At 40.3% G+C, this 130236-nt stretch overlaps 4 protein-coding genes and 2 long non-coding RNA genes across 6 annotated transcripts in view; 2 read left to right on the top strand and 4 right to left on the bottom strand.

Moving 5' to 3' along the window:
• mafba (MAF bZIP transcription factor Ba) overlaps positions 1 to 1342 on the bottom strand; it is a 3571-nt gene extending 2229 nt beyond the window's left edge. The window contains exons 1-2 of the mRNA XM_049752295.2: positions 1132 to 1342; positions 1 to 920 (exon numbers count right to left, since the gene is read on the bottom strand). The exon at positions 1 to 920 is cut by the window's left edge and continues 2229 nt beyond it. Coding sequence (XP_049608252.1) covers positions 1 to 913 — 913 coding nt within the window. The 5' untranslated portion in view covers positions 914 to 920; positions 1132 to 1342. The remainder of the gene's footprint in view (positions 921 to 1131) is intronic.
• Positions 1343 to 2947: 1605 nt separating this feature from the next.
• Positions 2948 to 4180, bottom strand: LOC125987801 (uncharacterized). The gene is made up of 2 exons (XR_007488159.2): positions 4048 to 4180; positions 2948 to 3161 (listed from the first exon to the last, which is right to left on the bottom strand). It is a non-coding gene; the product is annotated as an uncharacterized lncRNA (long non-coding RNA).
• A 31195-nt stretch (positions 4181 to 35375) lies between these two features.
• rnf114 (ring finger protein 114) lies at positions 35376 to 40087 on the bottom strand. The gene is made up of 6 exons (XM_049752297.2): positions 39893 to 40087; positions 38129 to 38279; positions 37734 to 37840; positions 36863 to 36977; positions 36672 to 36779; positions 35376 to 36585 (listed from the first exon to the last, which is right to left on the bottom strand). Exons 1-6 carry the CDS (start codon positions 40027 to 40029, stop codon positions 36520 to 36522), a joined length of 684 nt encoding a protein of 227 aa, XP_049608254.1. The 5' UTR covers positions 40030 to 40087; the 3' UTR covers positions 35376 to 36519.
• A 786-nt stretch (positions 40088 to 40873) lies between these two features.
• On the top strand, positions 40874 to 47718 carry spata2 (spermatogenesis associated 2). Its single transcript, XM_049752294.2, has 3 exons — positions 40874 to 41038; positions 41966 to 42750; positions 43141 to 47718. The coding sequence occupies exons 2-3, from the start codon at positions 42400 to 42402 to the stop codon at positions 44491 to 44493; spliced, it is 1704 nt and encodes a 567-aa protein (XP_049608251.1). The 5' UTR covers positions 40874 to 41038; positions 41966 to 42399; the 3' UTR covers positions 44494 to 47718.
• Positions 47719 to 65549: 17831 nt separating this feature from the next.
• LOC137840064 (uncharacterized) lies at positions 65550 to 70950 on the top strand. The gene is made up of 2 exons (XR_011086473.1): positions 65550 to 67511; positions 70797 to 70950. It is a non-coding gene; the product is annotated as an uncharacterized lncRNA (long non-coding RNA).
• opn7b (opsin 7, group member b) lies at positions 69478 to 103707 on the bottom strand. The gene is made up of 6 exons (XM_049753673.2): positions 103397 to 103707; positions 78465 to 78552; positions 78188 to 78350; positions 77768 to 77895; positions 72182 to 72516; positions 69478 to 71894 (listed from the first exon to the last, which is right to left on the bottom strand). The coding sequence occupies exons 2-6, from the start codon at positions 78550 to 78552 to the stop codon at positions 71397 to 71399; spliced, it is 1212 nt and encodes a 403-aa protein (XP_049609630.1). The 5' UTR covers positions 103397 to 103707; the 3' UTR covers positions 69478 to 71396.
• Between the last annotated feature and the right edge of the window lie 26529 nt (positions 103708 to 130236).

The following is a 130236-nucleotide window of genomic DNA, read 5'->3' on the forward strand; positions in this document are numbered from 1 at the left end:
CCACGCTCAGCCCGCCGCCGCCACCCGCGGAGCCGTGGTGCGCCGCCGACTGGCCCAAGTGGCCGTGCGGGTGGTGGTGATGGTGGTGATGGTGGCGGTGGTGGTGGAGCGTCGGGTGGGCCTCTGGGGACACCGGGGACGGGCTGTCGGGATCCTGGATGTTGTTGCTGTGATGGTGATGCTGGCCGTGCGGGTGGCCGTGCGCTCCCGGGTGAGCGGAGAGCTCATCGGCGTGGTGGCCCATGCCCCCCGCGTACGGGTGGTGGTGTTGCTGGCCGTGCCCATGCCCATGGCCGTGGTGGCTGTGGTGGTGATGTGGACCCCTGTAGCCTTCAAAAGCGCCTTGCTGCTGCTGTTGCTGCTGCTGCAGCTGCTGCTGGACGTGCGGAGGTGGAGGGTGACCGTGGGTCGTGGCTCCGATCAGGGCCTCCACTGCGTCCTCGGGGGTCAGGCTGAGGGTCTGCGGGTCCATCTGCTGGTGGTAGCCCCCGCTGGGCAGCCAGTACAACTCCTCCAGGTGGTTCTTTTGCTCCGTGGGGCTGAAGCTGGGCGACGACGGCACCGAGCTGCAAGGCGTGCTGATTGGCGTGGACGACACAGAGCCTTGCGGTTGGAGGCGGTTGCACTGACGCACTCCCCCGCGTTCCAGCCCAGCCAAACCCTCCTTCTTGACGTCAAACTTCATCAGGTCAAAATCGTTGACATATTCCAGAGCCAGAGGGCTGCTGGGTAGCTCCGGGCCCATGCTCAGCTCTGCGCTCATGCTGCCGTCGCGACTCTTTTGCAGGTACGCAAAGGAGCTTGCGAGCGTCGCCAAAACGGACTTGTGAATCAGCGTCTCTTCTCTCCTTTCTTGTTTCATGCAATAGTTCTTTTGGTTCATCCAGCGCTGCGCACTGACTTGCTGTAGCATGAAACACCTTGAGGAAAAAAAGTGCAGGAGGGGAAGAAAAAAAAAAAAACTTTCAGACTAAGCTTTGCTCACTGTTTGCATCATGTTTTCTGATCTGTCACTGACAGCCAGGCAGGAGGTAGAACGACAGCAAGTGGCCTCAGTGCACAAACAGTCCTTTCAGTAGATGTGCATTCACAACAACTTTCAAAACATCAATAAGAACGGGAAAGAAATACCAAGTTTGCTCGCAGAGATGGGCACCAGTCCTCGTTGCAACTTCTTGATAAGTCCTCTTTTTCTCCAGGAAAAATGAAAACAGCAAGTGAGCAGATTAAATAGGGAGTCTGATTTTCGCTTAGAAGCAGATTTTCCAGCTCTGCACCGCAGAGATTCACGCGCCTCTTTCGCTCTTTCTCTCTCCTCTATTCTAGTATCCAGCAGACTGCGCTCGCAGCCCAGCCAGCGCTTTATGCTTATAGCGCGCGGTGACGCACAACCAGAGGCGGGATCCGTGGCACGCCACCCTCCAATGGGAGGCGAACCCTCACTTGAAATAAAGGGAAAGAGGAGGCGGAGGTGCGCAAGAAACAGTGAGCTGACGGAGAAGCCACAAGGTGGGACCACGCCACCAGCGCTCCTTCGTTTCCCCCATTTTCTCATCACCTTTAACAATCCGTAATGAGGTCCAGTTAGTGCTGCAGCCTACGATAACACGTCTTTATGAACATTCAATGTGACAATGACAGACAGCTCAAATTTGCACCTGCATGTCACCTGCATTTAGATTTAGGAAACTCCTTTGCAAATGTATTACTTTTATCTGGCAAGTTCATATCTATCTATCTATCTATCTATCTATCTATCTATCTATCTATCTATCTATCTATCTATCTATCTATCTATCTATCTATCTATCTATCTATCTATCTATCTATCTATCTATCTATCTATCTATCTATCCATCTATCCATCTATCTATCTATCTATCTATCTATCTATCTATCTATCTATCTATCTATCTATCTATCTATCTATCTATCTCTCCATCTCTCCATCTCTCCATCTCTCCATCTAAACATCCACCACGTTGTCTGCAGTTAATTTACAAGTTAATCAGCAATGATTCATGTGACGCGTATTCAAGTTTAATTTGTGTGGGTGGTTTTGTCCCGACCATGTTGTGTCTTCCACGTGACCCCCACGCCAGCCCTCTTTTTGGCTCGGCCAAGCTGTGAGTCCAAGTCAGGCTCAAGGCTGCCCCTGCGTGGGCAACTTGAGCACCTGTTTTGCAAACGGTGTGGACATACTAATCGTGCACTTTATTTCGTTCTCTCCGTCGTTTATCTCTTATTGAAATTCTATTAGTTCATAGGTGTCACGTCAGATGCGTGACACCTATGTTGTGCCATAGTGTTACGCCAATTATGGCATCATTTATTAGGTGTGCACTAAAGCCGTTCCTGTAAAATAACACACATGTAAATAACTCCATTATATTTGTTAATTTTATCTTTATATCCATTGACATTCCCACACGTATAGCATTTGAGACCATAGCATATACTTCAGGCATTCGTGCAGCTGACATTAACAATAGAAAGTTGAGCTTCTTTGTATATTAAATGTAGGCTGTAAAATAATTCGAGTATTGCACATTTTAATATTTTACTATTTTCTTAACAAAAGTAGGATTTTCATTTGATTTGCTCTAAGTCAAATTAAAGATTGGATTTTTTTTTTTTTTTTTTTTGCCACAGTTTAAATTGTGTGCGTGGCAGACTAATTAAACCATGTTTTTCATTCAATATGACGTCGGATACTATGAGAATAATTCATGAAAATGTATTGACTAATTATTATACGAATAAAACATTTGTAAAATGCATGTAATATATATAAAAACTAAAAATATAATATTTTCAAAGTAATGATTTCTTGTAATTATTGGGATGTATTAGCAAAAAATAATCACCATTAAAATTATGAACAAATAAACCCAATAAATGTAGTATTTTTACGCTTACAACAAATACACACTGATGCAAAGAACAATTCAAGGTAATTGAATTTATTTCAGGCACCTGCAGGCGAGCGTCGTAATTCACAAAATGACCGAAGATCACCTAAACGAACTAAGCAGCCCTCAAACGTCCTCTCCGGCCAGGCCAAGGCGCCGGCAGCGGCTCCGTTAGGTGGTCCTGCTCCCTCCCTCGCGGCACCGCGGTCCGGCGTGCAGGCGCGGCTGACGGCGGCTGTTCCCGCTCCGCTAATAACAGGGGCCGTAATGGAGGGACCAGATGTAAAAGGGGGAGAAAAAAAGCGTTAGTGTCAGCATCATATCGGTGGTTAATGATCTATTAAGTGATGTGTGTGCTTATGGGCAGCGGGGAAAAAGTGTCGATGCTTGCTTATTCGCCTCCTAATGAGACTCGCGTCCTACGGATTTTAGGAATGAATAACACGAAATAAAATCCGCCTTAAAATGATGCGTTGAGCAGTTGAGGCTGCGGAGGCGCATGCAGCTCACAACATTCGACATCTCGCGACTGAGCGGCGCACATCGCGCTCGTGCCGTGTCACACCTGTAACGCGAGGCCCGGGCATCCACGATGGACCTCTGACCGGGTTGGCACTATGTGCTCACCTGCGCTGCCAAACTTTTTGGATCCTTCTGGATGTTATCCTTGCAAGGAATAGCGACCTGCTATTTTCTCCACTTATATTTTTGCACCCAATGTGATCACTTCACGGTCGTTCTCCGCGAGCCGACACCCGGAGGAAAACCAAATTTCAAGGCCGAGGGGCGGGCAGATGAGCGCTGAAGAGCCGCTGCTTCCGGAGCATGCTTTTTTTTTACGCGTGGAAGTAATTGAGAAGTAGACATTATACGGGTAAAACTTTGGAATTTATTTTTATTAGTCTAAAAAAAAACATCACTAGCCTGTAATTATTAATTATTAACATTATTGAAATTATGAACGACGCATTGCATGTTCAATGTAATTCATGGATGTTAATTGCATCTCCGATTATTTGCAAAGACGGACCACTCAAGTTCATCACGCATGCTGAACCTCTAAAAGTTTACTGATACGCACGCGGCGATCCTTTTGCATCACCCTTTTAATTGGCCATTAACAGCGTGTACTTACTCAGGCATTCTTGTTTACTCCAGACGGATCGACTATCTCTGTGAAAACATGCATTATTAAGTCGCTGTCTGTAAACAGGGCGAGTCCAGTCGGTGAAGGAAGCCAACTCAAGCCGCATCAGACCCAATTGACACACATCAACCACTCTTACAGAAACAACAAGAGGTGAGATAAGTGCAAATTCTGTCAAACTCATTAATATAGAACAAGTTTCGATTAAACAGTGAAGATAATTTTTCTTTTTTTTTTCTTTCCCTTTTCAACCCACGTTTGCTTCCTCAAGCAGATGCCACCAACTCAGCGATTGTCCGTCAGTATTCGCAGGTGCACTTTTTAGTTTATTTCTTGTGCCTGTGCGCCCCTGGTGGCATGTTTGTGTATTGCGAGCATTTTAATGACGCACATCACTGGTGGCGTGCAGGCATGCGGGTTCAACTTCACATCAACTTATCATAGCTGTGTTCAGTTTACAACAGAAAGATAGGAGGGGGATATAAAAATGTGATGAACAGGCCATGGCATAATTGTGGGCCTTTTGTGAGCTTAGATTGGCATTCTATAAATATAACACAAAATAAATGTCACACACCTTTTGGCTTGATATACCACCAAGTAAAAAAGCAACAATGAATCTGCCTTTTTGCTGTGGTGCTTCCACTAATGTAAATTGCAATACTTTGCAAAGCAGTCTGGCATCTTTCCAGTAGTTTATCGTGTAGAATCATTTGCATATCTTTGGGATCTTATCACAAATTTGGGGTCGTGCCAACACAAGCAATTTAGGCAAATATGATTAAAAGTCACATTCTTCAGAAGTTGCATCAATGCTGAGAGCTACAGAAACACTCAGGGTGACTAAGTAAAGTAAATTCCAATCATGACTTGAATAATCAGTTCTGAACATGTCGCCCATTAACATGAAACATTGTAGAAAAGAATTGTGTCCTCCCCACTGGGTTATTCTAATATCAACACAAAGCTTTTTAAATGGTTCAGTACACTATATGATAAAGCTGTGAATACAAAATATGAATACTACTCTTTTGTATGCACCAGCTGACTACAGACCAGTTGGTGTGTGCGTGTTAGTAAGTTATTTTATGACCTGTGTGTTTGAACAAGACCCTTTCAAGTGGAGTCAGAGATCGAAATACATTACGAAGATAATTGCAGAAAAATGTGAAATGCTGAGATATGAGTCCTGAACTGTAAAGATATTGCATTCGAATTGTTTCACCCTTCAAGTTGATTTTTTTTTCCAGGGTGTCACGGCACCAAGTGACGCACTCTCAGGCGGAGGATAACATCAAATTAAGTATAAAACAAATATAAGTAATCCCTGTGTGCTTGAAGTAGCCACAGAGCCTCCACTAATGTGGAAAAGGCACAATTAGCAGGTACAGTATGCAGACGTGTTTGCAACCACTTAAGGAACGAACATCGGACCCCAGATGTTTCTGGAAGGCAGAACTTATTGGAATATGCATGTGTTCTTTATCCCTTGGGAAGAACAACTCATATTAATGCTGCACTGATGATCAGAGAGGCGTTGTCTCGAAGAACAATTTGTCTGTCTTGTACTGCCCCCCGGTGGGCTAGGCAAATACACCAGAATGGACAACATAATTGCAAGAGAATGTTTGACAAATGTTTATTTTTAGGTCTTTTTAAATCAAATAATTACGATGTGTTTTTATAACGTGTGCTGTAACAAGCATTTTCTGGTTGTGCGTTTAATGTTTAAAAGTTTTCCTTGAATCCAAAATGGACCCTCGTAAAATTTCTCTGCAAGGTCCAAGATCCGCAAGCATTATACGTGCTGATACAATAGACACTTACAAAGGTTAAATTGGCTTGATTTTGGAATATTTGAACGCTCTTTTTCCTTTCTTCATGGTCTGTCCAGCCTGCCCGAACGCTTCGTGGGTCACCTCCTCACCTCAACGTTCTCTCACCCCTCTCCTCCGGCCCTGGCCCTGCCCACCCCAGGTCATTTATCATGGAGCAGGAGGGGCGCCTCCAGGCCTGCAGGCCCCTGTCAGCCACTGCAATCGCCTCTTTGTGGCTCCCAGCAAACAAGTGTCGGATCAGCAAAAGTCTATTAAAGCCTGGTGGGCCTTTCTCAGCCAATTGGGTCTGGGTCAGTGAGCCGCTCTCCTCGCTGCTCCGAGAGCTCTTTGTGTCGCCGCCGTTCGCTGACACAGATCCCCACAAGATTAATGATTTTTAGCAGCCACTTGGTTCTTACTCGCAAGAGTTGTAGCCCGTTTCTCTCATTTTGCCCTCTCTTTTGGCCACTTGTAATGCTTCCCTTTTCTCCCTTCAGCCCATTTCTCATACTCCATCTCCTTATTTTTTCCATTCAACCCAGCCCGCTAACCCAATCAATGCTAACTGCATTAGCATAAACCTCAGAAACCCACATACACCAAAAGACATAGCCTCTTAATGGGCATATACTGCCAAGGACGCAACTCAAATATCTAAATGTTCTATCAGTATTCATGAGTACCGGATGCATTGAAATAATGCTGGTATCGGCCCAATATCTACTTGCCCATCCCTCGTCATTATCTTCCGATTGCTATTAATGCCTAATGAATCCAAAGCATGTTGATAACCAACTTTCAAATCCGCTTTACAATCCAGGCAGTCGTCCTTGCGGCAAGTCTCAAGGGGCTCGGAGTAATTTGAAATCTTTCAGCCGCCTCTCACCAGTTCCATGTTGGTCATGTTCTCAGTGTTGTTTCCAGTAATTACTGCAGGTTAAGTGCACGTCCCGGAGCCCAGCGGAGGCAGCTCTATCCCTCACCTGGGACATGACTCAGCAAGGCTCGGGTCATCCGGCCATTTCCCTGACCACTGGACCACACCCAGCCTACTCTAAAGCCGCAGGAGCAGCTCTCATGTTCACTTACATCATGTAATGCAAAGGTAGTTTTATTTGCCGCCTGATTGTTTCCTGAAACTCAGCCTCAGACCGGCGTCTGAAAAAAATTTAACGACTGATACGCGTGCTGTTTTTAACCCAACCAACTATTGATTACTACATACGTACTGGCCAACATATTGTTTATTGTAAAATTAAGTACTGGGAAGAGGTCGATTATAATTTCATATTTTGAATGTTTTGCTTTGACGTAAAAATCTCTCTCTCTCTCTCTCTCTCTCTCTCTCTCTCTCTCTCTCTCTCTCTCTCTCTCTCTCTCTCTCTCTCTCTCTCTCTCTCTCTCTCTCTCTCTCTCTCTCTCTCTCTCTCTCTCTCTCTCTCTCTCTCACACACACACACACGCACACAAAAACAGGATCCTGTCGTTATGTTTATTTGAAGTTGAATGGATGAACTCAGCCCGCCTTTTCTTGCAAAAGAACCTTCTCACCCGTGTTTTTTTTTTTTTTTGTACCGGAGCTTTCATGTAAACGGTTATAGATTGGAAGACGCCGGCATACTGGCAGTCCACATCATTACTCACAGAGACCAGGAGAGACCACAGGCTGAGCTATTCAGAGTACCCTCCACCTCACTCATGCTCTCTCATACATACTGAAAGTGTATACATACACTCACACGCACACGCACGCAGACATGTAATTCAAACACAGGGTTCCTCCGTGGCGAGGCCTTTTTGTTTGCGCCCTTGCTCTTGACCTATTCTCTTTTGACTTGTCCTAGTATTTCATTTCTACTTATCCTCTCGCCTCTCTTTGCCTTTCTCTGGCTTGCTCTCATCTCCAGGTTGGAGACATTGCAAATAGAACTATGTGTGTGTCTACTGTATTCAGAATCAGGGTAAATAGAAATGTACACCAAAATTATTCATATTATTAAGTAGTTGCCTGACATTTGTAAATTATTCATACTATCAAGAAAGAAAAGTAGTCTGTCATTTGTAAATTTAACTTGTGTAACTTAGTCAATAAAACGCAAGTATTGACATAAAGGGTGAAGGAAAGTTATAGTGGAGATAAAAATTCTACACACCCCAGTTCAAATGGCATGTTTTTGTGTTATACATAAATGCGTCCAAGCTAAAAGTTTTCCACTATTAGTTAACTTAAATCCTGTACAACTCAATTGAAAAAAATCTGAGGGAAATTCCATAGAAACAAAGCAAGTGCACACACTCATTTATAAATGGGGAGTGTCTGTGGTCAGAATTAAGCAATCGCATTCACACATTTTAAATTGTCAGCACACACTTGCCACTATGTAAAGGTGGCAGTGTATGTAAAATTCTCATTTGGGTAAAATTGTTGACAGAGAGGGTCATTTTAATCAGCTAGGTCCTCATTACCTTTTTATTAATTGTGCTAAGAAACATAAACAGGAGCTTTTGTGTCCGTCAGATGAGCTACCGCCCCATAGTAAAAAGGCAATACTGTTATATATCATCACACAACTTTGCAGAAAATAGAGCAATACATCTAGATATGTGTCAACAACTATCTAGTGTGTCATGTGTGATTCTGTGTTTGAGTCCAGATAAGATGTGTTTTGTGCTTTCATAGCTTTAACGCTGCTTTTTTTTGTATGCATGGGTCTGTAGCTGTAATATGCGTGTGTGCGCGTGTGTATGTGCACGCAGGGGTGTGTGCGTGCGTTGGAGGGTGGTTTCTGTAAATAAATCTGTTTGGGGAATGGGGGTGCACGGATGAAATATGGTTCCAGGGATGTGGAGCAATGTGAAAAACTCGGCAATGCCTGGGAATAACAAATCTCCTCATGTCGCCTTCCTGCAAAATAAATACACTCCCCATACAAGTCATCCATCTGGACGACGAGACACAGCAAAGATGCCCCCAATAGATCCCCAACACGCGCACACACACGCACACCCGCACACACCCACACACACACACACACACGCACGCATGCACACACAAACACAGGCTCGAGCACGCACGCACAAACACACACGCACACACACACACACACACATACACACACGCACACACGCACACACATGTAATTCAGTATTTATTTACACATTTAATTAAATGAAAACTTCAAGGGGATTAAATGAGGTTTTCATAGCACAATTTTTGTTTTGATGAAATGTGATGTTGACATACAACTTATACCACCTTGGCAGGTACGTTTAGAACCAAAATGATGTCACCAATGGGAGACTGGAAATGGGAAGCAGTGAATATTAGAAGAGGATAGTTAAGTCTAATGTTTGATTTAAACCGTATTCTCAGAATGATGCAAGCAGATTTTACTCAGAAATGTTTACACATGTGCAGACAAGAATCTGGCAGTAAATAAATCACCTTTTTCTCTTAAAAATGCTCCTTGACTTTCAGCTCTTTCCGTAGATGAATAGGACAACTTGTTCAATAAATGGCTTTACTTCATAAATAACCAGCAACATTATTTTTGACATCAAAATTTAGCTTTCATTTTTTGTGAGGGTCTCTATTCTTAGCCTCAATAGGGCAAAAGAGAGTGTGTGTGCACACACCAGAGTATTATCCAGCCTGTTTGCAAATGCATGATGGATGATGGCCATATCAGTGCAAGTTGAATGTTTTCATATAAAATATATACATTTCCTCTCTTTTGTCAACAGACTAACAAATTCATGCATCACTGCCACTCGTTTCTATTACACACATTCAATCTCACGCTCATCTTATTGACATCCTCACATCTGTGTTCCCTTTTAGACAATTTCATTTTATTTTCCTCACTGTATATGTGATCTAATGTCACACATGCATCTGTCAACACTGCTGCAAACTATTGCCAGGGCGGCTGTCACTTATTTAGCTCCCGGCGAATGGTTTTGACGTACTTCTCATCAGGCAATATTTGATACACACTTAAGGATCATCATTACAGAAAATAAGTTTCTTCATTTCCGTCTTTCAGATGGATGCCATGTAAAGAGCTACAGGCTGTAAAATGCCAACTTCCACTGTCACAACATGATGACAGGAGGCCGATTATGTCGCCATGCCATATTGTAAACTACTCGTCATTAGCGGGCCCATCCCAGCTAACGACCGCGCTGGGGACGAACAGCGCCAAAGCGCAGCGGTGTCTTAATCAGGAGTGCTGTTTGAAAGTGGAAATGTGTCATTGAGCCCAGCTGTGTCGCACCAGGATACGGCTCGCATTGAGCTGTAAAGCTGTGCCGGCCGCAGCCTCAAGCGACGCATGGGGCCAATGACGCCCTAATGGCGCTTTCTGAGCAAAAAAAAAAACAGTCACGGAAAGCGAGATGAGTGTGGAAAACATGCGGCATTAAATTAATATCCAACGCTGAATGTTTCAATCATGGCCTCCCAGGGACTCTCAAGCTAAAAGTCAATAAGACAAGGGAGGGCAGTGACACTCCCTCACTCCGTCTGTCTTCTCTCCTCTGTTGACATACTCCTCCTTATGTCTTGCTGAACAAATACAGCTTTAATCATGAGGACTTTACTTGACTCAACTTCATTTATAGTGGCATGGAAAAATATTTGTGTCACGTCTCGTCCCCAGCCGTTTTACTATATGTCTGTTGTCATGGTTTCTGTCTGTGTGCTCGCCCCTCCCCTCCTGTGTGCCCATGATTAGTGTGATCATTCTCATCTGCCTCTTGTTACCTGTCGTGTATTTAAGTCCTGTCTGCCTCTCGCGCCCCGACGGATCATTGTTGTGGTCACGTCTTTTGTTTCACGTCCCTGTCGGTTAGTCCTCTTGCTGTTTTGTTAAGTCATGTCAGTTTGCTGAGTCTCTTAGTTTGTTTTGCTGAATAAACCCTAGTCCAAGCTGCATTTGGTCGCTCTGCTCCGTCCGCTCCATGACAATTTGCTCTCTTCTCATATTGTTGTTTTTCAAAGTTGATTTTATTTATGAAATAATTCACATCCAGGCTTTTCTCTTTCCAGATCTGGACAAAAGGAAGTGGCCTATCGTCAAAGTCTGGACTTGAATCAGATTGAAATGGTGAGTCATTAAAGACAGTGCTGTAATTTGACATCTCGTAGCGCTGCAGTTTTAACTTGTGTTGTTTACACAAAATATTTGTATACAATACAGTTAGATTGCTTGCAATTATTCCTCCGCTTCAAACTTAGCTGGCCCCTTCAGGGTTGTCATGGCATGCATCTGGTGTCTCTCTCATGCTCATGTTGTCCCTCAGAAGGACAGGCCTGAGTTGTTCGGACAGGCCGCAGTTCTCCCCGCCAATGCTTGAACAATTGGAGGTAAAGACGCGGGAGACAGCCCATTTGTTTTGGGCTGGCGGTGATGCATGCTTTTGCAGTGAGCAGCACATTTTTACCACGCCGCCCAAAGCAGATTTGAGTAATGGATTGCTCAGGCCTGTCCACTCATACTGCTATTTTTATTATTGTCTTCCTTATAGTTTTCATTTTTCACACCTGGGAAGTAAAGCAGAGGTTCCCCTTCAAGTATCTTTTTTTTTCTCTAAATGAGGCGGAGGCCTTAAACTGCCCCTTCCCCCACCCTCTCCCCTCGATATTCCATCAACAGTCCTTCGCTTGTTTGTCCCCACTGACGGATTTTGTCTTAATGTCAGCGGGAGACAAATAAGGATTATCAACAGACAAACCAATAATTCAGGTTAGACAGCTTGGTAATGTATTTTCATCCATCACCCAACAACCCCCCCACCCATCACTTCGTCAGGCTGTGGTGATGTGAAGACACTGAAGCCTGACCTCCAAAAACACCAAATGCGATCAACCTAGTTAAAGAATTTATATAAAATCTGCACGTAACCTCAACTGAGCCTTGAAGATGATTCACTAAGTAGCTAAAATTATCTGGCGCTGCTGGCCCTAGGGAAGACACTGATATTTTGCATCGAGGCACTCACACGGGCACCTATAATGGGGACCTCTTAATTCCACTGACAGTTTTACAGGACCTGAATTATGGCGGCGCAGTTGTGCTGCTTGTTAGGCTTCACAGTAGGTTACACTAATATGCCTCCTCCCATTTGCTCTGGCCTTTCCCCTTGCACACACAGGCATAAAATTAGGTGATGCTGAGAGGCAGTCTCCAAGTGGGCGTGGCACTATTTTTTTGTCGAAATTGCGCTTGCCAGATTTTGTGCTTGAACTGGTCACTTGTTAGGTCATATTTGCTAAGTGAGAGGTCATTGATGCTCACAATCTCAATTCTAGTATCAGAGTCAAAAGCCCTCTCGAAGTCTACAAAGTTCATGTACAGCGTTGGTTGTAACAGGTAACAAGTGTATGTTAGTTTTATTTTGTTTACCGTATTTTCCACACTATAAGGCGCACCTTCAATGAATGGCCCATTTTAAAACTTTGTCCATATAGAAGGCGCACCGGATTATAAGGTGCATAGAATAAATAACTCAACGTTGCTCAAACGTTTAACCATTTTAAAACATTCATTCATCCATTCATCCATTAATCCATCTATTCATTCATCCATCCATTCATTTATTCATTCAAAACACACACAAGTATGCTTTATGGTCATACATTTTGCTGAATTTGTTTGTTGCTTTCCACAAACTGTTCCCACAAAGTTGGAAGAGTAGAATTGTCGTTATTATATACATTTTATAAATATATAAAATAAATTAATGCCTCAATAGGATCCAGAGTAAAAGATACTGTACGTTCTCTTCTCCTCTTCTTTTACACAAGACTAACACCAGCTTTCTCCCCAAACCTTTTACCTGGACAACCCCCTTGCTTCAGTACCAACTGGGTCCTGCCAAGTGATCCGTCTCTGTCAGCCTGCTAAAATGATAATGGCAATTAAAGCCGAAGAGTAATTGCCATTCGCTGCCTCTGATTCCCAACGGACCTTCAACGGGAAACAAAGTCCCTCACATGAATGAGCTTTGAGCCCCTGGAGGGCGGCCCGTGTCTGGGCGGGCGTATGGACGGGGTAGTGCGGGATGTTGTAGGATGGTGAGGTGGGTTGGAGGGCAGGATGGAGAAGGAAGGGTGATTTGTACCTTTTAACCTCCACTGATCATTGATGGCCTTGACGAGAAAAAAGTGGAGGAAAGAATAATAGATAAGCCACACGTACAGGCTGGGAATTCTTGCACACATGCACTCAAACACACAAACTTACGCAAACACAGACACACACACGTTCAAGGTCGCTGTCAAAGGACTTATGGCTCTCACCGTTGGCCCCAGTTTGAGGAGCCTAATGGGAAGTGAAAGGAGTGTGACACCAGTGATCAGAGGTGACACAGGAGTACTTTAAGGTCAGAGAGGCAACCATTATTACCAGCCTTTATGGCAAATTCACTTTTAGGGTCTTTCCTATGGTAACGCTGCAAGTGCATGCTTTAGTTCCAGTAGTCTTTGGGGGATTTGCTTGTCCATGAAATACCTGCATATAACTTTAGTGTCCATCAGTTTGATCACACCAATTTACGCTGACATGTCTCATTGCCATGTTTCTGTGACGGATACCCGAATGAGACTATCACCTGATTACAAATTTGATGGCTAATGACTACAGCATGTGTAACAAATGCATTGCACTTCCTTTGTCACTTGGGGGAATACTAGAGGTCGTTAGCGATGCCAATTTGGTTGCACCTCTGCTGGTAGGCCCACTGTGGTCTTTCTTTGGCTCCATGGTGCGCATGCTTCAAAATGCACATGCTTCGAACTTAGATTATTGCATTGTAATAGTTCACCACTGGATGGAGCAAAATTCTACACGCTGTCCCTTTAAATCCAACTAAAGCCCAAGTCTGAAACTCATTCACATGGGAACCCTAATTAATGTATTCATCTTCCTTATCCTCACAAGGGTCGTGGGCACCCATGTCAGCAATCTTTGGGCGGTAGGCAGCGATGAACAACCATTCGCACTCACAATTACACTTATGGGCAATTCAGAGTGGTCAATGGGCCTGTGATACATGTTTTTAGAAGGTCGGAGGAAACCGGACAAAACTCACGCAGGCACAGGGAGAACATGCAAACTCTCCACCGTGCTGTCGGGGAAATCCTAATAATCACCTCGTAATACTGTTGCCCTGACATTTATACTATTATATACAGAAGTCAGGGAAAAATGATGGGCGCACTTTGGCGGACCTCATAAAAGGACGCAGCAGGCCATTTGGCAGTTTGACTCCTGTTATGTTTCAGCAAGCCGCATGCAATTTGTGCTTGAAATATTCCACTAACTAGATGCCGATGACAATGCCACTACATCACTTCATGGATACAACATATTGTCATTGGCGTGTGGAGCGTGTGGGCGGAAGGTTAAAAAGCCGAGAGCATGCGTAGGTGATGGTTAACACAGGCGTTATCACCCATCAAGACTGAGACCTGACCCTTGGCACACACCAGCTGTGACCCCGGTTTGAAAAGTTCCAAACCACTTGGTCGTGTTAGCTCATTTTAACCCATGCTCTATTATGACGCCTAGATCCCGTGACCCAAAGCATCTGTTGTGTGTTGAGTGGAGGCGGGAAGGAGGGCGGACAACATCAGGCGACTTCGGAGGCCCACTGAGCTCCATCACAAGAGTAATGATCAGCACAGCGTCAACGTGACAATAATCGCCTCTAACTTCATCAACGCAATTTACACCAGCAGGCAAGCAAAGGCCTTCACATTCACATTGCGATTGTCCTCTCAGCTAAAATCATCGTCAACCTAAAATATGGACGCTTACACGCGTAGTGTCACAGTACGTCGGCGCCACATTGACTTATTACATGCGAACGTGCCACCAAATCCATAATGAGACTCCTTTTGTTGCCCTGTTGTTGTTGGAAATGTAATCATGAAAGATGAAACACAGCCTTCAATGAGATGGTTGTAAAAGAGCATAATTAATATGAGCTTTTGCAAGAACAATCCCCGCTTTACAGGAGCCCCGCGTTGGCCGTGAAATTAATTAAGTGTGCCAGGATTTATGGCCTGCGCTTGGAAATGAAGAGAATTAATCGCAGGCCGAAGATGGATGCTCGCTGGAAAATGATGATGCCCGTGACCATGTGGGGGGGAAGTTTGTAACTGCTTTAGGGGCATGCGCTTGGATGGGAATTGGGGATTTTGACTTGATTATATGCTCCCAGGCAACAGCTGGAACAGAGGTGAGATGTTTTTGTATTTGGGCCAGCTTGGCATTATTGGAAGATGTTCTGTTTTCACTCTACTTTCTCACAATATGGCATCAGGTGCAAAGTTTGGATTCTATGAGAGTAGGGAGTTTTTCCAGCGAGAGTCCTGTTGAGCTTGCAGCTTTGTCTGTTGGCAAAATGTAGACTCAAATACAGACAAGAAAGTTAGGCAGGTTGGATCCAAGGTAGATGGGTCAGCCGAGTTTGATGCGGTCGAGATAAAAAATCGAGGTAAGGATAGAGCGGGAGATCCAGAGCCGGATCGGTGCAGCATCTGCAGGAATGAAGACTTTATATCAGTTCAGAAGGGATGATTTTTCATTCCTACCCTCACCTATGGTCACGAACTGTGGGTCGTGACCGAGAGAATAAAGTCCCAGATACGAGAGGCTGGATTGAGTTTACTGTTCAAAACCCATTGGCCCAAAATTTGAACTAGTTCATTGAAGTCATTCAGGTACAACACTGTGTCTTAAATCTTGTGCGTGGTCATTCAACTAATTAAAGACGTATCTCAAGGCATCACCGTACTCTCATATTTTGTCGACGGGGTTCATCCAGAGAACATGGTCGCGATTTATTTGAACAGGTACAGAACCCCGAAACCTCCTACGCTTTTTGTGTGTGCATCTGTGTGTGTGTTTTGTAATAATGGAAAGCTAATTACCCACCTCCCGTGTCCCTGGACAGCGCCACAATGTCTGGGTTGGATCTGTGTGTGGGATGGTTCATAGTGGTAATTAGCTTCATACACACACACGCACACAGACAAGATAAATGAAGGTTGGCTGGGTGTCTGTTGTTGGACAGTTGATTGGGCAGGTACTCGGGGAGTGTCTCGGGTCTCCAGAGCATGTCCGCTGTGATGATTGTGCCTGCGTGCCAGTGTGTGTGTGTGCGTGTGTGTGTGTGTGTGCACACAAAAGAGCTCTTAGCCCAAATTGCTGTCTCTTGTCTTATTGTCAGAGTGATTATGAAATATTGTTTAATTTACTGGGCTGCAGAGCCTTGTGTGATTTTGATGAATCTGAGCTTTTATTGTTTTGTTCACTTTATTGTCTGGTGGTTACATGTCAGGCGGTTGTGTTCTCGAACGTGTCGACTATCTACACGAACACAACTACAGCATGTTATGAGGCACCCTGATTGACATGGATATAAATTGAGTGTAAATTACATCAAACATCTGACTAACCTGGGGAGGGCAAATGAAAACACGTTTTTTCCACTTGTTTTTTAATTCCGTTTGTGATGGCGCACAAGTTTTTGTGAAGTGCATGTACAGTAAGTAGTTTCCGCCGTTCTTACTCCATGTCATATAGATTTTGGTTCTTTGTTTTTATCTCGGATTCTGTCTTCTACTCTTGTGCAGATTAAATTCCATTTCTTTCTTTACGCTCTTTTTGTTTGGTCTTGTGTACGTAATTACATTCTATGTAGCTGAGTTCCTTCCATAATGTTTTTTTCTACACTTACGTTTATTTCTCTTGTTACAGCATCTGTACTTCCTGCTATGGCTCTGCTCATCCACTTTTTGTAGTTATGCTTTCTCGCTACATATTGTTTTCCACATCAACGTTCTGTTGTTGCAGCTTTTCGTTGTACAATATGTTATTATTGCTCACATTGCTGTGCTCTTTCTTTCAAGGAAACCTTGTTTGTTTCCACATAGTTTGCTGGCTTTCTGCTCTGGGGTCCAATATTCAGTTTGCTTGTTCACAACAGGGTGAATTAACCGTTTTAAAATGGCTAGGAGTAACTGAATGGTAGAGTTGAGCAGAAATGCTGCTAATTTTGATTTCGGAATCTTCTCTGATACCTGTGACGCCGCCATCTCTAAACAGGCAGTGTCAATGTTCATCCATGTTTTGTGGCCCTAGGTAAAATGTTGTCTGTGTCTGCCCTCCATCTTTTTTGGTTCATTGTGATATCACAGGATTTACCTCAGTTGTATCAAAGTCCGGTCTCCACAAAGATTCTGTGATGAGCTCAGCTGAACCGCACTGCTCGGTCGAAAAAAGGTTGCGAGCGTGTGTGGGCGAGAGTGAGACAGGAGGAAGGTCTTGGCCCACTCAAACTGATTATACAGCTATCGACAGGGACCCAGAAAACAGGCACTCTCTTTCCTCTTGATTGAATTAAACACCTTTTATGGGGCAAATCGATGGGATGGAGATGATGAGGGAGGGGCCGTGGTGTCCGTGCAAGCAATGGTATAAACCGAGAGCTGAGCCAGTGTTATGATATGTGGAGGTGAGGTTTGTCTTTTACCCCCCACCACCACCATTTACCAACTCACACTCCATACAAAGGCAGTTGAGAGGTCTGATGCCCTGTTGTAATTCAGGCAAATCAATGCTTTTAAACCATTTAGCCATGACTGGTGATGAAGAACAGTCAGCGCCCGCCAAGTATGCATGTCCAAGACCCAAATCAATCAAAATTACAGTTCCAGCCTGGGACGGTGCAGAGAGAAGACTGGGCTACACAGCACATTCACAGCTTTTATGGCATATAATAAACATGAGCACTCCACTAGTTGTTTTGATTTTTGGTTTGAAGAAGAGCAAGCTTTTAAGTGTCACACTTTCACATGCACAACTAAAATATGTAACCTTGTTTTATCCCATCACAGACATTGCACAATAATATCACTGAACCAATTTTATACTCAATTTTTATAGGTTAACATTGAGATCATTGAGCAATTCAAGAATTTTATTTCCAAAGCCAATGCAGACCACAAGCATGAAATGCAGAACAGGCATAAAACAACAATGTCAGAAGGTCAAAGGTGAACTAGACTAACATACAGCTTATGATAACTAAAGGAGGTGGAGGGCGCTAAATACCAGAAGGAAATCAGAAACATAACACTATGGGCCTACTTGTATTTTGATATTGGTTGCTATGGTAAAAAAGTTGAAAAACATTGGTTTAGGTGGTAGTGCGCTAGATAGAAATTAATTGAAATGAAATAATGGAAAATTCTAACTACCATTTAATACCTGGCCTTGGAGCCAATGGACTAAATGTCAATGTGACATTATGAACTTGGCCTGTATATTTAGTGCCTTTACTAAACTCCTCACTGTGACATCATCTTGCTACGCTACGCCTCACTCGTCAAAATCAACCATTCAGCCCGGACATCCCCTATTAGTCAACCCCGCAATCCTGAAAGCCGCCGTACTAACACAAGGCCAATGAACACCGCTGTCAACAGCAGCCAAAGCAATTAAAGTGTCTAATGAGCGTCTTGTATAACACTAACACGACCATTAAAGAGCATTTAAAGCCAACACGTAGGTATCAGGTGCAGGGTTGCGGGTTACCGTGTCATGCCTGATTAGTATTCAAGCTGCGTTTGGGTTCCATTAAGGCGTCATTCGCAAACGTATGGATCCAACGCATCTGAGGTTTTATAAACTGCTTTCATGCTGATGAGAACAATCTCTCCTCATAAAGAGTGCCGTCGATATGCGAGACAGATAAATAAATATGGGGCATGTGGAGTGTGTTTGAGAAAACTGTGAGTTGACAGTATTACACAGGCACTCAGTTTAATACCCAGCCATAATATTGCTGAGGGAACAGGCCCAAGGCGCTACTTTCTTTTATTAGTCATTCACTGGGATTATGGACACATTGCTTCCATTACCTGAGAGAGGAGCAGAAGCCTTGGCCCATGGGGACGACCAAATAACTCTCTCTCTTACACGCTTTCTCTCTCTCTGCACATTAACATACACTCTGGTTGAAACAGATCCCGGCATCCATACACAGACGCACGCACACACACACGTAATTGCACACAGTCCATCATTAAGACAAACACGGACTTCGATGGAACCTTTTTACCAGAAGAAAGAGTACAATCAATATCGTGTTTAAATAAATGGCGACTGAACAGATCCATATTAAAGTTGCTGGAAGACATTAAGTCAAACAGACTCTGGATGTAACCTTTGCGCATGTGTCCTTCGGTGTCCATCATTTTCATGTATGACTTGATTTGCTCTTAAATCCGGTGCTTGCTCCAAGATAGTAGGTGGAGGTTGCTCGGTCAAGATTGTGCGCACACACACACGCATCAGTTTTGTCAGCAGTGATGCAATGAGGCTGATGGATGAGCAGCAAGAGAAAGAATGGATGGATGAATTTGATTTGTCTTAACGCAGAGGGACCGCAAGGTGGCTGCAAGTGTCACCACGGCAGTTGTGAATGTGTGTCAAAATAAATGAATTACAAATCAATAGATAATTCTGCTATTTGCATAACTCAATTGCTGTTGTTTCCTTAACTGACTCCACCATCCTTTCAAGTTCATCATGATGTGATTGATTGTGTTTTTCTGGATATTTCTGGCCTCCCGCAAGTTTTGAGATATGGACAGAAGAGGTGTTTGAATACGAGTCAAACATAGTCAAGGTTCGAAGCAAGTCACTCTCTCTTTCTCATGGGTTATTTCCACATACAATAACATAATAGGAATAAAATCAACATAAAAAGAAACATAACATAACATAACTAGACCAACGTGACTAACAATAAGATAAACCAGACAAGACACAAGTGGCCGGAGGGAGCTGATTGGTAGACATCGGGAACAGGACTGATGAGCACTGTTGGAAATGAAAATGGGCCAACAAAGATATAGATCATGAAAGCTGTGGTGTGTTTTGATTGGAGAAAAAAATAATATATTATTTGTGGTTGTATTTTTTCAAAGAACTGATCAATTGTGCAGTTAGAAACTCATGTTTAAACATTTTCATTTAATAGTCAAATTGAGAGGGGCAGGGCCAGGCTGTTAATAGCAGTTCACAAAATGAATGTGTTCTAATCCTGTCAGTGCGTCCATTATGAACTTTGAGTCCTTCTATGTTAATACTTGATGACTGACACCCAGTTAAAGTGCACCTTCAGTCCATCGCTCATCGTGTCATGCGTAGTGCATACATGCCGGTGGGCATGCACACATATTATTAATATTTACGCTCCAAAACACCACCAGGCGGCCACTCTCCTGACGCCCATTGTGGGCATAAATTTTTCGGCTGTGACTTAAAAGACAAATCGCCAATAAAAATGCCAAGCGTGTTCACACATGCGTTTCTGGCACAATCAAATCAATTTCCTCTAAGTAGCCATAAACATGTTCTCTTGCAAAACAAGTGTGAGAGGTGCCATCATCACCAGGCTCCCTTGGGCTACCCCACCTCGGGGGTCTCTCCGTAGGGGTCAAGAATCAAGACCTAATCTGTCTAAGTCCACTAGACTACGACTTCAGCCATGTCCGAGTCTTCTAATCACAAGACTACGTCCATTAATCAGTAGTGAGCGGCACAGTGACAAAGAGGAAGCCCAGCAGGGGATGAAGTCAGTCAGGGGAGGAACCCCGGTCCTGGGGCAGAGCCCTGGCAATGCTCCAGGCCAACATCAAGGACCAGACAAGGGGGTGCGTTTAGCTTTAGCCGTGATTAATGACCAATTGTCACAAGTGAGATTTGTCTATATCTTGGAACTAAATTGGCAGCGCCATTTCCACGTATTTGCGCCATAGTAATTCTGCCCAGGCTTTCAAGGCGGGGATTCAGACTACTATCTCATCGATTGTCTTCTCCGTGGTGACTGATTGTAATCACAATTGAGTATAACCACTTTTTGCATTTAATCACAATATACAGCACACCCTCCCCCAACATGCACACACCTTCCAGATCCAGTCCCTTCTTTTCTCCATCGTTCCTAAAGCTTGGGCCCCAAGCTTACACTCACGGGAGTCGACACTCAGCTTCTACAAATCCAGTTAATATTCATTGGCTCATTAAAGATTGATAGTGAGCTGTAAAAGGGGAAATCATACACATATACCAACACAAAATCCTGCCTTTAGGTTGTAATTGTGCTTTACAGAGGAGCTCTGGTTCAGGTGCTCCCTTGGTCCTTGTTTGTGAAGGTTAGGGAGATGTCGACCTGAACATTGGGCACCAATGGCCTCCCTCATCAAGGCAAACCGAGACTCACTGAGTCATAAACGCAAGGCAGGGGCAATCGGGTGCAGGATTGCCCCCCTGAGGCCTCAGTTAATTTCTACTGCTGAAATATTTAAAAGTCTGTGCCCAAAGAGACCCGAAGTAGGAAATCTTTAACAAAGGCCTGGATATACTCTATGCTGGTTGGGGTAAACCTTGGTGAAGCTAATTGGACAAGACAATATCATTCTTTTGTTTGTTTACTCTTTATGCATCTTCTTTTTGTTGTTTTGTTTTCTTAATACAATTTTAAACTTGGTTGTTCCCCCCCCTCTAGGCCTATCACTGTTGTCGTGACCCTAGTGTTTGTCCCAAGAGTCTCGGGCCTCGGCAACACCACAAACACAATTTTGGTAATAACATTTGCCGCACGGTTGAAGGAGAGAAAGTCGTGGCTGTCAAAAGCACCTCGGTGCTTCAGCGAAGAAAACGTGACCCGACACATGACAGATTCTTAGGTTTGTACAAATGGACATCTCCCCAGTTCCCCTCCTTCTCAGCCCAAGAGTGCTTAAATCCTTACGCCCCCCCCCCCCCTTATTTGACTGCCCATCTCAAAGCATGCTGTCGCCCCTTCACTCTCCCCATGTCAAATGGGCAGAAATCATTGCATTATTAATTGTGCGTGGAAAGCCAAGTCATCTCATCAAATCTAATTCAATCAAACTGCCGCCACATGACCTTTATGGACATGTGCAAAAAAAAAAATGGAGTTCAAGACCTTCACGCTCCTTCTTTTTGCAAATGTATATAAACAGTATTCTGTGTATAGACGCATTGAACAGTAAACCTAAGCCTTTATGTATTTTCTCCTTACAGCAGCCCTCAACTCCGCCCGCTGGTATCGTAAAAGTAAGGTAAGACCCTCTCAATCATTTGCTCAATCAATGGAGATGATTGGACCAGTGAACAGGAACACATTGGGTTAACACCTCCAACCTGCTCTGCACCTGACGTGACTCACAGCCACCCAGGGTGCGCTCACATCCCATTTGTCACTGCAGTTTTTCCCGGAGCTGGGGCCAAAGATTGAACGGGCCGCCGTGGAAATATGATTTTGCGAACGCATTGTTAACTCACCGGGGAGAGGGCTTTGCCAAATTCTATCAAAGCGTGCAACTGTGTATTAAATGACTATCAAAAGGCCAGCTATCATTTTTCATGCCATAACCATGACGTGCCCCGGGACTAACCCTTTTGCAATCACAAGCGGGGCTATTGCTATTGATCCAGTGGCAATGGCTATTGTGAAAGTGTCGACACAGTGTATGAAAGTGGCACACGTACGCAAACAGAAGCAAGGCATATGGAAGTAATGTGATGCATGTTGAAGTTTTGTTTGATGCGTACAAATACCCGTTTGTCTGTTGGTCATTTCTCAGACGAGCGCAGGCCAGCAGAGCTGACAGAAGGAGGTTTACCCCACTGTGGGAGTGATCACAGCTGACTTCAGTCATGTCCGATCACAGCGGCTTTTCTCATTCCACTTAAATACATCCTTTTAAATTCATGCACTGATAGTCGCAACACACTGGAGAGCAGACAACTGTTTTTTGACAAGGGCAAATTTGGCATAAGTGGGCACTTGGACATACTTGTGCAACAACACCAATAATATTAATAATAATAATAATGATAATGATTAACCTAAATTAAATTAAATTCATCAAAAAACGGGTTAGCCCAGAGATGCTGTGTCTGTGGTCAGACATGGTATGATTAGGCCTAGGCTTGACTTTCCTGAGGTCAACTTTCTGCCACCAGTGATGCTCTACTGGGCCGACGCATGTTTATTAGAGAATGAGAATTGTCTGCCAAATTTGCGAATGTACAAAAAATCAGGATCCACTCTCTCTAAAAAACTAGAGACCATAGGCGGAAGACCTCAGAATTACTTTCTTCCCACGCTATGACCAAAAGTTTGATGTCTCACCATAGTGATCCGTATGGAAACAAGGGCTGTGAGTGGGCGAAAGAGGGTCCCGGTGGGCGGCGGGTCACGGATCTTGGGTGAGCAAACGTCAAAATGTCCCCATATCCCCTAATGGTTACTGAATGCGATCTTCAGTGTGTAGGAAGAGAGCTGGTTAAAGTTTAACCAGCCCCATCCTGTTCTCCATAACCCTCCATCAGCCAGACCCATTGCCTCCACCCCCACTGACCCCCACCCTGTTAGAGACAGAAGTGATGGATCGCTCCTGTCATTGTGCTCTGTGAGGGGACCGCTGCATAGAGGGAGCCAGGCTCCTTGTTAATCTGACCCTCTGAGCCAGAGTGGACGACACATTATGACAACCCCCTTCTAGAAAGACAAAAAAGAACACATGGCATGGAGCTAAATTCACCCGCCTACGCATGACACGCGACACTCTTAGCCTTCTTACGTAGTTTTGTTGGACTCCTAACCGCAGGAAACCCCGAGAACCCACACGCATCCACTGTAGGGTAAAAACACGCGAGAAAGTTGGTCAAAAAGAGAAAAACAAGAAAGAGAGGAGGAGGAAGAGATGGCGAGCAGCTGTGTGAAGTGACAGGACAGCACTGATGACTAATGATGCTGCATGAACTCACGTTATTGACGAGTGATCAGTCATGTGCCGATGCCATCTCTGCCCCTGAACCATATGGTGGCGATGAAACCGGATGCAGTTTTGGTAGAAAATGGCAGATAATAAAACAGAAACTCACTAAATGATTGCATCTAATGATATAGAGGCACCAACCACATCAGCCTTGCCGCCATAGGTTGCAAAAAAATAAATAAATAGACTTATATTTGGAGTTAGCATTCATTTAATATTATTTTTTTTTAGATACATTTGGAGTTAGCATTCATTTATTTTATTTTTTTTAGATACAAACAAACATGTCACAGAAGCAGCAGTTGTAGGTGACAAGGACACCTTTGTTAATATTTATATTACAAATAATTCCACATCATTAAACAACAGCGATCACCTCGTATCAAGCAAAATTACAATGAAAAAGCTTAGATACAAAATCTCACAATAAAAGTTTGCAGAGCTATTTTTTACTCGAGAGGTGCTTGCAGTTAATGCAAAGGACATGGGTCAATTTAACAACAATAAAAAGTTTTTCATTGTGGGGTCAGAGCTCCACCCATTTGGGCCCAAACGTGTTTTCATGGCGCACAACAGTGACAAGCTCACGTGAGCCTGCGTATGTATATGGGTGGAGTCTGTGACACACGCGTGCTGCACCTCTCTCAGCTGACATGTATAATATGGGACAAGTCCACCAAGACCCATCCATCAAGTGTGCCCAAATAGGCCCTGCGCCACTGTTGACACAAGGTTAACAACGTGACTCTGATAGAGGTAACCGACGCTCGCAGCAAGACGGAGACCGACACGCAGAAAGATGGATTGGACTGTGATCGACATTTAATTTGAATGATTGCAAATATTTCCAGTTAGGAGAAAATTGAGGACATAATATAGTGGCCAAGCTGCCAGAGGAGGATTTCAACTCAGACACTCCTCAGCATAGCCTAGTGGATTGTTTTGCCTCTTAGCCAATACTCATAAATGACATCACATTGTTTACAATGGTTGAAATAGTCTGTAGTGAGTCCTGCAAATTATCTATGGATTTTTTTTTTTAAACGTGTGTTTGAAAGGCAATATGCAAATCACAATAACAGAAATGGACTTTAATGGAAATTTTGAATATTTCTGCATGCCCTATAGAAGTTTTAATGTTAATGATCTTTTCATCAATTAGCTTGTCAGTAGCACATCAGCTAACTCCTACTTAACAACACAAAAATTTAGGTTTAATTCAGTAAAAATGAGGAATGGTATATGATGCGGCTGTGCAGATCGATCAAGTATTGATAGAATTAATACCAATGTGTCCATTTGTTTCCTATTATTTGTATAAATTCCACATGAAGACGTTTAGCTTCCTCTCTGCCTCTCTCAGTAATCACTACACATTATTACACATTAACATGCACTAATGTACAAGTAATCAATTCTGCGGTATGGCAACAACCAGAAAGTCATTACAACTTTTAGGGTGCATCGATTTCTAAACTACTATGCAGGCTTTGTGGAAAAAGTCCAAGCTTATGGACAGTTGTACATCATGCCAGGAAAGCTCAGACAGAAAGCTGCAAGGAGGTACGGCAGGGATGTGCAGGTGAAGGAAAACGCAAGGGAAATGTAGCGTAATCTCATCCTCAGCCAGCTTTTTAACACAGGGGCCAATTTAATTGCACTTAAAGCAAAATGGCAGAACATCAATCGTGATGAGTGGATCTGCATCGTAGTTCTCCCAGGCCAATCTATCACGATCTCTGCACCCCCCTAGATCCTTCCCCTTGCACTAACACACTCATACGTGCCCATACACCATCTGCTTGTTCCCATCATGCCCCCCTCACAGAATGTCTGATGTTTGGTTGCAGTACCTTGGACAATGGGAGTGTAGAGTTTGCAAGATATTATATTATCTTGTGGAATTTCATGGGAGGATTGCAAACCAACATTTCATCTTCCAATATGTTCTTATTGGTTGCACTTTTGAGGCCAAAATCTCAATCAACATAACCAATATACACATCGAGTGACGACTGACATGGAGGTGGCCCCATTTTACGCAAAAAAAAGGTTATGAGCTTTGTATTAGTAGATATTACCTTATTCAAATAGCATATTGATCAGACTTAATTAATTGCAAGCAGACAATACAGAAACAGCAATGTGAGGTTGCTGACAGGGTGGAAAATGACAGGGTGGATATTTCTGGCTTTGTGAGAACATGAAGGATCTTCGCCGAACACATGTCGGTTAGAAAATTGAGCAAATACATTTTGTAATGTTTTAAAGATTTAATAATATTTGATATTCAACTACGAGAGGTTGGACATGTTTAAGCTTGGCAGTCTCCAGGGTAGGTAGCTTTTGTTGAAGCAAAATCTAATGTGTGTTGTGTGAGAAGATTCCAAAAATAGGCTAAATATCTCAGGTGAAAGAAATCCCGAGTTCCGACTTATGCATATCACTCACCAATACAAGCAACTATTGTATGTTTTTGTTGCAGCTGTTCTAATTGCACCATACACTATATAATGCATACTTAAAGCCAATGCACACACATAAATGTAAGGTAAAGAGTGGAGAAGCAAGCATTAGAGCTACAGCCAATAGTTCTGCGGTTAGACAATGGTAACTGCGTCCTGTGCTATAAGCATCTTGAACTCTTAGTGGCTATGGAACACTTAAATACAGAAAGCTCTGGCATCATCCAAGCCATAAAGCATAAAGAGGACTTACTATGTAGCATTGAAAGCAAGGGACACAGCATATAGTCGGGTAATGATCTCTTAATGCGGTGGCCTCTCTGCCTCTCTCTCTCCCCACAACCTCTTGCACTCCTATCTCGTTCTTGTCCCACTCCATACTGTTACATTAGCACGGATAATAAATGAGGCTCCAACAGTACAAGCATCAACTTTTTATGACCCACCTAACTAGCCTTATCAAATGTGCATGTGATTACTCAGCCAGGTGACAGACGACAAGATGGATGGACAGATAGAGAAGGACGTGGGGTGCACAAGCCACGAAAAAAATGGTCACAGGTGGAATTAGATGATTCGTTCGTGTAGGAAGGAAGGAGTGCCGAAAAGTAGGAGGAGGAGGAGAAAACCAAAGGGAAATGTGTTGTAGGAGCGTCTGAAGTGCTACTCTGGGTGGCTTCTCTGAATGGGCTGCTTAAGACAGAGTGGACAGGCTGTACAGGCCAAGTACAGGCTCCGTTGTCCTCGACATGATAACTTTGATCCATATTGTTAAGCAGCACTGGGTTAATACTTGAACCAAATCTTTGGGCGCAGTCTCCAGGGAGACAATTGAAAAGCAGTAGAGGAAATGGATTGATGTATTGATATGTATGAAACAGATATGAACGCTACAAAAGCAATATGGCGTATGTATAGCGTGCTATATATAGGGAGCATCAAAAGCTCCAGGACAAAAGCTATGCAGTGTTCCCTCATTTAGCGAAGGGGTTACATTCCAAAAAAATGCCCCCGATAAATGACATCTGCAAAGCTGAGTTTTTCATTATATGCTGTTAGGGCCCACCACCAAACACACACGATCCCCTTCCTTAAAAATACTTGTTATACTTCATAAATGTAACTTTTGAAATGCAAAATGCTGTCAGGTTGTGAGGAGCTTGCTCTGCAGACCCGGCAGCCGATGAGTACCCTGGATCATTGGCTAATATTTTTTGAAATTATCCTTATCCTTTAACTAGAATCCTGTGGTGCATTTCAGCCAATTCTTTTTGCTAGTATTTTTTAAATGATCTTTTATATTATTTTTTAACCAGAATCCCGTGGTGCATTTCAGCGAATTCTTGTTGTCTTGTTGTCTCTTGCTGCTTCTTCGTCATCTACCTATGCTTGCCTCACCTGGTCTGTCTCCCTTTCTGTTAAGGCCGGGGTCAACGCAGTCTCCTGAGCTCTCTCAACTTAAAATATTTTCCCAAATTGTCTTCCTTAATGTTGAGAATGCACAAGACTCATTCATTCATTCAGTGTCATATTAGCTCTATGACTAACAGTGTGGTTGAATGCTAAACATGTGTGACATGTTCCTTTTGTTCCGCCTCATTAACAAATGGTGGGAGTTTGAAATTTTCAGATTGAGGGTAATTAAAATGACAAAAACAACCCATTATTCCTAATGCGGCTGTGATGACACCTCAAATGTAGGAGAATGCCAGCCGCTCCACCTCCTTTTCCTCCTCGTGGCTCCCTGGGTTCATCCCGCTCTCCAGTTCGGCTGTGGCTGCAGAATCATTAACCGGGCCGTGTGAGAAGGATGTGCTGACAGAACACCCAGCCATTGTGCTTCCTGTCATCTTCAGGAAATCAGGGCTTCCCCTGCTGTCAAGGTAAAGCACCGGTGGGTGACAAGCGATGTCAGTCTTCCTTTTGCTTTTGTCCCTATATTTATCTCATTCTCTCTACGTCCATCTAACTGTGATATTGTAGCAAGAAGAACTTACTGCAAAAACAAAATCGCAGATTGTTGTTTAGTAATGGGCTAGATTGACAAGAGGAGGGACAGATCTGGGATACCGTGCGTAGAAGAAGCAGCTACAACATAGGTGTCAAACTCAAGGCCTGGGGGGCAGATACGGCCCGCCACATCATTTTATGTGGCCCGCGAAGACAAATTTTGCATCGATGTCATTACTAAAATTATAAATTGTCTTCACTTTAAAAAAATAGAGACATTGCTTGTAATTTTTATTATCATATGTCTTTTTAAAATATTCAAACAATCATCAGTTTGTTTTGAAGCCTATATTGTTTATAGAAGACGTTGAAACTATGACTCCGATGCGGCCCGTGACAAAAATGACTTTGACACCCCTGATGTACAATAACTCAAACTGTAGTGTGTCCATCAAAAAGCTAGATTACATGGCATTGTCACATGCGCCTGTTATTCTGGCCACCTCCTGTGTGTGCATGTGCACCCTTGTGTAACTGATGGAGAGGGTATGCTCTGTCACCAGTAGCACAGAGTTGACGCTTCCTTTACATGGCAGCTGCAAGACGCCAGTGATGAATCAGAGTCAGCAAAAGCATTGATCAGAAGCAAAGTTAATCATTGCTTCGAGAACCCGGGGAGGATAGAGGCTGCCTGGGGAGACGTAAGGCGAGTGGGTAGCTTCACCACAGGAGGCCTGTGGCTCTACAGTAAAGGAATTCTGCTTGGTTGGAGGACACACAAGTGTCCAAAGATTTGACTAAAGGAGCTGGAAGTGTACATGGTGGAGGTGTAATGAATTCTGTCAGGCAATATTATCTGCTCATCTTCAGCCAAATGATTCAGAACTCATTGGATGGCACTTAAAATGCAACTGGACAATGAACCAAGAATACTGTGAAAGCAACCAAGGAGCATTAGCCAGCATCCAATTGACCGTGCACCTAAAATGACCAAACTGAAAATGGTCTCAAGAACAAACTGGAACTGAAGACAGCAGCTCCAGTAAGCCTGGCAGAACATCATTGGGGATTAAAGCCAGCATCTGGTGATCGCTATGCTCTGCTGAATCTCTACTTTATTCCTCCTCATACATCCCGATCAACAGACTATGCTGTTTCTCCTTTCCCTCCTCTTCTCGGCTCACAGGACGTCCCTCTGGGATCTCTTCCCGTGACCCTACCCCCATCACCAGTGCCAGCAGCAGCATCAAAGTCCAGGATGCTTTCTCTAAGACACACAAAAATAAAATGTCCAAGGGAAGCACACGTGAGCCCACAAATGCTGATAAAAACACACACCGCCATGCACAGATACTTGAAGGAATGTCAGATATGCCAGTAGGAAGGATGAGGGGCAATGAGAGTACAAAGGGGGTCTGTCTCCAAAGAGGGGAGGAAAAACAGGGCAATAAAACCATCATGCGGAGCCAAGAATCTGCTGATGGCACAAATACATATACGCAAGTTCAGAGAGGCAAAAGAGGACGTGTCAAACAGATAAAGCCATCACTTCTCCTTTTCATCCCTTGGTTTGTCCACAAGTATCCCTTTCACCTCCCTTTTGTCCCGCCAACACTTGTCAGGCGAGAAAGTCATTAATGTTTAGCTGGGCAGTGATGGCAGCGTTGACAACACGCATCTAAGGAGACGAGATGAGGGACAGTCCATCAAAAGGTGCCCATTTAGAGTGGGAAGGGGAGGGGGAAGTAGATGGACAGGAAAGGAGCCATCTTTCTTTGCAAAGTTAAAGGTTACGTCACCAAGGTGGGCCACAAAATGACGTGATTGTCATCCCCAGCCTCCTCGCTCCCTTTGTAGCTTTCTTCACATCCACCTACACAGTCCTCGTCTCGCCGGCCCTCCACTCCCCTCCCCTTGCTTGTCAGCAGTTTGATTCAATACCTGCAGGTTAGTTACTCATTGAGCTGAGGAGGTGCTGGATCCAGTGAAGCTGCATGGACGGCTGACTATGGAGGGCTGGGCTTTGACTGACAGATGTGCCGGCGTCGTCCATTCCTTCCTGTAAAGACACAAAACACAGGAAATGGAGGGAGGGAAAAAGTTTTTCAATATGAATGGTACACTGCAGGCGCGGTTAATAATTGGAAAGTGTTAGAGTAGTGATTACCGGTCACATTAGTGTGCCGAGAGACATCGTCAGGTGTGGTTTAGGAATGATTGTTTATTGACTAAAAATAGTGTCGCTTTGTTCATCTCTCCGTGCCAGCATTGTATAGTGACAGGATGGACAACTACAGTCAGGTCCATAAATATTGGGACATGGACACGAGTATAATCTCTTTGGATGTAAAACATCAGCAAGTAAAATGCATGTCAGGTGATGGACCTGGTCATTGCAAAATATTCCACTTCCTCGCCCTCAAAAACTGTTTTGAGTCATTGCCCAGATAATCACATTGCCTAATTCAAAATTCTTCTTCCATTGGCAGCCATCGATGCCCACCTGGCCCCGGAACAGTTGAACAGCAAATTGCTCCGTTACTTCCAGTCCCTTCATACAACTGATTTGGCTGTACGTACTCTAAATTTCAAGCTGGAGCTAAAACACATCTTGTTCTTTTCATTTCAAATTGACTGTGGTTATATTTACAGTATGAACATTTTGGCTGTGTCACAATATTTATGGACTTGAGTGTAAATGCTCTTTCACTGAAGGCAGAAGGTCCAGTTAACTTGCACACCCACCTGGTTCCATTTGTACATGAAAATAGTCAAGTAAAGTTTTTACATTTACACAGCCACACATTTCACACCAAACAAATTGTTGGTAAATTAAGACAATGGCAACATTATTTGAGTAAATGCATTCTTGTTCCCATTTTGGTTTGGTGGTGTGCTGTGACATTTTTTGTCATGAAACGTTGCCAATAAAATCTTCGTCTTGCATCTTTGGTTCCTGGAAAAGATGCTTTGACTGGCATGACAAGTTAAATAGAGGGAGAGGGACCATTGTCTTCCAAATCAGCTGTCAGTATGTTCCTGCTGTCAGCACTTTGACTCGGTACCTGCCTGGTTAATCATCGAGCTTCTCTGAGCTGCAAGCCGCTGGAGGTGCGGGGCCCACCGTCATGGGCCCCCGTCAACACCACAAGCTGTGATTGACAGATTAGCAAGCGCTGGCGTTTTTTTTGCAAAGAAAGACTGGGAAAGCAGGATGGAGCGTGCTGATTGGAATTGAAGGAGACCCATTGAGGTGGTGTGCATGCATGGGTGTGTGTATAGTGGATCTGGAGGAATGGAGGTCAACAGGTCTTCCTCAAGTCAATGAAAACGTGTAAGATGTGAGGCTGGATTTGAGAAGTTGGCTAATCAGCAGAAATCTGAATACCTCAAGTAGAAGGTGTATAGTAATAAAATAAAGACATCAATTGGAATTTAAATGAATAAAGAAATAAATTGCAAAAGCATAAATAGATTGGTGAAATCAGATCAATTTTATACAAATACTGTAGAATGAACCTGCACTATACAGCCCCCCCAGGCAGTTTATACATGCACTGTGGATTTTTTCCATCACATCCAGACATCAGAACATGTTTTGAATCCCTGCTGAAATTAACAATAATGAAAGAAAAGCATTTTGACACAATTCCCAAAAAAATGACAATTTTTATCATAGTATTAGAATACAGTGGTGGTTACAAAATAAAAAAAAATAAAATAAAAAACGTAACTCTCCAAGTTCCATCAACAGTAAACTACAGTAACATATTATGCTTACGTGTTCATGAAAATGAGGCAGCGGTAACGAGGACTTAAATATTGATTCAGTTACATTGGTTGCAAATTAAAGTGATGTCAAATTTATTTTTTTTTTTTTACTGGTCTTAAACATAGTGAAAATTTATTATGCTGCACTTAAAAGTTAAATACAACGGAACTGTACATAAAAATTAAATTTGAAAAGCAAAAAATATATACTATACATAAAAAGTTTTAAAAAAATATTCTAAGTTTTATGTTTTAAAAAGCTGTGGTTGCAATATGTTGATTTGTAATATCGCACATTTTATTCGTATTTAATTCAACTATTCTTTCACATAACACTAGAAAGTGTGTGGACTCATACCACACTTTTAGACTTAGTCTTAGTGTGTCGATTAGTTTCCCTCCATGACCTTTTATGACCAAAGAAACCTTCAATTGCGCCATTTGTATCCACGTAATTCCACTGACACATGTCCAAACATATATTTCCCAAATTCCTCATCTATACTTGCCTGGGAATATTTTCTTGGTTTCCGGTTATTTACCAAACCACTTTGGAGGGAGAGGCAATACTTTCTAGCAACTCGAGAGGTTTTCATTGGAAAGAGAAATGGCCTCCCCTGTTGGACAGCCAGGCCGCTACAACCAACATTTGTTCAACCTCCTCTGATTAGGTTATCAGCACTCTCGTCCTCTCCTCCCCCTCCTCTGACTCCCCCATGAAGGCCCGTCGAGGTTTGATTTCAAATGGAAAAATTAATGGGAGAATAATAGCTGCAGGGCTCGCTCACTTCCACCCGCGTACATGCACATCTTGCCGGGCCTGCTGGGGTACAGGGAGGGAGGGGGACTAAAACTTGGACTCATTCGCCTCACTTGGCCCGCTTTTCCACATGGGACGTTGCCCCCTCCCCACACCACCACTTTTATTTACACCCTAGAGGACTCAACTTTCAAATATTAGTACAGCGGCAGTGCAGGTCTCAAATAAATAAATAACTAGGGATATAAAGATTAGCAATCCTCTTGACAGCTGTATGAATCATTGATGTTCATTTTCACTTCTAGGAGAACATTTTTGCAGTAGCAAGGTTTTTTTTAAAAAAAAAAACTTTTCAGGTACTTTAAACTTTTTTTTCCCTCAAAGAATTCAAGTACACCTCATCTTTTACAATTACATAATTGGAAGAATGTACAAGAACAGTATTTGACCTCTTGCATGTTACTGACAGGAGACACATTTGAAAGAAACGTGATGCAAATATCCACACAAGTTGCACTTTATCTGTTACAGAGACAATTTGGCTCAAGGACTTTCAATCCAAGTTAGGACTGGTTACTTAATTGTGAGTTAGCAATTTACTGTACGTGGGTGTGTACATGTGTGTGGAGGGCGGTGAGGCTGTTAAGAGTTTAAAAGCGGAAGAGGAGTTGGTTCAGATCCTGTATTGAAGTCGGGGAAGCCACTGGCACTTTCTGTTCAAACATTTGAGAGGACCAACTTGCCTCGCTGCAACGCCCGGGTAGCGAGATTCTCGCTCTTCCTGTTTCTCCTGACTTTGAGGAATTTTGCGGTTAACAAACTCCCAGCGCTCCTCTCACAAGGCCTGTATCCTCGTGGCAGATACCTGCTCAGCAAAATTACAAGAAAAGAAACATGCAGAGAAGTTTCTGGCATTTGAGGGGATTCTCGTCTCAATTTCAGCATATAGAACAGAGGTTTTCACATTAGGGCCTGCGGGTCACATACGGCTCACGATGATCAGTAATCCGGCCCAATAAGCATTTACCTTATCAAGCATAGTTTTTTCCATTAATCTAATTATTTTTCCACTTTAAAATGCCATTCATCCCTCAGTTATCTATAACAATCCGAGCTGAGTTTGGGCAAAAAGCAGACTTCACTATCAATAGTGATAATTCAAGGTAGCGTGAGCACATTTGTATTTCCAAATTGTATAGCAAACTGGTAGCCCTTCACTTTGATCAGATCTCTGCCGCCACGCAGTGCTCATGTCTGACGTTTCCGCTCGCAAGTCAAAGCAAAAAAGTGTCCTAATGACGGTTGATTTGTTGAAAAAGTCGGGTCACTCATATCTCAAGGCGCCAATGTGTTACATCAACACAGTCCAAGGTGTGTGGGAATGGCTGAGGAGTGTCAAGATTAAGACAACAAAAGGTCGGTTCAGGCAGGGTGTCTGGATGTAGAGTGACGATGCGACACGATTGAGGGGGGGAGGGGGCACGCCTCTCGCAGCAGGCCTCCGGCTACATGTAGCATTAATTGCTGCCTCCACAGAGCCTGCAGACTCCGCACAGTAGCAAAGGCTTGCATCAAAGACACCGCACACTGAACTTTATGAAATTTTTATTCAATGTGTTCACTTCTCTCCCTTTTTTCCTGCCTATTCCCTACCTTGTCTCCCTTCTCCATTTTTAGCTCCGCCACCAAACAGACAAGAAAGACTTCTCGCTGCCATGTTTTTCGGCTCAACTTCCTTCCTGCCCAGGAGCGCTGGAGTATCTCGTTAGTTCTCTCACAGCAAACGTCTCCTCTCTATCTGCCGAGAGCAAAACTAGAAAGGGGGGCTACATCAAGAAGTTGGGCGTGTGAGATTCTCTGCAGAGCTAGGTGAGAAAGTATAATATCATTTAGCTAAGATAATTGCATGGAATAGAACGGAGATGAGAGGGTTTCCTTTCCCCATAGACAACACGCACCAAAGGGCTCAAGTTGCATCATATGTTTAGCACAACTGCGTGCAATAAATACAATGCAACATATTTGTTGGTATGACAGCACTGCCCCGAGTTCTACTCTCTTGTCTGAGGCAGTTAGGTCCCAAAGGCTGAATTTTTATGATTTTTGACTCATTACCGTGCCACAATAGATTAGAAGAAAAACAATCAAGGTACAAGTGCAAAGTTTACAGATGTATCAAGATTTGCAGCCATTTCTGGGGACTTGGGCTGATACTAAGTGACATGAATGTAAATAGCATCATATTAGTTCATGAAATGGAAATCTTCAGCAAATTGAGTGTCCACCCAGAAAATGCACAATTCACTGTTTGCTTGTGGATCTTGCGGCCTTCAGTAAATGGAAGGTGTGCTCTGTTGGAATGAAATCAGGCAAGTGACTTAGCCATTGGAAAATGTTCAATATCTTGGTGGTTAAAAGGAAAAAAATATGAAAACTGTATTTTGTGCATTTTCTTTCAGATTCACAGCCCTATTGATGGAGTCAGGGATGGGCATCCTAATACTAGAGGGGGCAGAACGTGAGGATAAACCGATCATCTGAATCAGGTATTTTTATGTGAGCCTTTTTGTGTGTGTGAGTTTGTGTAGATTGTGCAAGTAGTCATACCTATAGAAGGGTCAGACATTTAACATATATAACAAAATTTGAATGGAGACTGCTGACTATTCAAGTCATTTAATCCACAAAGCTCTACAGCTACATCTGGGTTTATTGTGCAGTGTGCAGTGACTACAATCGCTTGATAGATATGTTTAAAATACAAGTAACTGGAAAACAGGTGTATAGCAAAGAGAAGAAAAAACACATTAAAAGTTGGACAGGTATTATTGACATCAGATGACATTAAACTGAAATAATCATGTAACAATCTGCAGTCACTTATAAGGGAAGCTCAAAACTGGCCTTTTATTTTCAAATTTCCAGAACAATCAGCAATAATAGAGGGCGAGCCGATTTTCACACATGAAGCGATGTTATTCTGCTAGTCCAATAACTGCACGTGTATATATGTTGTAGTCAGACTACTTCAAGGGAAATTATTTGAAGAGCAGCATTCGAGCACAGATAAGTACAGTAGTAGTAGTTTCAACTGTCCACTGGCCTGTAAGACGCTACTGCCCTCAAGTGGCTAAAATACATGCACAAAGATTTGCCTCATGGAAAATAAATTAAGTTGGATGCCAGTACGGCACACTTGCATTAAGTTGGTTGAGTGAATTGTTAGCCCTATAATTCTAGAACGGAGGAAAACAATCTACCAACATGTTCAAAGAAAAGGGAGAAAACATCTGTGATAGAAGAAAACAGAATCTGAGTTGGACCCTCTTATTTCATTCCAAATACACAAAATGTTAAAAAAAAAAAAAAAAAAACCTCCTCACCCTACCCTTTGAACCACTGTAATTGCCATAAATTATGTTAACTCTTCAGTGAAGCCAGGTTTACTACTGGTAGGACCCTAACCTTGCATTGACAAGGAACATGGTTTGCAAATCAGAGGTTTGATGACACGAGGCCATGAACTAGTGAATTGCTCTATTGGTTAGTAAATATTCAATAGGCTGCACTGGGTAGGAGGATATGAGATGACACCAACAACACACCTAAACCAGACAATATGCTCTTCAAGTGTGTTGCACGGTTTATTTCGGTCATATTAACCTTTATATTCATGGATACAATCTCATAACCATCCACCTTTTTCATGACCCCACCATAGCGTGCTGCTCTGCCTTCTTAAGACATCGCATGCCCATCCTCCCTTGTGCCGATTTCCTCTTCCAGATTTTTCTTCTACACACTTCAGTTGTCCAGAAGGGAGCGCTGTAAAGCCTCCTGGATCATTGTGTGCTCATCTGTAGAGTAATCCTGCACAAAACAAGGTATGGTTTGTTAAGCATGTTGTTTTGATTGGAGTTGACATGATGACCGGCACGGCAAAAGCAGCAGCTTACAACAAAGGTATCATATGAAAAAGTGTGTCTGATCTTCAGGTGTTGGAAGAAATCAGTACTCCGGTAGTTTGGATCCCCCCACGGCATGGAGGCGCAGATGGGGCATACCTAGACCGGGACATGAATGATAAATCAAGTTTCGGCCCTGCAGAAGCTGCAGTCGATGCGGTATCGTGAAAAGGACTTCTCACCACTTGTCGTGCATCTCGGGCATGCTGCGAAGTGCAGTGCTCAACCAGGCCGTCTTGATCGAGGTTCTGGCAGTTGCAGTAAGGGCAGGTAAAAGTGTAACGATTTGGCACTGGGCTGTAGAGATACAAGCAAGTAATTAGGTCATGCTGCCTTTTCCTTGTTGTTTGACTTGGATCTCAATGCTATTGCGTGTGGTTTTGATCAAATACAGGTTTGGCCATTTTTTATTCCCACGCCGCTATGGCTTGCGAACAAATTACGATACAAACTAGTTATGTTGGCAGTGAATGCAAGCAACCCTTAAGGCAACACCTATCTGAATAATAACTCACAGGCATATATGAGATATTCTATTTCAAAAACGACGAAAATTATCGGATCTTACTGGATGAGCTCAGACCATCCATGAGTAGTATAGCCGTATGTCTATGCTGCCCCCAGGTGGCCACGAGGCGCACAACAGAAGGAGCAGCACAATTTTGTCTATTCCACTCAGGCGAAAAAAAAAAAAAAAATCATTAATTTTTCATGAAGTACAATATTAAAGCAGGACATTTTTTTTATTTTATCTTTAGCTACCAGTGGTAGAATGCATCAGTGGCCTCTTATTTGTGTTGTTTTGTACTTCCTCTTCAAACAGGTTGGTTTCTCTACAAAAGTCCTTGCATAATGGTGGCTTTGTTTGCAACAAACTTTCAGCATTTGCCTGCCGGTGGCAGTGAATCTCTAACTTGCCTTGAAGGCTTCGAATTTGTTTATGGCAAGATATAATTAATCCCACCGGTGCTGAAACGCCATTAAATCAATTTATTACGCCTTGTAGAAGACACGGAAAGAGGTATTTTGGACAGCTTTGTGTTATTCCTTGACCTGATGATAGCAGGCTGGCTCTGGGCAGTGGTCCTAACTCCTTCCTCAATGTACTCCTGGTATTTTGGGCAAGCACCTGTGTGGAGTCTCATCTGAGAAAGGGCAACCTAAAGAGAAAGACAACACATTGAGAGGCACACCTTCAGAATAAGAAACGCATCCACGTCTACACTTGCGTTATACCCCAGATTAACAATATTTGGAACAACTGCCACAAAGTCAAATTTCAGAAATTAAATGGATGTCATTCGTGACCAGCTGGTAAAATGTCAGGCGTGTGCTGGTTTTACTTTTGTTGTTCTGGGGGGGGGGTCCCAAAACAGAGGTTCCACTGTACACCGCAAACTAGTTAGGCCAGATTGAAAGTTTAAATTCATAATTCAACCAAAACATACCTGAGCTCCGCACCCCTTGCACGCTGCCACAGATGATTGGATAAGGGCCTCGAGCTCCACGGCTTTAGTGCAATGGCCGAGCGCGGCCCGGCACACGGCACACGCGGGTTTCTGTGGACGCAAACATTTCTGCAAACAGCTCTGGCAGAATCTGAGGAGAAAAGAAAGAACGATTAACAACAGACATTGGCACATCAATCTTAAAGAAAACATTGATGTCTCCATCATCAACAGTCGCCTGTCCTCCTCTCTTTCCACTGTTTGGGTAATATCGGATGTTAATTGCACCGTACCAGCTAGCCTGCAATGAGCTTCGGCTGACTAGCTAATGCAGCTGGGAGTCGCTCCAAAGTCAGTAATCATCGATTCATGACAGCAAATACGTTGCACTTCTGACAAGTATCATTCTCATGATTGATGACAAGCTGTAAACTACACAGAAGACAGAGAAGCCATGCTAATTGCTAAGCAAAAATAGACATGAAAATGTGAAACACCAGAAATAAAAGCTTGCATTAATCGAGTACATTTTTCACAGAAGTCTGACTGAAACGGCATGAAAGCGGAGTACATGCAACTGAATAGCAATAATATCCATGTGATGCAACCAGAACTGGAAATTAATTACTGTACGTTGTGATAAAGGTTAGCTGGGAGGTGTGGCCAATAAGGTTAAAAGTATAAATATAATGTATCATCACCATTCCGGAGTAACTGGAGGAACCCACGTGAGAACATGCCGACATGCAAACTCCACAAAGGAAGGCCGGAGCCGTAATCGAACCGACAACCTCTGCACTATGATGCGGACGTGCTAACCAATCGGCGGCACGGTGGTGCTAACCAATCGGCGGCACGGTGGTGCTAACCACTTACGAGTTGGTGTACAGGGCAAGCCAAAACAAGCTTAAAACGAATACAATGTACCAGAAGTAAGACACACGTTCATTCTGTGACTATTTAGACCAGGGGTGTCAAACTCATTTTTTTTGTCACGGGCCGCATCGTACAATTCTGACTTTATTCTCAGAATTCTGATTTTAAAGTCAGAATTCTTACTTTGGAGTGAGAATTCTTTTTTTTTTTTTTTTTCTCAGAATTCTGACTTTCAAGTCACTTTAAAGTCACCCCCAACCCATTTTTTCTTCACTGGCCCTAATCCTCTTCCATACAGATTCTAATGAAGACAGCAAAGAAACTTTATAGTGACCCAACGCTTAGAACTTGTATGTTAAGGCTAGTTTCATTTTTGCGCACTGACTGTTAAGAGCCACATACTTGTAGTCTTGACACAGTAGGAAAAGGACTACAACTCCCATGCTTAGTCTGTTTTGATGTAAACAAAACGGATACTGAGCGAACCAGCAGCAATTTTGCTAAATAGCCAAGACGGCGTAACACACAAAAAAAATGGACATAAGTTAAGGTGATCTAACTCTAGTCTCAAGAAAGGTTAGAAAGACATGGTGAAATAAGTTATTTCCCTCATTGTTTACTCCGTAGCATACATAGGCGTGGGTTTAAAAAAAAAAAAAAATCGAGGACGAACGCAAAACGTTTCAACAGTCACGCACGTCAGCATTGTGCTACAAGGGCCTTCAAAAAGAAACAGAAGGGGCCAACCAAAGTGTGGACAGGACGAGCAGATAAGACGATTAAACAACCATTTTCTTTTCAAATCGTCCCCCCTAAAACCACGCTTTGCTAATGGTAGACTATGTCAAAGCGAATCGCTGTCAGACGGAGACAAAAAGAAGTACTTACGTGTGGCCGCATTGTGTTGTGACAGGACTGTCGAATATCTCGAGACAAACTGGACAGATAAACTCGGACACGTCGCTGTTGGCGTCAGAGACGTTTTTCTTGTGCTGTGTCGCGCTGAAGCCGCCGAGCATCGCCATCTCTTTTCTCTTCACTGTGTTCGGTTGCTACCAACCACGTGATCCCGTCATATGCGCTCCTGCACGGGGGCGGAGCCTACTGCCATCGACATCTCACTATAACTCTCAAGCATAGCTTTACGCTACGTCATAATAAAACTAAAAACCTACACATGCATGCTTTATTTATTGCATACATAAATATACACTTATACGTTTATGTTTAACACATTAATAATCTATTCAAGACATTGTCATGATTTTTGTTATCTGTTGTTCCTTTTAATACAGGTAATTGATGTATAAAACTGTACATTATTAATCTATTCAAGATATTGTTAGAATTTTATGTGATCCATTGTTCCTTTTATCACATTTTATAGTGCTCATACTGTATTGTTTGCCAGCCCTATTATTTTATATTCTGTTCAACATTGAAAAGCAAAAACATGTTGATTCAGAATATATTTAATACATTTGTATGATTCTTTCTATAAACAGAATAGTATAGTAGGAGTAGTACATCCGATGGTGTAGGCCGCTCACTTGCCTGACTCAGTGACAATGTGACATATACGAATAAATATATCTGGAGATGTGAATAAAATGACTCATCACGTTTTATGTTCTTTGAAAAACAAATGATAGTGGCATGATGACCCGCTGGTTAGCACGCCTGCCTCAGTTTAGAGGTGCAAGGTTCAATTCTGTTATGTTCAGTTTCCATGTCCCACTGAGCATTTTCCGGTTTTAAAGCAGATTATTTGACATCTAATGTTTCAAATCGATTGAGAAATGTAGGAGTAGTTTGGGAAAAAAAATGGGATGATTAAATTATAATACGAATAACGTGTAATAAGCAGTATTTTCTCCCCACGCCGTTTAGGAACGTCTCTTCCCTCCTCGTCGTTCTGCTCTCGAAATAACACGTGATTTATGACGTAGTTCAGTGGTACGCTTCCGCACTGAGCTGATGGGACTTTCCAACAGCTGAGCAGGCTTCGCTAGCTACGGCTAGCACTTGTCAAAGGTAAGATGGGCTGCTGGTGGTCTCTATCGTGATGGAATGTTGCAAGCGTCAACTGAGCCCGAATTGAGTGTGATCATAGAGGTTCTGACATTTATTGATGCTCAGTTGTGACATGAAACAGAAAAGGTTTTTATTTGGATGTGACGAATACCCTACTGGCTAATGCTAACCAGCTACAGTGAAATGGGCGTTCACTGATTTTGTTCATTGGTGGGGGGAGCTCTGGCCACACTGTACGTGGTCATTTCGGGTTTGAGAAAAAAAATATGGTGGCGTGTACGGAATTCAAAGTACATTTATCAGTGATTTAATGGGTGGAGCAATTGTACGGAATGCTAAAGCCTATACGCTAGCTCGCAATCTCTCGCTCGTTCACCTCAGTTCATGTTTGATGGGTTTGGTGTGTGCGTGTGTGTGTGTGGACTGCAATTCCCAATCTTAGGACGATCGTATTATTGAAACGCAAATTGCGTCTAAATTTTCTTTTCTTGCAAATGACTGCTTGATGCTGTTGAGCATTATTATTTACAATCGTTACAAATAACATTCATCACATTAGCGCAAGACGAGCGAAGGCCAAATGTGCCATTTATTCCTGTATGTAACACGCTGCAATTGACCACGTAGCGTTCATAGTAAGTATATCGGTTAGAATCATGTTGAAACATTCCGTTTATGGCCCACGCAGTTCTGTTTTGTTGCTATCCCACTTAGACATCTTCATGGAAGCAAGGATGTATGTACGGGGCTCCCTTTTGAGTGTACATGAATATCTTGATATGTATTTGTTTCCTTTTCGATTCAAATAGCACTAAACACAAGAGTGCAAATTGGTGAAATCGGCAGTTAATTCGTGCAAAAGGTGGTAAAGGCAACGGTAACTTTAGTTTGTGTGTGTCATTGAAATGTTCCCCTGTATCCTTACAGCTTGCTGCTTGCTCGGGACAATCACACCATTGGGACTTTTGTCTTGATGAGACTTGGAATCACTACACATGTGGCGTCCAACAGATGGACATCAACGTTTCTTTAACAGGCAGTGAAGCAAACGTTCTGACTTCATCTAAAACAACATTGGCTTGTGTGTCAGGTCAGGCTTGGAGCCATGATTGGAGATGTTCGTAATAAGACATCGGTGCAGCCCGCAGCTGAGCTACTACAATTGAAAGCGCCATCTCTTGTGTAGATGATGTGCTGCTGAGTCTTGTTTCTCCACTACTCCCCCCACCACGTTATCATCACTGAGTGCGTGCTGCTGCGCCAAAATGATGCTTCAGTGTGACATCCTTGTGCAGATTATGCAAAGGGAGTGATGCACTCTCCAAAAAGCAAACCAGCTGACTGTTAGTCTGCTGCATATAATGGATGCAAAGTTAAAAGAAGACCTGTTCCGGCGATATGTGGGGGCACTGGAGAGGCGCCTTCAAGATGGAGGGGAAAAATATGGGATGGCAAACTCGCATGAAGGGGACAACGGGAGGCACAAGGACAGCGAGGCCCTACTTTCCACAGCCACGGCGCTCCTCGGGGCCTACCAGCCAGATCCAGCACAGCGTTTCCGCATGGTGCGCTTTTATGAAGTGGTTGAGGGTTCACTTCGCTGCCAAAGAGGAGGCAACCTTAGGAGCCTGGAGAGAGCTTTCCACACTTTGGAAACCATATGCACCAACCTCTTACTCTTCCCCTGGAAGAAAGAGTTTAGATGCATTAAGGTAAAGTCCATTATTATGTCATGTATTTTTAACTTGCTAACTTATTTCTGGATTCACTGGTTAATCAACAGCTACTTCAGCAGCAAATTAACTGTAAACTGTTTGGATAGATGAATGGTTTAGATCACTGTTTTAACTTGACTGTCCAAATTCTCTTATTTCAGCCTCAATGGTTTATATTCTCTTTAGTTCATCATTAAGTATTACAGAATAAACAAAAAATAATTAGTTAATAAGCAGTATTATTGTGCAATATATTTGAATGTGAAAGAAGATGTTATTCAATGAATTAATAAAATAATAGATGAGATAATTGTAAAATTATTCGTCTGCCCGGGCTATTGTATTTCATGGGAATGTCTACTTTTTTTTTGGTCCAATCTTTTTCAGACTTTCACTGGCCCGTATGTGTACCATCTGAAGTCCGCCATCTCCGATGCAGAGCTTCGATCTCTGATGCGCACAATCGGCTACATCTGTGACCACGACTCGCAGTTTTACTTCCAGGAGCATCCGGGAGGCTCGGCTCATCTCCGCCAGTTGGCTTTCGAGCTCTTCCTGGCCCAGGCGGAGTGTCGTCTTCTGGGAGAGGTCGTGGCTCTGGCCCGCGGTTCCGCTTCGGAGTTAGAAGCCCTGGAACTCCGCAAGGGCTGCAGGGACGACGCAGCCGGCTGCGCCGAGGCCCTCCGCAGACGTGATAGCCTTGGGGCAGATATGGCCCGCCTGTCCGTGCAGCCTCTCGATATCGAGAGACCTCACGCTCACCACCTGAGGCGAGGAAGCCGGCCGTCCAAGTCGGTCGACGTGACAGATGGGGCGGGTCACTGGCACGCAGCGGTCAGCAAACCGATCCTGAAAGCCTCATTGAGTCTGAGGAAGGAGCCTCTATTCGTGGACACCGAGGAGGATATGAAGGATGAGATCATCAGGCCCAACACCTCTGTATCTCTGTTTTCCGTGGCGGCGCCTCCTTCCTATAGCCCCATTGCCGATTTCTTCCCCACCCAGTCACCTTCGCAGGCCGATGCGTACACATCCTACCACCTTTCGTCGCTGGATGAAATTGACTTGTACACAGAGCGAGGCGGTGGCACCGGCGGGAGGCAAACGCCCTCGCGGCCTCCTTCCAGAGAGCCGAGGGACGCGCGAGACGGCTGGCTGCTCAAGTCCCACGGCAGTGTGAAGTGTCAGGGCTGTGGTCTGGGCTGCTCCACGATGGCCTCCTGCCAGAGGTGCGACATGATCCTATGCGCTGCGTGTCATGACGTCGAACCCTCGCCATGCTGTAGCCTGCAGGAGTACCATCCCAAAGCCACGCGGCCAATTGACGGCTACATTCCCGTCAAGGAGAAGCTCTCGGTCTACTCAAACACGCACTCCCACTCGCATCTCCACCCCCACCCTCTTGCACTGACCCACTCACACACTCACTCCCACCCTCACCCCCACATGGTGGACAAACCTTTGTTGTCCACCAAGCTGTTCCCAAGCAAGTCCGTTGCCTTGACGACACCGAAAGGAGGCAGCGGCGAGCGCATAAGCATGGGAGGATCGCGATGCGGCTTTTGCAACAAGCCCGGCGCATCCCATACCTGCGTCAACTGCTCCAAGGTGTCATGTGACACCTGCATGAGCTTGTATGGCAAGGACATGTGCACGCGGAAAAATCCCCAGCACATGTTTGTGCCCAACCATCAGCTCAACTTCAAATCCGTCACCATATCACACACGGTGTACCGGTGATCCAGGTCAACTGAGACTTTTGCCTCTCCTCTTTTGTCCCCACCTTTTAAATGGCAGCACCGCCGCACACTGTGGCTTAAGCGCCGTTGCCCATTTTTGAACTTCGAATAGTAAAAGTTCCCCCACTGTTGGTAGGGCCACATTGTTCGCTTTAAGTTTCCACCTTAAATCTAATCTAATCTCCATTTTGCCTTGCTACCTGCTCTTGACTCGTCATGTGATAATGTAGTGCTTAGCCGGTTCCTCCACCTTTGTCCCCTAAAAGGAAAATATGGAGTTAAAAAGTTGAATTACTTCTCATTTAAAATGAAGTTCACAATATTTACTTGTTAGCTAAAAAATATATATATTATATAGTAAATATATAGAGAATATATTGTGCGTGTGTGTGTGTGTGTGCTGAAAATACCTCCTGATCTTGCAGCATGAAAAAAGACTTTTTTTAAAACTTGAAAAGTAGTGACAAAAGACACTGGAAATTAGCAACATAAAAGTATATATTTTTAAATCTCAATTCTGTAGAACAATGTGAGACTTTAAAATAGATTAAAAAAAAAAAAAAATCTGCCACTAAGGCAAGGTGGGAAGTACTGTATCTCAAAAGAACTCATTGAGACAATGATCAGATGCCATATTCTATTTATAAAGTCATGCCTTGTAAATGACCCCTGCCACATCCCTCCATGGTTTCCAGCTGGCTGATGTTTTGATGCTGCTGTTGACTTGGGAAGTTGACATAGTGTGATGTGTTGACCCATTTGTAGTGAATTCAAGCCGTGTTTCCAATCTCAGAACCTCTGTGGTCCAGGATAATGCAGCCCCCCCCCACCTCACTAAATCAGAGGTTCCTTGTCAAGTCTCAGGTGGAGTCACAGCAAGTGTCTGGGCCACAAATCAATTGCATGCAGATTATTTTCAAGCGTATGAACCTTGTTGTTTTAAAGAGTATATAATGTGAAAGATTTCTGTCATGCTTTCTGTCTACCTCAAAGCACTCCAGCCAGTGTGACTTTACAGAGTTTTAACCTCCTGAAATGATGATGTAGTAGTTGTTGTATTTCCCTACATATCCCAAGTAAACTTGTCCAATCGGAGATAATTAAAAACAGCAGCATTTATCATTCCGATCCAACGTTCTTCTTTAATCCGGTCACAGTTGAAATAATGCATGCGAAGAAGCGCCTGTAAATGTATTGCAGTCTAATGCTGCAGAGGCTTTGCGTTGCTTCCGATGGATGTCACATGTGGTTGAAAGTTGAAGGCTCATGGTTTTTGGTGGATGGTCATATCCATTATAGCTCAGAACATTGTGCGCTTGAGAACAGGCCACCACTGGCGCCACATTTAGTTAGGTGCGATTTAAATGGTCCAGTGCATGCTTTTTATTTTTTTTATTTTTTAAACTGAGGTAACTTGAAGGACACAAACTTTTATCAAATGCAAATCTGCAGAGGAGACCGTCACATGTAGGAACTTTTAGTTTTAAAAAAATGTGATGTGAACCGTAATTCAGTTTTCCTGGAAATCTGTATTATTGATGTGCCACCGGCTAACACTACATATTAACACACTTAACACTACACTGGGAAAAAAAAAAAAAAAAGTCAATTGTGGGACACGTGGGGTTTGTTTACAGATCATGGTGAAGGAAACTCCACGATGGCATCATTTAGTCCATGTGGGGTTTTAGTCCTGCAAAGTCTGTGCTGCTGAGGTGGCGGCATACGCCCATACTAATGTGAAATCTAGTTTTTTTCTATGCTGGTTATTTAGTCCATAGAAAGAAAAAAAAAATACAATTAGCCACTATTAACATTTAGGCAGGAATCTTCGCACATTCTACCTGTCATTGCAAATGTAAGACGCACCAGCTTGTTTGTTGCTGCATGTTATACGCCGCACACCAAGACCATCAATTATAAACCCGCAAAGTAACTCATTCGCGAAGTGGCGAGGGATTGCTGTACATTTAGTTCTTTCCACAGTTTATGAAGGGTTTTCCATGTTGTTTGTTTTTGTCATTATGTTGTCATTGCCTTAACATTTATATCTGCCATTTGCGTATACTAATTACTGTCTGTTGCATAATGCGACGGACAGGAACGCCCACAAGTGTGAATTCATCAGCAAGGTGTTTACGAGAAGGCTCTCGGTGATCGCTCACTCTTGATGTTGCTAAGTAATAAGTCAGGTGTGATTTATGAAGTCTTTGTTTACCCAAAGATCAGAGTTTGCTGTTAGGGCATGTTTGATTGAACACACTTTGTTTTGTTTTTTACTTCTTCCTCTCAAAAACTTTTCTCTTCTGTCACTTTTCCTATAAAAAACAACTTATAGGAGATGTTCTGCCTCTTCTGGTGTCTTTTGAAATTTATTTGAGAACAAAACTCCAGTGATCATCAGCTGAGTCAACCTTGTGTATCACTGTCTCCAGTGACCTTGGGAGATGTGCAATCAATTTTTTTTCCCCCATCTAACACAGACTTTTAAATTCTTTACATATTTGTGTCCATCTCTTGTCATTGTGAGTCATACCAGCAGCAGAGGTGACTTTTAGAAGTATTGCAAACATGATATTGCCAAACGAAGAACAAACGATAAAAGGATCCAATCCTGCCGTCTGCCCTGGATGTTTTGTCATTGCTCCATTCACTAAATTATATTGTTTTGTTTAAGTATAGACTCGTCTGCAGACCTTAAAATCATTGAGACCCAATCAATTTTCGCAAGCGCTCCCATTCTGAACAGCAAGACTGATCATTTAGGTCACTAAAGGGCTAAACAGTTTTCAAGGTTGCTGCTGGGTTTGATGATGGAAAAGCCGTATTTTACATTTATCATGGGATGCGAGTTTCCGATGTTGGACAAACCAGATCTTTATTTTGTGGCATGGAAGATTTCCTTAGGCTATTTAAAGGCTGTTGTTTGGAGGTCGACACTCCCTTTACCTCTCTGTGTGGTTGGCTTAGATGATAAGTGTGATATTACAGCGCTCACAACCCCCCCCCCCCCCCCTTCCATCCATTTTGACACTGGAGATCATTGCACAATGTCTTGCTGAAGGTGATGGACCTTCTTCATCCATATGCGGCCATGCTTGGCAGTGGAAAGGGAAAATAGCCCAAATGGTTAACTGGTGAAAATATATCTGTAAATGATTAAAACAAATGTAAATGATATTTTGTAAGTTAATTTAAGGAATAAAACCCTGGGGGGAAAGTGCTACTCGTTTCTCTGTTTTTCTGAGCTTGAATGAAACGTTCACAGATGAATGTTTTTATTTAATTTATTCATTTTACATTTTCCCAGATTTTTCTTATTATACAGAGGGCAAATTGTTCGGGATATCAGTGCCTTTTCTGTAAGTCCATCAGATGGCGCTAAATACCAACAGGCTGAGGCACCTTGAATTTTTATCTGTGGCTGAACATGCTCACAAATAATTACATTTCAACATAACTGTTGAAAACAGATCATGAAACGGTTTACTGTATGAAGGTCAACTAATTGTAATAAAAACAGTCCAACACGTGGTCAAACTATAGTGTATAGAAATCTAAATGCATGAACACTTAGAGGGACTTAGTCAAAGTGTCGATAAGCAAAATTTCAATTTGAGATTCCCCATTGGCTGTAAGGCAGATTTGCTCAGCAGGTTTCTTTACCATAATATGTTCCTTTTAAAATTGGCAGCTACTCAGAAAAAACATGCAGATGCTTGCTTTAAGCTCACTGTGTCTAAGCAAATTAGATGCTTGAAGTTATTGCTTATGAACTGTAGATATATATTATCTATAAAACTAGGCCATGAGCTGAACTTGTCAGCAGCCAACAGAATGATTACCTCTTGTCAGCTGCCAACAGAATAATTACCTCTTCCAAATCAGCGTTATTTTCATACAGGATTTTACCTGAAGGGTTCTTACAAAAATATATTGTTGGGAGGGGACGGATCATGAACCAAAACACTGCTTATCAGGGCAGAAACATTTTACATTAACAAAGGTTGGCCTTGCAGAGGATAGACTCCCCCCCCCCCCCCCCCAACTTGATGCAGCTGTATTTATCTGCAGCGAGGGAATCAAAAAGATGGACATCACGATGACTGGTGCAATGATGGAAATGCTGCGTGAGCGCCAGCCTGAATGCCCTGCATCGTCCTCTTCTCAGAGTCGAGGCACAACTGTGCTGACAAAGCCCGGGGGGAGACTGAAGTTGTAAAAGGGACAAAAACACTAGAGCTGGAAATTCACATTAAGAATATGAAGAGGCGACTTGACTTACAAGTTTAATTAATTTCGAGGCTACACTCGAAATTCATACCTGAAGTGATCTTTCATTGTTGAGATGGATGAAAATGCAATTATTCCATGCACCCATTACAGCAGCAAAAAAAATAAAAAATCCGTTACATGGTTTTTAATCAGAAAATCTGAACCCTGAAGTGTTGTAATATAGTCTGTTAGAAAAAACATGCAGTAATAATGGGAGAATATATTAAATTCAAAATTGCATCATGATTTTACGGTATGATTATAATCATTGTGTCGCTCCAGGTGTGTGTGCTTTGGCCGCTAGGAGGCAGTATAATATAGACATGCACTGCGCCTTATATAAACAATCCGGCTCCGCTCTCCGGTCAGGCGCATTCTTCTAGCGCGGCTTGCGTGACGCACACTTTGTGCCAGTACACGCATGCCACATTATCCCTGCACTTTTTTTTCAACTGCTCCAAGATAATGAGAATTTTATCAGGAACATTTCTGTAGAAGACTATCTTGCCACTGGTTGACTTATTTTCCCCAATTTGAACAGATGGCCACGGCTACATGGGAGGGGTTAATTACGTTGTACCCGAGGGACAAAATAGGTCGTAGCTAAACTAATATGTTTCATTAATTATTATTATTTTCATTGTTTATTACTTATATTTTTACTTTGTCGGTGTTCAGTCATGTTGAAAGCATGGCACCGCGAAAGATGACAGTAGCAAATCATGTGTGAATGGGCTGCATGCTTATAGCATTAAAATAAAAATAACAAGAAATTCATTTCTGCTTGTGCCAATGACTGCTACTGCCCTCAGTTGTAAGGTGTGAGGACATCATGTCTGCATTTAATGCAGTTCACTAGTGATCAGACCAGTCATGTTAATATCACGTTTGATACTCCCGCACCACCAGACTCGCCAACAGCTTCTTTCTCCAGGCTGTTAGGGCCCTGAACTCGCTACCCCCTTCTGCGTAGCGTGCGGCACTGTTGCGCTACTTTCGTGACTGTCTGCTGTACGCGCACTTGCTCCTTTTTTTTTTTTTTTTCTGCTCCTCCTTTTTATTTATTTATTTATTTATTTATTTATTGTTGTGTTATTTATTCATTATTTATTCAGCACGCTTTTGTTATACTTGTTTACTTGTTTGTCTGTTGTGAGCCATGTCTTGTCACCGTGGGATAGGGGGGAACGAAATTTCGGTTTCTTTGTGTGTCTTTGGCATGTGGAGAAATTGACAATAAAGCTGACTTTGACTTTGACTTTGACTTTGATATTTAATGTCAGAGAATGGGGGAAATGAACGTAATCACAAAGATAAGAACTGTTTGGTACAATTCAAACTAAGTCAATTTCTCCTGCATAGTTTCAACTTTCTTCCATCATCTGTAAAATAAGGCATAAAATAAAGACTGAGTGCAATTATAACCCTTTGCATACTTTTTACCTGCTGAGAGACTTAATTTTGACATTTTAGTCCATTGCGCCATCCACTCGATCCTGCTGCCGTTTGGCACTTTGCTCTTCAGTGAGTAGCTGCTCAAACGTGATATTAACATGACTGGTCTGATCACTAGTGAACTGCATTAAATGCAGACATGATGTCCTCACACCTTACAACTGAGGGCAGTAGCAGTCATTGGCACAAGCAGAAATGAATTTCTTGTTATTTTTATTTTAATGCTATAAGCATGCAGCCCATTCACACATGATTTGCTACTGTCATCTTTCGCGGTGCCATGCTTTCAACATGACTGAAACACCACACTGCAAAGCGCAAATATAAGGAGACCCTCGATCATCATCTCTGTCAGCTCCAACTCTGCCTGCTGTGATTTCTTCGGTGCCACAGTGTCAAAGCCGTGCATCACGGCTGGCCTCACCGCAGTCTCATATAGCTTTCCCTTCATCTTCGCAGAAACTCTTCCGATGACATACCACACCTGACACTTTCCTCCACCCTTTCCGTTCTGCATGGATCCATTTCTTCACGTCTAGATACAACAGACCTGCCACAATGACATTCAAGTACTGTAATGAATGGCCCATTTTAAAACTTTGTCCATATATAAATCCATATATTTGGACACGCCTGCCGTAGTGGCTCAATACTGGTCCATATATAAGGCGCACCGGATTATAAGGCGCACTGTCGGCTTTTGAGAAAATTTGAGGTTTTTAGGTGTGCCTTATAGTGCGGAAAATACGGTAGTTTATTCACTGCACAACTATCACTCTGTCTATAACTTTTTTTTGTTGCGGACCACATCATAGTTAGTTGTTCGGTGGACCGCCATGACTGCGAAGCCAACAAATGTATGATTGCTTTGTACTACTCCAGCATTCTGCTCAAATGTTGAACCACGATGTGAATGAAAGGCAACAAAAACAAGGTTCCAGTGAAGAAAGTCATTATTAAACTAGTCAGTAAGAAGCAGAATAATATCTCGAGGCATTTTGTCTCAGGTTTGAATTGATTTTCAGGAAACAACACGGCTGGTTTACTTGAAAGAACTCAGTGGAGTATTACATTCCTCCCTTTTGTTGCTTTATTAATGAGCCGATGAAGTCAAATCTAGTGCATATTCAAAGTAAGGATTTGAGTGTAGCTGAAAGGGCCTCTTTTCGTAATCCCTGCCGTAACTATGGAAGAACGCATCGCTGTAAATGAAATGAAGTCTATGTCATGTTATGTCAATGTAGTCAGTTATTTTGTAAGTTTTTAAAACCTTTGAACCCAAAATCTTTTATATTGAGGCAGACATGCTTCAAGCAATTGGGTCAATAACAAGGCGAGCTCTTGCATTCTTTATTCATGTTGTTTCCTGCATCTAGTGTCCTCATGTTAGACCTTGTGACCACTCGCTGTAAGATTTAACGCTGCGATTTTCTCTAGCTACCTTCTGTCACCCTTTTGCATTTCTCTTATTCACAGTTGGTTTTGTGTAGCCACTTGAAGCGCATTTAAAGATGCTTGATTGGATGTCTACATTAGCCCTGCCTGTAATTTATCACCCCTCTGCTCTCCTTAGTTAAATCACCACCACTAAAAGGTGGATAGAAAACGTTAGATGGGTTACGAGAGAGCGACCACGAGATTTCAATCCATTCCTTTCATCGTTTTTCTTTGTTAACAATGGGAACTACACAAAAAGTATGATGTATTTTTCTTCAAAGTTGGACCCCTGCGTTAATAGATGACCAGTAATGGATTGCATCGCAGTCACGCTTGAGATTTGTGCTTTAGTTAGCTTTTCTATTTATTATGTATATGTGCTGTTGAGAAGCATTATATTGTGAATGATAAAGCAGCATTTACCGCTGTAAAATTCATTTTAATTAGGGATTTAATTAAACACCATTCAAAATGTGCCCTTGCCTTTCCAGACAGCGGTACTCTATGCTTTTGATTAGAAGTTTACATGGAGAATTTTTACTTGAGTAGTTTTTAGTGCAAATAATGATAAAGTCATAACTGTAATGATAATAACATTCATACCATACAATTCATCGATTAAAAATGACCATAATAATTTCCAATAATGTAACATAGGGACTAATTAAATCACATGAAGTTTGAAGCCAGCACCAGACAATTGTCTCACTGTTGAAATGAGTTTTCCTTGCTATGTTTATTTATGAAATTTTATTTATGATTTTTTTTCTACTATAACATATTATAACATATTATATATTATATATACTATTCCCTTAAAATAGCATCCTTGAATGAGGGAAAGAAAGTCACGTTAGGGAGTTGATAAATTTTTCAAATCTGTGCAATTTATTGCGGGTCTGATAAATCACATTGTACATGGCAAATTTATCTATTTGCATATACTCCACCTGAAACGTGCAAAATTAACCACTCAGCAATTTGGCAGACGTAATCCAGGATGTGAGATCGTCTTCCACATCTGTTTACATGAGCAATCAAATTTGCCCCCATTTTCGCATGAGCAAACCCTTCGTAAATCAGAACCCTTTGAGACTGACGCCATTGCAGGCTTGCACACACACACACGCACACACACACACACACACACACACACACACACACACACACACACACACACACACACACACACACACACACACTCACGCACAAAGTGCATGTTATCTTTGAGAAGATACAATTACTGCGAATATACATGACACAATAAGTGGTGTGTACACTGTGAGTGTCAAGACAACAAGCGAGTGATTTATGCCGCAAGTAAGCTTTGTTTCCTTCACCCTTTCTCTTAAACGCATCATGCATATTGGACTCAATGAGAAGCAAACTTGACCTTGGCAAATTACAGTGATATAGTTCCTTCTACATCACACCACATGGGTAGAACAGCTGGTTGGTTCCATGACTACTGCATTGATTGTGATAACCAATTCAAATACAACATATGTAATGTTTTGTAATTGGTTATGTAACGGGAGAATGATGTAAGCCCTGCAGGAGAGCACACGTTTCATGTTGGCGTTCTCCTCGCCAGGCGTCAGATTTGAAAGTGTTGCAGAATTAAATGGTGATTTGTGAGCCATTTTTGGGATTTTGTGATAAAATGCGGCAAAGAGAAATGATGAAGAGTGTAGTGATGCAACAGAGGGAATGAAGTTTGAGGAATATGCTTGACAATGAGGACAAATGTAGAGATGAAGATGAATGAAACTGGGCAGCTTAAAGGGCGGATTGATTCACACAAGCAGACTGCAAATCAGACACATCTGGTGGCAGTGAGTGAGATGAGCTGTGACAGCGGGAGAGCCAGAGCAACTGAGAGAATGGGGGCATTGGGGTGGTGGGAACAAGTGGACAAGGAAAGAAGACAAAGCGGGTGAGCTGAGAGGAGCTAAACCTTTTGGCGATCTCTACGGTTGGACTTGCAGCTGAATCATGAAGCATGAAAACAAATAAACATGCCGCCTCGCAGATTGCTTCATCTCTATCAATGTCACACACGACATGGGAAGTTACCGACGTGAAAACTGAACTGTGCCCTAACTTTGATACAGGGAGAAACAGGCGATGACAGTGTATTCTTGGCAGGATTAGGAACAAGATGGCCTGGAACTGAAAATATAAGGAATAATTCATTTTAATAGCTAGATTCCCAAATGTAAATTTCATATCAAGGAAAAGCTAGCTATATAGCACATATCTAATATCTATCACGAAAAAAAAAAAATCAAATCTTCAAATCTATGGAAGAAAACTAAATAATAAAAATAAATGAATGAATAAATAAATAAATAAATTTTACCCCCCCAATATAACACCAGTTGTGCCACTTCTCACATTAGCAAAGAAAAAAACTAAAATGTAATCATTAAAAGTACCTACAGTGCAGAGATCCTGGTTTTAATAATGCTATGGTTAATAATAATAATAATAATAATAATAATAATAATAATAATAATAATTTATGTTGTGTTTATTCCGGCAAGTCTGAGATCTCGATGTGTTGTGAGAGTGAGTTCCAGAGGGTGCGAGCAGTGAAGATGAAATTATATTAAGTCTAACGGTGTCAATTCGTCAAAACTTTTTCTGCCCTAACTGGAATAGATTCAACCCTCAGTGACGTCAAACGGGATAGGTGGAACAGAAAATGAATGTCTGTGCTTGACAACATGACAGTTGCACTGACCATCATGTTGCGGGTAACTGACAATCTTGTCAAAGAGACAAACTGTACTGTATAACATTTCTAATCCCCAAGAACATGTCGTTGTCCCCAATTGGGGGACCATAAATGTACGTCATTAACTATACATAACCTGTTCATTTGACTGCCGTTCTACATCAATAATACTTGAATAAATTAATTCTTACTGAACACTTTCTCTTTTAATCTTCATGTGTTTCATGTCCTCTGTGTGGGCTTAGGACAAAAAAGATTATGAGGGTTGACACTCCCAATGAAAAGCAGATGAATGTCATGGTAAGATTTCAGTAGTGAGATCAGGAAACTAAATCCCGAGATAGATGAGAACTGTCGCCGAGCTGACAGCTGGACATTTCTTTGGATCACTATGGCATGATAATTAGGAGTTCATTTCTGCTCAGTGAAATGAGTCCTCTGGTAATGAAGCGATATAAAGAGCAACATAATCTGACAAGAATATAATAGAAAGAAAAAGAATAAAAAATATGAAAAACCTAATTATTGTTGAACTGGACAATTTTCTTGCAGTTTGAACTCGGGAAATCAGGGCAGTCAACAAAACAGCATATGGTGTCAGAAGAACGCGATCATGATGTTGAAGTTTAGTCCACCTGAATAATTAAAATTCACAAGCCCTGGAAAATGGGCGGAAAGGAAACTGCTATCAGACGGCAACAAAACTAAACAAGGAGGATGTAATGTAATGCAGAGGCTGGTCCAGGAAAGACTTCAGAGAACTCCCCGCTTCAGCTCGTGAGGGACTTCATTCAGTTGGGGTGGCCTGATTATGAGAAACAGATAACAGAGTCTAAAGATTTTGACCAATTAAGAGCGGAGCTGGAATCTCACAGGACATTGAGACTAAAGTAACCGAATGTAACTTTTTTTCAGAGAGAAGAGAAAAGAGCATAGATCTGCTGGTATTATTTAGGATGAGCTGGTTGGACCTTTTTGAATTAAAGGTGGACTTAAAATTAACTCTAAAAATAAAACAAAATTTAATTCAAATTAGCCAACTGACAGTTTTCAGAAGACAATTTCTTCAAGCAGTGGTACTTGAATATTCACGCTTGGGGTTTATTAATATTTTGGTGGACCGAGAGCACTGCAGTTGTTCAAAAACAAAATGAACCCACAATTTTGCACGCAACGTATTGTAGTAAATGCATGCTTGCATGTTTGTGTGCATGCCTGGGTGCATGTTTGTTTGGATGTGTGTCCGTGTGTTGGCAAGAGTTGAGAATTAGGAGGCATAGGTGGATGTAAAAGACATATGGTAGCATCATTGTAACAGATGGGGCATGGAGAGGTTGTAACCAGCGGATGAGGAGAAAAATGCAGGTTCAGCTGTTTTGCGTCACATGATATATTGTAAATTCAGCATAGTTTACAAACACTCTCCAGCAAACATGCACAGTGGACATTTGGTGTCAGATCTGTTAGGTCATCTTTCAGTCAATGTTTGTTTCATTTCTGAACCCCAAGTTTTCCTTAATGTTTATTCAGTGCTGTTTTTGAATTGGAAAAGGGGCACTACAGTCTACTACATACCTCATTAACTGTCTCTCTAGCTATCTGATGTGCTTTAGTGAAGTCGCAAATGATCAAACAACAGATCAAAATAATTGTGTTCTTTCCTCGGTCAGATCACAAATCCAGCAGGTCACTTATTGCTCGGCAGAATTTGCGCACTTGCCCCCAAGCTGAATCGTATGAATTTTCAGAGTGTGTTGAAATTTGAATTATGTGAATCACTAAATACATGTTGGAATAGTAAAGTAGACTATATGATGAGGCAAAAGAAGGATGACTTTTTTAAACATATCGTGAGTTCATAAGAGAGATTTTAAAAACAACACAAAAGTGACTTTTTTGTTGCCTTTTAGTCAGATGTAATAACGACCTAGTAATTTATCAAATTAATTCGACAACTGTTAGCATGGTAAAACAAGTGTTTTTACGATAAATAAACGTGATGCTTTTACATTATTTGTGTGTGTTGAATAAGTTATTATCTCAAGATCCAGCAGCGCACACAGCAGTTGTTTTGCTTAATGAGTTTTATGGTGCTGCTGTATTTCCTCAGTCCTTACACACATTATGTAATGAGGGTGAATAATTCCACACCACAATAATGAATCATCCTTGTCACTCCATTTTAGAAAAATATTAGTAATATCAGATTTATTCATAGAGGGAGTTAAAGGATGGGGTGCTAGTGGGGGGGTGTACAACAGATGGAAGATTCTCCCTTCCCAGGTGACCTAGCTGCAATGGAGGCCAAGTGGTTAACATTTACCGCATAGCATGGCTCTGTACGATGTTAGTTAAAACAGCAGGAGTCCATATCATAAGATGAAATGCCACAGGAATGCGGTTGCAGAATCCATACAGTATCAGCACCTAGCCCATTCTCTGAGCATGTAGTGGGGGTGGGATGAAGGAGTCATAATCCAAATGTCAGAGGGTAAAGCAACATTTTAAACCAATAATCAGATTCTAATCTTGACCCACTGACCTGCTGTAAGTGTATCAGAGACATTTTCCCTTCTCGATCTGCTTGAAAAAAACAGTCAAGGTCAACATTGATAAATGTTAAACACGCTCAATATTTACTCTGCTTCAGATGTCTCCTGTGCATTCAGCATTAGCACCTAACTTCAGGCAGGATTAAATGACAGCTGCCAGAAATGTTTGTGATGCTGTAAGGAACTGAATAATACCCATGCTTGCACCGTCCTGTCACCATGCAGGAAGTCGCCAGGAGGAAGGAAGCATTTTACTGGCAGCATTAGTCTCTTATGATCAGAATCTATCTGTCTGACCTTGCTATGTATCCTCTAAATCCAGCACAGAATAGGAATCTAACAGCAAATAATCTTTCTCATTATTACCTTCTTGGTGCGAAAGAGCGACTGGCAAACATCCATCCATTTTTTTTTGTGTCCTCGTTAGGTAAAAGCTAAATTAACATTAATGTACTTGGTTCCAGAAATGTTGTCACAACATGTGGATGATGGGAAAGGAGGCTCTCGTCTTTTCATGTCTTTAATGGCTATAATTGTATATACTGAAATAATAATGATCTGGTCTTAATTTAATTAGGTCGTGTGATTTGTGGGTCTGTTGTAGGCAAATTTATAGTAATGGCAACAAATAAATAGACAAGTTAGTTGTACTTTCTGCCAACTTGTGGAAGAGTATGTTTTTTTTTTTTGCTTCTCACTGTATGTTGTTGGCAAATATGCAAAGATAAGTTATTTGCAGTAAGTAAATTATTTTCAGACAGATAAGGTCAAACTGAATAAATTCATGTTCTTATGGACATGGATACCAGTTTGAGAATGAGTGATTTAGAAGATGTCAATAGGACACCAAGGACCACAGTTGGAAGGATAACTCCAATACCAAGTAATGAAAGGTTTGAACAGCTAAGCCGTCAACATGTTGGCTCCTGAGTCGTGACAGAGCAAAGCGGAGGACAAATATTCCCTCCTTTCACTTATTTCTTGCAAAATAGCTTGACTGACATAATCTTAAATAGAACCTGATCCAGGCTTTAACAAGTGTACCAAGCCAAATCCCACTCAGGTGGCAAGAAGCCTGACACCGGATTAACTTTACATTTTTATTGCATGGATTTTAACGAAATTGTTTTTCGAGGTCAAATTATGTTTTTTTTTCTGTCCAGTTAGCAAATTGACATAAACCCCGTAAGAGTCAGATTCACTAATATGGACTGCTTTTCAAACAAATCCTAGCTGTGAGCTGTATATAGATGGGCCTCCCAGCTACAGTACATTTAATTTTCGCTACAGTTAATGAGCAGAATTACATTAAACAGTCTTGTGGGAATATTGATTAATGTGGTGATGGAGCAAGCTGTCTGCACAGCGTTAACTACTTGATATTTTGGGGGATTTATCAAAGGTCACTACGTAGTGTTAATGTATTTACACTTTTAAAGGTCATTTACTGCAAATAAACTTAAATCCCCCCAAAAACTCACAGTCAGAAGATAGCGTAAAATGTGTTAATTAATGAATAATTAATAATGCACTTGTTGTGATCCTGTTGTCTAATATACAACTGCACAGCAGCTATTTGCACAGAATGTCACTCTTGTCTGTCATATCAAACGTAGTAAAACTCAGTAGGTGCCAGTTAATAGCGACGGAGCTAAGAATTTTGACGTCACAGACAGCTTATTATTATCCATTTCTGTGTGAGAGCTGTTAACTCATTTCAGGCCTCTAAACACAATAGGACAGAAATATCTTATTATTTTGTTCAATTCAGCTTGATGAAAGGACCATCCGTCCAGGATGACCCATTTTTCTGTCTCGATTTTTTTTCTGTCAATCTGCTTGCCTGCCCGCCCGTCCGTCCGTCCATCCATCCATCCATCCATCCATCCATCCATCCATCCATCCATCCATCCATCCATCCATCCATCCATCCATCCATCCATCCATCCATCCATCCATCCATCCATCCATCCACCCACTGGCACTTCAAAACGCAATCAGAAAACATCCACCTTTCTGTGCTTGTTGGGGTCAAAGCAGCCAAATCTTTAAAGTTCTGGCAGACTCAACCTCCATCACTGCCAAGTTATTTGAGCTGAGAAAACCTACAATTGTAACTGTTGTGATTGCTATTTTTTTTCCCCATCATTTTCTGTCAAACGCAACGGTCACAAAGTTATCCTTTCGAAACACGGCAACTGTTCTGTGTTGTATAAGACATGCTACAAGCACCTCTTTGTGAGTAACCATGGAGATGCAATTCTGCCTCATCTTCTTGCAATGGGTTTTATATTCAGACACATCCAATCTAATCTTCCTGAACTAAAAGCTTCACTTTCAAAATCCCTTTGGATGTTTAACTGTCATAAATCAGCCACATGGGGGGGGAAACAGTCTCTCAATGCAGGAGTACAATTTTCAGTTAGAGACATTTTATTTCACTTGATATATTTTCACTTACCTATGTATCAGTTTTTGCCCTAAAATACTCATCATATTGTATGATCAATGAATTCTTTGTGCAGAATACAACCAATCAATGGGTTATCAAATGGGTTCTTCAAATGGGTTCTAAATTGATCTTTCTTTATCACATAAGGCATTACAGATTGTTCAACTTGCTCTGACCACTTGTGAGACACATTAGGGGGGACAAATGTTTGTAGAAAAGACATGATTGTTTCTCAATGTCATTTCAAGGAGATGGCAGCCAAAGATGATGTCACATCATTAACCCGTGTCGCAAATCACTCAACCCCATGGCACAATTATTACTATTGCCACATACAGTATGTCTAACTAATGCTTTATATTTCAGGTTGGATCACCTTGAAGTCAAATATAATGAGCACTGTACTCTTCAAGATGATCTTGAGTGATCCCAAGAGCATCTCCATCCACCACCCATAGCTATTGCTTGCGGTGTATATCGGAAGTGAAATCACAGAGAAGAGTTTATTTCTACGGAAATGTATGTAATCTCATAACGTAAAAATGTAGCGAACATCAAGATGTTGTGTTGGTTTGGATTAGAGTAAATTACAGTTCTATTTTTCTTTTCATCCTAATTTAGGACCAATTGACCACCTAAGATGGTCCGTGACCTTGATTCTAAGTCAGGACCTGTTGTCCAACAATCAAGTTCATATGGGTTAGGCGGCAGAGTCAAAGAATTGTCTTGCGATCCAGAACTTGCTAACGGTGAGACCTGCCCAGAACAGGGATTGCATTGAGATAATGCTGCCATGGAGCAGGAAGTTAATAAAGAATCTCTGACTGCTTCTGACTGAAGCACTAAAACTTGACAGTAAGGCTCCACTGATGACTTGAGAGTGCCCCAGATAGTCACTGGAGACTTGAGTCTTGCGTCAGGAAATATGAACATGAGCACAAAACCAAGTTAAGAAAACTCTTAAACTATTAAACAGACACTCACATACTGATGAAGAAATTCACAGAAATAATTAATAATGTAACAATGAGTCTGCTGTGAAGATGTAAGTTTAATGAAGTAAGCTGACTGGCTGCTGAACCAAGCAAACCATGTGGGTGAGGTGTCCGTGAACTCATCGTTCATGTCATTAAATTGATCTGTCTCCTATGCAAACATCAAAAGGAAGGAACTTTGAAGCCAGACAAACAACAGCACCCATCAGGAAGACTCTGTGAGTGGAACGCAAATCCAGGCAAATGAGGAAGGGGAGGTTGAAGTCTTTGTTCCTGTAGAAGTCCGATATCTGAGTAGGAGGTGAGTGTGATTAAATCGGGAAGGTGATGCCTCCGGTTAGAAAGTGGGGTGGACATGTGGGGGGAGCGGTAGTGCTTCGTCTTCACACCGGCATGTAACTAAAGGTGATTAAATCCAGCTGACATGTCAGCAGATGGCACGGTGGCCACGCTATCTTCTTAATAACAAAAATTTTCTCGTCATAAAAAAAAGTCTCAGACAGAATTGCAATGAATCATGAACAAACCAGATACTATTTTTTGAATGGTGACCATTTGATTTACTCAAATTTCAGTTTACCGCACTGCCTCAAGGTTTAATCGTTATCTGTAGCCACTGAAAGATTCTTTCATTCCTAGGACACCCACTTTTACCATTTGTTATATTTTTCCTTTTTATGACTGAGCTACTTTTTTGTTTTATGAATAGCTCTAACTTTATATGTTGCTAAAGGACATATTCATTTTTATTCCAATGGCAGACAAAAACAAGGAAGTAATAAAATTTCACTTACGAAAAATGCCCAGGTCGCATTTGAAAAAAATCAGAGTTGGACTGTTCACACTGCATGAAAAAAAAAAAATCAGATGTGCCTGTTGAATATGTGCAAAAAAATTGGAATATAGCTGCAATTCAAGCGTAGCCAGAGAGCTTGTAAAATTAAAACTGCTAGCACGATTTGAATGTATACTCACTGACCGCACATTTAGGCTCCATTTTGCGCTAGACTTTTCCTGGGCGTGAAAAATATGGCCCTTAATGTTCTGAGTTTGAAGTACAGTTTTATTATGTGGTGTACAAATTGTGGTCCCTTCCTAGATTTAAGTTGTCAACATATCACAGACATGTATGCATTATTACTCCAACTAGTTGTTTTTCATGGGGCGCGTTAGTTTCAGAAATATCTATTTAAAAGTACAAGATGGAACCAGAGAGGGTTAATTATTTTCATGACTAAGTTTACCCCATGTACTCCTGTTAGGTCATAATAAATTTGACCAAATACGATACCAGTGTTAATTTGTTTCCTTTTAGTAAATTGCAAGCTTCCACTTAATAACTCTGAACCTCTTTTAGATATTTTTGAATGATAAAGGCAACTTGTATGAAATCATGTGTCTGATGATGTACAGTGTTCAAAAGGCCTAAATTCCTGCTACTAAACTAACAAGATGATTTTTCACATTATAGATGGATAATGAAGTAAAATATACTGTGAGAGCAAATCAAGAATTTCTTGAATGACCAAGTAATTCAGCAAATTTCATCCCGACAGCAGCAAAATAATACCACAAGCATGCACGGAAACAAGTGTCATAATTCTTCTCGCAAAGAGAGTTTATTTATTTATTTATTTATTTTTTAATGATAATCTTATCTCCATGGATGTTTTAGTACATCAACTACAGACCACCTCTGGCATGGACATCAGTCATGTGAAAAATAATACATCACCTCTGAGTCATAGACATGCAAAAAAAATGACACGGATGTCTAGTAATTGGACTCATGTAGGATTACTTCAAAATAAGCGCCAATCGGGTCACAAAAAATATTAATTCAAATTGGCAACATTAGATTTATTTAATGATCATATCAGTCTCAAGATTTACTCTTGTTGTGCAAGCAAAAATGATAAAATTATGAAGAAAGTACTATGATGAAAGTCTTTTGTCTGGCCTTTTTCTTCTTTCAGATCCGTATAACCTTGATGCATGGTATTCTCTGTATGGCTTCAATTTCATCAACTTTATTGTCTCTGACAAGAAAAAAAAGGGTTGTCAAGTGAGCTTTAAGAGCATTTCATTCTTTTGTTGTTGAAGTGATTGCTTCGTGACATATTAGAATCGTCTAATTAAATTAACTATCCTGTCAGACCAAAAATAAAACTAGACTAATATCCTGTGTGAGTTGATGGCACGTTTACATGTGGGAGACAGGATACAATGTTCAAAAATGTCATTATTTATACTGCCAAAGCAGAGTAACATGGCTCAATTTTCCATGTGGACTGTGGGAGCAAAGACAAGGACTGTCGAGTTGAATAAACTGTTTCCTTTCAGGGAGTCTGCCCATGGGCGATAAATGCCTGGCCTGGGCCCCACCAGAAATATGTGTCACGTTATGAGAGGAAAATCAAGATTTCCCCATAAGGGTCGCAGGCGTGCTGGAGACTATGCAGGGCACACATAGACGAACAACCATCCACCATCGCACAATACCCATCAGCCTACCATGTATGCTTTTGGAATGTGGGAGGAAACCAGAGCACCCAGAGAAAACCCATGCAGGCACAGGGAGAACAAGCAAACTCCACATAGGAAGGGCCGGAGGTGAAATTTAACCCGCAATCTCTGAACTGTGAGGTGGATGTTCCAACCAGTGCTCCACTGTGCCGCCATTTAGGACTTAATATAACCAGCTTTGGGGGTATCATTGATAAGTCACAAACACAGACAATATACGGCAACAAAGACTTTGTCTTCAATAAAAATAATGAAAGTCGTCGCCAAGCCCAATTAGTGTCAAATATGATGCGAACAACACAAGTCTACAAGGGCAAATTGCTCAAACATAACTATTAACCAATTACAAACAGGTGGTGCTCTTTATTATACTTATCCTTGAGGACCTTGCAGGAATGTATTTTGGCAGATGGCGTTCCTCAGGGACATGTTGAGTGAGGCGGTTGGATCATGTCCATCTGCCTTTGTGTGAATCTTCTCAAAGCTGATAGGTTAATACCATAGATTCCGTTAGCAATGAAAAACGATAAATTTGGGCCGTGAACAAAAGCATCAGATTAGATTTTGTGAAAAATGAATGTCAGCAATGTTTTGCAATAGCCTCAAACTGCTCAGAATGTCTGGTCAAGAAGGCTGTGTTGATCAATGCATGGATTTCTCATAACCCTTGGATTGTTCAAATGTTTGTAAATGAACTAATTTACCTATTGTGTCCCTCATTTGTCTATTAGATACATTTAGGTTGATGTACAACTTTGGCTCAATTGCATTAAATAACCGCAGTTCCGATATATATTCATTTAAGGGATGTAGTGAAATGAACATTCTTGGCCGAAACTGAAATTTAAAAATGAGGTAACCAAGAAAACCCCTCCCAAAAAAAATCCATGGCGGCAATATTTTTTACACTTAAGTGCCAACCCTCTGCTTTCACTGGCGCCGCAGAGCTAACCCTTGGCGCCCAGCTTGCTTTCTGGCCGCCATGGCATGGGAATTTTCGGGCTCATTAGCTCACCGCCTTCCGCTCAGTTCAGTTAGCCGTCGGCGCATGACGACCAAGGCCCACTGTGGATGGCCACGGCGGTATGACGCACCCCTAACCCTAGCGGGAAGTTTTCCTCCCATCTTTTTCTTCTCAGTCTTATTTTACCCCGAGCTCCTGCGACATCCCAGTTGTTTTGAGGCACAGTAAACAATCTGAATATTGAAAAGATTCTAAATATATCTGAAGGTCACAAAGGGACAAAAATAATCCCAATAGGGCAAAGATGCCATTGTATCAGAAATGGATAGATCTTGTAGGACTTGTAGTTTATGTGTCAGTAGCACTTCATATCGTGCAGTTAAAAAGGATATGTCATGGATTTAGAGTTGGAGGCATTTGCCAGGATGTTTTTCATTTTTATGCCTTGTTACATGGTGCTTAACTAAAGTGGTGTCATGTTTAGTCTTGTACATTTAAATTATTGCTACTTGTGGTGAGGGCTGAATGTGGCACCCTGAGTTATAATGTTTCTGCTGTTAAAGACACGTTGGTCTTTTGCAGTGTCTTGTTTCTGTTTGCAGCTTGTGCAAGCCAGTTAATGAAATGGTTCTGCCGGGCAAATATAATTGGGTGGTGAGAGTTTGACACATGATCTAAGTGGACTTGGAGCCAGTTACAAAAACAAGTCATGCAATGTCATACTGACAAAATGTATTTCAATTCTGCTTTTTTGTTGTTGTGCCTGCGTTATTTCAGCACACTGTGACGAGTAGTTGCTATCATCATACGTATGTTTGTTTCATTCATGTTTGTTTAGGCTGATGCAACTCTCCCAGAGCTTTGAAGTTGTGATGTTTTACTTCTCGCCACTGTTTGTTTGAAACATTCGGATGGATCCTGGCTTCAGAGACAACCTTGCCATGTTTAAAGGCATCCTTCATTTAGTGTTGGGCAGCTCCCTGATTCTGCTGCAGAGATGCGAATGAGAGGACACGTGTGGTGATTATGTCAATGCTTCTAGCTTCACATTTCTGCACCTACACTGGCCTACATTTTGTCCCCCAAAATGGCACGCTTTAGGACTATAACCAGTTTTCTGGAAAAGCAAAACCAATGAAAGTAGTGAATTTCAAGGAAATGTATCATTCAGCTGCATCCTAAACAAAGGAAAAATTGTCCTGGCCTTGTATATACTTGTGCTCATAAATTTACATTCCCTGGCAAAGTTTGTCAAATATTATTTTAGGGGAATATATTATGAAATGAGGCGGCTTTGTGGCGCACTGGGTAGCACGTCCGCCTCACAGTTAGGAGGGTGCGGGTTCGATTCCACCTCCGGCCCTCCCTGTGTGGAGTTTGCATGTTCTCCCCGGGCCCGCGTGGGTTTTCTCCGGGCACTCCGGTTTCCTCCCACATTCCAAAAACATGCTTGGTAGGCCGATTGAAGACTCCAAATTGTCCCTAGGTGTGAGTGTGAGTGCGATTGGTTGTCTGTCTCTGTGTGCCCTGCGATTGGCTGGCAACCGGTTCAGGGTGTCCCCCGCCTACTGCCCGATGACGGCTGGGATAGGCTCCAGCACGCCCGCGACCCCCGTGGGGACTAAGCGGTTCAAAAAATGGATGGATGGATATTACGAAATGTACTAATGAATGAATTGAATGAATGAATATTCACAGCAATAAATTCAATGATCATAATCTGATAAAACATTTTGATATAATTTTCTTTCATATACAGTTCTGTACAAGTTTTTTTTTTTTTACAATGCATCACATTCATCACATTCTGCTGTGTTTGTACATTTAAAAACTGAGGACAACAACTTTCCAAATGTCTGTGCACTGTATTTGAATTTACAGATGAATGTATATATACGGTCCAGTACTTCTCCATTTCTGGGGGGCGGGGGGTAATCACAATACAATACCTATAAAGTTGAGTGATTGCATTGCAAACCATAGCATATTTTAGTTTTACGTCTGAAATTGGATCAACAACAAACAACTTTTTTTTTTTTTTGCCAGAAAAGATTTAGAAGGTATTCTGTAATATAGCATAGAATATTTTTTTTTTTTTTTATAATACTGTACCCTGTTTGTGCAACAACAGAAAACCTTTTGATGCTGGACCACATGACGACAGGCTCATGCGTTTTTCACCCTTGACATTTCAGCACAACATTGACCTTAAAAAAAGGCTTGGTTAAATTGATACACAGATACATTCTTTGACAAACGTCAGAAGTAAAAAAAAAAGAAAAAAAAAGAACGAAAACACCCAACAATAACAAGATAATGACACTGCAATCATGCTGACAAAATTTCCCTCTTTGCAATTATGACTGCTTGGTTAAGGAAATATTGATGCAAGAATATTTTGTTCTTTATAGTAAAATCCAGTTCTGTGATTTTTTGTTTTTAATAACCATACAACCCAAGTCCTGATATGTATGTTGTTGAAACAAAAATTATAGTTTTCTTTAACCTCAAGCACCTCTGGACATCCCTGCATTGTTTTGTTCCAGTGTAAAATGATTAAAGTTAAAGTCCCAATGATCATCGTCACACACACATTTGGGTGTGGTGAAATTTGTCCTCTGCATTTAACCCATCCCCATGTGATTTTGATCCATCCCCTGGGGGAGAGGGGAGCAGTGAGCAGCAGCGGTGCCGCGCTTGGGAATCATATGGTGATCTAACCCCCCAATTCCAACCCTTAATGCTGAGTGCCAAGCAGGGAGGCAATGGATCCCATTTTTATAGTCTTTGGTATGACCAAATATTGTTTGAATAGCCAACATAATAACTGAACTATTGTGCGGTGGTTGCCTAAAACAATACAGGAGCTAAGATAAGACAAGATCTCATTTTACGGTTGACCTCATTCAACTTAAAACAAAAAATAGTGTTGTTTGAGAACTTCAGAACAAATCTACAAATACAAATAAAGACACATGAGGTGCAGATTGACGGGAATGAAGAAAATAAATTCTTCTTTGCATATTGAATAAATACATCCCAAACTATATTGAAGAATTTTAGTTAGTTGAATGGATACGTGATCATAATTCTGTCACAACTCGTCCCCGGTTGTGTTATGTAGGTTGTCATGGTTTCTGTCCGTGTCTGTGTACTCGCCCCTCCCTTCCTGTGTCAACTCACAATCCATGTACTAATCACGGTCACCTGCCTCTTGTTACCTGTCTCGTATTTAAGTCCTGTCTGCGTGTCACTCCTGTCGGGTCATTGATGTTGTCACGTCTGTTGTCCTTTGTCTCGCTTCTCGTCTGTCGTCGTTGTTCTTGTCTTTCTGTTCACTTATTCTTATCCTTAGTCGAGCTTCTTGTAGTCTGTCTTTTGAGTTCCGCCAATAAACCCTGGTCCAATCTGCATTTGGTTGCCTGTTCCGATCCGCTCCGTGACTAATTCATTGCGGTTGATGTACTGTTCTAGGGGCACAGATGGGATTTTTGAACTGGGTGCTAGGACAGGGACCCTACACACACTCAAAATGCCCGATTTTCTATTTTGATGTGTGGGGTCGCCAAGGGTGAAAAAAATCTTTTAGGATTTGGAACATTCTTGTGTGTACCAGGCTTAAGGTAAGCCAAGCTGTTCCAGGTCATGAAGTGGAACAATATTGGTTTTATTTCCACTTGTCTTTGCACATAGTTCGATGTTAGAATTGTGCAGGGATTTTTTTTTTTTCTTACAGCAGCTACTTTGTGATTTTATCATGTCTTTGCCACTGCGACAAAAGTTCCTCTGTGTCCTATTAATCAAATTTTAGTCAATTTTGGGAGATTTTAGAAGATTGGGAAATTTATAACACAACAGATATTAACTGATTAAGGTTGTGCAGGAACTAAATGAACCAAAGAAAACGAACAATAGTCTACTAGTTTTTACTATTTTTTTTTTTTTAGACACGATTTCCCTCTTGATTTTGACTTCCAAGACGGTGGACAAATACAGATCATGTAATTAAAAACAATCTGCAGTAAGCATACGTCGAGGAAAGAAAATGTCAGTAAGCTTTGGTTAAATGATAAAAAAAAAATGCATCTTGAATACCTCGAATCATTTGTGAATATTCCATTCCTAGTCTTCAGTAATGCTCAATTCTTTCAAACAAACTTGGTTGCTTGAAACAAGTAGTGTTTCTAAAGATGCAGCATGTGACCTTAAATCACATGCTGTTGTGGAAGTGAGACAGTATATTAGGCTTTGAATGCTAAGGTTATACGCTTTTTTTTAAAATTAAATGTAAAGAAAATAGGTCATTTAAAGGATTCTGAAAATTGTTAATTTTGTACTATTAAGCATGCATTCGTTTCCATATAAAATTGTGAACATTCTACTGAGAATCTCTTTTACAATACACATTAGAGCAACTGTGCACGTCATAAACTTTTTTAATCTGACATTCTGGTAAGAACCACCAACGTAGCGTATCGAACATCTTTTTTATATTTGCAAGTGTGAAGTCATTCAAACAGATAGATCTATGCGATTGCAGATTCGTTCCTCTGATTGGTCTCATTTGTTTCAACCGCAGTTCTTTCCACTCTGTTAATCTAATTTGCTTTAGAAGACCAGAAATACAAGGCATGTATTTCAAGAAAATCAAATAGAGGGCAACCATTTTAGATTAGAAAACGATCGTCACATTTTGTGTTATTATGTCAAAGAAAAAGGAAATAGATTAAAAAGTGCTTTAAAGGTGCACTGGGTTGACACAATGAAAAACATAGTGTTTGAAAAGCCATTGTAGCCATCTGTTAAAAGCAATCACGTTCAGACTCTCTTACTGACGAGTTAGTGCAGAGAGAAGGCAATAAATAAATTCTTCAATTACAAGTGGAGAAAGAAAAATGTCAAGTGACTTGAAAGTTCAAGTGCAAGTCTATCACAATAGTGCAATCAACCTTGAAAACAAGATGGAATTTCGTGTTGGCATGGCAAACATTCTTACAAGCTTTCTTCTTTATGAGCTCCTATGTTTAGAGTTTTAATTTGCATGTTTCTTGTGATAATCACACACAGCAGCTGTTCCGCTCATAACTTTTAGCCATGGGAGATCGATTACCCCAAGTCACCTGTATGCATGCATAGAGAGGTAATCTCTTTGTATATTGAAGAATACTTTTAATAGAGTGCCTTGCAAAAGAAGTCAGCCCTTTGCTTTTTTTTTTTACCCATTTACAAGATTGAATGTAAATGTTTTGTTAATCTGAATTTTATTTGATGGATCTGCAAAGGACCAAAGCTGACAAAATCAAAACTAAATAAAAGTAAAAATAAAAACAAATTAAAATATTATATATATATATATATATATATATATATATATATATATATATATATATATATATATAATTATATATATATAATTGTTTTTTTAAATAAACACAAATTGATTTGTAATTATTTACACGTTTTACGTATTACATTTATTTTGTGATCTATTTAATTTTAAATAATTTAATTTTTGTATTTATTATTACTTTTATTTTGGAGTATATATCTTTAGTTTTTTTATTTCGTTATATGAAATATAATGATGGGTTTTTTTCTAGTTTATTTTCAATTTTATTTATTTTCTATTTAGGCAGTTTGGGTCCAGCAAAAAGAAAGTAATTGCCTTGAAAGTATTTGCACGTATTTGAAGTATACAAAACCTCGACCAAAATTGAAATGCTCAATAGCATACAAAGGGTTGATGGATCAGTTAGTTCATTGGTAAATTATTTTATTTATCTGTTTATTAATCAAGTAATCGGGTAAAATAAGAATTTTACTTTCTACCATCCTGTTACAATATGAAATGAGTATATAGGCAAGTGGGATGAATACTTTTTCAAGGTACTGTATGTGTTGGCCAAAGTCAGCTGGGATAGGCTCCAATTTAAGTGTGACCCCAATAAGGATAAGTAGCACAGAAACTGGATCGATAATAAATTTGTTCTTATTCTCAAACAACGATAATAGAAGCCTCATATTACTTGTAGAGGCAAATGACAATTGATTTTTTTTTTTTTTTTTAATACTGTTATTTCCATCTGTAGGTTCCATCTTAAAAATATTGTTCTGTTTGGATAACCATTATGCAGCAACAAAGTTATTACAAGATCTGGGAGCATGGCTAGTTAGCCAATATCATATATCACTTTTTGATAGTTTGCAGAATTCTGTCTGTACTTTTCTTTATTTGTTTTGGTTCTTACTGAGGCATTTTACGAAAATTAATACTGGTGGTGCAATGGCACCTTCTTATTTGTTATTTATGTTTGATTGTCTGATTTAAAAATATCCTGCCATTTTTTCACATCTTTGACAAGTACAACAATAATAAATAAAATTTAACATCAAAGCGATGAAAAGTAATTACGTTTGGAAAAACCACAAACAACGAAACACATAGAAAAAACACACACAAAAATGTATTTTAAAATCTTCCCACAGTTGCAGAGTTGCTATTTTTGGAAAGCTACCTGATTTCTTTGACACTAAAATATGTTGGCATACTTCATTCTTCAGGTGCACTACTAAGAGTCAGCTCTCACTTTTATAAACACATTAAAACAAACAATAATAATAACGTAAAAAAAAAAAAAAAAATGGAAAAAACATTCAAATAACAGTGGATGGATTGCTACTGGAAGAAATATTACCATTTTTTTTTCATTCATATTTGTGATTCTTCCAATAAATGCAAACCACAAATTCTGTCAGGATGTTACTATTGAACTACTTTTTTTCACAGTGCATTACATCTTTTGAACAATTCGACATTTGCAGCTTATTTAAAGAGATGCTCTTTTAAGAAAATGTTGTGACTAACAAATGTGATAGTGTCTCCATTTTTATTTTTTTTTTGTCCTGAGGTCTTCCTGCTGAGTTCATGGAGAACAGAATGGACCTTGTCTCACAGTGTTTTCCTGCCGACAGCTGACTGACATACAGTTAACTCCAAAGAGTGCTTGGTTGCTCCCGTCAAATGATTTGGGCTGGCCAACCAAGGCAATCACAAAGGAAAATCCTCCTTTTTACATAAATACAATACCACATTGTCTTCAACTTTGAGGCATGCATCAATAAATATATAAAGCAAACACAGCACCGGATACATTATTCTTAATAAATAGATTAAAGGTAGTTTCATAGAGAGCTCTTCCCTCTAAATCTCCATCATTTCACAAGTCCTCTTAAATTTGATCTGTAATCTGACCAGATCATTGCATGTTTACATTACCTGAAATAACTTTGATCTGTTTGCATGTTGGTTGTTGCATGACTGGAGCTGTGTTTTGGCAGTATCACATATTTGAGAAGTTCTTTAAACTTTGGCCTTTAAAGTCCTGACCTGTTCTGCTCATCACGTAGGTGTCATATCTGCATGCTTGCAGCAAATGTCTCTCATCCAGTGATTTTTCGTTCCACTTGCTTACTTTCCTTAGCAGTCACTTGCTGTGTGCGAGTTCAACCTAAAGGAAGTCACTTTGCTGCTCATTGGAGAGTTGACTGACAGCCACCTCACTATGTTGCGACCCCTGGAGCATAGTGGCAGTCCGCTGAGGGTTGTGGTCGATACAGTTTTCCCTTGGAGTCAAAGTCTCAGGACAAGGACAGTGTCTGCAGGTGCCGTGGTTCTCCAGTAGCCCATTGGAAAAGTGTGTAGAGTTACACTCTTCTTTGTGATGAGCTTGCCTGCACGTTCCCTTCTGGGTGGAGTCGTTCTGACACGAACACCCGCAAAGTGACCTTCTGCACTGGGCTACATCCCGACAGAGAGACTTACGGAAGTTGGGCTTAAAAACCAGATAGACAATCGGGTTGTAAAGTGTAGAGGACTTGGCAAACATGGCGGCCAATGCGAAAGCCATAGGTGGTACATTTGAGGGGTTACCAAACGCTGCCCACATGGACACAATGGCATATGGACTCCATGCTGTCAGGAAACCAATGCAAACTGCCACGGAGAGCTGAAAACAAAGCAAAAAATAAGTCAGTAGATAGAAAGCGACATGGACTACTTTAAAAAAAAGGGGATTTTTGGGAATTGCAGGTAAGCTGCCATTGTGCAGCCCTCGCACATGTTATAATTAAGAAATACAAAATTCTCTGGTGCTCATTTGAGAACCATGCCAAACCTTTCATGGTTACAATGCCTTTTACTATCCTAAACTTGCATCCAAGAGCTGAATATCCCAAACTTTTTATGAGTAGTGTGTGTGCCATTAAAAAGGTGCATTGAGTGTTGGAAACATACCTTAATGATAAGCGCATGTGCATTGGTGATCTTGTTCTGCGGGGACATGTGCTGCTGCACTGCCTGGCGGGACCCACGGACGGTCAACAGGATGAACAAGTAGGACAGAAAGATGACAGTGCAGGGAAGAATGTAGCAGAAGAAGAAGAGGCAGACGATGTAGCTCATGGCCAAAGAGTTATGGCTGGGCGCATGCCAGTCGATGCAGCACGCCGTACCGTACGGCTCGGGCCCGTACTCTCCCCAGCCCAACAAGGGCCCCACAGCAAACACGGCCGCGTAACACCAGACGCCGCCGACCAGCAAGCAGGCGTGGTAGTGGGAAAACTTGTTGCCTGAGGAGAAGCGCACCAGTGAGTCGGATTGAAAAAAAACAAGTCTCACGGTCACCCAAGCACCCTGTCTTGTCAGCTGTGTTCTCACAGGCATGCTGCATGGGGAACAATATGTGCTTATGGCGACATGTATGACAGGATGTGGGAAGGACATCATAACAAACTCGTCATTTAAAGTTCAGCAGAGCACAAAGAATTACTTATTCAAATATATCAAGTGTTACAGTGGGGGGAATGATTGACAGAGAAAGATAAACAAAGCGAAAGCTCATTCAACCCATACTAGCTCGAGTTATGTAATGTTTTTATGAGACCATAGAAGGAATAAATAAAATGAGTTAAAATTGTAATATTCGTGGGAACATGCAAGTGTCAAAGGGGGGAGGGGGCAGCACAGGAAAGGCATTTCACAAGACAAAACAAATCTAATGACATTAGGGTCATTAAAAATTTGAGGACCCTGTAAAGTAAATTCTGATTTTAGTTTTATAAATATATTTTACAATTTTGAAAATTGTGAAATCATGCAGACTGAAAACTATGTAAAATGGAATTGTGAAGAAATAGCGTCAAACTGGTTTTGAACATTGCTATTTTCTTGACTTTGGGGGGAGTGGTGCGGCGTGGTTAAAACAGTGCCCAGTGACACAATTTGGCATTTACCATGAGTTGCCCCTCTTCCATTTTATATGAATCAGGCGCTTTCATTCGCATAAATAGCTATCCGGTGCAATTGTCATTATTACTTATGCACTTTCCTTGGACACAATACACAGAATTTAATATCCTGAGGTGATATTTAGTCTTCTATATGTTAGAACACAAATAACTGTTGCTATATAACTGGCAAGTAGCAGGTTTGGCATTTGTGTTTATTATATCCATAGGGCATAGCTTCATTTACTCATGAATACTGCACAGTGCTTATTGTGACTTCAGGCACATGACTAATCACATGGATCACTTGTGGAGTAAGAAATATTTTTAATTCCAGGAATACAAAGTCACCCATCTGCAAGTAAAGACAGAATTTGTCACAGCTGCAGGGTGTTTGTTTTCTAGTCTAATAGAAAATGAATTCATAACATTGTAAATTGTGAGCAACAAACTCTTGTTATTAAAACAGCTCAGTATGTCGTCCTGATTGATGGTGAATAAACAATTTAATACTTCCGCAATTTACCTCCGCTCATATTAGTGTGGTTACAGTCATGGTTGTGAAATGATCCATGAGAAATATCTGAGCAGCCCTCACCCATAGCCAATGATAATTGATTCTGGCGATTGCATCATCACTGAAGAGGAGAACAGTGTGAACCTTATCTGCAACACCACCAAGCTTCTTCAGTTGCATGTCAGCCCCTCTTAGGGTCCAATCTGATGGTGGGGGTGTCTGGTTAAACCCTGCGGCGTACAATGCTCTGTTTTGAAGTGTGTGTCAGGCTGTGTGCACGCGCTTGATCTTTATACATATTGTTTATTTGATGTGAAGCATTTCTCTGATTAAATCATCTCAGCAAAATGAAATCATCTCAACAAACCTGTTCTTGTTTTAAACAGAGGGCTGATTTTAACCACAAAAAGCAAAAGTCCAAGAATTTTAAGCAAGAATGTATTAATATTGTTCCTCACTGAAGTCCTTGAGGACTTCAAAAGTCTCAGGTGTGCGTCTTGGTCAGATGGAACTGACAGGAAAACATAACACATTCTGTCAAACATGATAAACTAAACTGCAACAATAGAGCCCACAAACAGCCTTGATCTTCACATCTTCATTTTTGTTGTTGTGCTTTCATATGTTTTATTGTTTTGTTTTGTCTGATTGCATTTGTTTTGTGTTCCATTTTGGTATATTGTCTGCACATTTTTTTCCCCCTAAGTATTCTAGTTGAGTGCACTTTATGCAGTATACATAAAGTATACTGTACGCAGTATACATAAAGTATTCTTATATACTTTATGCTACAATAGACAGGGATTTGTCTCAGATTGAGTTCTCTTTAAATGGAAAGTAGCCCTACCTATACTTTAGCAGCCAGATGCACTTAACATCACAAGCAAAATTCCGTATTGATTCTTTTGTCAGTAAGCTGCAAACTCCTTTTTAGTCCCTGCTATTTCCATCTCCCCGTTTTCATCAGAGCCCCTTCAATGAAACACGTGGCGGGATGAGTCTACTAAGCAGGAGCCCTCTGACTCATCACTCTCAAATCTTTTGTTTTATGGACTTCGATCCAGAGCTCACAAGTCAGTCACGGGTGTGTGTAGATTAGATCTAATGGAAAGCACGTATGTTTTAAAGTGAACTATTCTGTTCATCATTAGATGACTATTAATAATTGCAAAACACAAGTAAGGCAGCTTTTCTGGTCTTGATACAAGAGGTCATATAAGTGACGTTGTCTTTCTGTCAATCCTCATTACATCTTATCAGCGTTATAAATACAATAGTAGCTCACTGCAAGGTCATATTGGATGATACAAGCTGGCATTGTAATGCGACATAAAATAAGCAAATGAAATTAAAACATTTTGGGGAGGGGGAGTAATAGTAATTGTGAAGCACTGAAGTAATGGCAAGACAGACTAAAATTAAAATAATTAAGAATTTAATACTTTGATTTTTGTTCGGGTATAATATTTGAGAAAATATTCCTTTCGTGACCTCTATAAATAAATCCCCATCTTCAAAATAAATTTGAAAAAAAAACATCAAACCCTTGCAGTTTACTCATTTTCATTGCAGCATAAAATATTTTTTTACAACCGAGTCCACCTAATCACACTTTTTTTCTAATGCTATTAAATGGCATCCTGTTTTACTTGAAAAAGTCAAGTACATGTATGTATATATGGTTCCAGTCGCTATATAACAATTCCAAAAGTGAACAATGAACCTTGTGTCACTAAACTGCACATGGTATCATGGTTGTTGCCCTCCAGTTACAATAAACATGATCACTCACATTGTTGTATCATTAAAGTATAAACAGTTCCTTTGCTTCTTATTTCTCATCAATTTTCCTAAGCACTCCACAGAAATAGCCAACACTATTTTCCCCACAAAAACAACAAAACACACTAATTTGACAGACCACTAATTCATCACATTCACTATGCCTGAGTGTTCACCTCCAAAAAAAAAGCCCTGTTTTCCCCTGTTACGGATTACCCAGAATAGTCAGACTGCTTCGAGAATCATTGATCCGTGACTGGAACCTTTCCATGAAGTGTACTTATGTGGGTTCTCCCACGATTTACTTGAGTTCCTACCCAAGTCCACAAAATGTCTAAATTGTTTGAATGTTGAAAATGAACGGTTGCCTGCCTTTATGTCTAAATCCTGTGACTGCTCATTGGTCCAGTCACTCCATGTTGTACTACACCAGCTGTGAGTCTGGGATAAGAAATTTCGGGGTGATGAGCTCTAGGCCACGCAGGATGAATTTAACTATTTTGTACATTTTAATGTAATTTCAATGAAAGAAAGGCATTACACTTTTTAGAAAAGCCTGTAGCTAAACCATTAATTCTAAAGTCTTCTCATTTTGAGTCACAGCAAAAGAGGACTAAATTGGATTTATAAAACAAGCAAACATATTGTAATTCTCCTATTTCTGAGGGAGTAACTCCATTTGAGATACATGTATGCACCATGAATTGTAATGCTAAGTATAGTGAGGACGAAGATACAAACAAAGGAACTTGGGCTCATGTAATGTATTGAATACTATTATATAAAATGATCTATTTACTCCTACGACTCTGTGTGCTTTAATAGGAGTCATAATGTTGATTGGCATTCAGTCAATTAGTTTGTCAGTAACGTTTTGGTTTAGCTAGGGTCACTCTAATTCAAACAGATGTCCACAGTATTTTAGGGCTGTATTTTAGTTGTTAAGATAATACCACAATACCGATAAGTATGAAAACACCCATTGGCCTGACCCCGTTTTGAAACTCAGTGTTATGTGGGAGGATTCTGGACCTGGTTGTGAAGTGCATAAAATAATAATGTTGGAATGAAACAGAAGCTTTGCTGAGCGGATTTAATAAGCAACTTGCTTTTTGTACATGCTTTGTGGTGGGTTGGGCTTAAGAGCAAATTTGATTGTGCTCATTGTACTGTGTGTGTATTGTAGTGTCTAGATTTGCATGTTCCGCTTTATAGATGTGTTTCTGGGGATAAAAAAAGTTTCAAAAAGAGCCATCCTACAATGTGGCCTTAATTTGAATGACACCTGGAGTTGAAAGTGACCTCAAATCTATTTGAAGGCAAATCTGCAAAGTTTTCAAAACACATTACATAACTTATATAGGAAAGCCTGAATCTATTGATTATTAGTTCTTCACATTCTGTTGTGGGTCATTACTCACCCAAGCTCCCATAACATAACTTATTGTCATTGATCAAGATGCTGTTCTGGACCAAAATTATTTGTCTCGAATAGAGTATTTTCATTGTTGTGGCCTTAATAATATATACTGATACATTTGGGGAACTTCATCATCAGGCACAATTCTATTTCAGATGATCACTTTTATGATGTTATTTTTAACATTTTATAGTTTGAGATAATGGTCTTGGAATTTGGTTTGGTGCATCATTATAAGAAAATGCACTTTTTTTTTTTTTTAGCCACCGATACCTATAACCAATAACTTTTTTGTGAGCTACACATTGTACATTTTTGTACATTTTGTCACTGGTCTGGCACCTGAGTGGTCCAAGCATATTTCAGGAGGGATAGTACCAACAAAGTAATCTTTGCCAGTGATCCCCCAGTGTCGACAGAAATAGAAGCTAAACTGACAAACATGCAGAGCATTTGACTGCAATGCCAAAATAGGACAGAATATGTAAAAGCCCACCAAGACTTGCAAGGCAACACTAATACATCAACTCTCAGCACGCTCACAAAAAGATCTGTGTTTGTTCCATCGAAAGCAGAGGAGAAATGAAATGGCCCCATTAAAATAACTAATATTGAATGGTCTCATTATCCTGCCTCTTTCACTCATGCCTCTGCAACACGCAGTACAAAAATAAAACTTTTATTGTAAAACACATGACATCATGCAATCTTGCTCCAAGAAAGCTTACGAATGTAGATAGGTCGAATGTGGAATGGTTTCAATGCTTTTATTTTCAAATGCTCTTGAATGTACTTGTAATTATGCAGCATATGAATAACAAAATAATTTTGAATGTATTAGGTGTTTTCTTTTTCAGTGTAGACAGTCACCTTACCATAGTTTGGGCAGCAAACCTTGAGCCAGCAGACGGATGAAAGCACTGTTAAGGTAGTCAAACTGCACAGGCCAAACAAAACGCCACAGAAGGCGTACATTGTGCAGGTGGTCTTATTATACAACCACCTGGATGAGCAGGGATAGAAAGATAAAAGTGTAAGCAGGGAAGCAAAAAACATTGCGACATATTTATAATGAGTGCTAGGTTTTGTAAAAGGCATTTTGTCAGCATTTTATGCATAATGCTAAATAACTAGGTACAAAGCTGCAGTCATGACTTTGAAAGAGGAGGTCGTACAAACTTAAATAAGACAAGCATTTTTAGCCAAACCAATGTTTCTCTTTCATGCATTCGTACAAATTATTTTGAAGTGATTTCACAACGCAATAGTTTTATCGTGTTGGCAAATCAACTTACTTATGAGTGTAGGCTGATGGTATAGCAATGGGAAAAAGGGAGATGGTCATCATCAGGTCACTGATGGCCAAGTTGACTACAAAGTACTCTGCTGGCTTCAAGGAGGAGTTTTTTCTATAGGCCACAAACAGCAGGGTTCCATTCCCCAGCATGGAAAGAACACCTGCCGGTCAGAGTTATACAATATGTGATGTCAATTCCGCAGTTTACCAGTTGATGTCCTTTTTTCATTGTGGTCTTGACACTGAAGAAAAAAAAAAAAAAAAAAAACCCTTACCAAAAATTGTATACAGCGTCCCCATGAGGATGTCATTGTCTTTTGATATTCTGGACACAAACAGATACATTTCGGAGGCATTTCCCATCTGAAAGAAAAATAGACACAATGATGGATGGAGGAATTTAGTCATTGTCTTTTGATATTATGGACACAAACGAATACATTTTGGAAGCATTTCCCATCTGAAGGAAAAAAATAGAAGAACAAACAATGATGGATGAAATAATAAGAAATAATGTTTCACCTCCTGGCAATTTACAAAAACAAACAACTACCTTAAGAAATGTACTCAGACGTCTCGGTTGTTCAGAGCATTAACTTCTAGACAGATCTTCTTGAAACGATGACTAAAATACCTTCAAAACTCTCAGAAAGTACATGAATAAACTTCTGTTTGCTCCATGGATTCCGTTTATGGATTTAAATGTGCAATAACCTTGCTTGCCATTGTGTCACCTATTGTCACAGGAGTGTGTACTGTAGACACCAAAGTTAGTGAAAGAGTTGAAAAAGTACTTTTATTATCAACTGCCCACATCCACTGAAAAATGAATAGGAAGCTGTTACCTACAAAGCAATGCCTGAGATAGAAAAAGGGTTTTTGGGCCAAGTCATCTAATGCTTTAATATTAACAGGTAGCGAGACAGGGTAACTACATTTCATTGTCGCTTTTATCCATAATTCACTTCCTTGTCATTAATACAAAATCCCAAACAGGCACAGGGAAAGAAAAACGTGCCAAGGCAGAACTCGTGTATGAGCAGAAGGCTGGGTGGGATCAACATGGCATGAGGATCAGAGGCCGACCAATGGAAGCAATGGAAGGTCCATCCAGGGACAAGGGTTGACAGTTTAATATGAATGCGTAACAAAACAATTTTGCAACGAGTGAATCAACAGCAAGACCTAGTCTGGGAAAATATATATAAAATAAAAAACCTCCACCCATGTGCACAACAGTGCTTTGTGCTAGACTTGCACGAGGCATGAAAAAAGGGCTCCTTAATATCAACTGTGATCAGTCTGTGACAAATGGGTGAATAGCCTCACAGGGAACTTCACAATCCAGATACAGAGCAGTTGACTTCAAAATTCAGATAGAAAGCCTTTGGAAAATTGAGGAAGGGTTTACAGTCAAGCAGAACTCATGGCTGCAAGCAGAAGGTGGGGGATTTCCAGCAGAGCATCAAAGCAGGCATGGGGCTGACCAGGTCGACAACAGAAGATCAGTTCATGGAGAAATGTTGGGGGTCTTGCATTGACACGTATCAAAAAACAATGAGTGAGTCATCATTTTGACTGTCTGCTGTATGCACAATAGCTCCATTTCAACCATGTTGCTCTGATTTATTCCTTGTATGTGCCTTCTTATTTGTACTTTTTCTGTGGACCAATTCAGTGTAATATGTCTTGTCATCGTGGTATAGTAGGAAAGGCAATTTTGATCTCTTTGTATGTCTTGACATGTGAAGAAATTCACAATAAAGCAGACTTTGACTTTGAAAGAGGAATGTGGCTGGTTGTCTGGTTGTGACAGACAGACTATAACGCCCATGGAAGATTCTGTTTATAATGCGGGACTCATTCACATTCTCAACATAAGACATGAAATGAATCCAGGATAGTTAGTCACAAAAATATAAATTCTGTAAAGAAAAAATCTTTTTTGTCATGCAAACCAAGCAATTATTTGCATACAAAGGAAAAGCTGCTGAGATAATTATTTTAGATGAATTCATGTGCTGTGATGGCATGTAAATGAATTCATAGCATTTTCTATTTACTCCTCCTTCACTTTTACTTAAAGGTGGCGATCACCGCAGTGCAAGAGCTGTGATCAGATGTGAAGCTTGTTTTGGAGGAATTTCTTTGACCATACACTCAGTAGGTTATCTTCAAAGTGAACCATGCTATTTGTTTCTAAGACTATGAGCATAAAATGGTTTGGAAGAAGACACAATCAGACACAGGTTACAACACAAATTAAAGTACCGGCCTGTAAAAACAGACTTTGTAGATCATAAACAATTCCCTAATTGCCGTAATACCCACATCTCATGAAAGGGACTGTGTAGTGCTGTGATCTTTTACTGCATCATATGCCATAAAATATTTTGGATTGCAACAATAATTTCGCTTTTTTTATGCCAAATTGTTCCCACGGTTCTTCTGGTGTGCTGCATGCTGGGTGTGAATTGGATTTATACTGTAGTTGGTTAAAACCTGAGGGGATAATTCAATGTCACATTAGAAGATGTGTGAACAGACAAATTAATTGTAAAGATTTGAATTATTCTTGGTAGAAAAAAATGAAATTTTCAATTTCAGAGGGAACAGATATGAAGAAGACTACTTCTTCATTATCTTAATGAGAATAGCATGCCACTAAATGGTACTTGCTTCTATGGTAACACACACACACACATGCACACACATACGCGCACACACACACACACACACACACACACACACACACACACAGACTTTAGAGAGAGAGAGAGCGTACATGGGTGTGCAGTTACGGTTTTTGTTTGGTCCAGCTGCAGACAAAAAAGTCAAAGCAACAGTCATGTACTCTTGAGCAAGTTGCCATCAACATCCCCGACTCAAGAAGTGCAGCACTCTTTGCATACTCTTCTACTTTTTTGTTTGTGTATGTTGGGCTACAAAAATAGAGACGAGTATAAATTGAATTTTCCCTTGAGGGATTATAATCAGTATCAATAATTAAAATAATGAAGTACACACACACATATTATGCCTTAGGGAGCAACATTATTTCTGTTCCTCTGTCTTGTTTCTGTACTGTATATGTACATTGCTGACAAATTTCAAGTCATAAAACAGACTGACAGTTTGCTGGAAATGAAGCCTTCCCAGAAGGGCGGCTAATGAGCTTCTTACTGAGAAAATTTTGCAGCAATTAAAGATTGTAACCAACCAAGCCCCATTGGATTACAAATTTACTGACGGTATAAACACAGTGGGGGAGTGCAACACTGTCAAGACAGTGAACAGATCAAGACTGTTATTACTAAAACAAAAATGGCAGGGCGGATTAAATGTGTGAGGACAAATGAGGTATGAGCACAATCCCATAACAGAACCTGTCATTGATGCAAGATTGAAAGGAGAATGACCAACATTACTGATTCAGCATGTTCATCGTATGCATGTGAGGCTTGTAAAGTAAAGGTCATCCCACTTGCTAACGCCAGGAGGGTCCCTGGAAAAGCCGGACCACGTCTTCAGAGAGAGACGCTTCAGACGACCACCCTGGCCTGCATGCATAATATTGGCATGTTTGTGAGAGTCAATGGTTCTTTTTCTGTGTCCAGGTTGTAGTGCATCGGTGACACAGTCAGCTGGAACAGTTCCGAAATAAGCACAGGTTCAGTGGAGTGACAACTTTATAATCACAAGGCAGAATTGCATGGGTATTCCAGTTCCAGTTGGATGAGAAAAAAACATTGCAGACATATGACGATGAAGTGATAAAAATTGTTTGTGATCTATACGTTGACGGCCTTTACAGCCTACATTACGGTGATGTCACTGTGTTTGCTGGAGGCAAACGAAGGGAAGCCAGCAGTAAATGTTGAGGCAATTAAGATGTTTACTTTATGGTGGAAAATGTTGTCTTGTGGTTTTGATTGCCCAAAATGTAAAAGCAACATAAAAGCTTTTAAAATCATCTAATAATAAAAATTTAATCATATCCCAATCTGTGCCAGTCATAAAATGTTGAAATTGAATCGCCAGCTAACATGCTGTTTCTGTCACACATAAGATACGCAAACACAATGCGTTCCGAGAGGCTGAATTGTCTGTACATGTTTATCTTTTTTGTGTTCCATATAGTAATACGTTATAAGATGGGACTTTGCAATCAGGCAAAAAAAATAAATAAAAATAATCCATTGAGCTGTACTTTATTTTGCTTTTATTGTATTTGAGAATGGACTGGGATAATTTGAAAGTAATTGGCATTTTTTCTCGAGCTTCACTGAATGCATTATTATTATTGCCATCTTTCACTTCATAATAACCAACTTTACATCTTCTCCAAGTGGAGATTGTCTTGCAGTTCCTTACAAATGTTCTTTAAGCACATCAATTTTTTTGCATCCCAACAAGTCAGTCCTTGCTTGCACATTGTAGACTGTGTGTGGGTGTGTGTGTGTCTCCTGCGCTTAATTTAAAGGGAATGATTCGAGCCGCTTCCGTTGGCTGGGAATCAAATTGTCTTCCCTACAGTGCAAGTGCCAATTTCACATTTATGTATGTACCTTGCACTGTAGGCACAGTAATAGGGCCCCTACTATTTCTTTCCTCATCTAGACTCGTTTCTGACAGTAGTTTTGTTTTGTTTCTTGGCTTACTTTTGCTGAGGCTCTACGACCCATCTCGGTTAGTCAGCTTTTTGTTTTTTAATCGGGCCGACCTTCTCGAGTCATTGATTTTCCTTTTCTGTTTTGTATTTGCGTCTCACTTTTACATGCGCCCTTGTTTCAATGTACTATCGTGTTTGATTGCTCTACTTTTGTTTAGTCAGCATTGAGGTCAATATTTAGGTGCTTTTTTGCCAATCCATGACTCCGCTTTTCATCCTAAAACTCACTTGTGACTGAGTCCACCTCCTTCACAACCTGCAGAAGGTAATCACTACAGCTAATAATCACTCTATAGTCGTGTTCAGTGGAAGCACATCCCTGCTAGAAGATGCCATTTATGGAGGACACAGACAGTAAACCTTGATGTATCTTTTGGCTCTTTGCCAGACGGATCTGTGAAACAAACTTATTACTTACTGCACAGACCATCTGGCAGTACAGTGGAATATGTCGGATTAATATACTAAGACAGTGGTGCGTGGATCATTTAGTGCCGGGCTGCACAAGAAACAATAAATAATTATTTTACACTTCAGTGACGTGTACATAACATAATATTACTCATGTTATGTTGTTGGCATGATGTTATGAGGATGTTGCAAGTAAAGTTTGTTTTTAGAAGTGCCATCATCAAACACCGGTACGTGAAAATATTTTCGGACAGTAATCCGGTACGTGGTGCTAAAAAGGTTGGAGGCTACTACGCTAAAACACTGGCTGTCCTTGCTTCTATTATTATTGTGCCTGTCTTTTAAGGCCATATTTTATTCAATAAGTTTATAGAAACAAAGGGCGACATTAAAAGCTTATTAAATTTACGAACAGTTAATGACATTAGTTCCACGCTCCAACTGGCCATGGGCGATATTGTCATGGTTTATTTATTTATTTCGTCACCAAAGTGCCTGAATTTGGTACCGCTGGAGATGACAAATTAATTTTATGCATTTCTGGATTGACAAATAATGGAAGAGACTGGATTTTCTCTGTCTGTGTGCAACATACTGTAAAATGATTGCATAAGTGTGCTTATACACACGCGCACACACAAACGCACATCCACAAACACACACACTCAGTACTTGCCATACAGTTGTGTTTTAACAGTTACGTAATTTGCCGGCTTGCAATTTCAAATCTTGTTAAACTCATCAACAATTTGTCCTAGAATGAACAAGGTCCATTTTTTTTCTGTGAGCTTGATCAAGCATTTCCCTCCAATTCGGCCAGCACATGGTCTTTTTAAAAGTGCTGTGGGTTCACATTTCCTCTCCATTTCATTGGCCTGATGCAAAAGATAAAAGAGCAGAAATGGGGTTGTTATTCTCCGAGCTAGAAAGACAAGAACAAAACGCAAGAACAAAAGTAATTGGCAAGGGCTGTATCTCCAAGAGCACATAGATACACTTGGAGCTGTGTACAACAGTAAGATTATGTAAATAGGACGTGACTGATTATTTATTATAAGATAGCCGGGAGCCTTTTTTCTCAACATTAACTGCTCACCAGAACTATCACTTATCATTACAAATCCACTCATTTTTTATTCCGTGACCCAAAATAATCACGTTTTCTTCCAGTCACAATTTTAGAAACAACAGTAACACGTACAAATAATTTCTTTGCAATAAACACGAGACAAACATGTTCAGACTTGACGGGTAATCCCGACTGTTGCCACCAAAAGTCTGTCAAAATATGAATAACACCAGAGTAGCAGTGAGCACGCAGTCATCGACACAGGCGGCACAAGTCTTAGAGGTAGCAAATGTGTTGGTGATGAGTCAAATCTCAAGCTTAGTGAGTCGTTTATCCGACAGAGGCCTCTTCATCAGTAATTGTAATTTATGGCACTTTTTGATGATGAAGTAGAGGAGCTTTTTCCAAAGCACTTACTCAGCTTCACTGCCGGAAAAAAACGTTTTTAGTTTGTACTGTACAGAGTACACTGTTCATTTATATAACACATTTTCACTGTGTGTGGGAGAAATGCTTCAAGGCACTGCACAATAATGTATACATAATACAATATTAAGCATATTGACACTGCTCGGTTATCCATATTTATGCCTCACAATTTGTTCAAATATGATTTTCAGTGTGCAATATTGCCCATAAATATTATGCATATCAAGATTTTTTTTATGACGTGCACCCAGAGTGTTTTTTATTACTATGTCATCACTGTCAATATTACACTTCTCCTTTTGCATACATTTTTCCAGTGGGCGGCTCTCCTGCATCGCTGTTCATGGTTTGGTCTGCTCCAAGGTAATAGGACACTGCAAAGCAAAATCCTGCAGCTCATTATATGGAGCGCAGAATTCGCTGTCTTTGACTGCACTTCACAGCAAGACCGGTTTCTGATGAGCTTAATTGCAGCATACAAAATAGCTCTCTTTGTAGATTCCAATTCTTGATTCATAATATTCCCGTGTTTCCCAGTCATGCAAACAAGCAAAAAATAATAAACGGCCTTTTCCATATTGAACCCCCTGACAATTTCTTCACGCACACGCAGTTTTAACGAATCTGTGCAAATATTTAGGACATGTATTGTTGCAACAGCTTCTCTTGCCAATGCTCCCCCACCCAGAAAACTCTCAATCTGGTAAGGAAACGGATGAGTAAGGAGACATACTGCGTGAGTGTCAGTATTTGCACTGACAGGATTGCATCCTCTTTTTAGTTGGAAACAGACAAATCCAGACTTTACTTTCAAGTCCTTAAGAAGAAGGCTTTTCTTCCTGCTGTATTCTGGCCTATTGCCTTTTTGGTAGCAAACTGTAATTATTACGCAGAGCAAGGAGGATATTGCAATAATGTTGACAATGGTTTGTCAATAGGCAAAACATCAAAAAGTTGATAATATATTGTTATTTGAAGGAGAAATATCATGCAAAATCCATTTTTTTAGCATTTCTATACATTTTATTGTGCACTTGGAGACTCCAGGATTATAGCAAATTTTTATTTAGTCCCTCCAGGTCCTGCAGAGATACTTTTATAATCCGTTTGGGGGATTCTTTTTTGATCCATTCAATTTCATCCATTCCTACTACGCATTTTGAGCAATTCTGCCATAGTTTTTACAGCGGGAGTGCCAAACAAGGTAATCTGTGCGGTCAAAAGTTTTTGCAAATTCGCCATTTTTGTGAACAGTGATAACACACAATTGTGATAGGTTCATCTGAAATCGTGGTTCTGCAGGTTCATTGTCCTCACTGTCCCCTCGCTCCAGTCTAAACACGGCATTCTGATTATGATTGAATTTGTGGAATATAAATTAAGCAGCAAAAATTAACAAATTCTTATTGGGGGGGACGTCCATTTTGTCACTTGCGGTCGACTGAAAATGACATCACAGTTGCCAGGTTTCAGGTGACAATCATTCACTGCTCAACTTCAGAAAACTCATTAAAATTACTTATTTTTTGCTCCCTTTTAAAATCTCAAGAAATATTGCTTCCTTCCAATCCACCATCTGCCTATTTTATGTCTGCTTGCTGCCTGATTCAAACACAGACTTGAGACATTTCCAGATGGAAGAATGTTTTTCTCTGACTGATGTAACAACAACCACTTATGGGAAATCTTATTTGAGCCACTTCTGTTAGGGTTTATTTGAAAGTTTTTATGGAAACATAATCCATATTACATCATTCATTTCAATCTATGGTTGGAGCATTTGGAACACTGGTCAGTCAATGTTCTTCCTCCACGATTGATACTATGGGTCATTGTTTTCTCATTCATCCAGCCTCACTTTGAAGCCATCTTTTATGCGCACTGCACTGCTTTATTTGGTGTTTACATTCCATATTTTATTTTTATGGTTGGCTACAGGAAGGGAATGACTATTGTCAACAGCTGCAACATGTTTCATTATCGTGCAGGTGTTTCAGAAATAGTAAGATTAAATAATATTTAAAATAATTCACATTTTACATGTAAACATACAGTAGGGAGAATTCATCTGAGCATTTCATTTTTCCATCTTCCATCAAAACTTAAATTGCTTTCAGTTGTGCAAGAGCTTGTAGATAAAACCTGATTTGACAGTGTTCCGGAGGTCTTGTGCACATTTTGATATTGAATAAGGATGTAAAATGCACCTGAAAGTTTGCAATCTCAAGCTTTTCATGGAATGTTCCAAGATGTTTGAAGTGAGCATTGTTAATACCATGATTACATTTTTTTTTTTTTTTTTCGAATTCAAGGACGCAAAACATGTTTTCTGGTTGACTGAATGCCATAACTGGATCTGGAAAAAAAAAATAGTCTCTTTCTTCATTTTGTTACAATAATACTGAAAATGTGCATGTGCAAACACTACAATGTTTTATCAGCTGACAATTAGAATAGATTTGTGAAATGAATGAAGCAACCTGAGATAGCTATGGTGTCTTGAGAATTCAAAGGTCAGTACACAGTTGACTCATTGAGTTCCTGATGTGTTGTGTGTTGCAGAAGTAAAGAGACCACATTTACAAAAAACAAAATCCTATGCTTGGATTTATCCATGTTCATGTGCGTAGGCAGGAACATCTGACTATTTACCTCTCACAATGCAGTAGCATAATAGCAAGGTGATAATTGGCTGCCAACTTGTCTAATTTTGCATGACTGGCAGGTCCTTCATTTACTTTTTGGCCGTCACAACAATTCTGTCATTTCTTTGGCCCAAATGTGGCAGTCAAATCACTGGTGCTGTCCTCTTGCCAGACAGCAGTCTTTAGTGATATTCAAGCCCGTTTGGCTTCAATTTGTGTCATCCTTTTCCAGTCCCCAAAGAATCAAATTTGATAAGAAAATGAGCAGACATATTTTCCTCTGCAAAGCAAACACACAAAAGCTGCCAGAAAGCTGATAATCACCATCCAGGACGGAAGGGAAAAGAAGAATGTCAAAAAAGCTCAGGTGACTATTGCCGGAAATCTTCTTGTCCTAAACAGACAAAAGACATTCAGACGAAGAGAATGCTCGTTTTCTAGTTACAAGCTGTCATTCGACCAATATTTTTGGTTTGACTTAAGTGTGGCGCTTAAGGGGCAAAATTTCAATTGCTGCCTATGTCAAATGATCTTTGCTCGAATTCTTGCATATTGTTCTGATGAAGCGGTGGCGCTCAATCATGCAGCGTACATGTGCCTTGAGTACACATTTAATTTCAATCGGTGTTCCAAGCTGAGCCCACTGCCACCTTCCTCTCTGTTTGTCGCATGGATCTCAATGTTACTGGGTCACTTAGATGACGCTTTGCCTCTGGGAGACCCGCAGCACCACGCTTGGACTCGTCATCAAGCCCTTCAGCTTTAGTTCATGGGCAGTTGCAAACATTGCACAACATATATCTGTCATCCTCTGTTTGGATCTTCGCTCTCTCTACAGACAGCATTGTTTAACTCTATACTCAAACACATTGGTTGTGTTGGTTGAGGATTTTGAAGTGAAGCTAAAAACGGATCTTGGGTATTTCTTTTGTTTCACAGCCAATGTGAGTGAAGTTTGTATTGAAAACTTACAAGAGACCTTTATAAGTTTGATTTGATATTGGCAAACAATTTTCCAGATTGAGCCAGGCATATTTTCTCAGGAATTATTTTCAAAGCGTGACATAAACCATTATCAATGATTTGGCATCAGAGAAATGAAAATGAAAAGTCTAGTATGTTTGATACTTTGGACATCCTCTGTGTAGTGGGACATTCACAAAACATTGAAAATCACATTTTCACTTGTGGATGACAACAGTGGTGGACCTTTATTACCAAGTGTGAGGTTAAAAAACTTCAGGTTCAACAAATTAAAAAACTTCAGGTTCAACAAATTTACCAGAGGGTGAGATTGAACATTCCAATTACAGCTTTGTTGTACCCTCTTGCCACTCAGCATTTAATAATATTGCACCAATAATAAAAAGGGATGAACTGTTAATTTGTTGACACATTTCTGCAATTCGCTAAATATACTTACTAGAAATTATCTTATCAATTCCACAGACCTAATGAATAATAGGAAATTAATTAAAAGAAAACACAACGTTGGGCCACTTACTAAAGTGAGTTTGTAAAGACCTTTTCCCTCAAAGACCACAAGGTCAAACCTGCACTTTATCGAATACATTAATGAAATCAAATTGCTTAACCGAGGACTGGTACCAGAGTGAACCTGCGCTCTAAAACTGTTTACAACTCTGTGTCCAAGTGCGGGATGGCACATCAACAGTGTACGTCTCTCCTGTGACTACTCGCAGAAAGATTTGAACCCATTGCCAACCTGTTCAAAAAGCCAAGTCTTTAAAATCTGAGCCACTGCTGCCCATCGAGTGACGCATTCTAAGAGCTGAATCTTTTCCTCTGGTGAAGCTCAGGATTATAGCTGGGACTGGAGTATCCTGTCGTACTATACACGAGCGAGATTGACTGTTAATGGCTGGACTGGCCTTGAATTACGAATTGATCCCACACCAGCTCCAAAGAAGTCATAAGTCATGTTAGAGTTCCTTGCAGCATAAAGCTTCATAGAGCACAATGAGCTTCAGAATTTGGAGCTGAGTTGAATGAATTTCACATGATGATTAAATTGAAAAGTGAATCAAAAGGCCATGCAATTGGAGGAATGATAGCCATGGTGGAAAAACAGACGGTAAGGAAGTCATTACTCAAGGTTTACTGCGGTTTACTTCTGAATAAATGGTTGATGGGTGATTACATTACACTGAAGTAACAATGGTGCACAAATACAAGATAAAGAAGCAGCAACAAGATAAACACAGTGCTGCCTCGCCACAGCTTGCACAAGACTGGGTATTAAGGTCACCGCCTCTGGGGCCATTTTTAAGAGCGCTTGAGTCAAATCCATTTGAATAAACCCACATGAGAGAAACACACTAATGTAAACTTACCGAATAAGACTTGACATATAACAATACACAGTGGACGCTTTCTTGATATGGAGAACCCAGTATATGGACCACTACTGACAGAGATGCAATTCTCCTAATCACACGCAAGTGTACAAAGTAAAGTGTGCAAAGATATTTGTTCTTCTTGATGGTATTGGCTCTATTTTCATTGCAGGTGTAAACCCTGCGTGGTCTGTGATATATTGTATCTCAGCAGGCCAGTTACATCAAGGTAGAGTCATTTCACAGATTGCCGCACGCCGGCGGATCGGAAAGACGGAGGGGTGAGCTACTCTGGGAGTGGTCACAACCACCTTCTAAATACTTGTTACACATAATAAATGTAACTTTTATAACGCAAAATGAAGAATAACGAACAGACAGAACTTGGCCTAATAACTACGTTAAAGATTTTAAGTTACAAGCCCACATTTGTGAGACTTAACTCTCACTGCCTTTAAAAAATGAATTCGTAAGACAAAATTCTAGCATCACCTGCCTTTGACCAACGTCAACTTTTTAAAAAAATGGGATGTGTGGGCCATCTTTTCTGGAGTTTTCAAGGTTGAAGGTAATTTTTCCCCACTGCTTGATGGCAACACCACAGGAGATGAGTGATTAGCCAACGTGAAAACAGGAAAAGAAAATAATGGTGTGGGGAACCGAAGACAAGAGAGCCATATTGTAGAAAAGAGTAGAAAAGTTTCATTTTTGACTCATCAGTCCACAAAATGTTTCTCCAAAGTCTTGAGGATCATCAAATCTTGAGGATTATCAAGTCTTCAAGTCGTCAAGGATCATCAAGAAGCAATTGGACGTTTTGCAAGGCGTGCAGCCTGCTTCATCAGGCGTAAAAATTGCACAGTATATGTTAAAAAGAAGATGATGACTACAGTAAAGCATACATCCCTATTATAAATTTCCATTAGTAAATATATTTGGAACATCATTACTAAAATATGATCAACCAACTTCTCCAGAATCTTTGAGAAATACTGTAAAACAGAAATGGGGCACCGAATAAACTACATTTCTACTGTTATTTAACACCACTCAAGCTCGATATTGCATCCACCCTTGCAATCAGTTGATCATCAATACAGGGAACATCCTAGCCACCGGATTATCGATCCTTTAGGAGAACATTTCAAATCACTCATGAAGCTTCAATTTGTGAGACGCCTTTCTCAGCAGAACATCCACATCAACAAAGATCACTTCATCTAAATGGATCTTTTATAGGGAAATAAATTTTACCAATCCAACAATAAGCATGCACAAGAGTTAGTGCTTTAGAGCCCCTTCAGCGTCACGGGAGAAGCAGAGACATTGCATAAACACAATCCACGCAAAATGATTCAAAGCTGCTTGTCTCAAAACCCGAAAACAATTACAAAAACAGTGGTTAAGCTTGTATTTTGAGCTTTTGAAGTGCCGAGGCACTAATTTGTGTCATTATATTGCTCTACGTTTATTATTTTCTTCAAAGGGAGCCTAACGGCCATTGTTATGCATTTGTTTAGTCCAGTGGTATTAAAGCTCCTTCAGCTAATAAAAATCAAAAGAGCATGTCTCTTGAGCATGTGCTTGTAAAGTGCATTATGGTTGCCGAGTTAGTATTTGAAAAATACCCATCAGGCTCAAACTTAACAAATTTTCAGACTAAAAAAATGAATGGCTCATTATACAAGCATTCTGGAAGTAGTTGCACTCACGAAGCCTCAGGAGGTTAAAGCGGTTGAAAATCATTGTCGTTGAGGCGTTGAACTCAGACCAAGGCACATATGACTTTTAACTGGAGTATCTTAAGCGTTTTGAAATGACCTTGACTTGTACCTATAAATCGAATCTTAAGAAACCACAACACCCAAGGAAAAACAACCAATTATAGAAGGAAAGCGTAAATCTTGAGACGTCAGATGTTATCTCATTCAATTTTGCTCACAGGCACACATATGCTGCCGACACAGTGAGGCAATAACCTGTTACCAATTGGACTTCAAGCACTTTGCTTAAACTATGACAAATAAAAAAAAAACATCCCTTGATTAGAAAAACTGGGTATAATTGATTGTATATTCGAAAAAATAAAACCTCAAAATTTGATCAATATGTCATACAACCAGCGTACCAGCCTGGGCTGACATTCTCTTATTTACAATGCTAACTTGGTATTGCTAACACTGCTATTTTGATGAAGCTGATTGTGCTCTGTGACTATTTATCATGACAATGCACTTTCTTAATCGCATGCACATGAATTTCCATGATTGAAAATCACGCTTGCACATGTTAGTGAGGGAATGTCTATGCTGTGAAAAAATGTCAGTCTGCAGTTAAACTGTACAAGCTCAAGTCTACCACATTTTGGGATGAGTACACAAACTCAACAGTATGTACTGAATGCTGATGCAATGTCAGTGGAGGTGACTATAGAGTAAAGGTCAGTGGGAAACAACAACGTAACTACAACTGTGTTATCATTTACAGGGGTGACAAAGGAAATAAATAAATCAAATCTCAATCCAACATTAATTAATATAATATGAAGAGCCAAAGACATCTCAAAACACAATATACCTGATTATTCATGAGAAAACAATGGATTCCACAGAGGGGAGATGCTCTGGTTACAGCATCAAACTGTGTTGTAAAATACGATGAATATTTTATCCAAATAAACCAGGAGACAGCTTGAAAATGATATTTCAAAACTGCATCAAAATAAAAAAACAGCGACATTGTGCAACAACTGTGACACATTGAATTCCGAATGTAACACACATAAAAAAAACATACAATGGTGACTCAACTTACTTTTTTCACTCACTTCAGACCATATACCAATACCCACATATTAAATATTTATCCTCTGCGACAAAAAACTATGACTGCTGCGCTGAGAAGCCAACACATCATCTGAGACTCCAGGACACTGGATTAGAGAATGTTTTATGGTGCCTCTAAATGGCCAAGATGCACTCACCATAAAGCGGAGAGAAATATGACAAAAAACAGTCATTCATTTTAATTGGAAATGATATGTGTATGTCTTTATTAAGTACAATAACATAGAGTGCTATTTTCCTCGATTAAAAACAGATTTGACTTTTGATCGGAGGCTGGCACAGATTAATGTCATTTTCATTCATTTCAAAGGAGAAGGATGATTTGGGAGATGTTTGGAGTTACGAGTGATCAAAGAACAAATTAAACTGTATTTTCAAGGCACCACTGTACTTTCATTGAAACTTTATCAGGACTCCATCCAATGCTTTTCTTTATTTCATTAAAATAGTAACGAAGTAGGTAACTTTTCATACTGAAATAGATTAGAATATTGGTGACTGACATAGGATTGTTAACCTTTTTGTTTGGGAACTTAACAGGAAGTGAAATGTTAGTAATTGTTGGAATTTAAAGTAAGAGAGAAAGTGGGACTTTAGACATTGTAATTAGAGCGAATGTGCACGGAAACACACTTTGAACCTCGTGTCAATGTGGGTTAAGTTGAAGAGGCATGTGATAAATGTGCTTGTTTGTGCACAAAAATGCATTTCACACTTGCGGTGTGTTCTAAGGCCAGAAACAAAGAGGGCAAAGACATTTTTGATGGGGGAGGGCAAGATACAATTATGTACAGTAAGGTATCAAATATTAGAGCATGTCCACTCGTATGATAATTAATAATTGTATTCGAATTTACGGACTCCGATCAGATGCCAGATGACAAGTTCTTAAGAGAATATGTGTGGATTCTGTCCATGTAAATGAAATTATACCTGGTGTTCTTTTGAATCTTCTATGAATGTTTTTATGGCACCCCGCAAATGTGTGTGTACAAACTGTATCTAAGGGCATCAGTCATTCGGCTGCTCTGTGTCATGGGCCCTTTGACCAAAAGAGCTGGAAAGAGAAGTAACCGTAGTCATTCTTTAATCAGTCATTTCAAAGTTAATGACTTTTGAGGGCTTTCCCTACATAATACATGTTTGAGGGTTTGGATGTTATTATAATTTCATGTGAATGCATCTGATGAGCTTCTTCATTGCGCATAGTCACTCTAAATGGAGTAAATACTAGCTTATTAATACTGCCAGACTGAGAAATAACCCACATTCACGAGATGAGTCATTTCCCTCCCAGTAGAGAGGAGCTACATTTTTTTTCTCCAAAATTCATACTTGTCAAGTCAACTATCTTACTAAAAGTTCAAGAAGTGTTACATTTACACACTATTAACTCTTTGTTTTCTCCTCCATTCAAAAACTGTTTTATTAGGTTGTCTTTCAGGGATGGCAGTATATTGAGGCTAGGGTAGGCTAAAGCCTCTTCAGAAATCTGTATAACCCCTCAAGCATTTCATTTGATATTCTAAAATATATGTATCGATGATTTACTCAGCCCCCTTATGTATCGGCCCTCAGGAGAGAAGTAATACTGTAGCTGTCTTTGAGCATAATTGGTTGGATGCTGCTCCATTTATATATGCCTTTACGGGAAAACATCAGCATAATTGATTCATCGACTTCAAACAACTTTCATTACATTCGCATACAGTGTAAAACATGTCGAGTTGTCCAACCCCTATTTACAGTAGATATGCAGTCTTGTTGTCTTTAGTGTGCAGGAACAAGCAGAGTTTTACAAAAGCATTTAATTGGCGTCAAACTAAATCTTTTTGGTTTGTACGTTTGTTTTTACTGTGAAATCTCTGACCTTCGACAGTTCTGACAGTCTTTATTTTTTACCACAGTGACTTTCCAGCTGACTGTGGAACCGTTCGACACGATGTGATTGAGAGCAGTTTTATTCAGGGCAGGTAACAGGAGAGAAGCAGGAGGCTCCGCCCACCAAGTATCACATGATAACCGGAGGACAGATAAAAACAAAACAAAAAAAGAGACAGGCTAGTGAGGAATTTATTTGACTGACGTCCAGTGTGATTAAGACTAATCCAGCATTTTATTCATTCTGTCTCTCATGTATCAGGCGCACACGCTTGCACAGTAAAGCTGTCACGTCTCCTAAGTTTTCCGCCTTTTCGTGTATCGCACTTCCACGCACATCTACACTCTTCTATATATGATTTTCACATTTTATTTATGTTGGGTTTTTTTACTAATTGAAATGCATGAAGTTTGTTCTTAATGGCCGACGGCAATGAAGCAAACCGATTAATTGAATGCTCCTACCCTTTCAGTCGGATTTGCTAATTACATGCATGGTTTTGTGAATGTGTCTGTGTGTGAGCATGTGTGCCTGAATGTCATCCATAATGCATTTAGTACATGGGGATAGCTGACATTGGGAAAATATGGATGCATGCCATCCAGAATGTCTTGCCTGAGGGTCTATCCATGCTCATCCCTAAAATGTTAACAACTGCTTTATCCACTCGTGGCACAGTCCAATTCACTTTGCACATAGTGAGGGTTCAGCAATGTTTCACAGGTGTTACCCATGCCTATTATGCAGTATTGTTACGAAACATAAGACGAGTTTAATGCAGCCTGAATAACATCTTTGTAGACCACACACAGAAGTTTGGCTGTGGGCTCTAAATCACCCAGATTTACAATTACTGTATGTCCCTGGTGTTGCACTATTGCTGTTGGCAGTTGTTACTCCATGTTGTTCATGTATATTTCAGTTTCTCATTTCTGATAAATTGTTAAAAGGGAAATTTGTAATTCCATCCCAAAAAACACTTTGGGTCATAATGATAGTGATAGTCGTCATGAGGGAAATTAACTTAAAAAAGACGGTGTGGTCCTTGGGCTTCTAATTTGATTTTTTTTTTTTTTTTTAAGAAATCAAAAACAGAAGGTATCATTTGTTTACCCTCCACTCATGAACACACTCATGAGAAGCACACCCCCTTAGACTTGCATGTCAGACTTGTCTTACCTTGGGCTTTGGGAGTTTTGCTGAGTCTAAGATTGCCTTAAAAAAAAGATGAACATCCCTCCTTTTTCAGCAACAAGGCAGATAACGTTCAAACAGAGTGAAGGGACTTCAGGCAGCTGAGTGTAGGTACATTAAGGATACATATGTGTTGTGTTTGATCTATTGATCACAACTCGCGTTCATGATCAGATATCATTACGAATGGCTCAAGAATCACTCAAGAACGTAAGTCAGATGTGCGGCTTTATAAAAAATTTCCTAGCACCTTTTGCACTGCCAACTCCCCCTTTGAACACCTCGACATTCTCGTGATCATCTTGTTTTGTTACCAAGGCATTTCCATAACATTTAATCTGTTAACAAAATAAACACTACAAAAATAAGTGAGACCGGATTAAATTCATGCCACAAGTGCAACACAGTAAGAGAACACACACAGTCCAGTACGTGAAAATGGCAGCTGCCAGCATGCCTTAGTTCTGGAATTCCATCGATATTTTTAAACCAGACCAAAAGAAAACTGGATAGCTGGGGGGGGGGGGGGGGGGGGGTGATATGGCTGTGTCACAAGGTAGCAGTATTAAGATTGCTTACACACTGTTCTCCCTTCTGATTTGATTGTTCTGTATCTATCTCCATGTGTGTTCTTCTTTTGTCACTTTATGTGGTATCACTTCGGTAAGACTAAGCTGGAACAACACCGACCAGAGCCTTAAGGTCTTAACATGACTTAACTGACTAATATAATAATGATGCTAATGAGTTTTATCAGTGTCCCACATTGTCGTCATTTTGTGTTATGTACGTATGAGCTTGTTTGAGTATGAAACATTAACCAGTGGCGGTCATTCAAGGAGAGAAAGCTCCATTTTTTTCTGCCCTACATCATAAATTGACCAGCTCAGTGGCCTAGTAGTAGAGTGTCCGCCCTGAGACTGGAAGGTTGTGGGTTCAAACCCCGGCCGGGTCATACCAAAGACTATAAAAATGGGACCCATTGCCTCCCTGCTTGGCACTCAGCATTAAGGGTTGGAATTGGGGGGTTAGATCACTAAATGATTCCCGAGCGCGGCACCGCTGCTGCTCACTGCTCCCCTCTCCCCCAGGGGATGGATCAAAATCACATGGGGATGGGTTAAATGCAGAGGACAAATTTCACCACACCCAGATGTGTGTGTGACGATGATCATTGGGTCTTTATCTTTAACTTTAAATGTGTTCATTGATTTGTATGACGATTCTACTCAGTTGTCAACATTCATGTGCAGTTTAGTTTAGCTGTTAAATTCCAGACAAAGCATTTACATAAAATATTCAGAAAATGATGAAAAAGAGCACAGAAGGAGCAGGATGAAGCAGAAGCTTATAGATGTGCGCACATCATGCGGTTACAGCGCAGGTGTCTAAACTTGCTCCATCAAGAAATGCTTATTAACATGAAAAAGAAAAATACCACATGCAGAAGAAATTCAGATAAGATTTCTTCTTTCTTGCAGTCCAGCTGCCAGCTACTCAGTCTTTGAAGCCATAACACAAATTGCTAAGACCCCTGCAGCTAAATATTGTTTCATTAGAGGATATGCAAAAAAATATTAGTTTTTAAATTCATGTATATTAGCAGCACCTTTTAAGTCATCATCAAGGCTGCTAGCTGTGTGACTAACCATCTGGGAATGTGAAAGTTTATGATTGAAGAGAGGAACAACGCTAGCCGTTTTGAACAAAGTCACTATAGATTGGATTAGTTTAGAATGACAGAATAAAAAACTTGGAAAATGCTAGTGGAGGTTTATACTACAAGATCAATGATTCTCTTATTCACGGTCAAAAAACAGACCGATTATCCAAACTGCCCCATACATCCTCAGAAACAGGGAGCATCAAATGGGTGAGATAAGGCCCACCATTTATCCAATGACCATTCAGTTTCAGCAATTCTAATAACCCACTAAGCTTCTTAATCAAGCCATTAGAAACTGTCTCTGACTGTAATAAAGCAGCGTGGCACTGTAGAGGTAAGGATTTTGTGTCAGTAATCTGTAATAAGTATATAATTCTCAGTTTTCCAGCGCATATGTACTCAATGAAATGTATACACAGCACATATTTTGCCATATATATATTTCTCCTTTAATTTGAGGGGAATTTAAATTCCCTTGCAGTAAAACAAACAAATACCTTTATTCTTTCAACACCTCTAATAGTTTGCATTGTATGCTCCTACAGTTGCTAACTTGTTAACCTTCTTTTTCCTCACTAGAACATTTTGTTGTCCGCATAAATCCCATACCAGTGAGCTCAGTGTCAATATTGCCCAACATGTCATCACTTAATTTGCATGCCCATATTTTATGAGGAGTATTAGATAAGTCTGGTGGTTAGATGTGATGGAAACCCGACCTGGTAACGACTGAGGACGCCACAATCAAAGTAAGGTAAGTAAAGCTGGATTCGCCACAGTGAAACCTGCCTTTGGCATCCCCTCAAGATACAAATTGTAGAGCTGCCGGCTGAAAGAATGAAATTGAGAAAAGTAATGAAATGAGAATTTGAATCATGCTCCGCACAAGCGCTTGCCGCAGAGCTACTTGTGAATGCTCTAATCCTCTTAAATACGGCCGGTGCATGACATTTTTTCAAAATTGCTCGGGTTTCATTCATTTAAGAGAGGAGACACCTTGACATTGAGCTGCTGGCTCAAGAAATAAAGCTGTTTCGTGCAACATTTTACACCAATCAGCCCTCATTCTGCTTTGATGAACTTAAAAGACAGAGACCTAGAATCAATGTGTAGTGACTTTAATTGCATGTTTGTGTTGAGTACACAGACACTGAGGGGAGTCAAAAGAGAGGTACATGCATTAGTGATTCGTTCTTGTTATGGCCAGTAAGTTCCATTAAAAAAACAAAACGCTTTTCTTATGCGTGAATAAATATTTTAACATCAAACCAATAAACATACACGTTTCATGCACAATTGGATAGCGGAGTTTGCAGTGCATCCCTGTTTTTAACAGAAAGAGACCGATATAGAACGTGTTTACTGTTCAGCAGTCAAGGTTGAATGGATACAGTAACCGTGACAGGGTCAATCATGCAAGCAATCCTAATTCGCTGGTGTCAGGCTGAAATCTCATATGCCACAATCGGTATATTTAATATTTTTTTTAGAAAGGTGGCAAGGGGTGGCCCAAATGTTTTGCCCAATTGATCTGTCAAAACTAAATGTCTTTTCAGAAAATGTTCTTATATCTTCTGCATAGTGTGTAGAAATAGTGTGTTTAAAATTTAGTCCCACTCCAACACCCCCCACTTCTTTCGAAATAAAATGATTGCGTCCTACACGCCATTAAATAGAGCCCAGCATCACGTAACTGATCCCCTGTGTGCATTTGTTTGTGCTGACATCCTGGCTGCATAATCGGCGGTAGGCCAAGGATTTTTAATGGAGAGTCGTGAAAATAAGTTAACATTCTGGCCAAGTGAATTCACATTTCACTTTGATGAAAAGGCCGTAATTAGATACATGTGCACACTGGACAGGTTGGATATTAAAGATCCCTAACAAGCGCCAGGAGTGCTTTAACAACTATGGCTATAACAGATGGGGAGAACTACAATGGTGAGTTTTAGTCTTCTGATTTTAAAAAATGCTTGATACCTTACAAGTGAAACTTTGGTATTTGTAGATATTTTCATAGTATTCATCGTGCAAGTGTACATAGTGTATCAGTAGTTTTTGGTACCACAATAAATTTTTACAGATAGAAATATTAATGTCAGGTATCTGCGGCATCAGGACCTCGGACAGTTCTGTTTCTCTCTTGCTGCCCCTCCCATCCTGTTATGCGGTGATCAGCACGTACCTGCTGTTCATCACCACACAACGTTAACTCCAAAGAAAAGCCTGAACTTCCGTCACTCCTGGCCAGTTTGTCTGCTTATACGTATGCCTGCCACCTGTTCCTGATCTGGTCCGGTCCCTGATTCCTGTTTGCCTGATTCACTGTGTAGCAAAACGCCCACTTGCTTCTTGCTTTGCTTTGTGCTCTGCTGGATTCGAGCAAATGCCTGACTACAAACTTGCCATTCCCTTGTCTCCCTCGACGACACACGACGCTTGCTCGCTCACCGGCTCGTCTGCTTTCTTTTTGCACCTTCCCTGCTGGAGTTCCAGTTTCCCTTCTTCCCTGTTCGTTAAATAAAAGTTTGTGTTACACATGGTTGCCCTGCCTCGCCCGTGGTAATTAAGGCTACAATATCACCTTCAATTTAAGTTACACTATTTGTATTTGTCCGTGCATGAAAAAATATATTTGCTGTAAGGTAATAATGGTTATAAAAGAGCAGCTCCTTGCTCGTGCAATATGCTGCGTTTTACATATGATTCGATTAGTTAATTGCAACTGCTATTGGTGACTAATTCAACTAGTAAAAAAACTTTTGTGGCAGACAGGTGACAGGTGTTACCACATTAGCCTCCACAGATTGGGTTAGTGCTCAACAAGTTATTCACGTGACCTGCATAAAATGTGCCAGGGAGTGCAGAAAACTAGATCTGAATTAGAAGTGTGTGTGCTTGTGTAGGTGTCTATGTGTGTGTTGGTATAATCTCTGCAACCTGCTCAACTGAACCTCCTTGCCAACCCCAGGCAAAAGTGTTTAGAGCTGCCACTGACCACGATGCTACAAAGACCATCATTTTAAAAGGACATGACCATAATGACAAATGTGTCTCAAAATACAACCAGTGACCCCTACTATTAAAATACATTGAAAATATTTTTAAAAAATCCTTTTACAAAATATTTTAAAAATGTTGTTTGTTTATATGATGATGATAATATGATATGGTTGCTGCCCCACCATATTACATGACTATCCGAAATACATTGTGTTGTAAACAAATATGGCAGTTATATGCAAATAAGGTTTCTACAAAATGTATTAAACTGGATATTATTTTCAAAATGTTATCTTGTAGTTATGTTACAAACCTCATTAATCATTTTGAGCAAACATGTCATCTCATTCAGCGCTCCTTTTAATTATGTACTTCCACACACAGATTGGGAAGCCTCATCCAAACTTTGACTTGGATCAGATGAAGTCATTTAATCTACTGTACATACGTAACTGACATTCCACCAACACAGCCACGGCGGAAATGCAAATCTAATCAAGATTTATAGATTAAAATCCTACCACGGTGAAAAAAGGTAAATATTTCTGATTTGAGGATTTTTATTTCTTAATTGAGTCCTGTGACTGAAAGATGATATCTGGTAAACATAGTGCTCACTGCTTCTCACCTATATCAGATGGGATAGACTCCAGCATCCCCCATGACGCTAAGGTGAAAGGTGAAATAAAATCAGATGGAAATCTAGTTGTTGAATTGCGTAACTGCACACAAGATTAATTGCACCTGTCTAGAGCTTCCTCCTCTCTTTGAAACAAGATAAACACAGCATAAACACAGCAAGCGCCGTAGTAAGAGAAGTTGTTTTAACTGGAGGAAACACGACCACCAGAGAGCCAGAAAAAAAAAGCAAATGCACAGTGGTTTGATAAAGCTTGACCTTGCTTCATTGAAGCTACAATGTACAGTGCTTCTCCTTGAATGTCTCCATTAACCTTTTTATTTATGACCCTGGTCTGACATGCCACTGCAAAGCATCCTGTCTCCCACACAGATGTGGAAACCTTTGCCAACGCCTTTGTACCGTCACTCTACTTTAGGTTGCATAAATGCAACACAAAGACACGTGCAATAGAAGCACAATTGGAGCGTGGCGATGTAGACTTGCTAAATGAATTGTGCCACCATCAATTATTACTCCATTATCACTTGATTGATTTTTCCACAAAAGAACAGCAAAAAAAAATTAATGGCAAGCAATGCATTCAAATTGTTTTTTGTAACTCACTATTCATCCTCTATCCATCTATCCACTGATGTGTGTGTGTGTGTATATTTGTATATACATATATATATGTTCCCAAATCAGAATCCTTGACCAACCAATAGCAACAATTCCATCCATCATTTGAATCTAATGTGCAGGTTAGAAGCATGTGTGTGTTTTCCATTGATGCATTCAAACTACGCATGTATGTACACATGCAGTTTTTTATAGGGAAATAATAATTGCATTTCTTGTGCCCCATAAAGACTGAGCTCTGGTGGCACCCTTTGGAGTAAACTCACTTTGGTCACTCATTTCTGCAATTTTGTCTTAGGGGTTTAATTTGTTTTTTTATTGTCAAGACCCAATGCTTGCGGCCACAGGTGAAATTGGGAACCTATTTCGAAAAGTTAATTGAGAAAGAGTAAAATAGACCGAAGCAGAATCTGCATCTTTGTAGACGCTGCAAGGAAATAGATCTTTCGGGGCAGAATCTCGTCCCTGATCTGGAAAGGGCACACCACCCTATCCCGACAGACCCTATCCATGACCGAAATATTATTTCTAGCAGTAATTGTATGAAGAAAGTTTTTTTTTTTTAGTCTATACTCAGAACTTGCCAAGGGCTAATTTTTAAATGCATGCAATTTGAGCCAATGTCTTCTCTTGGGGGACATTCTGCTTAGGTCTTGCATCTTGTGTGTTTGACTCATTTGTAGTTCCCCTCCAGGCAAATAATTCTGAAGCCTCTTTTCTGTGCTGTGGAATATGTTATGGAGCCAAGTTAAACCTTATAAGGAGGGCGTTTTATGACCTTTATTACGGCAATAGAGAATACATCTGCCAACCCCAAGTTAATACCACACATCCTTTTAAACTGGCGGTATGGCTGACTAAGGTTTTGTTTTTCATGAAGAATGTTGGACATGGGCTTCCATCATTATACTCCAGCTTGTAAAACAATTGTGTATCTGTTCCTCAACCTATATTGTTAATTACCGTTTCAAAATAATGACAGACTGATGCTCTCTGACTGGTGCTGTCATTCCAATCGTGTCTGTGTGTTTCTACACAAGCTGTTTTGAACCCGTGCAAAGATGTAATCTTTGGTCTTCAGTGGAATCAAATTAGCACAAGAGCTTTGTGAACATCAGTGCTTTTGTGTTTGTTTCATGTCAGTTGAAATAATGGCCAGCACTGATACTGACTCAAAGAATGCCAACACAAAACTTCATATTCACACACGTGAAACTTATAGTTCAGGTTTCAAAAGCAAACGTCATTTTAGGTTTGTCCCTATTTTTAGGAAGTCAGTCTCGATTACAAACAGAATAGCAGTCGCACGGAGACGTTGTTGTCTCTTGATTACCACATTAAAGGACGTGCAGGCTGAAAGCAACTTTTCACTTGGAATCACAAATGCGTTGAACATCCACGTCACATTTCCAAATAGCTGTCACCTCGTCAGTTATGCTGTGCAATGCTCACAATGGGACATGCTGTCCTTCCAATTCCACGACAAGTTTAATCAACATCACTTGAGGGAGCATAATAACTCATTATGTAAATCCTCTGGAACATGTCACAAAGTTGCTGAGGCACAGTGAGGCAAAAGCATTGAGTATATTTACAATAATTAAATGGTTTTAAGCACATCAGCCATTAATTAGGAGAAGAGGCTTTGTGAAATCCATAAAGACTGAAGCAGACCGAAAAGGCAAACATTCTCTTGATTAGGTTAAACAGCCACTTTGCGATACTTGACTAAAATCAAAGTTGATTAAAGGTAGAAAGAATTATGTGCCTACCTTAGTGAGAGGGTGTGCTGCCTAGGGATCATTGGTGTTTCATGGCGAGAGCCAACGCATCAAACCTTCAACCTTGTGTAAAGGAAGCAGATGAGAAGATCTGTAGGCTCAATGTGTAAAGCCACTGGGCCAAGCGGACTGTGTACAGAGCCACAGAATCCACTCGCGGTCAGCATGCAGCAGTAGCAGCCCTACAGCTGCGCTCAGCTCGGCAAGAGGTGGTGGAACGAGGGAGACGGGCTGCTGCTGCTCTCTCTCCTCGACCCCGCAGCTCACTCTGACTCTGACAAGCTCTGCTGCTTGCTCTGCTTTCCCCCTCTCTACTTAAAGCTCTTGTACACACATAGATGCTCCTCTCACTTGCTCCTCTTTCTCTCTTCCCACTCTCTCTCTTTCTGGCAATCACATGCACACACCCATCCCCAGTCTCACTGAGGATGATTTCCCCACAATGCAGATTGTCTTTCAATTGAGTCAACTATCGAGTTTATTCATGAAGAAAAATGCTTATCATATTCTCGCCTTTCACTTGGGAAATCTCAAGGATAGGACAAAGGGATGACATGGTGGAGATGCAGGACGATGACAAAATTCCCACCTTACTCACATGAGGGTTCGTGCAGGGTGGGTGAGGGTGACACGGGTGACACGGCTTTGCTTTGAAGTGCAAGAGAAATGTCATGCTTCATGTTAGCTAGTGAGCCCAGATAGTTGCCAGTGGCAAAGGCACGCTTGTGTGTGTTTCTACATTCTCATGTGCCATGTTCAATTCAAATGCAATTTTTTGAAAACTCCAGAGGACTGGAATGAGAGCGTAATTCATAAGAGAAAACCGAAACAAAAGACTTGATTCTTATTCTTAGTTATTCCTATGTTGCAAGGAGGGAAGTGAACAATCGTGTGACCTTTAAGGGTAAAATTAATTTGTGGAGCTCAGTGGAAAAACATAAACAGCAAGTCATGTATGTCTTTGAATGCACTATTCTCTGCTTTCGATAAATGAATTTATTCACTGCTGCTCTTTTCAAAGAAGAGTTCCCCATATTAATAACCAGCTACATTGTGACTGGTCTTTCATGACCCAAACAATATTGTGTTCTGAATGTACCAAATTGAATTCTGTGAAAACAAACAAAAGTCCCAAACAATACTGTATTATAAAAATATCAAGACCCAAACAATATTGTGTCCTAAACCTACCTAATTGAATTGAAAACAAACAAAAGTGGAAAAAAAGTGGATACAGTATGAGTTGAGAAGTTTTTGCAACACACTACATCAAAGAAAAATTATGGATGACTTGAGAAAAACAAAGGTAAAGAAAGTGTTCAGAATTATAATCAACCAAACCATATTTTAAAACTTATATCATGGATGTAAGATATTTGAAAGTCAGGAAAGTCCAAATTATTGCAATGTGTCACATACATATAGTTCTCATCACGTCAACTTTCTGTTGATTCCGCTGTTAGTTCCATCACTCGAGTCTTTATTTTATTCCCTATGCTGTGCAACAGACAGACAAAACCTATGTATTTATTATTTTCATTATTTATTATTTATCTATTCACAGTTTGGGAATACTGTCGACATGGGCGGAGAAACTCAAGTAAGGGTGGTATTATGTAAATTAGCCACAATGTTACGTAACAACTGAGCACTATCAAAAATGTCTCAGTCACAGGCACATATTTGCAAATAGTTCTCAAAAGAATATGTTTAGTTTCATACTTGATGGATGAGCATTGACCCCAGAGATCCAATTAAGTGCATATAATCATTTTAAAAAATCCCTACAATTTCCAATAAACCTTCAAATGCAATCAATCAAATGGACATATATTTGTGTAGCTCAAGAATCCTGAACATTTTGAAGTCCTCTCGTAAGAATTCAAGAAAATCATATCACATTTAAGCAGACCTTTTTGTTCTACTCTCGCTCTCTGGACAGTGAACGTACGTGAGAAACATGATAAATCAAATCTTCCTTTTAATTTTCTCTCTGCCTGCTATTGTGTGATATCCTCTACTTTGCCTGCACCATCTGCTCCTGTCTTGGTTGGATAGCTTTCTGCTTGTATGAATACATCGATGCCCAAAAGAAGGCCCCTTTTTTTTTAAGACTAGAAATGTATTTATTTATTTATTTATTGAAAGATTTATTTATTGAAAGATTTATTGAAAGATTTATTTTAAATTATGAGATTTACTTTGATATTTTTTCGAGAGCGATTTAGAGATTGAGAGAATTATTTTGCAATATAGAGATTAATTTATGTTTATGTTTTCAATTTATTTCTTTATTTCAAGATTTATTTAGCGATTTTTTTTTATTTAGAGATTTATTTATTGACTTAGAGATTCTTTACTGATTTAGAGATTTATAGAAATCTTGTTGCTTGTTCCTTGTTTGTGCCCGCAATTATTATTAGAAATTATTAACTTGAACAATGTATTTATGTAAATTAATATGATTATTACTCATAGCAGATAATATATGACTAAAGGTCATTTAAGCATCTTTTTATTTAAAAAATGTGTATCAAACCTTGACACTAATCAGGAACTTAGAAGTAGTTCTCATTTCATAAAAGCTTGCTGACCCCCTGCTATAAAGTATTTTTTTTTTCTATTCAATTCAATTTTCCCCTGAAGAGATAATGTGCTGTCATCTCCTTTGGCCGCAATTGGTGTATAGGCTATTTTATAATCGATGTAAAATCACATCTTCCAAATGGTGGAGTTATTAAGTACCTTAAGAAGAATCGAATCTGCCAAGCTAGTTTGTTCGGTCAATTGATTTTGTTCATGGCTAATTTACTGTTTGCAGTGAGAGGCAGCCATTAAGTGTGGGTGGAGGTTCATCACGAGGGCATAACCATCATTTACATCATGGAAATATTTTGAATTATTTGCGCATGAAATAGAATTAATCAATCCACGCATATGTTTTTTTCACCAATATTGATTTTTTTTTTTTTTTTATCTCACCAATGTGGTTAACCACTATGTGTGACGCGCTCAAACAAAATATCTTTTGGTTTTAATGGCATCACTGGCTCAATGGAGAGCCGCAGACTGAGTTTTGTGCGCAGTAATCACCGAATCCATATTTGAAGTGTGGAAATGTTTGTGAAATGCACCTTCTTTTTCTTCTTGGGAAAAGTCTCATGTACTTTCCACCATTGCAAAATAACTGTCCAATTATTTTCAAAATTTTTATAAATCCGGTTATTTATTTATTATACCCTAACCTCACCTAATAAATAAAGTGGATGTGCGGGGAATTTTTGTTTTCCTTTAATTTGTGCGGCCCTTATTTATTTATTTTTAATATTTCATAGTATGATTTGTAAAGGTGATCCAGCTCTTGAGTTGAATTATACTGAGAAGCGTAACTCCCATAAAAATGTCCTGTCAGTGTAAGGTATACTGATATAGTGATGTGAAAATTTTTATGGTGAATATGTTCTTCTTTGCCTTCACACGGGTTGTGGCTTTGCTGTGCGCCTTTGAACACTGTGAAGAGGAATCCAACTGAGATAACCAGGCTGCTAACACACCCCTCTGGCCCTCAGCTCTGTGACCACATGGAAAAGAAAAATCCCAGTGTCATTCCTTAAGAAAACAAGAAACAGATTCACAAGCGTATGATAATACACACAGACAGGTTATTATGTGCCGCGTGTACACTTGCAAATGATGTTGCCCACTTCAACAAGGACACGTAGCGCTCTCAATTGTCTTGTTTTGGCGAATGACGCTTGTCATCATCATCACCGTCATTGACAATTTTTCACATGGTATAAGTGCCGTGAACACCACAGTCATTATCTCACCTTGCCTGCAAGGCCTAATTTATTAGATTAATCGTTAAATCGACATACCCTCAGAGAGACAAGTCATGGGTAGCATACAAATCAAATAACCTGTTGTTTGTATAACTGCCCTTTGAGTATGGTCTTCCCGCTTTTTGGTTGCAAATGTGACACCTGATGCCGTGAGCACTGGTGTCAAACACTAAAGAATGCAGTCAATAGGGCAGTGGGCCTGGGCATCCACTTGAGGGACATCCATAGTTCCCCACATCTACCTGTCAACGTTAATGTAATTAGGTGCACGTATGTCGCAGATCAATAATGGATTAATACACGCTTTGAAGGGCAATCCTGCAGGGATAGAGGAGCCATGCTATACTTCAAGAAAGGTCTGTCTTCACCTCAAATCCAGCCGAACATCTCATCTTTTACCCCCTTCCTATGATTAAAGCCTTTCAAACCATTTTGAAAAACTATGGTATGTCATCAGTTGCTGAATGACGAAGCAGTGCGAAGCGCTTAGACTACCAAATGTAGAAAAGTGACAGCCCATATACTATTGTACTACTTTCACTTGCCACTGACTTAGTGATTCATTTTGGGTAACCTAGGAAAAACACATTCTGGTTCAACAGCTAAAGGCTAATTCAATCAAGTCACCTCCAGTCTGTATACTTGTGGCGCTACTCATTTTATCATGGTTGTGACACCACACAATGAAACTTAGAATGCTGTACACACGGTACCTATAATCCATCAAATGAGCTGCACCTTCTTTTAGTTATTCCAATCCAGCCACTGTGAAATCACTGCCCCTGCACAGGCCATGTCAACTGGACAGCTCCGATAACAAATATAAAAACGAATAATAATATATGACATGCTGTGTATTATAAAGTTGAAAATAAGGGGACGTCACCCCAATAGGTCAAAGCTTCCAGTTTAATCTTAAATTGGCATATGTACGTAACAGTGCTGTTTAAAATTTAGTCTACCTTTAATTTTCTATTTATGTTTTAAAAATACGTTCAAAACATGGCATTTACTTACCTAAAGGGTTAGCGCAATTTTTGGCCTCAAGTGGCAACAATATGACATATATCAATAATATGGCTCTCCCAGGATGTTGATGAATGATTTTTAAGTCATTCCAGATATCTAATGGTTTCTATTGTTGCTTACACATACCGTGTATCCCTTAAAAAAAATCCTTAGGGTTGATTTCCACTTTAACAATGAATCACTTATAAGATCTTTTCTAAAGGCTGTCTGTGTATTGTTGGCATGGAGGCAAGTCACGACATACTACACGTGCTGACTCACAACACGTAGTGAAGGAATAAGTTGAGGGGCTATAAATAGCCGGCTAGCCGGATCCCACTCGGAGGCTGCCTCTTTAGGGCCTTTGCTTTGTACCAGGCGTGGGCAATCCTGGTCCTCGAGAGACAGAGTCCTGGAGCGATTCTAAAGATCAGGATCATTAACCGGGCTTCTGCAGCGCTTACTGATAAGCTGATTATATCAGTCAGGTATACCGTATGCACATACGGTATAAAGCGGGGGGGGGGGGGGGGGGGGATCGATTGACTGGCAACCAGTCCAGGGTCTAGTCCGCCTTTACGAAATAAGTTGAATAGAGTCCAGCTCACATGTGAGCCTGAAGAGGATAAGTGGTATAGAAAATGGATAGATGCTTGATGACCAATAAAATTACATGTATGTTGTATTTTTATTTTAACAATCCTGCTTGTAGATATTGTCATTCAGCTGGGTCAGGTCTTCCTCAAGTCACTGAATCAATCGCAACTGGGCTGCTCTGTATGTCTTAGATATTTTTAATCTTATCCGAGAGGAGTTCATCAGTTCATGCAATGAAACTTAGGACTTCACCAGCCTGAACTGGTCTGAAAAAAACAACTATTTATACTCAAAGTTGGAGGTCTGCTCCATTGCTAAAGCCCGTATTCCACTGAGGCAACAACAATTGAGAGTGTTTTCTGAGGCTGAAAATGTTTTCTTGTCAGGGTGTCTTCAAGGTTGCAAATATTCGCCAAACGGTCCCTAGACAATCGTTCACTATATTCAAAATTTTCTTAGGACAAGAAAAATCACTGTGACTGTTGGCAAACGTTTTGCCAACATTTACGACCTTGAACAAACCCTGACAAACTCTTAGAACAAAGCATTCATCGCCTTCGAAAACACAATTGTTTGCTGCTCGCTGAGATAGAGGCTTAAGATTGGTTGGTAAGTCTTTAGGGATGCAAAACAACCATCGTTAAGATGTCTTGCAGAAGGCCTATATCTGTCTGTGTGGAAACGTTCTCATTTATATTCCATTCAGTTGTAGAAGGATAGTGGCACTACGTGAATCTGTGAATAGATGACAAGATGACATTGAATGTAAGGGTGCACTCTCGGGAGTAAATGTGCTGGCTGGAACCATTTAAGGTTCTTCGGCTTGTCCTCACAGGAGAACCTTTTTTGGTTCTTGTTAGAACCCTTCATCAAAGTTACATTTGGAAGCCACTGAGATTGTTCTACCGAGAACCCAGCAAGAACCATCTTTGAAAGTTTCCACTCGGATCCTCGAATTCGAGGTTCTGCAAAGAACCCTTTTGCCCTGTTAGGTTGTATCTAGAACCGACAGGAGAAGCCCCATTGAGGAACCTTTTTATAAAATAGTCTATTTTTGTATTCCTGCAACATTGCCTCAAGTAGTTTTGTTTTTTTTCAATCCTCTGTAAATTTTGTCAAATCGATGCCTGCTGGTTGTGTAGCCAGATGAAGAGATTGAGAAAAAAAAAGAGCAGCTGTGTAAAAATAGAGTCTGGTGCTTGCAGCCAAAGTCTTCAGTACAGCAGTTTCATTCAATTATGATGGAAATGTGGTGCAGTCTCGCCCAAGGTGTTTGGTTCAAGAACAATTAACATGGCTAGGTTAGGCCAACTTTGACTAATTGGAAAAGTCAGAGACTTTCTAAGACGGGTCACAAAAAGATTCCCTCTCCATTGATGGTTCAAGGTTTGCATTCCTGCTATTTTGCAAATTTGTTTTGCACAGCTTGTAACTCAGTTTTTTTCCCACCTTGTATTTATTGTGGAAAGAAAGAAAGAAAGAAAGAAGAAAGAAAGAAAGAAAGAAAGAAAGAAAGAAAGAAAGAAAGAAAGAAAGAAAGAAAGAAAGAAAGAAAGAAAGAAAGAAAGAAAGAAAGAAAGCGTTTGAAATTACCCTCAAATCTTCAATTCTGATTCTGTTACTTTTCCACCGCACATTAAGGCTCACCGCATCTCTTCTCAGCGTTACTAGCTTCATTTTGAACCGGCTATTTTTTACACGAAAATCTGTAGTGTTTAAAGAAACTGAAACCACACTTCATTTACTGTATGAAAACGTGACATCAACAATAGCATCAGTCATCTCACTACACATGTGCCACCGTGACGAGACACATTTTAAGAGGTGAGAAAGGAAAACAAGGAAACAGTCTGTTCGAGGGGAGAGGATTGAGACTGAGAAGAATATTGTCCAGTACATCAAAGCAACTTGGTAAGCAAACATCAGGCTGACTGTTTTCTTCACACCAGCATGATCTCAGAGGAAATATAAATGGAAAAAATAGGCTGTCTCCACATAATGTGGCATTGAGCTGTTTTCTAAGGAATGTTTTGTTTATTAATTATTCTTTTTATATTATATACAGTTTTAAAGTAGCACTTGGAACTTTTTAACCTTCACAATATCGTCCATACCCCCTTTGATGAAACATCAAGTTATAACTGGTTGAATGGTACCTTTGTCATGCCTGACGGAGACTGAGTGGCTTTTACTGGCACTAAACAACTTTGAGTCGGGCAGTAGGAACTCTGTCACACATATGCTGACTTCTTTATGCCATATGTCACTTCAACCTCTAAGTGATCCCATTTTATTTATTATTAGTTGTGTGTTGCTAGTGTTCCCTGCACATTAAGTTTATTTTAGTCGTCGCTGAGATTTATGCCTATTTGTACGTACGTATGTTTGCAGAGCGCCTTCACCTCTGTCGGTAAACATTATGTTAATAAAAGATATGCGTCCCCAAAGAACCATCTCTTCCCTGACAAGCCTCTTTGTGTATATTCTCTTACAAATAATAATTAAATATTAAAAAACTTGCGGCTTATAGTCCGCTGCAGCTTATACATGAACAAAACAAGATTTTCCTCTAATTTGAACTGGTATGGTTTATAATCAGGTGTGGCTTATAGTCCAGAAATTACAGTAAACTGGGCTAGTTAGTGAAAACTGAACCATCCTCGGTTAAGTTTTTTTTTTATTATTTTGTATTGTGTATATAAATACATTTCTAAATGAAAAACTTTTAATGTGCTCATGAAATCTGCATTTTATTCAATTCAGGTTTAATTAGTTAATCTACAAAAAAAAGCACATAAAAAAACATGCCAGGAAGGTGGAAGGCAATCAGGTCAGCCATCCCCGCCAATGAGGTGTCCCTTATTTATTTTTCAGGAAGTTGGTTACCCTAGGCATGTGGCAGCAGCAAATCCTATCAAACAGGTGGAACTTCAAAGTGATTTGGAAGTGATAAATTGAGGGGAGAGCGTGTGAAAAAGTTTTTGAATAATACATCTAACATGACACTTGGAGAACAATCACTTGACGTCTTGTCAATAAAGAAATGGAAGGTATTATTTTCAAAGATGATTCCTTAATTCATATAAAAAGTTAATAAAATAATCACTACTTGCAGCTATAATACCCAAAAAAAAAAAAAAAAGTATCTAGCTATTCTATGTGGTCGGTATCAGCATTTGTCATCAGACCTCACTGACTATAGCCTAAAACCCTGACTGGAAAACGGTTAATATTTATGTAATCAGCCTTTTTGCTCTTTTGTCTCTGCTTCCTTTAATTAGGCCCGTAGAGAAAATGTGGACTAACACAGGGAGGAAGCCTTGTTTGAAGGGGGAACAGTCAGTAGTCAGCAAATGTTGGACTGATAAATCAGTATCATGATGCTCATGGTGGGAGCGTCAGGCCATGACAAATGTGCCATTCAACTCTTGTTTCATCAGAAAAGTTATGGAATTTTTATATGGAGGTCAAAAAGTTCTCTAGTTCTGCCTACATGCGTTATGTGAATATCTATGGTGCAAAGTAAATGTATGAGGCTGTGACGCAACAGAGTCTAGCCACATTTTTAGTCATCTTTCCTTTGTTGAATGTCTGGCCTCTGGTTAGAAAAAAAACAAGAAAGTCGCAAAAGATTAACACACAGTTTGGTAAAAGTAGAACACAACAACTTGAAATTTTGACAGTCCAAAAGAAGTAAATACATACCATCCTGGATACATATAAAGCATGATTTATATTCTCATTAGATTGCTGGTATCACATGATTCTCAATGTATTATCTAAAGTGGAATGTAATTAGCCACAATGCAATATTTAATCTGCAAGGACAGTTACCTGTCATTCACAGGACGGTTTGTTGAGTCGTGGTGATTAAATATCAAAATTCCCTTCACCTCAGGAACATCATCATACTTTGTAAATTGCAAATTGAATTGATGGTCGTGAAAAAATTAAAACCTCACCTTGGACTCAGAGAAATGGGTAACTGCTTGGTTTCAAAAAGCCTCCAAAGATTAATACTAATCATACGTGTACATGCATGAAATGAACAAGTGACCACAATGACGAGTCCATTTTGGTTGTGTATGTATCCTCTTATTCCAATCAATTAACTCAAAACTAATTTAGGGTGACATGAGACGTACAATATTGCTAGAAACTTAATGACATCATGCATCGAAGGTTTTCCTTTCTCTGTATCCATTGTAAGATTGCAATGTTTTTTTATAATTGGAAATGTTTCAAGACATATTAGAAAGTGTTTCAAGACATACAGAACAAAAAAAGCATGCTTGACTCTGTCATTTTTTCATTATTTAGAATGTATCACATCAATCAAGTGTTCAACATGCATTTCATGCAAGACACAAGCTTTCACGCTGACTGGAAATTCCAACTCACTCCAAGGCCACATTGTAGCGACGCCGCTGTTAACGTCCGCATCAAATCCCACAAAAGGAGCTTATCTGCTCAGCTCGTTAAAACTAAGTAATTGACTAATCAAGTTTTACACCATGACAAAGTGACCTTGGGGTGCAGCAATCAAGTCGTTTTGAGAAAAAGCACACAACCCCAATATATAACATAAACAAAGTGAGAAAAATATAATCAATGGTTATGTTTCCATCTTGCATGTTGTTTTATATCAGGTGCTCATGGGTACATCTATTCAGACTAATATTAACATATGGGGTGCTCAACGTAGCAGATTTTTTTTTATTATTCCCCCCACATGCATTTGGAGATGCATTATTTACCAAATGCTCTTCTATGCACACATCCTATTTCTATTACAACCATAAACCTCACTCTTAACTCTCTTCTATCACTGTTGTGTTTGTGTTTGCATGCACCAGGTAATCCATCACTTTAAAGTAGAATGTTTTCAGAACAGCCCGATGTTGGCTGTATGTTCCCTGCAAAAATATGTGTCAGAAATAATCCCAAATAAATAAAGACCTGAAGAACGTTAACCATTTTAAATTAAACCCAATGGACGTAATGTTTTGCTAACATACTCTGAGTCAGTGCTTTGCAAAAACTGGGGCATGGGAGGTGCGGTGCGATGTCAGACCGGGTGTGTGTGTGGCCCCAGGGAGCATGTTAATTAGGATAAAATGTTATTCAGTGTACATATTACACTTTTTTAGACAAATAATACTATTTATAGTCACTGAGGAGAGTTTGGGGGGGGCGTGAAATATTTTCTTCTTCCTGGGAGGGCATAACAGAAAATAATTGAAAAGCAGTGCTCTAAGTAAACATGGTCTGCGTTAACAGGCATCGGGCTGTGATACTTTTTCAATGCAACATGGATGTCCTTACTCCACAACGCTATCAGCGCGTATTCATTCATCTCCCGTAACATTTATTCTAATGAGGGTCGCGAGCGTGCTGGCGCTTATCCCAGCCATCTTTGGGCGGTAGGCAAGCAACACCTTGAATTGGTCGCCAGCCAATTCCAGGACACATGGACAAACAACCTTTGACACTCAAGATCACTCCTACAAGCAATTTGGAGAGGTTAGGTTCTGATCTACCATAACAAATAAGACTAGAAAGGACACCTTTTCCAAGTCAGTGTTCTACCTTAATTAACACTTTGACAAAAGCATTCAAATCATCCAGATTGGCTTTCAAAGGATGATATTCTCAGAATCGGTTTCCATCATGAATAAGCAATAAAAATTACAGAAACCCTTTGTATAACAGATGAAGATCACCAGTCACGACTGCTCGGGTTAAAACTCAAAAAACACGCGCGCACACACAGGAAATTGAGATGTGTTCATTCGACAGTCCATTTTTTTCCCTATTTGTCTAATTCGATAAGACATCAAATGTTCCTCACTCCAGGAATCTGCCTTCAAAAGGTTATAAGATTGAGGGAAAACAATATTAGAAACCAGTGAGGACTGAGCTTGCTATTGTTTTGTCCCCCTCAATGTCATTACCTCACACTTGGACTGTGTTCTTTTGACTTGTGAGCAGGATGATGAAAGGCACATTCCGAAAAAAAACCTCATGAAAACACTATTACAACTAACTCGGAAACATCTATCAAAGTAATGAATGTCTTGAACACTAATCCATGTCGATTTAATCAACCCAAATCTAGTAATGTACTTTTTTTTCAGTCTTAACCACAATCAACAACATCTAAAAGAGGCCGTAGAAAGACCAGTATGAGCTGCCTTTCAACAGGAAATTTGTTCTTGTAAAAGTCGGCTTTGCCCCCTCCCACCGCTGTGTGTAATATTTTTTTAGTACTGCAGTTCTGAAACTAATTAGATACAACGATTTGTGTGCAAGAGATTTACATCAGGTAAATGTTCATTACTTTTTCTCAAGGTTTGAGAGACTGATCCAAAAAAAGTGCTTCCACCTTGCTGCATATTAGTTTGCTGACTTGAATGGAGGCAGGGAGAATGAAATTCATTCTGCCAAACTGAAAGGAAAAAAAAGAAATTCACAGCACTGGAAGCTTTATGTGCCGACAAGGTGTTGACTCTTCTCTTGCAACATCTCCTTTGTTTTATTACTTTCTCTCTAGTTGTGTTCACAACAGGCTCACGTTGTTTAATCAGGGACTCAAGTGGTAATTACAGTCGTTGCATAACTCATGAAGATCATCTGAAATTGAAAATGGATCCGCAATTTACCATCGTGCGTTCGTGGTGAAGGAGGTTCTATACAATTTTATGATGAGATATATCACATATTGCCAAAGCATTGTCATAAACAGTAATAGCAGAGAGTATATTAAACATATAACAAACCCACTTTTGTTCTCGTCTGACGTCAATAAAATATTTTACTCTGACTCAATAAAAAATAACCGAAAACCTGTTTTGGAGCTCCCCCATGTAAAGTTAGTGTGAGGATAGACTGCACTGGTAAAAATATATGATTATACAGATTATCACATTTTTTCACTTCAGGGCATTTCCAGACTCAAATGACTTTAAAACATTTGCTAGAGTTAATTAAATCAGACAACATATTAGTGATTTACAACAGCATGCTGCTGTTATATACTTAAGGAGCCTGATTCATAATCTGTGTCTATTTCCCAAGGAATTCACAAGCCCTGCAAAGAAAGCAGCTTGTTTGCTTTGATTAGCCAATGAGGTGATGTCAGGGCATACATTTGTGGCCTAGGTTCAACTTTATTATTCTTGGATTATCCTGGTGTTTTTTTTTTTTTTAACCTACCACGATAGCATCTGTCAATTTACAATGGTGTGGAATGAGGAGGACGTGTGCTCCTTTTCGTTATATCACAGCCAGACAGAAAAGGGCCAGGTGCTTTTTAAAGCTAAAACGTTAGCCTTGTCCTTTTATGTAAGTTTCTCCATTGGTTCACGGCATTTTTAGGCATCGTCACCTTTGCTTGCCTGCCCTTCATTCTCCCTCAGACGGCCTCACGCAGATTGTCTAGCCACGGCGAGGAGCGAGCGGCACATGGGTCCATGCTTGGGAGTTCAAGCGTGTGTGGGTGTCAGTGATATAAATGAAATGAAGAAATGAGCAACGTAGCGGTGAACCAGGTCATGGTGAAAGATTTGATAAATGTGTTCTTCAAATTCTATGGCCTTCTCGCTCAGCAGAGAGGTCAAAGGACCAATGTACACCACTCATTCCATAACTACCTGGTAGATTACACTGGTCAACAATGTTTTACTATATTTTTTAATCAGAGATTCAAGTTAATTTCTGGAGATCATTTTTTTCCTGCTGATTCTGAATCTGCCCTCATTATTTTTCCCTCGCGCAATGAGTCATAATGATAATACTAATACTTTTTTTTTCATGAAATGTTATAACTATAAATTACAACATATGTTAAAATCTGTATTGTGCAAGTTTTTATAGGTGAAATATGAGAAAACACTTCTGAGAATAGTTCAACAAATGCTGCTTACGTATTTTCACGAAGCTGAAGAAATTACACAAACAGGAAAGTCAAACAGGAAGTCAGGCATTGAAAATAAAACCGTTCTGCAAACTTTATTTTTACTTCATAAAAACAAATTAATTGTCACAATTATGACTGGCATCGTACATCGTACTAACATAAGGTGAGAGGGTGGTGTGAGGCCCAAACGTGGCACCACAGTGAACTGCAGGAATAGTTGGAAATTACTTTATAACAACTTTGAAATTAACTGTGTCAGGTCACTCCAAAGCCAGGATACAGAACCGATAACGTCATGTTTGAGAAAATGAGACTTTGAAGACTGGATATCTGTTGCGGTCCATAGTCATCAAACGTTCCATAATCCACAGTAAACAGGTCAGCCATGCCCACATTTAATTGGTGTCCGCAACTCACAGAAAGCATTGTCTTGATAGCAGAATCCCCAACAGCTACACAAACGGGCAAACAAGCATGCTGAAACTAAATTTTGGCTCGAAGCAGAATGCTAGCAATCAGCCAAAGGAACAGGCTGATTGCGCCATCAACAAAGAAATACATAACGAAGGGGCTCACACACTGTGAATTAGTGTCATGTCTGACTGACTGACTGACTGACTGACTGACACATGCACACTGTGATCACTTCTAACATCTCACAAGCTCATCCAATACAGGTCAATGGGCATTTCAGTTTTGTTCGCCTCTCATCGAAAGCTAATAATTGCTGCAAACAACATGTGCGACAAGAAGGAATAGAACTCTCTATTTGCTGTATGCCAGTGTAAAAGGAGCTGGGCCACATTTGGACTGGAGATTTATTTTTTTTGATTACACATCATTATTATATGTTTTGTTTACAGTGCTTTTTAGTACAACTGTTGTGAATGCACCATACATATAAATACAGTTGAGTGGATACAAAGAAAAGTGGCTGTCATATTTGCATGATTCTGATATCCACAGGAGGGAAAAGAAATTGGATCTTTCTCTAAAAAAACATAAGCCTTGGCTCTTGAGGTGATTGATCGATTATTCATGACTCGTCAATGAAAAGGACGTCAGAATATTTATGACCCGTAGTGGCAAAGGAAGATTAAATGTAACTGTTATCATTCGTCATTGCTTCATTGCATATATATAAAAAAAAAACAAGTGCGTATACATATTACCTCACTATACCTTCCCCAATATTTGTTCTTGTGATGTATTTCTGAATCAAGCCAAGCATGAAAGGAACCAGCAAATGAATCTCTTGTAATTTCTCAGCCCATCACCAAGATCCCTTACTTTCATCTCATCCCATTTCTCCCAATGAAGGACTAGTGATTTTCACTTGGTGCTACAGTACAAGAAATCCCCTCAAGGCTGAGTTCAAAGACAAGAGAGGGTAAAAAATATATAAATACTGTACATGGAACAGGAAAGGGAATAAAAAAACGTCCCAAGTCATGAACTAGTAAAGTAATCTGAACTGCTTCTCCAAATATCGTTTTCTTCTAATGTCATTTTTCCCCCCGCATTGGTCAGTGTACTTCTTTGGAAAACATCCGAGATTGCCCGTGACGATTGCATCAAGAGAAAATAATGGATCAAAATGTCTGTTAGTTTTCACAAAGATAAAAAAGGACTCTATCAATACAAGCGTGAATAATTCTCTTCAAGTGGGATTTGAATATGTCGAGTGCAACAAGTGCTTTCTTTCAACCACAAATACTGCAGTAAGGCCACGACTTCAAAGTTGATCCAGCTGTGAAACAGCACGACACAGCACTTAAAAGCTAAAACTTGCAAAGATGTGCTTCCAAGTTCATGTTGTCATGAAAAGTTTCCTTTTAAAGTTCTTTTCTGTTACTACTGTACTGTTTACACGAATGTCTTTCAAGCACACTTGGAGAGGTTCGCGGAAGGTAACGCTTTGTGGCACGAGTCAATATCACCACCTCTGAAACGAGATTTTATATTATTTTTCATAGTCATTGTATTAAGTAGTTTTTAGTGCTTTTTGTGTTTGTCGGTTAAGCACACCATTTTTTTCTTAAATATAGTAACTGCAAGCAGACGATGCACATGCAAAAATTACAGGGTATATTTTAAGTATATATAAATGAAGCAACTTTTCTGCAAACTCTTGCGAAACTAATTATGAAAGACCATGTTTAAAAATTGCCATCATGCATGTTAGTGAGAGGGTGTGCCATTGGTTTGAAATACGAGGAGGGACTAGTTTGTGAAGTTACACAATGTAATTTATAAATTATGTTAGCAATTTTACCGCCATCTTCCCCCTTTGAATTTGAATAGTGATTTCACAATTTTGCCCTTATGAGAAGTTGCCAATCAGTCTCAGGAAGACAAAGAAGGGCTGTGATCGCTCCAGCTCAAATTGCTGACCGCCAATATTGTAAGGGAAAAAGCTTGCTGATTGCACTGCGGATTCCCGGAATCATCTAGTTCAGTGAACCAAGTGGATAAAATGCAGTGGTGTCACTTCTGTGTAAAACTAAACCTGAAACTATCGAAAAAGCCTTAAGAGACTGGTATGCTTAATTATATTCCAATCACAACTTTACTCCTGTTAGAGGAATACAAATAAAAGTGAAACAAAAGTCCACAAAATCATTTCCTATCCATGCATTGACCTGAACAAATTTTATAGCTTCAGTTTGAACAACTCAGTTGAACTGTCTATTGGTGCACATCTCCAATAGTAGTGTGTGAAATAATGATTGCCATAAGGCTATTCTTATCGGAAACACACACAAGCATGTTGTAAACCTGTACCTAACCCGTTCCCAGATCATCTAATGTAAATTTGCGCAACAACAACAAATCAGGTGTTAATCAGATTATAATTTGCATAAATATTAAGTCCTCTTATTCCGTTCACGTTGCACTGCAGCAGTTGAGCTGTGAAGCTGGCTTGAACCTTATTCTAAGGAGGATTTAAAACCTATGTGGTTCTATAACCCATTTTGGATTGTTACACCGGTAATAAATGTCATAACATCCTCAGAGCGGTTCTGGAATCTTTGCTATGATCGGAAGAAGGGACCAATATATTTTATTGTACACGTGTCAATTCGTATTCCGACAAATGTATAGCTGATGTTGTGCAGACATGGTACATCTAATGCAGCAAGTAAACTGACTAGTATATTTAAATGGACTGCTCTGTGAAAATGCATTTGTCACAATCCAAGAATGCTTTGTATACGTTTAGCTCTGTGACTGGCACCCTGCAGTGATTAGCCTCCCAGCACAGAACGCCTGGCGGGATTCTACTGGGGATGCGGCCGATAACCATGCAGACAAAATTTGTATTCATGCGGAGTGTGACGGGGTAATCAGGATGGGGGAAAACGAGAGGATTGTATGCAGACATTCCATAGGTGATGGTGGTGGTATTGATGGAATACTATACATTTTGCAGATGAAGGTTCAGTGTCCTATTTTACTTTTGAGGAAATACATTTTATGTAGAATGTTATGATTGATACACTCCGCGGCTGCTCCATTATGATACAGTAGCTAAAGCTTTCATTTCATTTTGAAAACTCCCTTTCTTGTCCATCGACTGACCTTCCGTTTGAAGTGAAGGTTTCGAAAGTAAATGTGGTTGAATTGCAATGTTTGATTCGAAACTCCAGACGCCCTAGGCTTAATTGAATAATGTGCTTTTTTTAATTAACTCCAATACCATCTGTAATTCAATAAACACTCAAGTTACATTCACAAATTCACTCTCCATCCTTACAAAGACACAACTTTAAAGGATCTGAAATCATTTTTGCTCAATAGCGTGTGTAGGTTCTTTAGCAGTGATATCATTTATGAGAATGGATGCTTCTTTAGAAGGCAGAAACAATTGTGCAAAATCCAGCCATCCATTTTTAACATGGCTTATCCTGTTCAGGGTCGCACACCATCACAGGGACTGATCCCGCCCCCAAGTCAGGCGTGTGTACCCCTACATTATCAGTGACTCACAGGGCAAACATTTTATTGTCACGTGTCCGTTCCACCCAGGGTAAACATTTTATTGTCACGTGTCCGTTCCTCCCAGGGTCTACTTTTCCTCGCACACAGCCAGCTGCCGCCCCTCCTGGCTTGTCCACAGTCACATCCGCTGTGACCCACACAGTTCACAGCCACGCCCTGCACAATCAGCACTCACTGTCTGCCACCTGTTTCTTATCAAGTCACCTACTTAAGCGCACTTCTCTTGCCACACACTTGTTTGTCTGTGGTGCTACCCATACGCTCATTGTCTGCTCGCCGACTGACCTTGTCCGTCTGTTTGCCTGATTGCTACCCGGCCTGACCCACTACCTGTATCCGACCACGAACTTGCCTTGCTCGTCTGTTTCGACTGCGCATGCCGCTTGCTTGCTTGCTTACCTGTCTGTTTTCCTACTCACCAGATCTTCCTCCGCAAGCAACCAGCCGTGTTCCGGCAGCTGTCATCAGCTTGCCTTGGAGCTGCTTTGTCGCTGATCCTGCCCCACCAGCATTCCTTTTCTCCTTGTTTAACAAACAGAATCTCATGCTGCACTTAGATTCTGTGCCTGGTATGTCAGTTATGACTTAATATCTTTTATTGAATTACCCAAAATACATCTCATCCAGAAAACCTCATCAAATGATTACTACTGGTGTCAAACATTAATTTGAGAGTAGTCTGTACTCTCTGAGAGCTTTTCAATCTTTCTTTGGTTAACTTTCAGATTGATCACAATTTAGGTCATCAATTTATACTTTGATACCAAATCGAGGCTTGTCGTCACTTTAAAATGTTCAATGGTTAAGGTCCGGCAAGATGAAGCACTTGATCTATCAGTGACTGCATGATAATGAAGCGTTTAATCTAGGTGAAGTTTAATGCATGTTGATCAGTGAATATTTATCATGTGCTGTCTCATATCTTGTGAATCCATCCTCATTCTCTGTGACTGCCAAATGCATTCACAAATTCATTCCAGGAGGCAATAAATCTGAGATCGACAACAGTGACTCTCGGCTCTTTGCTGTCTGTTCAACAGCCTGACAAATATCATTAAGAAAGCCAATAATTCAGCGTTAATTATGAAATGATGTTTCATCCTCTCTTTTCACATTTTGTTTCACACTTGTGTAGCATGACAGTGACGAGCAGTGAGTGACATGATTACGGGCGAACGATGTTCAATTTGAACGTGAACATCTGAACTATTAGCATATGAGCAAGAATAATTAGCAAATTAAACACTATTTCCCAAAATATAAAGTAGAACATTTGTAGGTTTTTGACAATATATTTAGACAGTCTCTAACAGTTAACCATTTTTTTATGATCTTGGCGCATAGTGGAGGGAATAGTTTAACATTAGCAGGGGGATTGATCCTAAAATAGGCCCCCACTGTGTTCGGCACATTAACGTTGGGAAGCCATTACAATTTCTTCTCTTGGCATTAAATTATATGAACTAATGGCTAGTTTTCTGTAGGATTTTAATAATGTCGCTATGACAACGTTAACCACAAAGGAATATTATGAAATAGTGAGATGATTAATTCATGGTATCAAGCATGGATTTTAACAAAGCTGCTTAAGCCAAAAGTTGTGCTGTTCCATCTCAGTCAATTTAAACAGGATTGGCTGGATTTGACACACATAACATCAACATTTTATTTATAGTATGGTTAGTGTTAAATTCAAACGCTTTATTCTAAACGGGGGCTGAATTTATAACTATTCGAAGCAAAAAGTTGTGGCATGTACAAGCACTTGCCAAAACAAATACCACTCAGATTCATAAAACTGCTCAAGAGCAAATTTTAACCGGGGATGGCTACTATAAGAGTTCTTAAACATAATTTTGACGCTGATTTTAAACAGGGTTTTTCACACAGTGATGGAAAAGAAGGATTACATTAATATTTCTCAATATTTGTCCCTTTGTCTGTTGTGATTAATAGCAAGATAAATACATTTGACTTGAGTAGTTTTTATTCACAGTAATTTCTTTTGTCATGTCATTCACTTGCAACAACAATAATACAGCGATATGCTAGTTATTCAAACCGTAGACATCCAGTCTTTGCAAAAATTGCACATTGCATTTATGCCCATTTCTCAGGATATTGCTTGCGTAATACATCATCTGCCAGTCTTTCTTCTATATGTCCTGCTTTGTGTTACTCCCTTTACTGGGAAGGGACCACTCGTAAAACAAAATAATAATGTGATGAATGTGACAAGATAATTGATTTTTGAAAACTTTGAAAGATGGTGGAAATATAGTGGTTTGCCTTGTTTTGAGATGTTTCGTTTATGCTCCACTCCAAGCTCTTGTGCATCTTCTGTTGCAAATATAAAAAATCTGGCAGTCCTTGCCATTTGCGACACCCTTTTATCCAGTACCTATTGCTCCATATGGGCCACGTTGCTGACACAGCAGAGTCATTCCATGTCTGTCAATTTCTCTACAGTTTGTGAATGAGCGGCATTATAGGTCCCCTAGACTCAATGACAATCAGGTTCCTCCAGCAGGTTTAAAATGTCAAGACCGAGATGTTATGTTAGAAATGTAAAATGTTTTGATGTTCAGACTAACATTTGATGGCAAGTTGCCTGTCTCGAGGAATTCCTGTATGTCATATTGTCTCGTTGTCACTGTCATTTTTGAATTCCTACTAAAAGCCTTCTAAGATGACAGCGACAACAGCAGTAACAGACTCACATGAAGTCACATTCGTATAATTCTCCATATAGAATCCTAATGACAAAATTATTGCAGCAAAGGAAACAATAAAATGAGAACAAAGGAATAATAGTCTTTTCCCTGAGAAAATGAACTGCGTATATTCGTGCAAATTATGCAGGGTTGGTATTCAAGCGGCACCTTCCTGTCGGAATATGTACGTGCATTTACTGTGAAATTATCCTACATAGGGTTTGATTTCTCAGTTTCAAGGCTTTAAACGCTTCAGCGTGTCAGTCGAGGGTGAGGGGATGGGGTCGGTGGGGGAATTAGGTACCAAACCAAAGTTAAAAGTCTACATTTTCAAAATACTTACATGATATCGTGAAGACTCATTTTGATTCATCACCTCATGACTCATCATCCTTCACACAGCTACTGGAAAAATAAATTCAGTCCAACTCCAAGCAAGAGCTCAGACTCCTGAAAGTTATTACAAACTAGGGATTTGATGCCCACTCTGAAGCAAAGCAATTGAAGAAGAGACTTTGGCTGTCCATCCTTCCTTTGCACCCTAACCACAAACACTGCTGTTTAGCATTCTGAAGAGAGCTTCACATCGCAGACATGGTGTTGCTTCCCATGTAGTTATTGAACAAGAAGCTAAGTATACAAAACCTTGTGTTGTTTGAGGGCTTAAAGATTTACCCTAACATCTGTACTAGTTTTGATTAGCCCGTCTGACTTTTATGGTATGACATAATTGAGATTGAAACTGGTAAAATGTTTATAATCGTGATTCATTTTGTTCATTATTATAGAAAGTGACCGAAGATTTTTTTTATTTGAAACTCAGAGTACAGTGATATCACCTTAAAAAGCCAAACATGTAAATGTGAATGAACCAATGCAAGTAAGGTGTATTGGGACTGTACTAACCAGAGCGGAGATGTCCTCGTTCTGCCTGATAGCCTCCTCTGTGACACCTTCCCCCATAGGGTATTGTGACGTCCAGAGGACACGTCCAAGTAACTCTTATCAACCCCATGACACACATACACGCACACACAATATATATATATGTATATATATCCATATCAAGATTTTTTTTTTTACCCCGCACACCCAGCCTTCAGTTATTTCTGTTGCCCTATCTATTGCCCTACCAGTCTGTTTGATAGCTGGTATGCAACCCGTCTATTGCCCCACACTGCTATCCTGTATGCTACCCGTTGGTTGCCCCGTTGTCTGTCCTTGCTGGTTCCTGTTATTCTGTTCTCCAGTAACCCTTCAATAAACCCTTTGGTCCAAGTCACTTTGTCCCGTTCTTTGACAAAATCAATCCATTTTCAACACCAGTTATCCTGTTCAGGGTCGTGGGGGTTGACACAATATTTCCCCTGAATGAATAAGTCGAGTTTTAGCAAGTCTCACAGAGATCAGTTCAAAGTGCGGGGTAAATGCTGGTACCTCTGAAGATTCTGTGTTGAGGGGAATGAGGCTCTTGGCATTCTTAATCCAAACATTCATCTCAATTCATTTAATTTAAAAGTGACTCAGTAGAACGACTGGTTAGGAAAGCAAAAGCCTTGATGACGCGACTTAGGAAGCTGAGCGGCTTTCTTGCAATGAAAAGATTGCTGGTTTGATCCTCCAGTGACTTCAAGTGTCAAAATGTCTCCAGGCCGCATACAGAATCCCTTAATTGCTTCTCATGCTGTGTCATTAGTGTGTGAATGAGCTGTAGTTATACAGTGTGATCTTCATCAACAGTGTGCGCACATTCATGTGAAAGAGGCAAATGCAAATCAACCACACTTTAGTCATATGCAGGAGAGAGATGCAGCTTGAGTGGTCAGTGTTGTCAAAGAACAGCGGATATGCCGTCACCATAAGTGACGAGGCTCAGTGAGAGGTGAGTGAGATGCATTGTCCAAATTTCTCGTCCGAACAATTATGTGCAGTCATTTGCATTTCAATATGCTCTTCTATTAATGTAGAAGCAGAGCATCTAGAACGAGCGGTACAGTATCTGAAGGTTTGTCCAACACCCATGCAACCCTTGAAGTTCATTATTCAAGGTCTTTTTCCTGGGCCAAAAAACACACAGCTGTGACATACTGTCAAGGTCGAGAGTTAAGGTTTTTAAAGCTATATATAATTAACCACTATAACTCTTAAAAGGACCATTTTAAATATTAAATGTTAAAACTGTCAGCATTGCTTGACAGTAGCAGTTCACTTTTTGTTCACTGCAATGCAGATTATTCCCTATATCATAGGGATTTTATGGTGATTATTTTTCCACATGGACAATTACTATAGAGCAATAAGTGAGAGACGGGAGGAAAGAGCGCATGACAAACAGATAATAGCCAAAGTTTGGGATCAATTCACATTATTAAAGTGAGCAAAAGTGCAATGGGTCTATTTGCAAAGAACTGGCACAACCCTAAGTAGAATTGTTGTTGTCGAGAACAGACTTAGCGATACCACATCACCTGCGGGTGCTGCACACCTGACATGCAGCTAAATAAAATATTAATAAAAGACAGTTGTTTAACTTTTGGTCCCACAGACAGCAATGACGTGTCCCATATCGTTTTTAGATCAACACACTGTGCTCTTGTATGTGTCTGTTTTGTTTTTTATTTATTTAGTGGCAGCTCCTTTGTGTGATGTGGAAATGATGTTCTTAATGCCCATTTGGATCTCACCAACGAGTGACGGCCCACGTGGGTCAGAGAATCGAAACTCAGGGACAGAGGACGATGCCCACCTCTGATTATTAGTTAAATAGACCCAGTGCGATTTATATCAATTTATGAATGTGCAACCAGTTTTAATGATGTCACATGTTAAAACAATGTAAGAATTAGATACAATGATAGAAAAATAAAAACACTAGTTATCAAGAGAGTTGCAAAACTAGGAAATTGTCATTTTTTTTAAAAATAGCTACTTTTTATGTAGGACATTAAAAAACAAAACCTGCCTGTGTACAATAAAACACAGATGAAAACAAATACACAGCAGTTGTGGGCCTTTGATAGCCCCCTCCGCTATTCTATGCTGAAACAAGTTTTAGTTTTATTGCTGTCCTTATTTTATCATCCACGGCCTGTTTGTGCGTCTTTCATATAGCTTCTGAAAGCAAAGCAATAGTATGAAGAAAAATTGTAAGTGTGGTGGTCGCCTGTTATCCATTATTTCACAGTGATATTATTCAATAAAATTTGTGCCAAGGGCCCTGTACCTTAGCGGCAACAACAATATCACTGTTTTAGACTCTAAAACAGGGTACAGGTACTCTATGGCATAGAGTATTGGCTTCATGGTTAAAGCTTGGGGGTAAAAAAGAAGTCGCTACTTTTTGGATTTAGTCTGTCATGGGGTAGACTGGAACTTAACCCCTACCATGGATGAATCATGAACTATAATTTGATTTGCAAGAAAGTAAGACACCCCAGGAAAATCACTCAACCAGAGACAAAGCACCTGACTGACAAGGTGTTAATCATTTACTGTGCACTCGCAGGCACATCCCCATCAGTCCAATCTCCAAACCGCAGATTTAGGCTGAGCACATGAAATGCATGGGGGGCCCAGATATTATTATCACCAAACAGACAGCACTTATTTTGCTCAACAGCATGGAACGTACAAGCGCCACCGGGAATAAACACCATAACCTCTGTTTTCTTTTAATTGTAATTCCAAAAATCCGATGCGATCCAGGTCTTGATTTCCTCCAGACAGGACAAAATTGGCCTCATTGAGAAATCATCTTTTTCGCTCAGCGAGAAACAGATCTCACAGTCATCCGCATACCAATGGAAAGAATTACATACCAGGTTTTTTAAAATGGAACCCAAAGGCAGCATGTACAATGAAAACACGATACGACAGTGGGGCAGTGCAAGACCCAGAGCAACCAAGGCTAACGCAAAAAATTCTGTCAACCAAATAGGGCCTAAACCAGTACTGCCCACTTAGTGCTGCGAGCGAGCCAACAGTCTTCTGTGATCCAAATGCTGCAGTTAAATCCTACAAAACCAGACACACATTGTTTCCACTGTCATTTGCCAGGCAAATATCATTGAAGACTTGTAAGACGGCTGACTATGTGCTATGCAACTTCAGGACTATGTGCTATGCAACTTCAAGTGCTTAACTTCAAATGTGCCGTCGGTGATGCAACAGCGCCTGCCCGCGCAAACTGCATTGACCATACTGTATATGGAAACTGCAGGGAATGCCAAGCATGTCTTTTGCCTGCACATAGCATAGCTTAATTACGAAAGGTGTCCATCGTAGCGCTGCCCCTCCCTCCCCCGTTATAACACCAGGACCGTTCTAGGGGGTGCACCCCCTAGTTTGAAAACCACTGCCATTATGAATGGCCATGTCGAGACACGTGAGTGAGTCTTTGGGTCATAGACACAATTTTTTAATGAGTGTAAAATGTCATGCTGTATAAACAAGAACCCCGACACATCTCTCTGTAGACATTATTCCATACATAACCTATGCTATGTTCACCGACAAGCTACTGTACATTACTCATGCTGCCACATGCACTTAGCTTTGTGTTAACACAAGTCATGCAGCTGGGGGTAGGAGACGTAACATAGTGTCCCGAGGGTAGCAGAAGACCGATGAACCATTCTGCCTTGTCTCAGTTGCTTACACAGACAGGCTTGGTGCTGTCAGGGCTAGACAGTAAACCTGCTCAACTCTGATGCTAATTAATACTGAGGGAAGTTCAATACTGTATGGCAATACTGGAATAAGACATTGAAGATTTATTCTGTACATGCCATGAAAATCAAGGGTTAAAAAAAAAAAGTTTGTCTTCTTACGTCCTTTATCTGCACATCTGCTCCCCTCAGCAATCATCATTGCATCATCAATATCTATTCAGTTTCAACTATTAATAGTATTCATTTTTAATAAAATACAGATTATGTTTTATATACTATGTCTTTTATAAATGTATAAAGAAAGACTTTGAAAACAAAACCACAGAATTTGTGGGACCTGCAGCTTTTGAAATAATATCAAGGTCAGTTAATATTTATTGATTAATATTTAGAGTATTTGCCAACATCTCTGGGATTGATATTGAAATGATGTTATACATATATTCAGGTGGATTTCTTTGGTAGCTAATTACACATTTGATATTTAGATCTATTTAATCAGTGATAGATATTATACTGACAACTAGTGAAAGCCCCTTGAAGTCTTGCTATTTAACGAGCAGGTCTAAAAATAAATTCTAAATTGTGAACTAGTTATGGCCCAAATATCCACTCGTGCGCTGGTGCGACATTCTGACTTAACTAGAAGGGATGTTCCGATCAGTATTTTGTACTACCGATACCAATCCATGAGTGTGATTCCTATCATGCAGCTTTGGTGTAAAATGTTCAATATTGTGTCGCTTCATGTGCAAATGTCCTGGCATCTTTTTAATATCTAAAGCAATTGTAGATTAGTACAGAAGCCCATTTTCCGGAAGTAAGACAGCAGTCTCTTCACACAGGAGTAAAAAAAACAAAAAAACAACAAAAAAAAAACCCTGCAAGAAATAATTCAATTAATTTCTTGTCCCACAAACGCGTTGTGCACGGACACCTGTCCAGACTGATCAGGGGCGTATTTCCATGAGTTCGTATGAAGGAGTTGATTGCAACGCAAAATTCATTTTTCATTGAATTTCATTTCATGTAACATTTCATCGGATCCCTCACGTGGATCAAATCATTGCCGCCTCGCCAGCTGCTGGCGAAACCATCTCTTGCATGGGATGAAAAATGATCGTACATTTTTATTCAAGTGTAGGTGACTGACCTGGAACCTTGGAAGCAATGCCTCATTTTGAGGCCGACCAGTTCGATGGACCTTGAGGTGAGTTGGAGGAATGGAAGCAGCTGAGGTTTGGCCCACCTGTTAATCACGATCCACATCACATCATGCATGGTTCTACTTCAACACTCCAGCACACACAATCGGTTATTAATCGGTGCTGTGGATAAGGTTGTTGTTTTGTCAGAATGTTCAAGGACATGTCTCAGCAGAAATGAACCGCCCTCCTCCATCCTGGGCTTCATTGATTGTCACTGAAGAAAGTAAACAATTGTAAGAGGGTCACTGTGGGCGTTGGCGACTTCTATCAATACTGGGAGACAACCCAAAGCAAATCATAGTTTCAAAATTGCAAGCAGTTTTTGTGATTATTTGTTTTCCTGTGAAATACTTTTGCAAGATTTTTTTTTCCTCAAATATTTGATCTAAGTGCTACTTAATGAAAAATATTTTAGATGCTTCAAATCCTAAATAAGCATGGCAAAAAAAAAGGCAATGTAATTATTGTTTGAGTGCACAAATCAATCTTGGAAGCATTTGTTGGAATTTGAAAGCAGTTTGTTATGCAAAACTATCCCCTCCCCTTAACCATCCTTTCTTCACACATGCGGTGCTCTTGCTTTTATCCGAATAACAAGTGTGTCACATGTGGCAGTGTGACATCCTGCATTAGTCAGACCCAAACACCTGAATTCAGTGTCTGTAAAAGAATATAATAGCCCCAAGGTAGTAGTAGAGGGACATTGTTAACCAAAAGAAGCGCTTAATCTTAATTATGCCACCCATGAATGTGTGCATGATGGAAAGTGACAGTATGGCCTTCACATGGCGATCAAATCTCCATGATAGTCACGTTGTGTTTCTCTTTATTCCCCGTTGTGTCACTCTTGATGGTGATCGTCTACCTCCTGC

The sequence above is a fragment of the Syngnathus scovelli genome, chromosome 2, assembly GCF_024217435.2.
Source record: "Syngnathus scovelli strain Florida chromosome 2, RoL_Ssco_1.2, whole genome shotgun sequence".
Taxonomy (NCBI): Eukaryota; Metazoa; Chordata; class Actinopteri; order Syngnathiformes; family Syngnathidae; genus Syngnathus; species Syngnathus scovelli.

Bases quoted from the DNA above. Each gene is read 5' to 3' on its own strand.
- rnf114 (XM_049752297.2), bottom strand. From the start codon at position 40,029: ATGGCGATGCTCGGCGGCTTCAGCGCGACACAGCACAAGAAAAACGTC. The intron at 37,841-38,128 runs GTATGTTTTGGT...CTTTCTCTTTAG, and splicing joins GCAAGGGGTGCGGAGCTCAG to GTTGCCCTTTCTCAGATGAG. The intron at 36,978-37,733 runs GTCAAGGAATAA...GTATCTCTACAG, and splicing joins AGCCAGCCTGCTATCATCAG to CCCAGTGCCAAATCGTTACA.
- spata2 (XM_049752294.2), top strand. From the start codon at position 42,400: ATGGATGCAAAGTTAAAAGAAGACCTGTTCCGGCGATATGTGGGGGCA. The intron at 42,751-43,140 runs GTAAAGTCCATT...AATCTTTTTCAG, and splicing joins AAGAGTTTAGATGCATTAAG to ACTTTCACTGGCCCGTATGT.
- opn7b (XM_049753673.2), bottom strand. From the start codon at position 78,552: ATGGGAAATGCCTCCGAAATGTATCTGTTTGTGTCCAGAATATCAAAA. The intron at 77,896-78,187 runs GTAAGTTGATTT...CTGCTCATCCAG, and splicing joins CCATCAGCCTACACTCATAA to GTGGTTGTATAATAAGACCA. The intron at 72,517-77,767 runs GTAAGGTGACTG...GCTTCTCCTCAG, and splicing joins GGTTTGCTGCCCAAACTATG to GCAACAAGTTTTCCCACTAC.